The following is a 144179-nucleotide window of genomic DNA, read 5'->3' on the forward strand; positions in this document are numbered from 1 at the left end:
ACGCGGACCGACTGAAGGTAACTGACTTTCTGACAGAGGATTCCAACAGATTGCCTGGCGATGGATGTGGACTGACTGAGGCGTGGATTGTCTTAACAGAGGGCGCGGACTGGCTGACCAGAATGTAGACAAAGGATATAAACTGACTGAGGGTGTCAACCTTAACCGTGGACTGTACCTGGCGTAATGAAAGAGGCCAACACTCCCCTAGCACTGCTTTGTTCTGGCCACCATGAGGGGTGAGTGGGGTAGGGTACACTGATGGCCATGCATGAGTGAAGGAGTACCCTTATGCCCATACGTCAGTGGGGCAGGGTACATTGATGTCCCATATGTGCGTGGGGCAGGGTACATTGATGCCCCATATCTGAGTGGAGGCGGAGGGTACACTGATGCCCAGACGTCACTCCCTGCAAGAACAGTTATTTTGTCAGTTATTTGTAATGCCTCATGAGGTTTGATCTTGTGGAGAAAATATATTTTCACTGCTACATAAAGATTAAAACTTATACTAAGCATATAGAGATTTAGCACGTGAGCCGTATCTTTGTTGGAATTCATTTGTAACACCTCTTCCTTAGCAATTTTACACGTTGCACCTGGTTAACCTCTGTTACTCGTATGTTATCGATACAAACTGTCCATGTTAGCAATACATAAAATATTGAAGGCACAATAAGCAAAAGAAATCGCTAATAAAAAATACAGCAAAGTCTCCTTTTTCAGCGAAGAATGCGGCTCTATGTCAGCACCAAAACCACTATTAGTCTACTCACCTTTGTGACTTCCACAGTCCCCTAGGCCTGCACAGTCTCCGGGGCTTCTGATCGTTGCCACTGATGTCGAATCTCCCACCGATGTCGCAGCTGCCACTTTTCTTCTACACCGCAGCTGTTTCTCAACACCCTGCAAAATTAATACTGTCAGCAGCAGCAGTTCTCCCTGTAAGTTCTTTTTAAATAAGCACTGTGTATGTAGATTCAGTCCACATGACCTAAACACAAACCCTCTCTCCATAATAGTAGAGGATGGATGCTGGAGCAAGCAATTTATTCTTGGAGTCTACGTTGGCAATTAGATGAGCCTTGGGTTATGACTGCTATTAAGCTGAAGAAATGGTTTGAGTAGCCTCTTCACTGCAAAGGATTTTAAGCTGAAGAAAAACTATCGGTAGCAAAACTTAGATAGATCGTACTGAATGGTCTAATGCAAGTGATGCGTTAAGCCTCACCATCTCGACTGTCCAGGGCAGCCTAAGCAGCAACTCAGGACAGGGCAGAGCAGGATCTCGGCTCATCCATTCTGCACCCTCCTGTGGTAGAGAGTTCAGAATTCAGATTCACTTAAATGTATAAGACTGATGTATGCATCTAAGAATTCCACAGTTTTGTTCAGCTTGAAAAATGTCTGGTGAGTTTTAAGATCAAGAACGTAAATAGGTCAACGTTAATTTTTTCACAACGATTATTTTATGCATTTTTACACCTAGGTGGCCTGAAATCGCTCTCTCCATCCTCAGCGCTGAATTGTAGCAATAGATAAACACTAGGATATGATGCTGGTCGCAAAGATGAACTATGGAAAGGACGTAGATCCGTGAAGTTGTCTATATCTGCCTCTTACCTACATGACCTAAGCTCCAAAAGGACGAAAATCTAGGCCAAGTTAAGATAAAAATGGGGTAGTGGTATTAAGCGCAAAATCAAAATAAGTCGTAGAACTGATGGGGTTAATAACAGTAGGTTCAATTAACCTTGTAAAAATGAAAACTGGAAGATTCATAGCCGGCTTCTGTCATTTTCCAGGCAGACCTATGGGTGGTACTACCGGGAACTTATACTATCTGGCTAAACAGTGAAAAAAAAAGAAGTCAATAGTCCGTTTATGAAAATTTGTACCCCCAAACTGAGTTGCAATTGAAATACTTTACCTTTTCATTTCTCGTAGGTTGTAACACCTGGATAAAGAGGTCACAGGAGCTCCAGCACGCACGTCCATGTGGTGGGGCTGCCGAGGTGCAAATGAGAGTCCGTGGGCCCGTGGCTAGTCTTCCTAACGTCATCGTCTCGTCAGCATTCATTCACAGCGCCACCACGACACACTCCACATTACCTCCCGTTCTCCTGTTAATTTACGTCAAATGTAAGGTATTTTTATGTATTTATTTTGATTCAGTGTCATACGTACGTAGTAAACATGCGAGACTTGCCACAGTACAAAGAACTAGTGAAAATCAAGGTATCAGGGGCATAATAAGATTTTTTTGTCATGTTCCATCACGAGGAGACAAGTAAACCATCATATTTTCGTTCTCTGCACAATTTTCGACTTTCCAAGTCTTAGATACTTGCTAAAAGTACCTAATATAGTTTTCACTCCTCCTAAACAGTCATTTATAAGAATTTCCTTCCTCAGTTTTATTTTGGAGCGATTTTTCGGGCTCCAAATAGGTATCTTTTCATCGTACGGAACATTGGAAAATTCCTCTGTTCTTTTGGGTCATTTTCCCTTATTAAAATATGGTAGGTGGGGGGCGCTCACCATCTACTCACTCTCGGGTGTCTGCCCTTTCCTAGCCTCCATCCTTCATTCCTTCCATCCTCTTCTGTCTTTCCCTCATTCTTTCCCTGTCCTTCTGCCTACGGGTGACTTTACACTCCCTCCTCTGTCTTTCTTTCCTTCATTCTTTCCTCTTCCTTCTGCCTATGGGTGACTTTACACTAAGTGACAAGCCGAATGGTTTCCTGTACACCAGGAAACCATTTACTACGCTGGGTGGTAACCATATAACCAAATTTTGGCGCCTGGTGGTTTAGTGGGTAATTATTGCGCTCCAGTCGGATTGAGCCGGTGAAGGTTTATAACCAAGGGATGGTTGGGTTTGATTGCTCATGTAATGCCACTCAGGATGAGTGAGGCTAGTCACTCTCATCTTAAATGGTGGGACCAACTGCCTAGCCCCGGGCTCCTACGCTCCTCATGGGGCGATGTAGGATTGGATGATGGATATACAACTGTTGATCCTAATGCTGTCATGGGATAATATTAAGCTTATTTAGCGCATTGTTTTGTACTGATGAAATTATTGATAGGATGAAGCTTAACGAAAGTAGGTCTGCGTGTTTGTTTAATGCATTTTCTTTGAAGCATTTGGCATTTAGTTATGGGAACGTTCTTTTTAGAATTTGAGTGTGTGTGTGTGTGTGTGTGTGTGTGAGAGAGAGAGAGAGAGAGAGGGGGGGGGCATGACATTGGTGTGAAATGGTGTTTACGTATAGTGGTGATTGTTACATATCGACTGGTATAGAGCATGGTGTGGATTATGGTATATAGAAATGGACTGGTATATATAGATAGACAGACGGTTAGACAGACAGATAGATAGTAGATAATTATAAGCTGTGTGGAGGGCTTGATTGACACCCTTCGAGCCTTGTATATCTCAGGCTGACTGTTTCTCTCCCCCAGTCACCCGCCTTCCTGAGACCAGTTACCAGTTACTTTCATTCACCTCTAATACCTAATCTACCCACTATTACCTTCTTATATAACAGTAGCATCAGATAAAGGTATACTCGGATAGTGAGTCTGTTTTACCTTTTGTTTCAGATATTAAGATAACACGGGATGGTTATGGTGCCCTTTGTGTGATATGTTTTCAGCCTTCAACCTTCTCCACCACCCAGCGTCTCTCCCAAGCTGAGTAAAATCGTCTGGTAGTAGCAAGATTAAGATGAATAGCACGTCCTCGGATGGAAGGGGCTCAGGGAGATCTTTTGTTCTAGTGAAGGCGATATAGACTCCCTCCTGTTGGCAAAAGCCTCTCCTAAGATGGATAAAATCGTCTTGCACTCCCCATAGTAAGAAAAATAACGTCTTGGGGCTGTTTATATATTAATTGATTTGTTATTAGTATTTTTATTATTATTATTATTATTATTATTATTATTATTATTATTATTCTATCTAGCTATCTATTGCCAGACGCCTTAATCCCGTAAGGAGTGGCCACAGTCAAATCGCCTCCATGTCACTCTGTCCCCTGCCATTTCACTGCCCTTCCCCAGCTCACCCACCTCTCTCTCATATGCCTCTCCACTCCATCCCTCCATCTCATCCTTGGCCTCCCCCTCCCTCTCCCCCCCCCTCCACCTCACTCATACACTCTCCTTGTCAGTCTCTCGCCTTCCATCTTCCATTATTATTATTATTATTATTATTGTTGGAAGGACACAAGTCAAGAGTGAGAGCCGTGGAAATGAGTTATTTAAGAGGAGCCTGTGGAGTCACATGGAGAGACAGGCTGACCAATGAGGATATAAAGGAGCGTTGTGGTGTGGATGTGGATGTGATAGGAAGCGTTATGAGGAACACACTGAGGTGGTTTGGCCATGTGGAGAGGATGGAGGGTCAAAGACTGACGAAGAGAGTGTATGTGAGTGAGGTGGAGGGGGAAAGAGGGAGGGGGAGGCCGAGGATGAGATGGAGAGATGGGTTGGAGAGGTATATGAGAGAGGGGGGTGTGAGTTGGGAGCAGGGGAGTGAAATGGCGGGGGACAGGGCGACTTGGAGGCGATTTGTTTGTGGCCACCCCAAACGGGATTGAGGCGTCTGGCAATAGATAGATAGAGATTATTATTATTATTATCATTATTATTATTTCATTTATCTATATATGTTGGTGTGGATATAATAAATGATTGGAATATTCTCACAGCTTTATTTTTAATACTGATATCGTCTTTTTTTTTTTTTTTTAGGTAACGAGAGAGAGAGAGAGAGAGAGAGAGAGAGAGAGAGAGAGAGAGAGAGAATCATCCTAAAGAATTCAAGGATATTCCCCAGTTTTTATTATAACAGGTAAATCAAAACAGCATAGGAATAAAGATTTGCCTGTGATTTTTATTTTTACACATAAATTCAGATAACAGTAAAGTTACCTCTTCTCTAGTGAAGGGTTAGTAAAGGCTTTAACTAATCCCCCCCGCTGTTCCAATATTCTCTCTCTCTCTCTCTCTCTCTCTCTCTCTCTCTCTCTCTCTCTCTCTCTCTCATTCAGCTTAATAAAATTGTCTGAAGGCAGCAAGACACACTAACAGGGACGCCACTCGGACTAAAAGGATTTAAGAAAGTATTGTAACCTCTTCAAAATAAAGGTCAAATAAAAGAAAAACAATACTAAGGTCATTTTTTTTTTTTCCTATATATAAGTAGATATTATATATTCTTTTCATTTTCACTAAGTACAGATTTCGTTCTTTTGCTGCACTTCTTCATGACTATCATTAAATTACTTATATATTCTAAGTGGCTATGGAGATTTCCTAACACTTCCTCCTTAGCGGCTTTGCACGTTTCATTCCGTCCCCCCTGTATATGACGCTATAATATTCCGTTCTTTTTTATTGGTACGAAAGAAATAAAATGCAGTAGGTGTTCTTTCTGAAAACATAACGGGGGCGTGATAGCATGGTCAATATAGAGCTGGCCTGCTAATGGAGAGGACCCGGGTTCGATTCCCGGTTGGTTTAGAGGTTAAACCTTCGTTAAAGCGCTCACTGACAGCAGAAGTTTGCGTAGCAGACTTCCTGAGACATCTACACACATTACATATACGACACTAGTCAGACACACCTACCAGACATACACGTGCCACTCATACACATACACACACGACATGAAGAGCGGACACACACAGTAAAGGGTATGTACAAAAAGGGCGAAGTGAGATGAAAGAGGTTTTATTAAAAAGTCGGATATAGCCATTACCGTCGGAAATTTTTTTTAACCTCCCTCTGCTTTCGTATATTTCCTGTCTCCCTCAGGCTCCTATGACCCACTCAACTGGACCAAATCATCTGGCGTCAGCTGGAACATAATATGCATAGAGTTATGCCGGTCATGTGAGGGGGGTTAATGATGACCGTATTAACACTCAGGCTCCCATGACTCACTCCCAGCCGAATAAAATCGTCTCAGCCAGCTGGAATGGCATACTAGAGTTCTCCCGAGCATCAGGGGGTTAAGGATATACCTTCTTTAACCCCCTAATGCTAGGATCTACTCTAGTTCCTTAATCCAGCTGACGAGAGAATTTTATTCGGCTGAGAGTGTGTCCAAGGAGCCTGAGTGTTAATACCGTCATCATTAACCCCCTCACAGTCGGCATAACTCTAGCATTATGTTCCAGCTGACGCCAGACGATTTTAGTCAGCAGAAAGTGAGTCATAGGAGCCTGAGAGAGAGAACAAAATGCTATACATTGTTCATCTTTAGGCGAAAAAATCTGTCCACTCTCTACCTTGATTTCTGACCTGTAGCGATACATGAACACTAAAATACAATGCTAGTCACGAAGAAGTGCTATGGAAAGGATGCAGAGCCGTAGGACTAATTCTCCCACTAAGCTACGGAAAATAAGCCACAAAAGGACAAAAAATTCCGCCTAGTTAAGGTGAATTAACAATAGGTAAAAAATACAGTAGGTGAAAAATTGCAAGGTGTCGTCTGCTTGGCCTCTTCTTTTCGCAGCAGTGTACCGGTGACGCCATGTTGTGCGTGGAATGCGTGAAGTCCATTCTCTTCTCGACCGGATGGGGTCTGCAGCCGTGGGAGACAATAATAATCTGTAGTCAGGCAATTTAGGGCCCTGGGACGTCAGCCTGAAAAAAAAAAAAAAAAAAAGTATTAATAATAAAAATAATAACAAAAACAATGATAATAAATGATGATGATGATGATGAAGACGATGACAATGCATTTCTGTATATTTTTCGAAAAGAGAGGTTAGATATGTCTCACAGCCCTTCCAACCTAAAACTGAATGAAATCGTCTGAATGTAGCAAGAATAAAACATAAAGCATGTCAACTTAAGCAATGAGTAGTCAGTTAATCAGTCTAAATAATAAAGGTGTATGTCAGTCGAATCTACTAAGGTCAGTGTATCTACCAAATAATCAGTTAATCAGTCAACCATCTCATCAACTGTCCAACTTATCTGTCAATATACTTTAGCCAAACGGTTAGTCTCGCAGTTATTAAGAAGTTTGTGTGTGTGTGTGTGTGTGTGTGTGTAATTAACGTGATGCAAGTAACTAACAAATCCAATTTATTATAGCATAGGGGCACGAGGCTAGGCTCCCCTTAGTCCAGAACATTAAAGGGTAGGACACCAACCTACGTCCTGGTAACCTCTACATGATATAAAAACATCTGACCACCTCCAGGCCTCGAACTGTGGCGCATAGGACAAAGCGTGCTCAATCTGCTGACGTCATTTACACTCTTATTCTTTGCTAGTTTCAGACGATTTCATGCAGTTTCAGGAAACCCTCTTAGGATGATGGGAGAGAAACATTGACCTCTTCAGACTTAGAACGACTTATTTACTATGTTCAAAGTAACCTCACGATTTTATTCAGCTTAAGAGATCCCCAGGAAGTGAAGGGGTTGATGATGGCTGTATCCTCTAATTCCAAGTCTCTCCAGAGCTAATAAGAATTGTCCAAGTTAGAAGGAACAATAAAAAAAAGATAATATTAAAGGGTTTCATTGAGGTATGCTTGGCTAGAGCAGGGTACGATAGGGTCAGTTAAGGCAGTGTAAGGTAGGACCGGAAGATGTAGGGTAGAGTAGGGTAGAGTAGGTTAGGGTAGGGAAAGTCAGGGGAGGGCAGGGTAGGGTAGGGAAGGGAAAGTTATGGTACTGTAGCCTGGGGTAGGGTAGCGTTAGGTAGGTTGGGGTATGGCAGGGTAGGGTAGACTGTGGTACGGTAATTTAGGGTATGAAAAAGTCAGATAGAGTAGGTTAGTTTAGGTTAAGGCAGGGCAGAATAGAAAGGGTATAATATATGTCCACTGCAGGACCGAGAATTATATATTAGTTACCCATTTAACTGCTGCTTTCTATAGTCATCGAGTTTGTGGTGGTGGTGATGATGATGACACAAATAACCATCAAATCCTATTTATTAGAGAGTGGGGACACAAGGCTAGGCTACCGTTAGTTCAGAACATTTAAGGGTAGGACACCAACCTACGTTCTAGCACCGTCTATGTGATAAAAAAAACATTTGGCCACCTCCAGACCTCGAACTGTGGCTCGTAGGACACAGCGCGCTCAATCTGTTGACGTCATTTTTACTCTTACTCTTTGCTAGGTTCAGACGATTTCTTGCAGCTTTAGGAAACCCTCTCAGGATGATGGGACAGAAACATTGATCCCTTCAGACTGAGAACGAATTAATTACTTTGTTCAAGCAAACTCTACGATTTTATTTAGCTTAGGAAGAAACCCTGGTGATGGTGGAGTTAATTATGGCTGCATCTATCTCTGTATATTGATGGACTAATCAACTAACTATCTCTTGCCTATGTTGGCATGCCATATATTTTATTCTTGCTACTTTCAGGCGAATTTTTTCAGCATAAGGTAGTCCTGTCATATGGAAAAACTTAGTGAAACATATCTGACTTCACAAGTTAGAAAAATAACCTACAGAATGGATCATCATGCTGAAGGAATAAAATCTATTGTTTGACAGACAGTGAATTTAAGCAGCAGCAGCAGCAGTATCACCTTCGTGACTTTATAGAAAATAGTAAGTTACATGGATACCTAAGATATAATTTTCGTTCCTGGTATAGGCACACACTGTCCCCCTCCTGTTCTGCCATGCAGGGCTGGCTTTAATCCAACTGGACCAATTGCTCCCAGTTGGGCCACACGCCTAAGGGGGCCTCTCACTAGGGAGCTATGGTAAGCCAGATCTAATTTAGTCTTGTGACGCACGCACAATGGTACATTGCAACCTACACCTAGCACCACACTGCAGGTTTTGCAGAGAACTAAGTACTTTTCAAAAGTCATCAATACATTTTGTTAGTTTCATTGTAGGCTTACATGTATGCAGTTTTAAAACGTAGCTTAGATCTATTTGGTCCATTAACACACATGCACTTTTTAAGTGCACATTTTGATTGCTTTCCATTCTAACAATAAAGATATAAAGTCTATAACAGACTTTATATCTCTGTGATTCTACAGACCTTGGCTGTGAACCTGGGGGCCCCACCGATAATGTTCCCATTTGGGCCCCGCAGCTCCTAAGGCCGGCCCTGCTGCCCTGCCTTGGCCTAAACCAACCTACTTTATCCAACTTTTCCCTGCCCTACCCTGCCGTACCCCAGCCTACCCTACCCGGCCGTACCTCAGCCTACCCTACCCTGCCGTACCCAAGCTTACCCTACCCTGCCGTACCTCAGCCTACCCTACTCTGCCGTACCCAAGCTTCCCCTACCTTGCCGTACCCCAGCTTACCCTACCCTGCCGTACCCCAGCCTACCCTACCCTGCCGTACCCCAGCCTACCCTACCCTGCAGTACCCCAGCCTACATTAGCATAACTTTCCCTACCTTACCCTACACTATTCTAACATTCCCTACCCTGACCTAACCTATCCTACTCTACCCTACATTACCCTGCCTCTGCCTACCCTACCTTACACTGCCATAACCGACCCAAGCATACCCTATTTGGCCACTTAAATATATATTTTTTCTAACTGAAGAGAGTTTTCTTCCCATCCTGAAGTGGAGGGGTTAGATAGTCTTATTCAACTCTTCACTACCTGGAATCTCTTAAGCTGAATAAATTCGTGCGGTTAGCTACAACAAATTAAGTCATTCACGGTCTGAAGAGGTCAATGTTTCTGTCCCATCATCCTAAGAGGGTTTCCTAAGGCTGCATGAAATCGTCCGAAGAGTTAAAATGATGTCCGCAGATTGAGCGCGCTGTACCTTACGCACCACGGTTCAAGTCCATAAGGTGGCCAAATGTTTTTAAGTCACGTAGTTGTTACCAGAACATAGGTGGATGTCCTACTTTTAAATGTTCTGAACTAACGGGAGCCTAGCCTCGTGCCCCTACGCTCTAATAAATAGGATTTCTTTGTTACTGGCATCATATTATCTCTCTCTCTCTCTCTCTCTCTCTCTCTCTCTCTCTCTCTCTCTCTCTCTCTCTCTCTCTCACACACACAATTATTTCTTCCCTTTCTTGTATTCTGCAGGCTTATCATACTGCCATATCCCATAAGCATGCAAGATAACTCCTATATTTTATGTCAAGATAGTTCGCCTCATTTGTAATACTGTACAGTCCTAAGAAACATGATGATGATGATGATGAGGGAATAAATGGGTGATATGAGGATAGTAAGAGAGAGAAGGCTGAAGGTGATAGTGAATAATTATGTATATTAACGTGACAAATGCAGTAGTAAGCTGGCCAGGGAAAGGTGGTAAGGAGCCTAACCCTACCGTGACACCATCCATGCATTTATTAATTTTGCTGCCACCAGACGATTTTATTCATCTTAGTAGTAATTCAGTGTAGTGAAGGGGTTAATGCACACTGTATCACCTTGACGACGAGAAATCTACCCTAAGCTCAACAAACTCATCTGGTCTGTGTGTGTGTGTGTGTGTGTGTGTGTGTGTGTGTGTGTGTGAGAGAGAGAGAGAGAGAGAGAGAGAGAGAGAGAGAGAATATCAATGAAATGTCACCAGAATGATGGGGTTGATGAAATTATGTGGAAATGTAACCACTCGTAGACTAGTGCCAAAATTTCACCTCTTGAGCATTTGTCCTCAGTCTGAATCACTCCCTGCCTTTCACCTCCAGTCTTCTAACGCAGTGTGTCCAGGCATAGTCTTGACTTTGGCTTGCTTAGACGTTCAGCCTTTGGTTCCTTCTCCCTGAAAAAAAAAAAAAAGTATCTGTATAATGTGCTATTACTTTTTATGTGCTATTACTTTTTACTGGTAGGAGTAAGGTGGGCAGGAACAAGCAGGAGAAAGGCAAATAAATAAATAAGTAAATAAAAGAAAGAAATAAAAAAGGCAGACTTGTCATCGGGATATCCAGTAAAATATAATTAGTTCCTTCTTACCTGTATGGAATAAAAGGGCATAGAAATAATATAAACTTCCTTCAATGTTTCATCATATGTTAGGCCGTATTCTTAAAACCAAGAAGCAAAATGAGTAAGAAAGACTACAATTTTTGACGGACACTAATGGGAGAGTTGTGTCCATCAGATTTAGAAGCCTGCATCCCACATTTTGAGGTCATAATGAAAATATACACGTATAATCATTAAAAGTCATCATAACAGGTGGATAATATCTGGGATGGTATTACATTTTCCTGAAAATTCTTTACTTCCTTGATAACATGAAGCTTTATATTTTTTATTCTTGTACAAAGTGCGATTATAAATGCCTTATGGGTGAACTCTCCACGTAAATGGGTTGTCAGCAGTCTCCAGCAACCTAGTCAGTTACTAGAGATCTCTTCTACGATGCATAGAACCGTACCGATTGGCTTAATATTATGTACACAATTTTTGGAAAGTCTGTTTGGTAGAGACAGAAGATGAGGCTGTGTGTGTATGAGTGTGTGTGTGTGTGGTAGGAGACAGGTGAGACTGTGTGTGTGTGTAATAATTAACGTGATGTAAGTAACTAATAAATCCTATTTATTAGATCGTAGGGGTACGAGGCTAGGCTCCCGTTGGTCCAGAACATTTAATTGTATGACACCAGTCAACTCCCTGGTAACGTCTACATGATATAAAAGCATCTGGCCAGTTCCATTATTAGAACCGTGGCTCGCAGGACACAGCTCTCTCAACCTGCTGACATCATTTTTACTCTTACTCTTTGCTAGTTTCAGACGATTTCATGCAGCTTTAGAAAACCCTTTCAGGATGATGGGACAGAAGCATTAATCCCTTCAGACTGAGAATGGTTATTTACTTTCTTCCAGCTAACCCTACGGTTTTATTCATCTTTGGAGATCCCTGGTAGTGAAGGGGTTGATGATGGCTGTATTTAACGCCTGTTGTTCAATAAGTCTCTCCAGAGCTGATGAAAATTGTCTTGAGTTAATAATAATTAAAAAAAAAAAAAAAAGCATAGTGCTAAAGAGGTTAGATAAGGCATACTCTGGCAGTGTAGGGTAGGGTAGGGTAGGGATGGGTCGGTTATGGCAGTGTAACATAGGGTAGGCAGAGATAGGGTAGTGTAGGGTAAAGCTGGGGTGGGAAGGTTAGGGTAGAGAAAGTTAGTGTAGGGTAGGATAGAGAAAGTTAGAGTAGGGTAGGGAAAGTTATGGTAGTGAAGGCCGAGGTAAGGAAGGGTAAGATAAGTTGGGATATGGCACGGTAGATTAAGCTGGGGTACGGTAGGGTAGTACAGGTTAGGATAGGCTGAGGAAGCGCAGAATAGGAAGGAATAAAAGAAGATTTTTGCAGGAACTAAAATTATATATTAGTTATCCATGTAACTGCTATTTTCTAGGAAGTCATAAAGGTAATGCTGCTGCTGTGCTGAAGTCACTCAGTCAACAATAAAGTTTAGTCCCTTTAGCATGACAACGGATTTCTACAGGTTATTTTTCTAACTGAAGGAGTTAGATATGTTTCACTGAGCCTTTCTAAATGACAGGACTTCCAAATGCTGCATAAAATCATCTGAAGGTAGCAAGAATAAAATATAAAGCATGTCATCGCAGGCAAAAGGTTGACAGTTGATTGGTCTATCAATATGCAAAGTCATACACATCCATCATCAACCCTTCAACTATCAGGGTTATTTCCTAAGGTGAACCAAATCGTGCGGTTCACTAGGACAAATTAAATACGCCGTCCTCGGTCTGAAGTTGTCAATGTTTCTGTCCCATCACCCTGAGAGGGCTTCCTCAAGCTGCATGAAATCGTCTGAAGCTGGCAAAGAATATGAGTAAAAAATGATGCTAGTAGATGAGCATGTTACGTCCAATGCGTCACGGTACGAGTCCTGGAGGTGGCCAGATGTTTTTATATAAAGTAGACGTTAACAGGGCGAAGGTTGGTATCTTACCCTTAAATATTGTGAACTAACGGCAGCCTAGCCTCGTGCCCCTAAGTTCCAATAAATAGGATTTTTAGTTTCTTGCATCACGTTTAATTATTACATCTTCCCCTCCCCCCCCAACACCACACAACACACAGTTATAGATACTTCAGTAACTTTTTGTTTCTGTTTTACTTGCTGTATGAATAACTTGATTGTTGCTTTCCGCACACACACACACACACACACACACACACACACACACACACACACACAGTTATTCTACCCTTACTTGTATTTAGCAGGCCTTTCGTACTGCCATATCCTATGAACTTGCAGAACAACGCATACTATAATTTGTGTCACATGTAAGAAAGATGGATCACCCCTTTTAAAACACAGTACTGGGAAATATAATGATGATGATGAGAGAGAGAGAGAGAGAGAGAGAGAGAGAGAGAGAGAGAGTATTGGACGTCATCAGAAAAATGGGTTTGATGAAATGATGTGAAAATGCTGTCTTATAATTACTAACCTGCATTACAAGTGTTTCACCTCCTGAGCATCCATCCTCAGTCTGCCTCTCTTCCGGCCTCCCACCTCCATCCTTCTAGTGCAGTGTGTCTAGGAATGGTTTTGACTTTGGCTTGCATTTGCTTGACTCTACCTTCAGTACAAACTTGCATAGATGTTCAGCTTTTGGTTCCTTCTTCCTGAAAAAAAATATATACTATTACTACTGAATGTTAGGAATGAGGCAGACAGGAACTAGCAGGAAAAAGGGGAAAAATCAAAATAATAATTAATAAAACAATAATGAATAAAAAAAATGATGGAGACCTGTCATCGGGATATCCAATAAAATAGCCTTGGGTTCCTTCTTCCTTGAATGAAAAAATATATACATAGAAGTAATATAGATTGCCTATCAAGATTCATCTTAAGTTAGGCCATATTCTTAAAACTTAGAGGCTAAAGAAGTTTGGAAAAACACAATTTTTGAAGGTCACAAATGGAAGACTTGTGAGCATCAGACTTATAAGCCTGCATGCCACATTTTGAGTTCATAATCAAAATATCATACACATATAATCTATGAATGGCATCAGCATAGGGTTTTACGTTTTTCTGATTTTTTTTTTTTTTTTTACTTTTTCAGAGCCATGACGTCTTTTACTACTATTCTTGGCACAAATTGGCGATTATATATGCCAAAGAGGTGAACTCTGCAGGTAAATGGGTTGTAAACAGTCGTCGCTAACTCTATCGGCTACCAGAGACCGCTTCTAAGATGGATAACACTGTAATGAAGGGTTTTATATTATGTACAAAGTGTTAGAAAAGTCTCTGTATTGTAGGAGATTGAAAGTGAGGCTGCGTGTGTGTGTGTGTGTGTGTGTGTGTGTGTGTGTGTGTGTGTGTGTGTGTGTATATGTGTGTACGAGTATGTGTGTATGAACAGAGGTGTTGTTGTGTGTGTGGAGGTGTTGCTGTGTGTGTGGAAGTGTTGCTGTGTGTGTAGAAGTGTTACTGTGTGTGGGGGGGGTGTTGTTGTGTGTGTGAAAGTGGGGCTGTGTGGGGGGGATGTGTGGCTGTGTGTGTGGAAATGTGGCTGTGTGTGTCTACGTGTGGTTATGTGTGTGGAGGTGTGAATGTGTGTGTGTGGAGGTGTGGTTATGTGTGTGGAGATGTGGTTATGTGTGTGGAGGCGTGGTTATTTGTGTGGAGGTGTGGGTATGTGTGTGGAGATGTGGCTGTGTGTGTGGAGGTGTGGTTATTTGTGTGGAGGTGTGGGAATGTGTGTGGAGGTGTGGTTATGTGTTTGGAGGTGTGATTATGTGTATGGAGGTGTGGTTATGTGTGTGGAGGTGTGGTTATGTGTGTGGAGGTGTGGTTATGTGTGTGGAGGTGTGGCTCTGTGTGTGTGGAGGTGTGGGTAGGTGTGTGCAGGTGTGTTTATGTGTGTGAAGGTGTGAATATGTATGTGTGGATGTGTGGTTATGGGCGTGGAGTGTGAATATGTGTGTGTGGAGGTGTGGTTATGTGTGTGGAGGTGTGGCTATGTGTGTGGAGGTGTGCTTATGTGTGTGGCGTGAATATGTGTGTGGTGTGGCTATGTGTGTATGGTGTGGTTATGTGTGTGGAGGTGTTGTTATGTGTGTGGAGGTGTGGCTGTGTGTGTGGAAGTTTGGTTATGTGTGTGGAGGTGTGGTTAAGTGTGTGGAGGTGTGGTTATGTGTGTGGAGGTGTAGTTATGTTTATGGAGGTGTGGTTATGGGTGTGGAGGTGTGAATATGTATGTGTGGAGGTGTGGTTATGTGTGTGGAGGTGTGGCTGTGTGTGTGGAAGTGTGGTTAAGTGTGTGGTGTGGTTACGTGTGTGGAGGTGTGGCTATGTGTGTGGAGGTGTGGTTATGTGTGTGGAGGTGTGGCTGTGTGTGTGTGGAGGTGTGGCTGTGTGTGTGTGGAGGTGTGGCTGTGTGTGTGTGGAGGTGTGGCTGTGTGTGTGTGAAGGTGTGGCTGTGTGCATGGAGGTGTGGGTATGTGTGTGGCTGTGTGTTTATGTGTGTGAAGGTGTAACTATGTGTGTGTGGAGGTGTGGCTGTGTGTGGGGGGGGTATGGTTATGTGTGTGGAGGTGTGTTTATGTGTGTGAAGGTGTGAATATGTGTGTGTGGAGGTGTGGTTATGTGTGTGGAGGTGTGGTTATGGGTGTGGAGGTGTGGCTGTGTGTGCGGAGGTGTGGCTGTGTGTGTGGAGGTTTGGTTATGTGTGTGGAGGTGTGGTTATGTGTGTGGAGGTGTGGTTATGTGTGTGAAGGTGTGGCTGTGTGTGTGGAGGTGTGGTTACGGGTGTGGAGGTGTGGTTATGTGTGTGGAGGTGTGGTTGTGTGTGTGGAAGTGTGGTTCTGTGTGTGTGGAGGTGTGGCTGTGTGTGTGGAGGTGTGGCTGTGTGTGTGGAGTTGTGGATAGGTGTGTGGAGGTGTGTTTATGTGTGTGAAGGTGTGAATATATGTGTGTGGAGGTGTGGTTATGGGTGTGGAGATGTGAATATGTGTGTGTGGAGGCGTGGCTATGTGTGTGGAGGTGTGGTTATGTGTGTGGAGGTGTGGTTATGTGTGTGGAGGTGTGGTTATGTGTGTGGAAGTGTGGCTGTGTGTGTGGTGTGGTTACGTGTGTGGAGGTGTGGTTATTTGTGTGGAGGTGTGGGTATGTGTGTGGAGGTGTGGCTGTGTGTGTGGAGGTGTGGTTATGTGTATGGAGGTGTGGCTGTGTGTGTGTGTGGAGGTGTGGTTATGTGTGTGGGGGTGTGGTTATGTGTGTGGAGGTGTGGCTGTGTGTGTGTGTGGAGGTGTGGTTATGTGTGTGGAGGTGTGGTTATGGGTGTGGAGCTGTGGCTGTGTGTGTGGCGTTATGTATATATGTCTCTGTAGAATAATATTACACAAACCATCTCCATAATTCGTTACATCTAAATATACCAACACTGGGTATAGCCTCTTATTTTCTTAGTACAGAATGGTCCATTGTCTCATAAGAAACATTATTAACATATACTTGCATTAATCACAACATCTATCAATACCAATGACATATGCAGAGTCTGACACACGTATATTTATAACAAGTACTTTCTTTTCTTCATTCTTTCCTTATCCTTCTGCCTACGGGTGACTTTACACTCCCTCTTCTGTCTTTCCTTCATTCTTTCCTCTTCCTTCAGCCTGTGGGTGACTCTACACTGAGTGACAAGCCAAATGGTTTCCTGTACACCAGGAAACCATTTTCTACGCTGGGTGGTAACCATATAACCTAATTTTGGCGCCTGGTGGTTTAGTGGGTAATTATTGCGCTCCAGTAGGATTGAGCTGGTGAAGGTTTATATCCAAGGGGTGGTTGGGGTTGATTGCTCATGTAATACCACTCAGGGATGAGTGAAGCTGGTCACTCTCATCTTAAATGTCGGGACCAACTGCCTAGCCCCAGGCTCCTACGCTCCTCATGGGACAATGTAGGATTGGATGATGGATGGATGGATTTAACAATATTCCCACTTTAACATACATCATTCCTTTTACACACACACCCTTTTCCCAACCGTACCTCGCCAGGATGGGGGAGAGTTAATTCCGCCTATTACTCTCCCTCCAGTTACACAATGCTCCACAGTCATATGCAGCATCCTACCAACAGACGCCCCTTTCCCATTAGTATATAGCCAGCATGGGGAAGGGTTAATTCTGGGTCTAATTCGGCCTTTGGGTACACAGTTCTGTCACATGCATTGCTCTATCTCCAGTCACCCCTTTCCAATTCGTACTTCGTTAGCATAAGAAAGTATTAATTCTAGCCATCACTCTCCCCCACGTAGAAGGTCCGGTCTTACACTGAATCTAACATAAATTGATGGAGATAAAGATACAGATTAAAGCTAACCTCCAGGATTATACAGTTAAACTGTGAGAAGACAACAGCAAAAAAGAAAAAAATATCTCGATTGGCTCTCTGAGTACTACGGACAAAGAATTTATATCATTATTTTTTCATCTACCTTTAACGACCTTGATGTCACCCTGTCATCCATCATCAGGCTGCCCTTCCTCCATCTCACATCACATCACCGTCATTCACCGCATCCCTCCAAGTCATTCTCGGTCTCCCACAATCCGTCTCCCTTTCCACCTAACTCACAAACGGTCTCCTGTACTTATTCCATTACCTTGGCTTTGTATTGCCGTCTTTAATGCTGAGATATAGCAAGAAGGCTACTAGAATATGATGCTAGTCAATATGAATACTCGAATATGATGCTGGTAAAGACGAATTATTATGGCAGGAATGTAGAACCGTAGCATTTTCTTTTCCTGCCACTAAACTACGTGAAAAAAGCTACAAAAGGACGGAAATCTGGGCCAGGTTAAGGTGGAAGAACTTTAGGTAATCTCTCATCCTTCATTCTCTCTGCATGACCAAACCATCTCAGTGCACTTCTCCCAGCACTTTCCAGCACATCCCCATCAACAACACAGAGCATCATTTAATTTTCAGACTAATACAGACGTTACGGTGCACCTGAGAGAACTCTTAGATCGTGGGACAAATGAGTAATATTCTCGTTTACCTTTCTACACCTTAAGAAGATGGGGATGCTGTTTACACACAGTGTATATCACTGTCGAAATATATACACAGCTCCTGCGTCATCCCACTCCCGCGGTTAGAGGGTGACTGATGGGATTCGAAGCTTCTAAGGTTCAAAGAGTTCCATTTCGAGACAAACGACTCGTTTTTATCATGCTAAGTGGTATTCATTATGACTATTATTCTTTCAACTTAACTTGGCCTAAAATTGACATTCTCCCGTCCGAAATATTTCTTTGTAGCAACAGCTAAACGCGACAATAAAGTGATTGTCAAAGTCGCCACCCAATCACGCGCCACTCACTTAATCTATCACTTACTCATTCACTCACTCATTTACTCACTCTACCACCCACCAATCACTCGCACTTTCATTCATTCACTCGCTCAGTTACTCATTCATCCACTCCTGCATCTCCTTACTCACTCACTCACTCACCCCTCACTCATGCGCTCCCTCACTCACACTTTCACTCATCAATCCATCAGTCACTCACTCTCCACCCATTCACTCAGTCTTGCACCGTTTGAAGATGTCTGTTAGAAAAATGTAGTGTGTTGTTTTCTTTGTACTTGTGTAATGATAACTTTTGCCTCATTCATGCGTCAGTGTATCCCTTTGCCCTCATGTCCCCTTCCCTCTTGAAGTGAATAAAGTTGATTTCCCCAAACATCCTACACCATAGATATCTCATCTGAAAGACATGATGCAGTCTAGGAGTTCAGGCTATATCCATCCTTCCTAATTCAGACAGTCCTCTGGACAGTTGAGTAAAATTGTCAGGCAACAGCAAGGAAAAAACCAAGGATGACATACTTGGGTTGAAGGGGTCAATAAACAAATAAAACTGCACATTACTACCTTACACAACACAAAACAATTTGTGGCTTGAGTTATAAGGGCATCAAAAATCCTGCCACATTCTGTCTTCCCTCCATGAACTTTGAAAATCAGTTGTGGTGATTTCGACACAGATGGCACTTACGACACTGATCTATAGCTAAATATAATCGTCAGTGTCAATTGTTGCTGATTTACCTCACTGATTTTTGAAGTCCGTGGTGTGTGTGTGTGTCACTGATTGGAGAGAACTGAGATGGGAGAATATCGTCATTACTCTAAGTACTCAATCTGTTCTCAGTTCTTTACTGCACAAACGCTTGAGCAGACCTGCTGTATAGTCATGAAACCTTGAGGCATCCAGCAATATCCTTCCATAATATTTTTTCTACGTTAATTTTCATTATAAGAAGCTATACATTTATATTAGTTACACCAAGAATACCTGAGGGCTGATGAAATGAGAGATCCAGCTCTCCCTGTCATCAGCTGTCCATCCACCTTGGGAGTAGGCTACCACCCTGTTCAACTGGTGCTACAGTCTACTCCCTTGAAAATACAGAATACATTGCAATACAGAATGCCATAAAAGAAAACTTCTTAAGAAAACTTTCTGTTCTATATATAGAAGAAAATTAACGACCTCGATAAGTCTTAAATTCTGCAGTATGCTGAATAATAACCAATTATGTTCACTGTTGACTTATTTACATTTGCTACCACAATATAATTAGCCTCATGAATTTGAGTGACATTCTTTGTAGCTTATTTCCACTGCTACCACATGATTTTTCTCAAATTTGGAAAAAGTCTCTGGTACGGGATTAATTAAGGCTATCTGAAGCAAAAGAAAATGCTCAGATGGCAAGAATGCAGTGAAAAGGAAGTTCCTGGGTTCCATGGGTTAAAATCCATTTTGGAGAGCCATCTGTAAGTGATACAGCACAGTAGCCTATACATAAATTGCAACCCAATAACCCTGTTCCGCAAGGTCTCCCAGCAGGTGAATAAAATCACTCTGCAACAGTGACATTATGTCACTATACAAAAAGGAATAACCAATTGAGTACAATGATGCTTTTTTTTTTCTTTTATTCTGGCTACTGAAGACAATTTATGCACCTTAACCCCTTAATTCTGATTATTTTTTTTCTCATAGTTACTACCTTCAGGTAATTATACAGCGTTCAGGTGAAAGATTACTGGAAATTTTTCTAACCTCTTAACTACACATGGCTTCTCCAGGGTTGATTTTCTCCAAAATAATTTCATACCTTATAAAATAATAAAACACCGAGTCTTTTTTTTTTTTTTTTATGTGTCCGACTCTGGGCAAAGGCTTCAGGGCCTATATCTCGGGGGCAGTAGCCTATCCCAAGGCCCAGTAGTCCTCCTACACCTCCACATGTCACCACTTCGGCGCTAACACCCACCGTCCATATTGAATACATGCTAGGGCTGTCTCATACAGGACTGGTGTATTGGTATTAGCGGGGGTACTTTTATGACATGTCGGCGGGTCATCTGGTAGATCAGGAAAGTCTGCTTCTATGAAATTCAAATCCTTAAACTGTTCCCTGCCCCAGCCGGGATTCGAACCTGGGTCCATCAGGACTGCAGGCCGCCTCTCTACTGATTCAGCCACCGCCTCTTCTGATATTCGGAGGGCTCTTCCACGAGCAGCAGGGAAAGCTGCCAGTACGTGACGAAGGCCGAAGCATGTAAGCATGTAGGAGCCTTTAAAAATCAAGCAAAACAAATATATATATATACCGGATGTGGTTGAGAAGATTAGAAGAAATATACTGAGGTGGTTTGGGCATGTGGAGAGAATGGAGAATGAGCGACTGACTAAGAGGGTGTATGTAGGTGAGGTGGAGGGAGGGAGAGGGAGGGGGAGACCGAGGATGAGGTGGAGGGATGGAGTTGAGAGGTATATGAGGGAGGGGGGAGTGAGTTGGGGGGAGGGTAGTCAAATGGTGAGTGACAGAGCGACTTGGAGGCGTTTTGTCTGCGGCCATCCTTTGCAGGATTAGGGCGTCGGGCTAAAAATAGATAGATAGATAGACATATACTGTATATATAGAGAGAGATATACAGATAGATAGATAGAGAGAGAGATAGATACAGAATATTGAACTTCCAAACCCTTGGCTATTGCCATGAGCAAATAAAAATGATTGTACTCAGTGGGAAAGTTTTAGCAATAAACTCTCAGCTTCAGTCATTGGCACCCTGTCTATCTTCCTCTGAATTTGGAATACAAAGAAACTCTTATCACGATACAGTACTAATTTCCTATGGAAATTTTCCTTCATGAGAGCTATTATCTTTATCTATTAAATGTATTTGATGACCTTCCCAATATTACTTACTGTAGGCCTATCTACAGTGGCATAGCCAAGTGGGCTTGACCACCTCAAATTTGCATAAGACTATCCCTAGACTTTCCCAAAGGAGTTCTGCTTAAACCACCCTATTACTCTTTTGGCCACCCCAATATTCAGATCCTAGCTATACCTCTGCTTATTTAACCTTTTTGTTGTTGGGTAACAGTGTTCTGTCTGGCCAAGAAGACCTATCAACTGCAGGCAAGCAATTGCCCTGGCAGGACCATCCTATGCAGTGAATTGATGCTCCCTTACCTCACCACAGTGAGAATGCAGGGATGTGTCGACATTTGGTTCCTGGATGGGTACTGCATTTGCATCTCCCCATCCAGTTAACAGGGACACCACAGAAGGCTCCACATCACCCCATTACTTGGCTATATGATTACCACCCAGCATTGAAACTGGTACCCTGGGTTACTGGAAACCATGAAGCTTGTCACTAAGTGTAAAGCCACCTGAAATGTCATGAAAAGTGGCAGAAAAGGTGAAACAAACAGGAAGACAGGAGGGCAGGCACAAAAAATAATGATAAGGGTGAAGGAAGATGTAGGCAGCACTACATCGTCCAATATGGTAATGCAATAAAAAAAAAGAATCAAAGAAAAGTTTGCGTGAACATCCAATGGGGTCAGAGAAAGGGAGAAGGAGTGATAGCAAGCATGATAGGTTAGATGGACAGTTCTTATAAGTGGTAGACAATGGGATGCTGACTGAAAATAAGTATCACCCACACTTATTGTGTGTGGTGGGATATAAAGTACCTGTAATCACGATCAATCATGCCAAGCCTCCTCAAGCACTCAAACTGCTGGAAATGGGAGTAAAAAGAGTACTGTAGCTTGATGAAGCTTCCTTATGGTGCATGACAGCATAGTAACTGCACTACAGTAAATATTCCAAATATAGTACCTAAAAGCTGAGAATTACATGTTCAACATATACTAACCAGGGAAATCCCACAGTATGGTACAAATAGAGTGAAGGTCTGCTGTAAGTTTATGTAAAGGTTTGGCTTTAAACCATAATATTGCAAAGGGACATGGTAGACTGGAAACACCTTGTGGTAAAATCAACTAGTACTTCTTGAGATAACAGCTATCATGATCAGTGAAATGTAATCAGGTCATGATAGGATGATACTACTGTACGAAAGTCTAGATGAACAAGACTTTTCTTTTTCTGGGAAGGAATAACAGCTCTTTGGAGCATATAATACTATTTTATATCCATCCATCCATCATCCAATCCTACATTGCCCCATGAGGAGCGTAGGAGCCCGGGGCTAGGCAGTTGGTCCTGACATTTAAGATGAGAGTGACCAGCCTCACTCATCTCTGAGTGGCATTACATGAGCAATCAACCCCAACCACCCCTTGGATATAAACCTTCACCGGCTCAATCCGACTGGAGTGCAATAATTACCCACTAAACCATCAGGTGCCAAAATTTGGTCATATGGTTACCACCCAGCATAGTAAATGGTTTCCTGGTGTTCAGGAAACCATTTGGCTTGTCACTCAGTGTAGAGTCACCCACAGGCAGAAGGAAGAGGAAAGAATGAAGGAAAGAAAGACAGAAGAGTGAGTGTAAAGTCACCCCTAGGCAGATATAATACTATTTTATATGGAAAAATTATTTATTTACAAATACATGAAAAAGATTAACTTATTTGATACTGTATCATTAACCCATCAAGAAACAGGAATAATTCAAGAATTCAAGTGAAACACAATAAGGAGCATAGGAATTCAGTTATATGTCATTATCATATGAACTTTCAAACACACAACCAAATCATTTCTCACGCCAATTATCTTTTAATTTAAAAGAAAGCACAATAATGGTAATGAAATATTTTCAAACATTATAATTAGTACTGGCATAAACTCTGTTCATTAAAATCTAAAATATGTTATACACAACTCTGTGTTAGTTACCAATAAAAAATTTACAATACTGTTTCTCCAAAAATAGCCAGGACCAATTACCCCAGTGAAACTTTGATCACTTGCACACCATTCATACGCTGCTAACAATACACAAGTGTAAAAAACTACATAGATGTGCTGGAGAACTATTCACCAAAAAAAGAAAAAACAATCTTGATATCTGCACTGCCTCACACTCTCAAACATACAGTACTTGGGCTCTTATTCCCATCATCTTAGAAAGCTAGCGAACACCTCTTTCTTCCCAGCTTATTTCTGGACATGGCATGTTACCAATCTCTCTCTGGGTATGTATGCAAACTATATCCATATTAAATGATACCTTACATAAGGAAGTTAATATGTAGTATGGCAAATGAACTGCTGAGGAGGATGTGCTAGGAAGCCTCCTAACCTAAAGGAAATAAGACCCCACATCAGTGACAAGATTCCTAGTAAAATATATGCAATAAATGCTACACCTGCAGTTAAAATTCCCCTCATTCTTATTTTTTATAGTCTCAATACTTTCAGACAATTTTATTCAGCTATGTGGAGACCTCTTCACATGATATTAATAGTATAGTAGTGTTGTATTTGTAACCCCAGGTTCATTTGAATGTGAACCCAGTATACTGCAGGTTGAAGCTGACCTTGTTCTGCAGTCCACCATACCCCTTTCAGGAGTGAGGATGAGAGCTGAAGAGCATTTGCATAAGAAGGCAGAGGACCTATCCAGCTTTGTCAGTTCCACCACTCAAAGGCACCCCTCTCTAGCATTTGAAGCTATTTATCACTTCTCTAGTTTGAAAAGTTTCTCCTAAGCTGGATAAAATTGTCCTGAGATATCACCAGACTGACTGGGTTAATAGCTGCAAGTGTATTTACTGTACTGGAAATGGCAGCTGTAGTTACTGTACTTAAAACTGTAGATGCTACTGTACAGTATATGACTGACGAGTATGTTTATGATTCAATGTCATGCACTTATAAACTATATGATAATCACAATATATTTCTATGATATACAAGGATATAATGAATATATACGGAAACATACATCTAATAAATTTTGCGGAAAACATTGCTTGCAGCATTATTATTATATATAGGAGAGCTTAACCAGGTCAGACAAGACAGCAACATGTATGATTCAAAAGCTGTACCCATGAATAAAACATATTTTTTCTACGCTCCTCATGGGGCAACACAGGACTGGATGATTAGTTATTCAAATACAGATCTTTATAAACTCACCACAAAGCATCAGGAATGGTGTTAAATAAGTTGGTGAATGTAAGACAGAATCTCTTAAAACTAATAGCTATTTCCATAAATTATTGATAAATTGTGTATTCAATTTTTTTTTTTATGTATCAGTATCAGGTCTGCATTTCAGTGTCATACATAGGTCAAAAGACAGAGATTATACCCACATACTGATATTGTACGTACAGTACTTTGAAGGTACAACTATTTCAGCTCAACCTGATCCCTTTTCATGCCTGAAAATAATCCAAGTCAGCCAAACTAACGTATCATCACAATACATGGAGATAATTTCTATTACCGTATAGCTACTGTACTTGTATATCCCATCAGATCCAAGTCCTGCACTTACTTTCTCACCTTATGATATTCAGTTTTCACTGGTGGAAAATTCCACTTATATACATTACTTCTCAACAGAGTTCTTTCTGTCACTGAGAGATATGTGCAAAACCACCAGTTAAGTGTAAACATGCTTTGTTTGTCTTCAGTTATGTTTAAGATTATGCAAATTTATGCTCACTATCCATAATGATCTCGCTTGATACATCTATTTTCATGAAATCTCTGAAGATTTAAATCATCATGACACTTTTACCCAAACTTTATTATCTATCCTGCAATACACTACATTCTGGTTCACAATTATTATTTCTGTCCATCTTTCATCATCAAATAAGCAAAAAGGTCATTTCACTCTACAGTATTAATTACCCGGTACATCAGCTGCCCAAGTTTCCTCTGGTGCAAAGATCCACTGTCATTCTCAGTATACCCATTCTCCCCTGACTGTTTTCAGGAGCATACCAGGTATCATTTATCTGTCTTATTCTATTTGTTTATTACTGCTGCCTCCAGACAACTTTATTCACTTCAGGGGTGATCTTTTGCCATCAGAGTCAGTGAAAGCTATCTCTAATTCCCTTAGTAAGAAAAGCCTCCCCTAAACAGAATAAAATCACCTGCACACAGCATGAAAAAAAAAAAAAAAAAAAAGGTCACTGACATTAAACAAAATATCTCATAGCTACATAAATTTCATGTTTTCATTTTTCAAGCATTAAAAATTTTACTCTATTCAGCTTTTGGAATTTCTGCACTCTTTTTTCCTTTCCTTTATTCTATCACATTTCCTCTTCACTGTTAATCTGCTAAAGATAAAGCCGGTGAAAGCACAATTCAGTATTACAAAGCTGGTGCTGTAAGACGTGGTAGGTAAAGACTTTACGGAAAGGGCCCTTTCTGATATCTTTCAACATTCTTTTTCTCCTTTTCTAATATTAACCATTCAATCTTCACACTCTTTAGAATCTTCATCTTCTCCTAGTATGCTTCACAGCTGGAGACCCTGGAAAGAAGGGCCATCATGGGGAGGGTGGTGAAGACGTGAGGTGAGATGGGCCAGGGTGTTGTGAAGGTGACGAGAAATCTGATCAACTTCCTCAGTCGTCTCCAAGTTAGCTAGGTCTTCCTTCACCTTGCTCACAAGCTGGTTAATCATCGCAACTGTAACCTGCAAAGATTATAATAGGTCATTCTGAAGCCAGAATTCCTGTCCAGTATGGAGGCTATGAAAGCAGAAAATTCTGAAGGTTGTATTTTAGTTATTGTAGCTAGATAAGGAAGCTATAAAAAGAGGAGATTCTGAGATCTACATACCCTAACTGCATAACGAGCCTATGATAACAAGAGATTCTGAGGCCCATTTTCTAGCTTGATAAAGTGCCTCCCTAGCATCTGTTCCTTACCAAGTGAATGTTCAACACTGCATGATAATATTCTTGAGTAAAATTTTTTACCCCCTCGTACACTGTAAGCTTTCAGTAAGTTAGTGGGACATCATCAGATAGAATGGCTAAAGGAAGCCTGGACTAGCACACAATGGAAAAAATTCTCATGGATTTGATTTGCCCCGGAACTTGGTCATATTGGAATAAGTTGTATACCATCATCTTTGATGATGTTTATCATCATCATCATCATTGCCAGACGCCATGTATCCCAAACGGGGTGACCAAGGGCTTAGAGTTAATTGTTTTACAGGGAGGGGCACTAATCCTCCACCAACCCCACTTGACTATAAGATAATCTAATAAAAACACACAAAACTGATGAGTAAAAGTACCAAAATGCAGTGAGAAAAAACTAATTCAAGGGTAAATTTCCCAACAACCTAGCGCAAAATTTTGCCCACACCGTGCAAAAGCTAAGCATACATCTAGACGCGGAATTTCGTGACCTTTCACATGGTGTTTTTGGAATTTTGATACGACCAATAGTTTTCGAGTAAATCAACAAAAATCGCGTGCCTCCCCCCCTCGCACCGAAAGCCATGAAAAAAACAAGTATTTGAGAGCATTGGCCTTGAAATAGACACCCTCCCCTATGAAGCATCAAGGTTTGACACACTTCAAAATAAAACTTAATTTTTGGTGAATATTTTTTGTCCAAAACTGCCTAATCAGCATCTCTTCAGACCAACACTGATGATGCATCAAAGTGCATCATCAGTTACTCTTCAACCTAACAGCATTTTGACATGTTTTGTGAGTGAGGGGTTAAAAGCAATGGCAGTGATATTAAGATGTAACAGGATAAAAAGAATATTAATGTGCCTGCGGGTGACTTTACATTCCCTCTTCCGTCTTTCTTCCCTTCATTCTTTCCTCTTCCTTCTGCTTGTGGGTAACTCTACACAGTGACAAGCCAAATGGTTTCCTGTACACTGGGAAACCATTTACTAAGCCAGGTGGTAACCATATAACCAAATTTTGGCGCCTGGTGGTTTAGTGGGTAATTAAGGAACTCCAGTCAGACTGAGCCAGTGAAGGTTTATATCCATGAGGTGGTTGGGGTTTATTGCTCACGTAATGGCACTCAGGGATGATTGAGGCCGGTCAATCTCATCTTAAATGTCAGGGCCAACTTGCCTAGCCCCAGGCTCCTACGCTCCTCATGGGGCAACCTAGGATTGGATGATGGATGGATGGAAGAGGCAAACTAAATTAAAAACAGAAATGGTGGTACCCTCTTAATTCTACAGGTATTCACTCTTAAGAAACTACACAATCATCAACCCGACTATTTCTCACTAACAAACAGAATGGGTAAGAAGGTGCATGCGTGTAAAAGGACAAACTGTACATACAAGGGATTGGGAACAAGAAAACAGAGTCTATGACCTCATATAAGCAAATCAGATTGCCTTTTACCTTGATAATCATATAGCTACTGTATGTTCCATACTGTATAATAATATCTCAAGTAATGCAATTAACTGCTTCCAGAAAGTTGCTATAATGACAAAAACTGCATGAACTAAATACACTGTTGGAATGTCATTATACAGACTTAACTAATCCTGACCATTCAACCAGTCATCTCTTTATTTCATTTATCTCCAAAAATACTAGAAACACCTTGCAACATTATTATAACAATCTGATGTGCATGTACATGTGCATGACACACACACACACATATGGAAGGTGACTACACACAACTAGTGACATCAAGCTCTGCTCGAGTTGTATCCGAGCTGTTTTGACTGCATCCCAAGTGGAAGAGTCACATTTTCAGCTGCTGTGTCAGTAAAGAAAACGTACTACAAATTGACATGTTACTCTACAAAGTAACTTGTTACTCAAGACATCAGTGTTCAATCATTTGTTTCATTCATTCATTGCCAGACGCCATGTATCCCAAACGGGGTGGCCAAGGGCTTAGGGTTAATTGTTTTACAGGGAGGGGCACTAATCCTCCACCAACCCCACTTGACATGTAGGGAGAACGTTATGCCAACAGCATCTGGTATTGTACCACGTAATAATGCACTCAAATCAACAATACATAATAATAATAATCCACCTATCCATCATCCAATCCTACGTTGCCCCATGAGGAGTGTAGGAGCCCGGGGCTAGGCAGTTGGTCCTGACATTTAAGATGAGAGTGACCAGCCTCACTCATCCCTGAGTGGCATTATGTGTGCAATAAACCCCAATCACCCCTTGGATATAAACCTTCACCGGCTCAATCCGACTGGAGCACAATAATTACCCACTAAACCACCTGGCACCAAAATTTGGTTATATGGTTACCACCCAGCATAGTAAATGGTTTCCTGGTGTACAGGAAACCATTTGGCTTGTCACTCAGTGTAGAGTCACCCACAGGCAGAAGGAAGAGGAAAGAATGAATGAATGAAAGACAGAAGAGGGAGTGCAAAGTCACTCGCAGGCAGAAAGACGAGGAAAGAATGAAGGAAAGAAAGACAGAAGAAGATGGAAGGAAAGAAGGATGGAGGAGAGGACAGGGCAGACACCCGAGAGCAGCACAACATTGAGTGAGTGGATGGTGAGTGTCCCCACCTGCTAATTATATTACCTGAGAGTTGCCCTTCTCATAAAAGTACACATAGTGATTGAGGAGTTCAACAAACAGTTGTATCTGCGTTGATGGGTCCATGCACTGATTGGCAATCCTCACACCTTTCTTCAAGCACTCCAACACTCGCTTCTCATCTCGTAACTGAAGTCAAGTACAGGGCAGAATAAACAAGTGTGATATGAATGACAAGAGTTTAATAACACACATTATAATAGGTCTGTCCAAAAAGAAACTGAAAACTTTAGATAGCACTCCAGGTAATGGGTGTAGCGTGATTGCAACAGCAGTACTGTTTAGTAGCGACTTTGAGCTTTAGTCTAACACCAGCAGCATCACGCCATGTCACTTAGTCATCGAGGTACACACACTTGAATGAACGTGTGTTTAGTGCACTTGGTGAATTTTCTTCTATTTCTTCTATCATCTGAAATCGGCAACCTTTCAGGGTGGACTTCAACCTTGAGAACAGAAAAAAGTCCACAAGGGTCAAATCCAGACAGCAGGGCGGCTGGGGGATGACAGTCGTCTTGTGCTTTGCCAAAAAGTCACAGATATGGAGAAACATGTAAGCAGATGCATAGTCGGGGTACAGCATCCATGTATTGTTTCCCCACGTCTCAGGCCTCCTTGTTCACACTGCCCCCCCTCAAATGCTTCAGGATGTCCAAGTAAAACTCTTTACTGACTGTCTGGCATGTAGAACAAACTCATGGTGAACGACGCCCTTCCAATAAAAAAAAAACAATCAATATCACCTTCACATTTGTGCAACTCTGACGTGCTTTTTTTTTGGTCGCAGTGACGATGCCACTGTGATGATTGCTTTATTGTTTCAACATCATAGCCATACCCCCAAGTTTCACCACCCGTTATGACATTTTCAGAAAGTTTTCAATGGCATTCGAATAATCAAACAGCTCCTGACTAACTGTGATACGGTTCTCTTCTTGCTCATCCATGAGCAGACGTGACGCAAATTTTGTGGCAACACAATGCATCTTCAGTTTTCGGTTAAAATTGTGTGGCATGAACTTTCACAGCTGCCAACTTCAGAATCTTCATGGACAGCCAGGCAACGATTTTCATAGATCACAGCACGCACTTTATCAATGTGATTGTAATCTCTTGATGCGGAAAGGCATCCAGATTTGGGAGTGTCTTTGGTGGATGTTCTTCCAATTTGAACCACTGGAGCCACTTGTGACATTGCATACAGCTCAAACAATCCTCCCCATTAGCCTGTTGCAACATCTGAAAAGTCTTTGTAAAAGTTTTCACCAATCTGAAACAGAACTTCATGCAAACATGTTGCTCTTCATGATATTTCACTGATCAACTCGTACAAATCGCCAGGTGCACTAAACACACGTTCACTCAAGCACATGTACCTCGATGACTACGTGACGTGCCGTGATGTGACTAACATTATATTAAAACTCAAAGTCGTTGTTAAACAGTGCTTGTCGCCAGCTAGTTGGTGTGCTATTTAAAGAGTTTGGTTTCTTTTGGGGCAGACCTTGAATTTAACAAATGTTTCATAAATACTAAATACTTCAACACTATTATGAAAAAGATGAAGAATCAGTAAGATTATAAGGAAACACCAGATCAATAAAATTATAGGGACACACCAGACATGCTGTCCAGCTGAATAATCCAGTCAGATTTTAAATTATCTGATTAATGTGCTGATGCTTCAAACAGCTTAAAGTCTTTACCCTCTCTACCTGTCTTGCTTCCTCCTACCTATTATTTTCTTTTCTATTCTGTTCACTTAAATCTGGCCTAAAATTGCTATCTCTCCATTATGACAGGAAATTGACAAAAGAATATGATGCTGGTCATAAAGTGCTATGGAATGGATGTACAATCATGGCACTGTAGGGGAAGTACGCTGCAAAATGGAAGAATATCTCTGCCACATTATGGTGGAAGAATTATAGACTAGTTTCCCCTTTCTCCTTGATTTGCTCACCTCTTCCTTGTTTGTAGCCTGGCAACGAGCAGACCAGAACAGGTGAGAACATGTGGTGACACCTCTAGCTTGATCTGGCTTCTTTAAGAGTTTGGAGGCAGCAAGGGCACACTGAGTTCGTAATGGCTCATGATTCTCCTCCCCAAAGCATGTGGTTTGCTGGAATGTTGCCATGATCAGAGTCATGGCTGCCAGCTGGGCTTTGCTGTCACTTATCTCATCTTCATACAGTGAGAATGCCTGTTGAGATGAAAGTAATAGCCTGGTGAGATAAAATGCTTCGGAAATAAAACAACATTAAATACACTTCTGTGACTGGCTTCCACTGCTACCACTGAAACAGTAAGCAAGAAATATGGCTGCAAGCATACAGACAAACCAGTTCTAAGCACAAAAGAGCTGAGAACTCTGAACAAGTGTTTGACACACACACTGACTCATGTTTTCCTCCATTAAACTTCTATCCATTTTTTTCATCCTTTTCTTTCCAACTATACCTGGGACATGAACTCATAAGCAACAGTCTCATGGTTGTCGAAAGGGATGCGGTCAACAGCCAGGGCGCCCTGGAGGAAAAGTCTAAGAGGAAGTTCTGCATATTCTGCCTTTACTAGCTTGGTTATAGTTTGGTGGCAGAATTGGAATATCTTGTGAACCTTCTTGCTCCATTTGTCATCCTGCAAGGAAGATGAGAGGCTGGATACAGTTAAATGGTTTTTAAAAATTAATATTAACTTACTGAAATTTGTAAAATTAAATATAAGAGAGTACTTTAAAATACTGCTCAGTGATCCTCAAGCATCAGTTTTCCTTAACTTAAAAACTACCCGTACAGCTAGGTAAGCATTCACCTTGTCCTATCAAGTCAACAGGATGCAAAACTAACTATTTCTGAATCTACTGCAATAACACTGCATTATCAGTAAGAGAGATCCTGTCATCTCTCCTACTCCTCACTCTGTAGGCTTTGAGAATTAGTCTCTTGACTCAAATGCAGAGAAAGAACACTGATCTGATGGTACAAAAAGTCATCCATGAAATTGGTAGACTAACCCAACTGATAAACTCCATGAACAGAAAAGCAGGAGAAACAACAGAATTTTTGCTGCCAAAAGTACAGGAATAACTACTACCAACCTGGTCCCTCTCACTATAGTACTTAAAGGCTAGTTGGTATGCCTGGAAGACTAGAGGTGGGAGGGTGTGCACTATCCTCTTAGGACCACCATCTGCCAAATGTTTACGTGCTGTTGTCAGCATCAGGTACTGCTGGTCACTATTGTCACTCTTGAACAGATGAAGGAACCTGATATAAAAGTAAAGATAAATTATATACATGAAATTGAATGCATTTATCCAAAATGATATAAATGTAATAGCAAATGAAATCCAAGAAACTGGATGATTTTGATAGTTTATTCTAAGTAAAGTAAAATTTAAATAACATCCTGAATGTTCTACCAATCTATCACCCAACCCTTTACTACCCCATCATGAATACAGGATCCTGGGGATACACTGCTTAGTGTGCACATTTACAGTATGGTGAGAATGATCAGCTGCAGTAATGGGTGGCACTGGAAGAGCAATAAATCCCAACCACCTGTTGTATGCAAATCCTTATGGATTACATGGGTTACATCCAGTTGAAGTGTCTTTATTCATACTTCCATTTCACTTGAGAGAAGAGATCTATGAGTGCAAATGTAGTGGGAAAAGCACCAAGAGGTAGACTTAGGAAATCCTGAGATGAAGTCTCGGGGTTTTAGTACTGAACCAAGATACTGTTCGAGGTAATGCAACATGTAGTGCTGCCATCACAAGAACAAGGTTGACAAATACAAGCAAGTGTTGTCCATTACCAGAAATGGATGGGAAAAAAAAAATGAATACATTAAAAATATCCACCCATCCATCATCTAATCCTGTGTTGCCCTATGAGGAGTGTAGGAGTCTGGGGCTAGGCAAGTTGGTCCTGATATTTAAGATGAGAGTGACCAGCCTCTCATCACAGAGTGGCATTACATAAGCAATAAACCCCAACCACCCACTGGATATGAACCTGCACTGGCTCAATCTGATTGGAGCCGCTTAAAATTACCCACTAAACCACCAGGTGCCATAATTTGGTTATAAGGTTACCACCCAGCATTGTAAATGGTTTCCTGGGTTACGGGAAACCATTTGACTTGTCACCAAGTGTAGAGGCCATATGAGGCGTCTCATGGACAAGAGGTGAATGCGCCACCCCCATCAAAAATGAGTTATGCATGTTTTCCGCTAGGTGGAAGCACTGAAAATCTCGTGGTGAAGAGCGTTATCCGATTCTGACCCATGTGGGTTCAGAATTCTAGGTTCAATCTCCCTTGTTTTGCGCATGTGGAGGGAAGGAGGAGGACGGGGAGGGTCTGGGATTTCAGAGCTTTAGGGGCGAATGTCGGCACGCGGCCCAGCCAATGGGCGAGCGGCTACCTCTGTCAGAGTTAAAGGGCCGCCTCTCAGCCAATCAGACGCACGCTAGCACCCCCGCTAGTCATCCCACCAAGCACGTGAGTGAAGCCTGGCTTTGTTTACACTCCGATGACGTCCTCGACTATTAACCATCAGGCCTCCCCCCCCCCCTCTTCATCTTGGTGTGCGGTTGGAGTTGTAAATAGTTGGTGGGTATTATAACTTCATTGTGTCAGTCATTAACAATATAATGGTTATCATACACACAATAAAACAACCTGTTGCCGGTAAGGAGATGAAAATTTTTAATTAATCTATCTATCTATCTATTGCCAGACGCCTCAATCCCGTTTAGGGTGGCCACAAACAAATCGCCTCCAAGTCGCCCTGTCCCCCGCCATTTCACTGCCCTGCTCCCAACTCACACCCCCCTCTCTCATATACCTCTCCACCCCATCCCTCCATCTCATCCTCGGTCTCCCCCCCCCTCTTCCCCCCTCACCTCACTCACATACACTCTCTTCATCAGTCTTTTACCCTCCATCCTCTCCACATGGCCAAACCACCTCAGTGTGTTCCTCATAACGCTTCCTATCACATCCACATCCACACCACAATGCTCCTTTATATCCTCATTCGTCAGCCTGTCTCTCCATGTGACTCCACAGGCTCCTCTTAACTCATTTCCACTGCTCTCACTCTTGACTTGTGTAATTAATAATTATAGGAAAAATATTAATTATAGGAATTTTTGGCTGAAATTTTCACAGTATCTTAGTTTCATTTACATCTACTACAGGAATGAATTTCAAGTTGATTGAACAATAATTACTATATGCTGAAAAAACACCATCGTGTGTTTTACTGTGTGTGTGTGTGTGTGTGTGTGTGTGTGTGTGTGTGTGTGTGTGTGTGTGTGTGTGTGTGTGTGTGTGTGTATGTATGTGTGTGTGTGTGTTTTTTTCCTGCAGTATAAATTTGCCTCTTCCAGAGGATTCTAATGATATATAATAACATGCTATTCTGTAATATTCTATGTCTGCCACCTATACCTGAACTTTAAAGGCTCATAACTCAAAAGTAAGAAAATGGCGCATTTGCCCCTTGTCCATGAGACGCCTCATATGGCAGCACTACAATAAATGAGTAGATGATGGGCAGCCCCACTTACCACACACACACACACACACACACACACAAACACACACACACACAAAACGCATGTTTTATTGATAACGTAGCCATGTTACCTCGTCAGCCATTTCTGCTTTGCCTGCAATGTTAAAAATAAAGGGGGAAAAAAAAAACTTTCAAAATGAACGAAAATTAAATTTAGCAACGATATAACTATAAATCTTCACCACCAAACTTCAGTCTGCTGTGGGCTATCTTACTCCCTCCCCATATTATTATCCATCCTCTGCATCACTGACCTTGCTAGTAATCCCTGTTCTTCAGCCAGGTCCTCTGGGTCAGGATCAACCAATGGCTGGTCACTCTGATCGCATGTGATGGATGACACCATTGACAACACTGATTCAACCTGCCCAAAAAAATATAATTAAGTTCAGGAAGACTGAAAAAGCAATGCAGGGGTAAATTATCAGATTCTAAAATGTAATATTTGGTTTACATAAATCCTCCCACTCAAAAAACACCCTCTTCCCTACTTGCCAGGCATCCCAGTCAATACCTGCCTTACTTTACCATTATACTCGCATACCTTGCAGACTGATTTTAACAATGGAGAAGTAATGCATTTTATCATGCAAAGGGCAGTCATAACCACTCGTGTCTGGATCCTTGTGCATTTAAAGGCCTAGCAGTGAACTACCCGACCAATATAGTTCAATTAAGCCCACCATCCTGGTTCAGCCTGGTTCCAGACACTATGGTGAAATGCACAAACTTAGTTATATCTTGTCATTCATATGCACCTCACATAAGGCTGCAGGATGGACCTTTGTCAACTACTTTGTTAAAAATGATATGCAACCCTTGTCATGTACTTCTCCATACATACTGCATCCATTCATTTCAATCCAAGTCAACTTCTTAACCTAATGAACTAACAAATACTATAAATAAAACTACAGTGATGTACAAAAACACTAACTTGCTCCTGGGTGGGAATGCAGGTTTGGTTCTCAACTGCATTCGTGACAAGATAAGTGGCCAAAACCTTTCTGCCACTGTAATCAAGCAAAGCTAGCAAGGGGGTGTAGTGGGGGAGCCGCAAAACTGTCAACAAATTGTTGTAGTTGTCAGCTGGTAGTCGCAGCAATCGACCCAGCTCACGCCCTACTCCTGACCCTGAGTGGATTCTGGTAGAGGATGGAGTAAGAAGCTATTAAATGATCTGTAAATAAACATGATTACACAGAATGTATGCATCAAATGGACTCATGCTTTTCATAGGAATGTGTTACAGAATTTGATACTTTTTAGGTAAATTATGCTGAGGTACATACTCCTAAAAATATGAAAGTTAAAACCATAGAAGAATAATGTATAAGTGATACAGATTATAAAACAAATGTCATATAACATTTTGGCAACATCAAACAACACTGCTATAAATTGGAGTGTTAATAATCCCCACAAATGTATGAAGGCAGAAAAACAGGTTTTTGTAAAACTAAAATCTAATTTTGCTGTTAGTAAACCATGGATGCACAGAAAGATGGAGGCAGATCCTTTGTACCCAATCACCACACACACAGTCTGTGAGGATGAGGATTTATCTGGACTCCTCCATGAGAATGCTCACACTAACCTGAGAAAAGTCTGTAACTTCATCAGGGACACAAGCTCACTGCCTGGTGCCATTTATCATGTGTCTTCACCACCAGTTAATGAAACTTTAGGAAAAGTCTCTTGAACTGACATTAACATACAAGCACTGAGGAGCTACAGAATATTTCACCCTATCTCTAATCTTGCAGTCTGTTAAGGCCATTTCCTCAACCCTCATTGCACCTGAAAGTGGTGGTAGGGTGTGGAGGTCCTGTCACCTTCCTAGAGTGATATAACAACCTAAATCTGAAAAATATTCATATGCATCCATGTTATTCTAGAGGATGTTATCATTTTCAAAAGAATATAAAAAATCTTAAAGGTTATGCAAAAATTCAAGCACAAGGTGATCTTGCTGTAGCAATGCCACAAAAAATGATCTTGTCTCCAGAGGACAAACTCAAGATAATGAAGGGAATCATTCAAAAACTATTCTGCTGACACATCATCACACTGTTGGCACTTAGTCCCTTGTACAATAATTTCAAACACAATATTGGCAGATATTTTCTGTCCATCCATCCATCATCCAATCCTACGTTGCCCCATGAGGAGCATAGGAGCCCGGGGCTAGGCAGTTGGTCTTGATATTTAAGATAAGAGTGACCAACCTCACTCATCCCTGACTGGCATTACGTGAGCAATAAACCCCAACCACCCCTTGGATATAAATCTTCACTGGCTCAATCCGACTGGAGCACAATTATTACCCACTAAACAAACCAAGCGCCAAAATTTGGTTATATGGTTACCACCCAGCGTAGTAAATAGTTTCCTGGTGTACAGGAAACCATTTGGTTTGTCACATAGTGTAGAGTTACCCATAGGCAGAGGAGGACAGAATGAAGGAATGAAAGACAGAAGAGGGAGTGTAAAGTCACCCGTAGGCAGAAGGACGTGGAAAGAATGAAGGAAAGAAAGATAGAGGAAGATGGAAGGAAAGAAGGATGGAGGAGAGGACAGGGCAGACACCCAAGAGCAGAACTACATTGAGTGAGTGGATGGTAAGTGCCCCCACCTACCACAATGATCTTGAATAAAATTCATGTTCATAAGGAAAAACCAAGCAAAGGTACTATCTTAATAAATTAAGCAGATTATTGATATAAGTATTACCCAGTGCATTCAGTTACCAACATCCTAAATATGCTATACAGACAAGACTACTGCATGGTATTTCATGCAAATACCTGACCTATAATTGGATTTAGACAATAATAATGATGAAAAGTGATGAACAACAACATATCAGTACTCGTTCAATTTAGATATTAACTGTAACTAAGGACAAAAATATTTTTGGCTTATGGGATATTATTTTCAAGCTAACAGCACAGTGCTAATAAAAAAAAAAAAATGTTCATTCAAAATGAGGATTGCTGAGTGGGTGGTTTTCATGATACATATAGATCCCACTGCCTTAACTTGATAAGGAGAGTCATAATACTTCATGATTTTATTTTGCATAGCACCAAACTTTTTTTTTTTTTTTTTTTTTAATAAGGGAAGATTCCTGCCCCAAGATGATTCATTAAACCAAAAATTAAATACACTGTACTATGTTATAACTTTTCAGAAAAAATTAAGAAAGTGCTAAAAAGTTATGAGGAATGATAAATCCACTTCCCAAATGGTTCATCAATAAAAAGTTCCTTTTTCATGCTGAGAATAGTAAGGTACAAGAAAAACATTCAAGGAAACTAAGACAGTGATGCAAAGGTTTGTGAACAATGATATATACACTTCTAAAATGGGTCATTAATAAAATCTTCTTCAAACTGTGGATGCTGAGGATAGAAGGATATGAGATAAGATTTCAAGTACATTAAAAACACTTATACCACAGGCAAGAAGAACAAATTCACAAGAGTAACTCAATTCAACCGCTTCAATTTGAAGACATCTTTTGTGTTGAATTCTAGCTCGTACCACATGCTTTTATTCTGCTCAAGAAGGTTAGATATGCCTTCATTTCTCCTTCACAGACACAGTTCCTTTCCTAAGCTGACTACAGTCACCTGGAGGCAAGGAGATTAAAATGAGCAAATACACAATTATGAGTCAGATAAGCAAGCTTCGGAATGCTTACACTGGGCTTAGCTAAAGTCACTAAAGCCTACAGGCATAAAGCGGGCCCTAAAAAGGGACTTCTCTAAATTCCCCAGTTCAAGGCACCTCAAGTTAAAAGGTTAGTGAGGGACAAATGGTCTAGGTCACTTCCAGAGAGACTTCCACATCAAAATATACATCCAAGAATTGAAGGGGTTCATGTATTCAAGCCTGATGCTGTCTTTTTATATTACATTCTGACTAACGGCAAGTGATATTATTCACTTTAACAATATCCGACTCTAGAGTTACACATACAGTAATTTCCATTAACTCCTTCAGCTTGTGGACATCTTTTACATTTCATTCTAGATTCTAACACCCCAACAGCTACTCACTCTAAATTTTTCCCTCTGAAAACACCTTTTTCCTTTAACTGTTGCTACCTTCAGACCTTTTTATTCACCTAAGGGGTAACCTGATGTAGTGAAGGAGTTAATTATGTTTTGCTGCATTTAACTCCTTCATAGCTGAATATAATCATCTGATGCTATCTGTAACTCCTCCAAAGCTGAAATCATCATCTGGTTCTATACCTGACTCCTCCAAAGCTGAATATAACCATCTGGTAATGGAGGGATAATGTAAGAATGACATACTCTAGTAACGTGTTGAGAAAGATGTTCTCAGATTGAAGGTGTTAACAAATATACAGTACACTGTACAGTACCATAAACTAAAGCAAATTCAGTCCACTATAACCTCTGCCTGGTAGGCAGAAGTAAAACCAAAGAATGCAACACAAAATGCACAAGAAGAATGTATCAGAGATTTTCAGAAACAAAGTACTGTAATATGGAAGTATTACAATATATTCACATATGGAAATTATGTTTGTTAAAAATATACAACATCTTCCCAAGAAACACAATTTCCATATGTAGGTACAGTATAGTTCTTCTATTTGAAGAATTCACAGCACTGTGAAATTAAGAAACATGTTCATGAATACCTTGAGCAAACTACAGAAATAAAGATGCTAATTCTCTGAAGAATTCACAGCACTGTGAAATTAAGAAACATGTTCATGAATACCTTGAGCAAACTACAGAAATAAAGATGATAATTCTCTGCAATCAACTCAATCTTTCCTATATAATCAACTCAATGTCTTCCAGAAGTACAACATTCTTCAAATATTGCAACTGAAAGTTTCATTGCTGTCAGATTACAAAAGTCAGCAGTACACACTGGGAATGAAAAGTTAAGTCAGAGTAGTATTTAAGACTGCTGAATTGGATTACATTATGAATAATTTATTCTTGCTTCCTCTAAACAATTTCACTCAATTTAGAGTAGGACTGTTATATTAATGGGCAGCATGGCTTGATGAATCCCTCAGCTGTGGCATGTCTTTAAGAAGTTATTTGTGGTAGGCTGCAGCATGCCTTTCAGAATTTTACCTAATTTTTCAAAATTTTTGTTTCCTTATGGCACAAAGCTCAAGTTGTTGCTTAATGAGTGACCAGACATGTGGTGATGCAACCTTTGTGGTGGTCAATGATGGATACTTTCCCCCTGCCTGAGCATTAGTCAGCCAAAGCATGCCCCAACTGTCAAAAACAAGGTGTCTAATTCATCACTCCGCATGAACAAGGCACCTACAACCATCAACTGCAGTTTGTTTCATACGCAAGTCATATCGTATCGTTTATAAAGGCTCCAACATGCTGGAATACGTTGGCCTTGGTCACCTAACGGCAGTTCTCCATGCTACTCAATCTCTGGCAGCCTCCCTATTCAGTCCCTTATCCCTGAAGTCACACTCTATTATGGCTTAACTCTCACAGCCCTACCCCCAGAAGTTTACACTACTCACTTTCTTTACCAAACTGTCATCCTCCAACTTCTCAACAAGTCCAAACCATCTCAATATACCCATCATTACAACACCAATACTTTCAAGCCCCATCCTTCCTCTCAACTCTTCTATCACAATCCTTGCCCCCAGGCCTCGCATTCGAGGACGCACTACACATCCATCTAATCACAGTCATTTCTGTACGTCTGAGCCTATGAAAATCCTCCTCCTTTACTATTCAGGTCTCACTACCAAACAGCATCACACTCCTAACACAGGCTGATATATTTGCCTGTGTACGTTTTTTCCATCAACGTAAAGTAAATATTTCTACGAAAACTCTTGAAGTGAATAAAGTTGATTTCCCCAAACATCCTACACCATAGATATCTCATCTGAAAGACATGATGCAGTCTAGGAGTTCAGGCTATATCCATCCTCCCTAATTCAGACAGTCCTCTGGACAGTTGAATAAAATTGTCAGGCAACAGCAAGGAAAAAACCAAGGATGACATACTTGGGTTGAAGGGGTCAATAAACAAATAAAACTGCACATTACTACCTTACACAACACAAAGCAATTTGTGGCTTGAGTTATAAGGGAGATAAAAGACAATTTGGCAATATGGAAATTATGGCAATATGGAAAGCAGTCTGACAGAAAATGACATGACTAAAGAAATACCAGCAACTACCCTATTGTAACAACATACCATACTATATGCACAATACTGTAATTACTGAAGAATAACAAAAATAGTTTAACTAAAATCATGAATATCAACGAAAATAGGAAGTTCCAATAGTAAACTTGTGAAGAGGAACTACAGCCCAATTTGTTAAAGAATATGAAAGTTGACAGTAAAGTTAAAGACAGAGCTAATCAGTATGTTACATTGTAAACACCTCTTACTACTGCCAATGGCTTGTACAAAAATGTAAGTAAAGTTGCACGGCATCCCACAGTTAAACATATATTACTTTCAATCTCACTTCTCCCAGTTTTGATGGGCAGTACCCCAAAATTCTGTGATGCAGAAACAAGAAACTCTAAATTTTGTAAAACTGCAGCACATTTAACTTTAATTTACTGGTAAAAATATTCTACAGCATTCACCATTCCAGCTTTATGGTATTCTCTCAAATATCCTCAAAAGACTGCAGCAACCTGTGCTACTTAACCCACCGCATCCCGTCAACATGTATACATGTTGCAACGTTTTGTCACAGTCACTCCGACGACGTGTTTACAAGTTTTGCAACTGCGAGGTCTGTCATTTGCACATTTTTCAAGTTTCGTGGGTGACTTTTGGTAGGCCTATGTGGGAGACCTTCCTCTACCTGTCACCAGGTGGCGACACTGCCTGGACCCGCGTGACCCCTCCCCCACCCCGCACGCCATTTTCTCGGCAACTCACCTGTTAGCAGTGACCTGGCTAGTAAAGACATGTCCTGCCACGGTCTCTCCTCCTCCAACGAAATTCAAGGCGAAAGTGATTCTCAACGTGGAAGACAAATATTATGTGGCGTGAGAGGAAGGAACAAGCAGAAGTGATGAGAAGGTAACGTTGCCATGGAAGGTGCGGTACGTTGATGTGTTTGGTGGGTGAAAAAATGCTTATATCGCCTATATTATTGTGTGAAAACCAATATACTCTTCTACTACATATAAATTCGTACCAAATAAATAAATATCTACCTATTCTGAGTGGTTTGGAATAGTTACCCTTCCCACAGAAAACATCTCTGTAGCATGGCTCCAGAGAAGACGGTACCAGGTGAGGGGAGGGTCACCTGTACAGGGCACTTCTACGTTCAGGTGAGCACTTTCTCTCTGAATTTTCAATGTTTCTCATAAAAAGCAGAGGTTTTAGCAAAAAAAATAAATAAATAAATAAATAAATAAATAAAATAAAAAATCTGCCGGGATTGGTGGGGGGGGGGGTCATTGGAGAAAAATCTGCCAGGACACGGCGGGTTAAGTCACCTCTATGTGTTAATCAAAAGACTCAGTCTGTGGTAAATAGTTTACAGTGCTTCTACAAGTTCATCATGGCAGAAGTACAGCAGGAAAATGATAAGAGTGGAGATTTTTACTGAGAAGGAACTCTGACACAGGTTGTAGTTAAGGACTATTAAATCACTCTAATATGCTACCCAATGCAGTGTTGAGGTTTCACAGAGAAAGAAATTCTACCCTGAATCAGTATATATTGGGCAGGAAAATTTAACAGACTCAGACAAAAGACAGAGGCCTACGGTGATATCTGGAGGAATTATTTACATGCACTGTCAGCAGGATTACAACAACTGTTTATTGTCTTGTTCTTACCCTTGGCTCGTCCTTGTTTAAAGAGAAACAAATTAAGAGATGGTTATTTTTGGCTACTTAAATACAGACAATTAATCAAACAAAATTAAAAACAAATACCAGAAAAACATTAAATAATATACATCTATACTATTATGAAAGGGCATAATTAATCCTAACATGAAAATCATTCAGCAAAACTGATTCCCAATTAATACAGCAAAGAGCCATCCCCACACATGCTCACTGATACTCAACATTCCAGGCAACTCAAATGCAATCTCTGTGATGATAAACATAAACTTCCAAAACAAATGACAAAACAATTTTTACATACACTAATGAGACTCCAATACAACCATTCACATAAAAGACTTAAGACTTAAATCTTGAATCATACTGTTATTTATGAACAATTCCTCCCCCCCTCCCCAAAAAAGTCTCTTTCCCATACCATCTGCTGAATACAAAATGACTGTACATGATTCCTGTCCCATATTCACATCCATATTATCTCATTCTTTCAATTCTTATCTCCAACTTCCCTTCAGCCTTATATGACACATTCATTAAAAGTTCATCCTCTTCTCTGCATCTTTTTCTCATTTACCTACTTCCATTTCAGGTTCCTCTCTCCTTCTTCCATTGCATCACCATATTTTCTCAACTTCACCTCTCCTACATTCCCTCCAACTTTATTTAGCACATTCATGATGGACTCACTATCTCAGCACCTGTCTCTCCTTTCCATACCTCCATATCAAGTTTCCTTCATTTCTCTATCCACTACACCTCCACATCTCTAGAGCTTCTTCCTTCTTACCTTTCCTTCAACCCTATTTGGCACATCCATAACAATTTCACCCTCTTCTCAGAACTCTTCATTCCTGTTCCTACAGACATACTCAAGCTCCTTTCATCTTCTATTAACTACATCTTTCTCTCCAACTCATCCATCCTACAGTCCCTCCAACCCAATTTGTCATATCCATAACAATTTCACCCTTCTCTCCACACCCTTTCCTTCTTTCCTTAACTCCATATCAGGTTTTTTTATCCCTGTCAACTATCGGTATACCTCTGTGATTCCCCAGTTTCAACTCTCCTACATTCCTTCCCACTCCTTACCTCTCTCCTTGCTCACTTACTTGTCCACATTGAGTTTGGTGAAGACAGCTAGTGTGTTGGTGAGGACAGTGTCAACATAACCAATCTCATCTGGGTAGCATTTCTGGGCCAAGTTAACAAGTGATACTTGAAGCGATACTGTGTCTTCTAGAGGCATATCCGGGCGTGACTGTGGAGGAATAGAAAGTACTCAAGAGAAGGGTGAATTTGTGATTTGAAAAAAAAAAAAAAAAAAAAAAAAAAAAAAAAAATTGAGAATATAAAGTGAAAGAAAAAATGAAGTGATGACAGACAAGGTATGGAAAAGTATGGAGGGTAGAGTCTTGGAGGACTGGAAGTCAGGTATAATTATTCCTCTGTACAAAGGAAGAGGGGAAAAACAAGTGTGTGGTAATTATAAGAGCATCTGTCTTCCGAGTATAACTGGAAAAGTATATGGTAGGATACTTACTGACAGAGTTAGGGAAATAACAGAGGAATTAGTTGGAGAAGAACAGGGAGGTTTTAAGAAAAGAAGAGGTTGTGTAGATCAGATATTCATTCTTTGGTCTTTAGTGGAAAAGTTTCTAGAGAAGGGAAAGAAGCTGTATATGGCCTTTGTGGATTTGGAGAATGCATATGATGACAGGGTGGACAGACAAGTAATGTGGAAAATATTAAGTATATATGGCGTAAATGGGAAGTTGCTGAATGCCGTGAAGAGGATGCATGAGGGAGCTAGGGCTGCAGTGCACGTGATAATGAACAGAGTGAATTTTTCCACCTGAATGTTGGATTGACATGGGGATGTGTCATGTCTCCATGGCTGACCAATTTGTATATGGATGGGGATATATAGGAGATACAAGGTAGGGCAGTGGATGTTGAAGCTGTCCTAATGAGAGAGTGCAGCATTTGGAAATTTCCTGTATTATTGTTTGCATCTGATACTGTACTATTAAGTGAAGACAAAGGGGAGATGCAAGGTCTGGCAAATGAGTTTGGGAGTGTGTAGGAAATGGAATCTAAAAATGAATGTAGGGAAGAGTAAAGTTATGGTCTTCGAGAGAAATGAAGTCAGTGAACGTACAGTGAGGCTGGATAATGAGGAAACAGAAAATGTGAGTATACTGTATTAAAGTACTTGGGTAGTGATGTGTAAGGATAGAAGTTTGGTGGATGAGGTGCTTGAAGGGGTACAACATGGATGAAAGGCTGCTGGTTCTTTTAAAGCAGTGATAAGAAATAGGAAAGTGAGCATGAAAGTAAAAAAAGATGCTGCATGATGGTATTGTGATACCAACTCTAACGTATAGAAGTGAAGCCTAGACCTTGTTTGAAGGACAAAAACAAGTCAAGAGTGAGAGCAATGGAAATGAGTTATTTGGGAGGAGCATGTGAAGTTGCATGATGAGATAGACTGACAAAAGAAGTGAAGGAGCATTGTGGTGTGGATGTGGAAGTGACAGAAGGCATTAGGAAAAATACAGAGGTGGTTTGACCATGTGGAGAGGATGGAAGCACGAGACTAACAAGGAGAGTGTGTAGGTGAGTGAGGTGAAGGGGGGGAAAGGGAGGGGGAGACCAAGGATCAGATGGAGGGATGGAGTGGAGATGTGTATGAGAGAGGGGGGGCGTAAGTTGGGAGGAGGGCAGTGAAATGGCAGGGAACAAGGTGGCATGATGATGATTTGTTTGTGGCCACCCCTTACAGGATTGAGATGTCTGGCAATAGACAGAGAGATAGATAGTTTTGCATATCATACTTTTCACTTTAATCTTCACTTTCATTTCACTGTAAAGTCTGGTAGCTGTATGTGTCAAGACAGTTGTATATATAAGCATGGGTGCGGCCAGAATTTTATTGTGTGTGTGTGGGGGGGGGGGGCACAAAACTGAATCTTAGCTGTTATAATTCCTGAGTACAGGTGCCTGGAATGTATCTTAACATCTCAGTTAATTTAAAAAAAAAGTATTATTTATTAAACAGCAGAGGACATAACCAAGGAAACAGTCATTAATAGCTGAACACTGAATTTCAAACCAAGGAAACAGTCATTAATAGCTGAACACTGAATTAAAAAACAGAGTACAGTATAAATAAATGACTACATGACTGCCTTCTCAGAGTGATTATTCTATTAGAAAGGGGAGACCTCCCACTGCCTACACCCTTTTATACAAACACAGCTTAAGCTTAATATGGTTTATAAATACTTCCCCTATTCTGCAACATACCTTAATAACCTGTGAGACCTGCTCTGAAAATATCTCAAAGAGTTTGATGTCATCTGGGATGCCTGAACCATCCTCCCGGTGGGCGAAGTTTGCCAGACGGTCAATTAATGAGATAATGATATTCTTCACATTCACCTCTGCATGAAGCTCTGCACATGCTTTGAGGAATGCACTTAGGCTTTGCAGGTGGAACTCATCAGGGAAAACCTGTTGATATAAAAAAATAAATACTGAACATAATTTAAATAATGAATACAAAATACAGCAGTCTGTAAACACAATGCAATAAAAAAATTAAGCATGGTGCAGAAACACAGTATAGAGAAGAGCAAAACAAAAAAAGGAAAAATTCCAACAAGTTACTTAACTATATGAATACATCGGTTGCCACAATCTATTATATACCGATATATGATACAGCCAGTCTTTACCAGCCTAAGAACTTATTTTCATTTGCTGGTCAGCTGAAGAACCTTTATACTGTAATACAACAGCTCTCCCTGACCAGTTCATTTCTGCAAATTTATTTTATAATATATTGCATGCTTTAGTATTTAAGTAATTTATGTTAGAATTAGCAAGACACAAATACCATACATGAGAGTAGTAATGTATAGCACACAAAATAAACTGACAGGGAAGAGCTGTTAGAATGCTTCCTAGTCTCATGAAAATATGGCTCAATGAACCTTATGGTGCCCTCTGACCTGAATGATGCATTCCATAAGGTACTCCTGGGACAGCGGGTCACGGCAGCTCACTGCCTGCTCCAGAATTCCAGGTAACACCATCTAGGGAAAGAAGAGGGAAGCATATTAGGGAACACAATCAGCAATTACTTGAACCTCAATATTCTCACACACAGCTAATCCTTCTGACTCCACTCACCATTCTTTAAATCTTTCTAGTCAGCAACAGTTTAAATAAAAAGCTTAATTTCTCACTGTATACGTTTCTCTTGAGCACATTACTAAACGAAAAATACTCTTATTGAATCCATTCTGTTCCTACTTTTTGTACCCTAGTTACCATAACATCTTTTCTATGTCTGTTTTGTTCAAAACGTTATACAGTTCTCATTTCATCTCAAAATTATTCATTGTGAAGGTATGACATGCCTGAAAAAAAGTCCAAATTGATCCAGAACTGTTTATTCTTTGCAAAAATTTCATTATTGGTACCAGTATGTAGGTATAATTTCTTCCATCTAATAACTTCTCAGCAGTGATGTCAAAACAAGTTCTTATTCATTATTATTCATTACTATGCTTTTGTTTGATTCACAGATATTTTCAATCACTCCATCCCTGTTCATCAGTATTTTACTTTTGTCTCATCAATTACCATCTTCACACAGAGCATTATTATCATTACAGAGAATACATCACCATCACCATCCAGATCTCTTTTCCCATCCCAGGGCAAAGTGAGAAGTAGCAACATCCAGACAGTCAAAGTTTGCCCAATTCAATATGCCACACTTCCATTCACTCATCATTCAAGCCCCCAGAATCCTGGCTCCATCAGACAGGCCAAAAAATTTCATCACATTCTGTAGCTTCACATATTCCTACCTACTAGAGCCAATTTGAAAGCTGTCATGTTAAAAAGGGGTGCCAAATCCCTGGTTATGCATTTCTCCGCACAAAATTCATCCAGTCAGCTTGGTCTCTTGTCAGCCCCTTAGCCTCACCAATTTCCATACCTCTCTTCCTCACACACTCATCCACCACATCCCTCCACCTTCTCCTTGGCCTACCTCGCCTCCTCCCACCTTCAAATTTGCTCAGATATACCTTTTTCACCTCTTTATTGTCATCCATTCTCTCCACATGACCAAACCATATCAGTACACTCTCTTTGATTCCAGTATCCACAGATTTCCTCATTCCACATCTTTCACGAAGCATATTATTCCATATTCTATCCACTCTCTGGACCCCACACATATTCTTCAGCAGTCCCATCTCCAGTGCTCTTACTCCTGACTTTTCATTTTCGTGTCACACCATGTCTCACACGTGTATGTTAAAGTTGGCACTAACACTCCATGTAAGCCTCGTGCAGCTGCAACACTCAAGCCTCTGTTCCTTATCAAGGCATTCATAGCACCAGCTACTTTTCTTCCCTGTGTCACTTTACTTTCTACTTCTTTTGTGCATATTCCTCTCTTTTCAATCACTGTACCCAGATATTTGAACTCTCTCACCAGTTCCAGTCTCTCACCATTCACTGTAACACCACACTGGAGGTCACCTCTCTCAATAACCATCACTTTGCTCTTTTCAACATTTACTCTCAAGGCACGACGCTAACAGACAACTACAAAACTTTACACTAGTCTACCAAGCTCTTGTCCGGTATCTGCAAATAGCACTGCATCATCAATGTACAGCAAAATTTGAGATACTCCATCCATCACCATTCATTACAAACACCATCCATCTCTCCATTACTCATGTTGTTACTTCTCTCATCACCACATCCATATATATCTTGAACAACCATTGGGACATCACACAAACTTGTCACACACCCACAATGATCATGAACCATTCACTTTGATGCCCATTTACCCTTACACATGTCTCACTACCATTATAAAAAACTCTTGACGACACCTAGCAGCTTACCATCTACACCATACATGTGCAAAACCTTCCACAATCCTTCTATGTCTACTTTGTAGTATGCTTTTTCCAGACCCATAAATGCCATAAACACCTTTTAGTCCTTCTCACACGCTTTCTCCACTATCTGTCTCACTGCAAATATTTCATCCACACATCCTCTGCCACTCCTAAAACCACCCTGTTCATCACTCACTAGAAATTCTCACATCTGTCATACTTTCTCTGTAATAATTATTTCATATACCTTCCCTACCAATCTCAATAGACTTATGCCACGATAATTCCTGCACTCATTTCACTCACAATTATTTTTATACAAGGGTACAATCACTGCCTTTTTCCACTCAGCTGCCACAGTTTCACTCAACTATGCCTTCTTACATATCTCTAACAACCTATTCATTCCACTCTCTCCACAACACTTAATCATCTCTGCATACACCTCATAAACTCCAGCTGCTTCCCCATTATTTCAGCTGCTTCACAGCATTCTTCACCTCTGTAAGTGTCCAGGGGTGTGGAGTCAGAGTCGGAGTAAGGAGTCGAGGAGTCAGATACTTTTGGCTGGAGTTGGAGTTTAGTCAGAGTCGGTAAAAATATATCCGACTCTGACTCCTTTACGTGATCAACTCTCGTGTAAAGTACTTGGGTGCACTGCTAGGCCAGTTGTGCCACTTCGTGGGAAATTCCCACAAATTTGTGGGAGAAATTGGCTTCTGTGGGAGCTCTTGTGGAAGGACATTTCAAACAAGCAATATGTGGGATGTTTTTGTGGGAATATTGATTTAACGTGAATTTACGATATTATATACACTAATAACATGGATGAAGTAAACTCGAAAATATGTAACTAATGAAGTATGCCTACTGCTGTACTGCAGAAGAGGGGGAGGGGGAGGGGGGTCAGAGTCGGAGTTAGAGTTGGAGTCGAAGTCACAACCTTAAAATTTCCTGGAGTCAGAGTAGAAGTCGGAGTCGGAATTTTTTAAATCCGACTCCACACCCCTGTGAGTGTCACGTATCTTGGCACTGCATCCCTTCTCTGTACACCCCCGAAACCAATCATGTTAACAGTTTCTTTGCCCTCTCCACTCACATTCATCAGACTTTCAAAATACTGTATTCTTTCCATTTGGTCCTTACTTCATCCCCATGGGTTAATAATCTACCACTTACATCCTTCACACTTTCACAATTCTTTCCACTGTCACTTCTACATTTCTGCACCTCTTTCCAGAACAACTTCCTATTTTCAGAGTAATCTGCATTCATTTTTCTTTCTATATCATTTACCTCCTTCTTCTTCCTCTTCACTAGTATCTTTACATGCTTCTTGCTCTCAATATATTCATTTCTTATTTCAACTGAACCCCGATTCTGTATCCACTCAAGCCACTTCTTCTTTTCCTCTACTGCTCTCTTAACCTCTTCATCTCACCATGCCATACCTTTGATCTTTGTTGTTACTCTTGCCATACCACACACCGCTTTATCATTCGTAACTAAGCAATCCCTATATACATTCCACATACTGTCCAGATCCATTTCATTCCAATTCACTGATTCTAACTCCTCCCCTACTTTGCCAGTGTATGCATCTACCAATTCTTTGATCCTCAGCTTCTCGTCTTTCAGTCTCTCTCCCTGACAGCTCCTCTCTCTCTCTTGGTCCACCTCACTCTTCTCAGCTTCATCTTGCATGCCACAACCATATGATCTGACAAACCTCCATGTCATCCTCTCACTGCCCTCATATCAGCAAAACTATCCAGAATTGATTTCTCTACAAGCACGCAATCAATCACACCCCTTTCAACACAATCTCCAATCCCTCAGTACCTTGTATGTTTATGTGCATCTTTGTGTTTGAAATTAGAATTACAAGTGCACAGTCTCCTTTCCTGATACATGTCCTTCACTCACATCTCATTATCATTCTCTCCTGGTACTCCTTTATTACCCATTACATCATTCACGGGACCAGTGCCTACTCTCCCATTCATGTCGTCTATTACAATCACTACATAACTCATGGGCATTTCTCCCAGCTCATCCCAAAACCTGTCTGTCTCTGTCTCGCTCGTCATTACACGATGCATACTCTACACTGCCACTTTCACCTTCTCCAACTTGAACCTGACATACATACATCTAGAACTGACACATTTGTAATCTCTCATTCCACTCTGCCACACTTCATTCATTAACAAAGTAACTCTTTCCTTGCATCTTCCTCGCCCATTCATGCCCAACACCCTCCCAATCCTCCACTTCACACCCTTCCATCTTTGTTTCACACAATGCCATCACGGCATATCTCGAACTCTTAAACACATTCACCACTTCCACCCTCTTTCTCTCCTCATTCACACCTCTCACATTTCACACGGCCATGCAAATCTGCCCATTTGGTATGGGTAGGTATTTGGCCCTCCGAGATTCTCCAAAATGAATGTCATAATTTGGTGATTTTTGGTAAGGGTATCTGGAGGACACCTAACCCAGCCAGAAACCCAGGTTGTATGGTTACCATCTGATGCAGTACTGTAAATGGTTTCCTGGGTACAGGAAACCATTTGGCTTGTCACTCACTGTAGAGACCATAATGCACACTACATTGAGTGAGTGAATGATGGACACTTCCACCTTCCCCAGTAAAGTACACTATACAATATCATACATAGAATACAAACAGAATACAGTCAACCCTTGGCTATCACGAGTAATTGGTACCCTAGGCGACCCGCCATAGCCAAAATCGCGATAGCCATACTTAAGAACTAATGGGAAAAATTCTAATTGGTTCCCCGACCTCCAACTTTACCCCAACCTTACCCTATTTTCACATCTCCTTCACTAAAATACCTGGGATTACAAACCAATGCTGCAAATTAACAACAGTACAGTACATAAAGGTTATAAATAAAACAGAATTAACTGTAATAAGACATTTTACTTAACATTTTTGGAGAGGATGAGGGGCTTGGGTGGGTTGAAGGGGTTCCGAGGCTGGGGTGGAGTATTACTGGCCACCCCTCCGACGTTCTATCTCGTCTAGGAATTGATCAGCTTCATCAGGAGTCTGGAAGGGACCCTCAAAACCTTCAAAGTCGTCAGCTCCATTATCAGAATCCACCTGAGGCTCACGGGATGGTCCTGGCTGTGGGTTGGGCTGAGCCTCGTTGCGACGGCGTAGGAAGTCTGTTATCTGGCGTTGTTGTAGGTTGTTGATATGGGCATGGTATTGTTGGTGGTAACCTTCCAGTGCCTTCATAATCGCCGAAGAATTTGCCTCACTGTTGGCGCTAACATCTTGCTCGATGAGATGACGTAGCCTTACACCCAAGTCGATGATTTCTTTTATGTTGGCTATGCTGAGTCCCCCACGACTCCCAGCATCACCACCGATGTTCTCCTCACCACTCTCACTCCTGTCCTCCTCTGCCACATTCTCCTCCTCTAGGATGTCGGCTGCAGTAACAGGGGGTGGCTGAATCATGTCACGAATGTCGTCCTCCGTTGTGTCAGCAAAGCCAGTCCCAGGAATTTGCCGTGCCTCTTCCACTGCTGCCTGAATCTCCGCCTGCACAGACTGTGGCTCACCTGCCACATTCCCACGTCGGTCCTCAGGTAGCCCCTCCAAAATATTTTGCCAAGCGTGATGAATTGTTTTCTGTGTCACATCATCCCAGCATTGCACCATTAAGTCCACAGCTTGCTTAATATTGTACTTTTTCCAGTAAAGAAACACTTTTCTGTCATGTTCACTATCACCTTGCACTTCGTCATCATCATCATCATCACCATCACTGTCCACTAGGTGCTGGATGAGCTGGGCGTCCTTGGTAGCTTCCCTCATTATCCTGAATTGCCGTCGCGAGTAGGCAGACTTGACCACAGATATTACCTCCTGGTCCAGAGACTGAATCAATGATGTCGTGCTGGGTGGCAAGAATTCAACTCTGATGTTAGGGTCTGCATCCCTCAGTAGAGGTGAATGTCCTGGGGCATTATCCAGCAGCAACAGAATGTTGAAGCGGATGTTGTTTTGGGCGCAATGCTTCTTGACCTGGGGAATGAACGCCTCCTTCATCCAATCTTGCAACAGCTTTGCCGACATGTACCCCTTCTTTGAAGACATCCAGTGCACATTCAGGTTGCTCATATCCTGTCGCTTGTAGGCCCGTGGACATTTAGCACAATGAATAACTGTTGGTTTAAGGCGGCATGTTCCTGACGCATTCATTGCAAACAAGAGGGTGAACCGTAACTTCATCGCCTTCCTTCCTCGTACGTGGGCAGAGTTGGCTGTGATGAATGTCTGCCTGGGCATAGTTTTCCAAAAGAAGTTCGTCTCATCCATGTTGAATATTTGGTCAGATGTATATTGGCCCTCCTCAATCACGTGCTTAAAAAAGTCGGGATACTCCTTAGCCGCTGCCATGTCTGCACTTGCTGCCTCACCACTGATTTTCTTGTTCTTAATCCGTTGCCGTTTCATAAATTGATCCACCCATCCCTTGGAGGCCACAAACAATGGTGGTTGTGCAATAGCCAGCTTCCTTGCAACCCCAACATATATCTCCCTGGCTGTGTCCATGACCTCAAGCGTCTCCACCGCCTGGTTCCTCCGTGCCTGCCGATCAAGATACCTGGCCAGCAACTGTTCTGTCTTAAGGAGCACCTGATTACGACTCCGCAAGGCGTTGCTGGCTCCCTCTGACGATACCAATTCCATGTGCTTCCTTATGTGCTCTCGTTTCTGGTAGATTCCTCGGACCGTGGACTCGTTGATACCAAATTTCCTCCCCACGCTGCACTTACTCTCACCACCGTCGATCAGCCGCACAATTTCCAGTTTCTGAGCATAAAGCAGGTTTTTCCTCTTCCTCACTTGCCGTCCTGGGTTAGCCGCGTTACGTGCACCAATGGTAGGAGGGTTGGATGGGGTATTGGTGGCCATTGTGGTTGAACAATAGGTCTTCACGGCTATAGCTGCTGTCGACTGGTAACGCTGACTCTCTCTGAACCTTGGCGGGAAGGATGGGTAACTGTAACCATGTCTTGGGCCAATCAGCGCTCGGGTAGCCTGTGACGTCGCGCCAATCATGACGCGAGTATACGCATGGGCGGAGCCCGCGCGATTTGAATGTTTCTGGCCGACCATCGTCCGCGATAGCAGTATTTGAGGTCGCGATAAAGGTAATCGTGTTGCATTTCACCTGTCCGTGATAGCCATGAAACACGATAGCAAAACCCGTGATAGCCAAGGGTTGACTGTATATGCAAAATATTAAACCACCCATACCTTCTTGTAACGGTGCACATCAACATATTCCAGCTGTGAGAGCCTGACAAGGTTGGTGCCGACAAGAATCCTCAGCTCCTGGCGTTCTCGTTCACGCTTCTCCCGGTCGCGTGAGTGGCCCTGGTGCTGCATCCTCACCCACAACTTATTCATCTCCGCAAAGTTCATTAGAATAAAGTCAATGCTGTCTGAAATCTGAATCCAACAGGAGGAGATATACATTCAAACCTCGATTTAAGGGACTAAATGGGGAATCAAACTGTCCCTTACTTGAAAATGTCTCTTACTTGAAAATGTCCATTGTTTTACCATGTATAAAGACAATCTTATTATGAAATACAATGATTGTTTCACTTATCTTATTTATATGATTATGAATATTATTTTACAGGTACTGTATAAAGAAACATATTAATGTTTTAAGCAGTGGACTTTTTGAATGGTCCTATTTGTTTGTCAGGTGGAATATGGAGTCTCTTAAATCCAAAATCCCTTAAATGAAGGTCTGTTAAATCGAAGTTTGAGTGTACCGGTATTATTAAAACTGGGTGTGCAAAGGCGCAGGCAAGCCTCTATTTTATACAGGTCAACTTCAAATCACCTGTGAGGACAAGACATGATTAGATCATATTCCACTTTACAAAATGCAATCAGCAATGAGGTAAAGCTCAAACTTTATCTCATTTTGTATGACAGTACTGTACTGGTGGCCTAGCAAAAATTGGAGGACTGCCTTCCCCTTTGTGATTTATGATTTAATCCTAAAAGTGTGTAGATAAATCACACTGATATTTATTTTAAATTGTTCCTGTAAACCAGGAAATCACTTACTATGCTGGGTGGTAACCATATAACCAAACTATGGCACCTGGTAGTTTGGTGGGTAGTTAAGGCACTCTAATCTGATTGAACCTGTGTTGGTATATATCCAAGGGGTGGCTGGAATTTACTGCTCATGTAATGCCACTCAGGGATGAGTGAGGCTGGTCACTCTCATCTTAAATGTCAGGACCAACTTGCCTAGCCCCTGGCAACGCTCTTCATGGGGCAACACGGGATTAGATGATGTATGTCCTGCCCTAGGGTGGGAAAGGAGGTGTGAATGATGATGATGATAATGATGATGATGTATGTTTGTATGTATGTATGAGATGACTTCACAGTAAGCAATTTCTTTTGCATTATTTTCACCTATTATGTTGATAATGTATTTCAGAAAAGCTGCACAGGTGTTAGAATGCTTCCTTAGTTCACAAGAATATGACCCTAATGGAACTAAGTATGCTTACAGTGCCACTAGGGTGATCCTCAGTGTTGGCTCCTGATGCTGGGTCATCCACATCAGGAAGAATGTTGCGGCTGCACTGAAGCAAGTAATTCCTGTCACAAGGAAAGCTATGATTTTATTTATTAAAAAAAGAAAAAAAAAGTACATCATATACCTGTAGCTACTAGTATCCAATTTACATTTCTTTAACCCTTTCAACCAATGATGCATCTTATATTTTATTCTTGCTACAAACAGACAATGCTGTGTGTTGAAGGAGTCCAATGACAATTATATTTAACTTGTCCATGTAAAGAAAAAAATCTCAGGCTGAGTAACTGTCTGGTCTATCTATCTATCTATCTATTGCCTGACGCCTCAATCCCGTTTGGGGTGACCACAAACAAATCGCCTCCAAGTCGCCCTGTCCCCCGCCATTTCACTGCCCTGCTCCCAACTCACACCCCCCTCTCTGGTAATAACCAAATAAAACAGAAAAGGCATCCGAACAGGAGTTACATACCATCCTAATATGGATACAGTACTGTATTCATTGTATTGTATTTTGGTTAAAGTATGGCCATACTTCAAAGTGCACTAACAAATCTGGCCTCTGAACAGATTCTGCAACAATACAGCATACAGAAAAGGAAAAAATTCAGGATTTTGTTTTGGGTACCACCATAAGACACTATTCACCATGGGAAAATACATCAGATAAAGGGGGGGTATCATTTGCTAAGTACATTTTTGGAGCTATAAAGGAGCTGTTTTGGAGCTATAACATATAACAAGTAAAATGTACTTTAATGTACATTAAAGACTGGCAATGAGCTCTTTAAGGGGTTAATAGGTTATCTAAATATACTGACATACTAAAACCAATAATGAACTCAGCTAAACAGAATGACTAGGGTACTTCCCTGAATTTGTGAGATATTTCCACAACACAGAAACAGAAATGTTTAGTAAACTAATATTATCAACTTAAACATTGTAACAAATCAATTAACATCACAGGACAACTAGGAAATGCTCTTAACACATTACAAAGATGAACAGTGAATGTGTCACCTCAGGAAGAGGCCACGAAGGGGGTGCTGGACACCGCGACACATCTCCACTAGGTCCCTCAGGATGTCGCGTTTGCAGCTCTCATTAGTTTTGATGTACACCAGGCCCACTGTGATCAGCAAGTACCTGGACACATCAGATATTGCACTGGATCATTTTTGTTTACACCAAAACACAAAATTAATAACACAATGTACACAACAGTGGTGAATCAGAGGAAACTGTAAAAGCATCATACATATTCTTCTTAACTGCTAATGTACTGCAGAATATACATGCCAGTATAGTAACTGGCTTAATAATTTAGCAGAAGTGTGATATAAAAAGTGAAATAAGTAAAACTGTTTTACAACAGAAGCTAAATAAACAGAAGTAATAAATATACAAAATAACTTATCAGTAATGTATGAGCTGAACCAGTTTAACGACTTCAGCGAGGATGAGACCCGAGATGCTTGCAGTCTTCCTGTTCTGGGTTCTGAGCCATCTTAAACATTATAATGTAGTAATAAAACTGCATAAATCAGGCAAATTCAAACCCTGAAGTCTGTTGGCTTGAATCTTTTCATATCTCTTACTTAATATGTCAAAGATGGCAAATTCAAACCCTGAAGTCTGTTGGCTTTGAGTCTTTTCATATCTCTTACATGATAGGTCAAAAAAGTTCTAACCTTATAGAATACATGCATACCCATGACTGAATGACTTTATTATAATGTAGTACAGTGTCAGGACCAACTGCCTAGCCCTGGGCTCCTACGCTCCTCATGGGGCAACGTAGGATTGGATGATGGATGAATGGATATGTAAACAAGAAGACTTAAAAGATAAGTTCCCCACAAATGTCCCCCCCAAAAGATTTATGTGACATACAACTTTCCACCACATTCTGGAATGATTACAGTTACAAACTGAAGTGAACATTATAGCTGCAGAGTGTCTCTGGATAATTAACTATTGTAGCAGGTAGCTACTAATACATCAGAAAAAAAAAAAAAAAAAAAAAAAAAAATCCAGCATGAGTAACTTACAAGCGAGGGACGATATTTCCGGCATACTGCACCAGCTCATAAAGGTCTGCAACACGCTGGCCCTTCTGGAACTCATCTATTAGATACATCTCCAAGTGTCGCAGCTCATCACATATACACATGTCTGGGGCAGGAAGTTAAGGAAGCACAAACTAATGCCTGGTATAGTATACCAGTAATTAGTGAAAAGTGAGTATGTACATTTAATCTGTTTATTTGCTTTCCCCTTAGTTTTATTTCTGGAATATGGTATTTGATGTTTCTCAGAGTAACCTTACTCATCTGCAGTATGGCTTCATACTTTATAAGTTGCTGTGCAAGTGGACTTAAGCAGGGCAAGGCAATGCCATATCTAACCCTACTGAAGGAGAAATGCCACAAGAGATGACAAGGATAACCTTCCAAATACAAAATGAAGATTTTATTCTGGTAAATGCCAGCCAATCTTATATAGCTAAAGGAAACATCTTCCAATGAAAGATTAAGCAAATAAAAAAGCCTCTTTATACAGAGAGAAAGAACTAAAAGGTTCTAGGTCCATAAACTAAAAAACATTCCTTCTTAAGAAAATAATTTTTGATAAAATTAATATCTCTTTATAATCCATATACATGGACACAGTTCACATCTTGGTATACCAATATGTTAGAAGAGTAGGTATCTGCAGCAAGCACAAACCTGATATCAAATGAAAAATAATCACACTTCAGTGCAAGAGGATACAAAGCTCATAATAGGTTTTGGGTGAGAGGAGTGATGTACGCAACTCTCCCAGCATGTTTGAGGCATGCTTGAGTCCATCCATAAGACGTCCTTTATCCAGGCATCGCTTCATCTGAAAGGCCTGTCCACGCACTGCCCCCATTGCCTCATCCAGAAGCTTGTCCTGGTCATCCATTGGGGATACCATGTCCTCTATGTCTGACCTGCATAATAAGAAATATTATGAAACACATAGCACAGAAGAGAACCATTTACAGCACTGATGTACAGTTCAATATTGCAGATAAACAACAGTTGAGAACATAATGTGTAACAAAAGATGGGAAAAAAAAGTGAGGGCATATTTATGAAGGTGGGGAGGGGGGGCAGCTGTCATGGGGTTAAAACTCATTTTTTTTTTTTTTTTTTTTTTTTTAAGTCCATTCAGCTATGAACTTGTAATCCTAACGAAAACCCTCCAATTATCTGTAAATTAAGTACAGAGGGACATTTAGTGTATGCTAGACTGCTATCTGAATACTGACTTCCTTTCAAATGTCAGTCAAGACTTGGTCAATTACAGTACCATACATATAACCTCAACAAATTTAGTTATGGTAATTTACCTTGAAAACTACACAAGAACAGCAGAATATAATTACTCTTAAATTAACCTAACTATATATTACCTAGTCAAGCCTGATTTAATAAGTCTTAACTTCCCAAAATTACTTTTAAATTAATCTAACTATATATTACCTAGTCAAGCCTGATTTAATAAGTCTTAACTTCCCAAACCTATCTTAATCGAAAAAAAAACAAGTCATTTTTTTTCTCATCTAGTGTTTTCTTATTAACTACCATCTTAATATCATACACAAATATTGCCTACAATATCATCTTCATATCCCCTGAGTGTTCTGCAGCTTTCTGTTGCTACTTTGGGCAACAAGAACAACAATGCCCTAAACATGAAACATATACCCAACAGTTACAAGCTCTGTTTAAATAATAATTAACACAGAAAAAGAATTTTGTTCCTAAAAAATGGGGATAAAGGGTTGGCTTTGCTCTGGCATCTACAGGTCACACAGTCACATTTCAACAATCCTTCACCGCATGCAATGTTTCAACTATGGTGGTACCATTCTTAACTGGCGGTTTGGGTGGGGTACGAACCTCTGTACAGTGTTGCCACGTTTTCCATACCCGCGATGCCTCCCTCTCTCTCTCTCTCTCTCTCTCTCTCTCTCTCCTGGGGGGAGATGTGCGTCACCCTAGGGAATTTTGTTTCTTTTATGTGTTTTATAAACTTGTGCTTTCATTTCTTTATTTTGTTTTTTATTATATTATTGTTTTACATATGGCGCCAGATGACCTCACTATTGTGGCGTCATGATTTGTTTTCATTCAATCACTCTCTCCCTCCTTCGTTCCCTCCCTTCCTCCATCTCTCACTCAGCTGCACTCAACACTGCCCCTGGTCTGCCTTCCCCCCCCCCCCTCTCTCTCTCTTTCTTGTCTGTGGTATTTTAGGATACATTTTGGTTATTTTCTTTTACGTCATAAGGTACGTATTGTAAATTTGACTTTATTTCCACACCACCCAGGAGGTAAAAGTCTTGGCGTGTCTTTTTTTAAGGTGTCCCCAAACAGGCCTAGGATTGAGGAAGCTCTGGCCAGGTGGGACTGGGTGTGAGTGAGTGTTGCCGCTCACGAGAGTTTAATGTATTATTTTTTTTTACTAAGAAATTGACATATTTTTACTTATATTCCTGCACCTTACCTTATAATCATAATTGTGACATTATTACCAACCCCAGAAATACAGTAACAGCCAATAAAAGTGACTACTTTTTTTTAAGGAACACTGTAAAATATTTATGCCATGTTTCTGTATTGCCGTATAAATATTTTAAGCATAATACGTTTACTGTTCTTTCATATATTATAATACACACGTTACCATTATATTCTTATGTGTTTATCTTATTGTGATGCCTATTACATATATCAGAGCCATTCACAAAGCGGGTATGGAACATGTGGCAACACTGTACAGAGGTTCGTGCCCCACCCAAACTGCCACTTAAGAATGGTACCACCATAGTAGCTAAAGGCACGGGAAGGGGTGGGTGAGTGTTGATGTCAAAAAATCAGGGCCCGGAGGAAGGGGGTGTTAATGGCAAAAGACCAAGGAATGGGGAGGGGAGTTAATGGCAAAACACCAGGGAATGGGGAAGGAAATTAATGGCAAAACACCAGGGAATGGGGAGGGGGACCGATGGCTAAACACCAGGGAATGGGAAAAGGGGTGGGGGTGTTAGTGGCAAAACACCACTGGTATCAAAACACCAAGGATGTTAATATCAAAACACCAGGGCCTGGGAAAGGGGGGGTGTTAATAGTGTTAAAACACCTGGGACCGTGAGATGGGGTGTTAATGGTACAAATCACCAGGGAATGATAGAAGAGGGGGTGTCGATGATACCAAAACACCAGGGCTGGTAGAGGAGAGTCTTATCAGTACTAAAACACTAAGGCCTAGGAGGAGGGGGTGGAGGTAATGGTACCAAAACACAAAGGTACAGGAGGGGGGGGCGGCAAATCAATCAAACAATCAATTGCCAGATGCCATAATCCCGTAAGGGGTGGCCACTGACTTTGAGTTATTTGTTTTACGGGGAGGGGCACTAACCCTCCACTGACCCATTTGTTGACACGTAGGGAGCACGTATGGTTTGGTTATATGGTTACCACCCAGCGTTATAAACGGTTTCTTGGCTTACAGGAAACCATTTGGCTTGTCACTCAATGTAAAGCCACCTGTAAAGGAAAGAAAAGCAATAAGAAGAGACAGGAAAGATGGGAGAAATAGGAAGAGAGGAGGGCAGCCACAGAAAAAAAATAAATAAATAAATAAATAAAGGCTGAGGAAGAAGCAGGCAGCACTACATCAAGTGAGTGGATGATGGTCACCACCACCTGAGGCAATGGTACCAAAACACCAGGGCCTAGGAGATGGAAGGGGAAGGTAACAGTACTAAAACACCAAGGCCTCTTAGGGAGGGGGAAGAAGTAATTGTACCAAGGCATCAGGACTGGCGGAGGGGGGAGTGTTAATGGTACCAAAACAACAGGGCCTAGGAGAAGAAGGTGTGATACTGGTACCAAAACACTGGGGCTGGGAGAATGGGATGTTAATGGTACCAATACACCAGGGCCTGTGAGAATGCAGAGGTAATGTTACCAATACACCAGGGCCAGGAAAGGAGGGTGTTAATGGTATCAAAACACCAGAGAGAGGGGAAAATTAACAGTACCATAAGTCCAAAACACCAGATGTCCAGCTCAAAGGGGGTCCAGAGAGCAAGCCAGGATCTTCCTAATGTACAGTATTCTTCAGCATTAGCTAGATAATCCAGATTCATTATTCTTGATCATTTATTAAAGCACAATGAGCAGAATACCAATACATCATCAGATATAACAGCATTTCTGTCTCAAAGGGGTGGGGAGGACTGTCAGTAGGATCAAGGGCTGAGGAATCATAATGTTTCTTACTACCAGGACTCCATGGTGTCTCTCTCGGGCCCTAATTACAGTACTGGACTATGTATCTATCTCCCTTATGTCTGGTCTTCTTCCAGGTGCTAACCCTGCCTGGTTGCTCTTTATACACACACATCTTTTATGCAGTCTCAACTGCTCCTCTTCCTTGGCCAACTACCTCATTTAAATACCAGTACCATGCAACCTCTCTTCTGCCATGCAGCTACTTTTCCTTTGCAAATATCACCAAGTACAGTACTACTATCAACAAGTGCCCCTGTCACATCTGATTTTCTCTTCCAGGTCTTGGAAAATCTGTCTGGTGAATCTGCAGCAACTGACAATGATGCTTTTAACTAGCCACATATACAGTACGGTACTGTACATGTCATTTGCTGTGAACTCAAGACATTAGCCTAATTTTCCAAAAGCACAAAGAGAAAAATCGGAAATGTGATGGAATTTACGGCACCTACAGCACCTCTTCCTCTTTAAAACACTAGCCTCTTGCCACTCTATTTCCCTGCCTTCTGTCCACACTTCCATAAGCACCTCAATGTGTTTCTAAGAGGACACTCCCCCCATCCCCACCCCCAGCAATTAAAGTCAATTCCAAAAAGCACAGGATATTCTTTTCTTTGCAAACTTATGAGCTGAAACTTTACATCTACCAAACATAACTACTGGTACAAGACAATCACCTCACTTTATGTAAATCATCTAAGGGTTACTCACCTGGTTGGCTACCTCATTACAATTTAACAGTATGGCTTAGCAGGAATCTGCTTTTCAAGAATTTGGACAGTCCATACCTGCTGGTATGCCAGACCCATTTCTTATACACATCATCACCAGAATAGACAATAGAGTAAGGGCTGAGTTTTGTGCCATATGCAGGTTAGTTACACTGCTAGAGGGACTTCAAATTATGAATCGTATTTATTCAATATAATCAAACAATATGTGACCTAGCTGTGAGTGGGGGGACTTTTTAAATGATGCAACTGAGTCAGCACTAACAGCATCATCTGACAGAGAATTCCAGAGGTCTATACATCTGATACTGAAAAACTTGCATCTACACTCAGCTGGAGAGTAGGACTTGGCCACCTTGAATCTATGGCCCCCAGTGTGAGTTAATGAGGGAAGAGAAAAAAAGTTCATGCAGTGCAATTGAGGACCGGTGATGAAAGATTTTCCAGCATTTAATAAGGTCAGCTTTCATCAGTCTCCCATTTACAGAATACATGTCCAGATTTTTCAGACGGTCTGCATAACTGATTTGCTCGTCCATCTGCGCTGTACAGACTCCAGAAGCCTCAGGCCACCATGGTACCCTGCATTCCATACAGTGGAGCCAAACTCCAGGAGGGGTCTGATGTGGGATTTGAACAGCGTCAACATAAAATCTTGGTCACGACAGAGGGTGGATTTCAATAAATTATTTGCCAGGCCTGCTGCATTTTTTAAAGTAGTTCCTATGTGTATGTGGAATTACAGAGAACTGTCAACCAATATACCCAAGTCTTTATGTGTAGTTTCTACAGAGAGATTGGTGTTGTTCATGTGATACTGCTGAAGTGTGCAAATGGAGTTCCAATCTACTGAGCCTCTCTGACATCGTGGTAAAGTACACTTGTTGAGACTGGAACGTAAACCCCAGGACTCGGCAACCCTGCACACCATATTTATATCCTTCTGGCATGTACTTATATCTACAGCTAACAAAAAGCAGGTGTTTTGACATAACTTCAGGTAAATTTTCATGTCGTCAGCAAAGAATTTGCATTTGGAAAGTATATATATATATATGATGATAAAAAGTTTATAGCCTATATACCAGAAAGAGCAAGGGGCCTGGAATGGTTCCCTTGGGGACAGCACTGAGAACATTTCTTGAGGAACTGGTACAGCCAGACAGACACTTGCATGGTGCAGCCGGACAAGAAGTCAGAGATCCAGGTCAGCAAGGAACCGCTGACCTCGAGTAACCTCAGCTTGTCAGTGAGTATCAAATGGGTGACAATGTCGAAGGCTTTGTTATAGTCAAACTAGAGAGGAAAATGACCATGAGCTACCGTAGAGCTTGAACGATATGACATGGTCTATACATCATACTAGTAAAAAACACATATCTCTTCCTTGCACTGATACCTGCAGTCATTTATCCATGGCTGTATACTCAATAAGGCAAATAAAAAAAACATACCGTACTATATCCAATCCTTGTCATGACGGCTTAGCCTGACAGGAAAACAATACTCAACCAGGAAAAATATATATTCCACAGAGTTAATTACATTTCTGAGTCAGAGTGATGGCAGCGTGACACTCTAGTCTAGCAGACAAGGTATGACTGGTCCAAGTGAGGTGTAACTATACCTTTTATCAGTGAAAAGGGAGGCGTTGGCTGGACCACTTCGCCAGTGTTTACAATCACCTGACGCCGCGTCCCATTTCCTGCATTCTTATTTTAATTACTCTAATGCTCACAGTATATCTAACTTTCCATATCATATTGATAGATATATAAAAAATATTTACAACTGTTGAAGAAAATTATAATAACAATATAAGCATAACAATGACTACGTAAGTGTAGTTTTACAGAAAAAGAAAATTATTTCAGGAGACACTCATTTATTTCAAAAATATGGCTGACTTTTCTCATTATGCTTCGTCTCATCACCCTGCTGTTATCTGCCTTCAGGAAGCTTTCCCTCACTCTAGTTGACCCAAACCCCCACCCAGGCTCCGGGGATACCATTGTTATCATACCCATTCTGGCCAAGGCCTGGTTACATACTTTCGTCACTACTCACATTCGATCGCACTGTCAAATCGCATACCTCTTCTCACTCCTCCCTCTTTCACATATTCGGCTCACTGTCAACTGTGCCTCTTTGTATATATGCAACCTTTATCTCAGTCCAGTTGGGGGTGATCCTACCCTACCACTTTACCTACTCTCCGTTCCTCACGTATCTTTTACCTGGGCGATTTTAATGCCTCTCATTCGTCATTTGGGGGTTCCCGTGTCTCTTCTGCTGGTCATCATCTCCATGACTTCTCCAATAACCATCATCTGTATCCTTTATCCACTCGTCATCCCACTTATGTTGGGGGAGGCCATCTCGATCTCGTCCTATAAGGGTGGTATAACATGATGTCACGGTTGACATTGTCCATACTCTTATCTCCGACTACAATGCCATCCTTGCCACATATTCCATTTCCATCCTGCACTCTCAGCACCGCCATGTCAAGAAAAAAAGCTAATATCCCTATTCCGCTGCAACCAACTTTCAAGGACATGCTAACCACCTGGTTTGCCGTCATTCGTTCGCCACATCAACTGAACTTTACATCTCCCTAATTACCGTAGTGCAGATCTTTTATGATCATTACTTGCTGCAAGTCAACCACAAAAAATCCTCTGCTCTCCAAGCTGGGGAGTGGGTACGGGATCGCCGTCTACGTGACAGCGAGGAGGACGTGAGGTGAGCGGCAGTTGCCTACCTTGCTGACCGTACGACTGGCAACCTCCACTCCTATCTCACTGCAACCAGGTCCTCCAGCGACCTCAAACACAGTGTGCGCCAGGAATACTGGCATGCCTTTCTCCAGCATATTAACACACACACTCCTCGATTTAGGGCTTGGAGGCTTGTTAACAGTTGTTCAGTCCTGTGAGTCTCCTTCCCCTCCTCTCCTCCACAATCCTGTGGAATATGCCAGCAACCTAGTTGATAAATGGTCCACCCAGTCTCAACTGACATCTCTGTCTCCCCCCATCAAGGCTCGCCTCTCGGCTGCTAGCGGAAACAGGCTAGCACGCATTGCAGAGGCTCGCTTCACGCCCTCTCCCCCTGATGATCACCCCATCACCAGTGATGAGTTGCGCCTTGTGCTTTTGCAAGGCACTGCAACTGCCCTGGGTGATGACGGGATCACCTGTGTCATCTTGAGACTCATCAGTCAGGTCCCTTGCAATCCCTTACTTACACTCTTCAACTTCAGTCTTTATGAAGGCAGTCTCTCTCCAGAGTGGACCCGTAACACCATCACCCCCGTCCCTAAGCCTATAGGTCCTCTGATTTCAGCCCCATTTCCCTAACTTCCTGCATATGCAAAGTCCTCGAGAGAATTCTTTTAGCAAGGCTCTGCGATCTTCTTCAGGACCAGCCCTCTCCTCATTTCTTTGGCTTTTGCCTTCACATCCTCCTCCTGTACAGCCTTCACTGACCTCAAACCTGCATTCGACGTCGCAAACCGTGACGTCATCCTTGACGAACTTGCCCACCTGGCAGCCTCTTCTGCTGGCTGGAAAGTTACCTGCCCCATGCATCGCCACTCTCGGGTTCTGTTTGGCGAGGCGGTCAGTGATTACCGACACTTCAATTTTGCCACAACTCAGGATGGAGTACTCAGCCACATTCTCTTTAGTCTTCTCATGAATAGACTCCTCCGTCTTTTAGGACCTATCCTTGGCTCCTTTCTGATTTTAACCTATGCTGATGATATCTGCATCCACTCCCCTTCTCCTGTCACTCTTCAACTTCTTCAGCCAGGCTGCATCTGCTTGTGGGTTGATCATGAACACTGCCAAAACCAAACTGTTTACTCAATCCCTCACTCATAGTTTGCCTCTCATCTTGAGGTAGTCCAGGATTATACCTACCTCGGAATTCCTCTCTTTTCCCTCTTTAACCCCTCCCAGTATGTCTGTGCTATCTGCACCGGCTTCCACCGCAGACCTAAACTCCTTGACACGCTCACTTGTGACTCGTATGGGGTTAACATCCCCATTGCTCGATCAGTTTACCTGTTATATATATTCTCACACTTCTTGGTTATCATGTTATCCCTCTCTCTCTTGTCCACCCAGCTTAGCTTCGATCACTTGAAGTGGTACAAAACCGGGCGATGCGTCTCATTCTTCGCTGCCCCAGGTCTGCCAGAGTAAACATCTATCTCTATCTATTGCCAGACGCCTCAATCCCGTTTGGGGTGGCCACAAACAAATCGCCTCCAAGTCGCCCTGTCCCTCACCATTTCACTGCCCTGCTCCCAACTCACACACCCCTCTCTCATATACCTCTCCACCCCATCCCTCCATCTCATCCTCGGCCTCCCCCTCCCTCTTCCCCCCTCCACCTCACTCACATACACTCTCTTCGTCAGTCTTTCACCCTCCATCCTCTCCACATGGCCAAACCACCTCAGTGTGTTCCTCATAACGCTTCCTATCACATCCACAGCCACACCACAACGCTCCTTTATATCCTCATTCGTCAGCCTGTCTCTCCATGTGACTCCACAGGCTCCTCTTAACTCATTTCCACTGCTCTCACTCTTGACTTTTTCAGACGAAAAAATTATATGAAAATGCAATGCATATTTTCCAAACTGTAAGGGGAACTAATCTCTTTTTCCTAAACAAAACTTCACTTAATTATCAAGTAGCTACCTCACTGACTCAACAAATGCATACAGAAATAACATAATATAATGTTAAAAACTTCTTACTGGTTCCAATGACACCCACTAACACGCACACAAATCAATAGACACACGCACACACAGGCACATGTTATGAAGGCACCATGGAATGTATTAACGAGCTACACATTTTAGTCATACACACACACACACACACACACTCAGAAACAAACATCCCAAATGGGCCTGTGGTTAAAAACACACACACACACACACGCACACACACACTCCGCTCGCTGGTGCAGTGGTAATGCTCTCGCCTAGCATCTGCTAAGACGGAGGTTCGCGCCATGCTCGGGATGCAAAAAAGTTTCACTGACAAAGCGAGTGGTCACTGTCCTCCTCGAACAAGAGGATGGGTATGTGCGTGTGTGAAGGTCAAGGCTTTGCCCTTAGATCGGACTATATGAGCTCTCAGCTCTCTTCCGGGAGGGTAAAATGCCGATGATCACAAAACCATCACGTGATCCTGACCGACCCGGTGAATTAAACACACAGACACACACACACACACACACACACTTTCCTATGAGGCCTGTGCTTGTAAAACACACACACACACACCTATTGTCTGTATTTTTCCAGTAATTTGTCTGTCCGAATTTAGGATTTTTTTTTTTTTAAATAGAGATATTCATTAAAACAGTCATAGCAAGATGATGCATGTATATATTTTAAAATAGTTTACTGCCCAGTACTTACAACACTTTTCCACATATAATCGTACTAATTACGTTCTTACAATTGAAACTGCTCTGTGTGAACAAAGTTTTGCAGGGTTAAAAAATGTCGATTTTTTTACCATTTGATTCATAAATTTTTTTCACCCACACATATTCAAGCTAGTTTAATAGGACTTATACATAATAATCTTTAAAGATTACCCTACCTACCCATATCAATATTTTTTTGCAAATTCGCACTCTCTTCCAATAAACTTCAATTATTACATTTTTTCGCAAAACGTCCGAAGTTTGGGCGCTGTCCAAAGTTACGTTGTTTTACGGTACTTTCCATAATCCTCGTCTATCCACCCTGTCATGTGCTTTCTCCAAATCCATGAAGGTCGCACACAACTTTCCCTTCTCTAGACACTTTTCCACTAAAGATCTAAGATTGAATATCTGATCTACACAACCTCTTCCCTTCTTAAAGCCTCCCTGTTCTTCTCCAACTAATTACTCAGTTATTTCCCTAACTCTGTCAATAAGTATCCTACCGTATACTTTTCCTATTACACTAAGAAGACAAATGCCCCTATGATTACTACACACTTCTTTTTCCCCTTTCCCTTTGTACAGTACCCTCTTGTCCAACATGCATTTGTCCAGCACGATTCGCGTCCAGCACAGAGAGCAAAAAATTAGTACGATTTAATACAATTTAATTACTAACATGGGTTCTTTAGCATAACACGGATGGAGCTCCGAGAAGTGGGCGGAATCCGCAGCGTTCGCCTCTAGCAAGATCACCCCCAGTCCAACACGGTCATACTGGACGTTCCTGTGACGCTGACAGCCAATCAAAACTTCCAATCAAGTAGCCTCCCCCGTCCGCTATTGTGACGTGATCGTGATGTCGCCCAATTGAAAACGCTTCTGCTCTCACGTGGTTTTGTTTAAATTTCTCATGCCACAGCGCCACTCAGTCGCATAAGTTGCATTGGATGGTGCTTTTTTCTCGCTGCATTTTCTGCCCTTGCTACTGCATTTTACCCTGCTCACGATGCCTAGGAAGCCTTCTGAGGACCCCAAGAAGCAGCAGCACCTCCCTCAGGCCACCAAGCTAGAAATCATTGAGAGGAAGAAGAAAGAGGAGAGGAATGTGGACATCGCCAAGGCCTACGCCGTGAAAGAAGCCAGCTTGAGGTCCATAATAAAAAACCAAGACAAGATTTTCCAGCAAAAGGAGGAAGAAAGAAGAGTGATAGGACAGGCAGAAGCAAGACCTTCCATGGATGTGGACGAGGATAGTGATTCTGAGTGTGATTTCGCAGGATTTATGAGGGAGGTTGAGGAGGAGCAGCAGCCATTACCTGCTAGTGATGCCAGCAGCCATCCTCTGGAGCCCCAGTAGGACTACCTACAACCTCAGATACCACATTCCATTCCCAGCAAGCCCACCAACACTATCCTAAAAGGTTAGTTATCATTCATAGTACAGTACCATTTATTATAATTACAGTAGTACCAATATATGTATAGGTATATGGTAGGAATTTAGGGTGACTTTTCCTAGGGTTGCCTACATAATTCATTTTTCCCCATAAGCTCTGTTGTTTGTCCAACACGTTTTTGGTCCAATACGGGACCCGTGCATGACAATATTACTGTGTTGGATGCGAGGGTACTTTCAAAGGAATAATTATACCCGACTTCCAATCCTCCAGGACTTTACCTTCATCTCAGGCCAATCTGCACATCTTCCACATCCATTCTACTTCTATCTCTCCCCCATGCTGCAGCATTTCACCACACACACCACCAATTAATTCCTGGGGCTTTCCCCATTTTGACATTCTTCAGTGCTTCCACAACTTCCATCCTACTGATTCCTTCCTGTCTTCTCACTTCCCTCCTTCTCCCAGCCACTTATACTTGCATTACTTTCATTCTCTGTTCAGCATTTCATTAAAGTGTTCCTCCATCTGCTCACTTTTTCTCCCTTCTCAACTAGTAATCTACCATTTTTATCTTTCACTCCCCTAGTAACTTCATTGCCACTCTGTCTGACTCTCCTTACCTCTTTCCAGAACATTTTCTTACATTCCCTCCACTTGACACTCAAATTCCTTCCAAATTCCTCATCCACTCTAATCTTTTCACCACTTTTCCTTTCTACATATAACTCTCTCTTCTGTCTCTCAACTTCTTACTAATCTTTTCACCACTCTTCCTTTCTACATACAGTAAAAGTCCCATTATTCGGCAGCTGATTATTCGGTAGATCCGACATTTCGGCAGTTTTGAGAAATAGTCCCATTTACGAAAATCTTTTGGGGGATGAAGTACATGAAAGGGTACAGCAGGGAAGAAAGGTTGTTGGTACACTGAAAGCAGTGATGAGAAATAGGGACGTGAGCATGGAAGTTAAGAAGTCACTGCATGATGGTATTGTGATCCCTACCCTGACGTATGGAAGCGAGGCGTGGACCTTGCAAGAGGGGAACAAGTCAAGAGTGAGAGCAGTGGAAATGAGTTACTTGAGAGGAGCATGTGGAGTGACGTGGAGGGACAGGTTGACGAATGAAGAAGTCAAGGAACGTTGTGGGGTAGATGTGGATGTGGTTGAAAAGATTAGGAGAAATACACTGAGGTGGTTTGGACATGTGGAGAGAATGGAGGATGAAAGACTGACTAAGAGGGTGTATGTAGGTGAGGTGGAGGGAGGGAGAAGGAGGGGTAGACCGAGGATGAGGTGGAGGGATGGAGTTGAGAGGTATATGAGGGAGGGGGGGGTGAGTTGGGGGGAGGGGAGTCAAATGGTGGGTGACAGAGTGACTTGGAGGCATTTTGTCTGCGGCCACCCTTTGCGGGATTAGGGCATCGGGCTATAGATAGATAGATAGATTTGATTGTTCGGCAGATGTCCGGAATCATCTCGGCAGTCCAGGAAGTGTTATCTGTGACTTGTAGGCCTAATGTTTCATTACACTTCTGTATGTTCACTAATTTCTATATTTTTTCAGACTCAGGTATAGTATTATATTGATTACAATATTGGATAGTATCATACAGTACAGTAACCACCCCCTCCAAATTAGCGAGGGTTACGTTCCAAGCCCCCTCGCTAATTCCTGAAATTCGTTCATTCTTGACGCATTCCTGAAAGTGTCATTTACTGGTAATTGCGTAGCCCATGAACCACTGATACTGTAATGCATTACCCATAAATAATGGGGCTTGTTAAATTAGTTTCCCCATTGTTTTTAGCTGTACGGCTGTGACAGCTCTAGTATTTTTATTCCTCAGCATAATGGAGGAAGGGACTGTCCTGTTTAACTGAACCTAATCTAACTGTACCTAATAATTTAACCATACCTAACCTAACCTAAAGTCAGAAAAATACTTAAAAATAAACTGGAGGAATATGAATTGCTAAGGTCTCTCTGATGAAAGTTAAACGTACATTTAGCGCTCATTCTTTTTTTCGTTTTTGTGTTCAACGTGAAAGAGAGTACTGATGCAAACAGTAATATATCCCATTAACCCCTTAATAACCTCCGGCACTGAACAACCCTTTTACAGTACCGATGTCAGTGATATCAAGTCAGTGTGAGCTATAAAGAAAACTGAACAATTATGGGGAGGGAACGAAGGTCACTGGTACGTTTACTCGACTCTATGCTAAGATTCCAAGCAGTCAGGCAGTCGGTTAATCTCAGATGTTTTCGCCCATTTGGTAAATGCCCCGTAACTTTATAAGTTTTTCCGTGACTCATAGCGAATCATAGCATGGGTTTGGAAAGCTAAATAACATTGCTAGGTGAGCCAGACGATTATCTTCATGTCTTTAAGAAAAACCAATTGATAGAAGAATGGAAGAAACTTACTCTACGTACTCAGAGGGATTAAATTTCTTCCATTTTCTTAAAGATGTGAAGATAATCATCTGGCACACCTAACAATGTGTTATTTAGTTTCCTAAACCCATGCTATGATTCACGGGAGAAGTTACAAAGTTACGGTGCATTTACCAAATGGGCGAAAACATCTGGGATTAACCGACCCTCTGACTGCTTGGAATTGTTCACAGTTTTTTACTGTAATGGGTTGTTCAATGCCGGAGGTTATTAAGGGGTTAATGGAATACATTACTGTTTCCATCAATACTCTCCCTTTCACATGTAAACAAAAAAAACGAAGAAAAGAATGAATGCTAAATGTACGATTAACTTTCATCAGAAAGACCTTACCAATTCATATTCTTTCACTTTATTTTATGCAATTTTCCGACTATTTTATTTTGTGTTTGGAAAAATACTGTATACAGCACTCACTCCAAACATATTTGTAATAACATAAGTAGTGATGAGTTCACCAATACAAGTGATGTACTGAGCTGGTAGGTAATATTACGTATCATTTCGGCCATCCAGGAAGTGTTGTATGCCTACTGTGTCATTACACTTGTATATGTTCACTAATTTATATATATATATATATATTTCAGATTCAGGTACAGTACTGTATTGATTGCAGTATTGTACAGTATACTCTCTCCAAACAGTTGTAATACCATAAGTGGTGATGACGTGTTCACCAATATATTTAAGGTACTGAGTGGGTAGGTTTTTGATTATTCGGTAAATCCAATATCTCGGCATCATCCTGGTCCCATAGATGCCGAATAATGGGACTTTTACTGTATAACTCTCTCTTCCGTCTCAACTTCTTCCACGCCCCTATTTCTCATCCTTTCATTTTATGCTTTCTTCTTTTGTGCCACAGCTCTCTCACCTCTTCATTCCACCATGCTGTTCCTTGCACCCCCTTGTATGAATCCAGTACAATATCACCGAACTGACTGTTCTCCCAAATGGGTACATTAGTGTCCTAAAAATACCCACAGTGTTATGATAACAGATATGAATGTGATATCCTTAGCATATCATAACAGAGATAATGTGACTAACACAAACTGGTGATGTGTGAGAACTACTGGACACCATCCCTCTTTTGACATGCTGAAGGTTTAATACTGAACCTTGATAACAGGCCTCATAACCTAACTGTAAAGTCAGACGGAAAAAAGAATGGAGGTGTGTACTGCAGAAAGAGTATTTCCATGCAAGATGAACAAGCAGAAATAGATGAACTGCACTATCATAAAGCTATGCTTCCTAATCCTGCAGAAGAGTTCCATCTGTATACATGATACCCAAGGCTGTATTAAAAGACCAGAAAAATGTGTATTTTAGTGTGAAATTTACAGCATATAATTTTAGTAATGAGTTTTTCCTAATATATATGAAATCACAGTTTTACCAACATCTTGGTTTATTATCACAGAGTTAATTAGAAGCTAAGACAGTGACATTCAATACTGCAATAAAATACAGTACCAAATTCCCTATTGTAACTCCTGAAAAAAGCTGAGCTCTGGCATTCTCTAGGGTATTAAACTTTCCTGAATAGTGTAGATAACAAGTGAGAAGGCACAGAATGACAGCAACATTACAGTTTACAAGAAGATTACATTATTCAAGTCATTAGGATGGAAGACTCTATCTTTCATGTCATGTGACTCCTCCTGAGTGTGGCTCCGGCTGGGGTAGGTGTCTGTGAGGCATGTGACAGTCAGGGATGATTCTAATTCTCCTGATGTTATCTCCTGACCGGCATAGAAGAGGACATCTACTGAAGGCTGAGTCATAATGAAGCCATTTTGTGAGAAATAACCTGGAGAGTCTGTCTCCATCCACACAAATAGGGCCACAGCATCTGAGGTCACCTGCACAGTGAAAGTCCAGTTGCCGCCACTTGAGACAACAGGACCTGACACCGAGTTAACCTGGTGGAAAGGGATTGTTATGGTTAGAATATAATGGCTAGAGGTAATGGAACTTATGTGATACAGATCCATATGAGTGTGTTATTGCTGTTCTTGTGGATTTTAGGGGTTTCAATGATGCACCAATGTGTGTCTGCTCCATTCCACTGTTCAGTCTGTTGAGAGATTACTTATTTTTGTATTTTATCTTTCCTTGTTTTCTGAATCCTATTTCATTCCATTCTCAGGTGGGAAAAAAACTCAGGCTGACTGATGATGATGATGACGATGTTAATAATGATGATCACAATGATTACGACTGAAAATGATGACGATAATGATAGCAAGAAGATGATGATAATATAATCTCTACTCCAAGGATGTCTTTTTCATTCTGATCAGGTTACTACCAGACAGTTTCATACAACTGGGGAAGAATCTTTAATACTGAAAAGGGATGATTAAGGCTAACTCCTAAAAACTTTTCACACCCAGTTCTCTCTATACCCACCTTAACCTGAGCATGAACAAGGGGAGCATCCTTTGGCTTGCCCAGGAAGTAGAAGTTATCTGGCACAATGGTTGCAGAGTCTGCCACGGTGAGATTTGAGGTGACGAAGCAGACATCAACAGGGTCATAAAGACTATGCTGGCAGTGGGTGTCAATGTGTAGGTCATTCCAAATACTAAGGCTCAATGCCTCACTGGCTGTCTGCCCCTCCTGGTGTTTCAAAGGAAGACAAAAACATTGAGTTCTTGTTATGTGCTAGAGGTGGGTCACAAAATATCACAGCTTTTCCATACAAATGGTAAGGTAAAGATGAGGTACGAGTAAGTCCTCATTTTATAATGTGTTCCAAACACTGCAGCTTTTTCCATACCACTGAAACATTAAACTAGAGGAAATGACAAATCACCTTTATATGCAACAATGGAACATTAATAAGCTTTCTATATTACTTCCTGCGGACTGAATATAAAAAAATGAGCAAATGAGTAAATAAATAAAAATTAATTAACAAATACTCTCATCTTAAATGTCAGGACAAACTGCCTAGCCCCGGGCTCCTATGCTCCTCATGGGGCAACGTAGGATTGGATGGATGGATGGATAAAAAATAACATAAAACAAAGACTTTCTGTATAAGGAACACAAAGAAAATCCACAGCAAACATATTCAGCTTACTTACTTATTCTTATTTTCTTGTTTAGGCAACTAAACTTTTCGGCTTCAACTGTTTGTGTAACTGATTGATAAATTACTTGGAATTTATATTTCAATTTGTTAATGTTTACCAGTTCTAATACCTGTACACTACGAAGGTAAGGATGATAAAAACGTCACATCTGCCCTGAATATAAGTGACATTAATATCCCTGAGCACCACTGCTGAATTTCATGATAACTCATTACCTCTCATAACTAATCCTGTACACAATACTAATCTCCAAAGGGAGATGTCTTTAAAAATACACTCAGTACTACACTGTAAGAGCTTAACTATGAAATCAACAGAATCATTATGGAACTAAAGAATATGCTGATGGATAACCAGTTACTGTACAGTTTAGTTACCTCATGTAATTTTTTTTTCCCTTGTTATCTCTGGTGCACAAATGGCAAGACTGCAGTACTCGAATATGCGCATGAACGAATATACCGGTAGACTGTGCAGACGCTAATGTTGTTGTTCTTTTTGTTGCAACTATTGTCGATGTTGCCCTACGCTCATCTGCAGGCCAAAATAGCCCTTCTGTAGTGTAAACCATGCAGACAGAAATCTGTATTCGTTCGTACACCTTCTTTATCACTACAATGCTGCCACATGTAAGTCAGTCTTACAGATGGGAACGGAATACCCTGACGTAACTGCATCTAATTAATTAGGAAGAGAACTGTTTGTAATAAGCAGCAAATGTAAATAATCTACAGCCATGTCAAGGGTGAAATAAACAGGTCAGTGAATGAAGCTAGTCTATAAAGAATCTGCAATTACTAACCACTGAAATGTCACTGCTGATCACCAACTTGGGTTCAAACTCGTCATAGCGATGTAGCTCAATGTTCAGGTTTGCCGTTTGAATGTCATCTATCAGGTCACTCACAACATAGACTTTAACCTGAAAAGACAATGATGAGAAATTACAAATTTCCTGGTATGGGGAATAAACTAAATATATTTAATATATGTACTTTTTTTTTTTTTATGCATTCATTTAGTTTGTACTGCTTGTTTTGCATCATTAGAAGCTATATTTCATTCTTTGATTTGACAGTTTTTTGTAACCATTAATGAATTTCCTTAGATAAAAGTGGTGCACTTGGAAAGAAAGAAAGAGAAAAAAAAAAAAACTTATTACAGTATCAGCTCTCTATCTACCTACAGCCAGATGCCATAATTCCATAAGGGATGGCCATTGTCTTTGAGTTAATGGTTTTACAGGGAGAGGCACTAACCCTCAACCAATCCACTTGTTGACACATAGGGAACACGTATGTGTTGGTTATACAGCATGGTTACCACCCAGCATTGTAAATGGTTTCCTGGCTTACAAGAAGTTATTATCATCAAAGCATTATTATTATTATAATTATTATTATTATCATCAATGTATTATTATTATTACTAATCCCTCTACATGATGATAGTGGGGCGTGTGGAGGAATTCCAAAGGTGCCACAATCAAAATAGAGAAAATGGAAGCTAGAATATGTAATTTTGGACTCATGGTGCCCACAGAGAGCCTCATACCATTTTTTATGCTGCTACTCTGTGAAGGAACTCTATAAGAGCCGTAGGGGGAAAAAAAAAAAAATCATTGTCAAACCTCCATTTTCTTGGCTTAACAATTCTGGCACATTCAGATTTTCTCCATGGAGCACCTCATATCTTACTAGCATGCTTCATGCTATCCCCAGATAAATTTATTCATTGTAAGAGATCTCTGAGACTTGAATGGATTAGAGAGATTCTTCTAGTGATCCATTTGGCATAATAAAATATTTTTTGCTTTATTCTAAATACTGCCAAACAAGTTCAACTAGCTTAAAAGACATCCCATGTACTGAAGGGGTCAACAAATAAACAGTATTACCTCTAATTTATAACATGACTATTGTGCAACTAGATCATCATTAATTTTTAAAATTAATTCTTTTACTATAAGATTTTTTAAAATTCTTGCAACCACCTGATGATTTTATTAAGCCTGGGGAAAACCTCTTGAATTGACGTGATCAATGAAGGCTACCATACATGTAACCCATCCAGTCCGAAGATTTTCTTCCACAATGAATAAATGTTAAATCTTTTAATGGCACTGTAGCATATACCGGTATATATATATATATATATATATATATATATATATATGGAGCCTCTGTGGTACAGTGGTAGAGTGTGCGTTTCGTACATGGGTGGACCAGGGTTCGTGCCCCGCCAAGGTAATAAACTTTGGGAGTGTTCACACAGCAATGTACTGCATTGGCGGACACAAGGGGTGCTGTGGTTGAACAAATGTCGCTTACTGTAAAGTATGCTTGCACCCAGTCGGCTTGCGCGGGCTGATTACACTTGGTTCACAGACTACACACACATCCAAAGCCACTCCAACACTACAATTACACTTACAAGCACTTCTCACCCTACATACAATCTCTACTAGACAGCCTAAGCCACTTGGTACAGATACATTGGCTGTATTGTCCCGACTTCGGTCGGGATAGGCCAGTCCTGCAGTAGATACTCAAACGGCTGCTGCTGCTGCTGATATATATATATATATATATATTATATATCTATCTATCTATCTATCTATATATATCTATATATATATATATATCTATCTATCTATCTATTGCCAGACGCCTCAATCCCGTTTGGGGTGGCCACAAACAAATCGCCTCCAAGTCGCCATGTCCCCCACCATTTCACTGCCCTGCTCCCAGCTCACACCCCCTCTCTCATATACCTCTCCACCCCATCCCTCCATCTCATCCTCGGCCTCCCCCTCCCTCTTCCCCCCTCCACCTCACTCACATACACTCTCTTCGTCAGTCTTTCACCCTCCATCCTCTCCACATGGCCAAACCACCTCAGTGTATTCCTCATAACACTTCCTATCACATCCACATCAACACCACAACGCTCCTTTATATCCGCATTCGTCAGCCTGTCTCTCCATGTGACTCCACAGGCTCCTCTTAAATAACTCATTTCCACTGCTCTCACTCTTGACTTGTGTCCTTCCAACAATGTCCAAGCTTCACTTCTGTACGTTAGAGTTGGTATCACAATACTGTCATGTAGTAACTTTTTCACTTCCATGCTCACTTCCCTGTTTCTTATCACTGCTTTCAAAGAACCAGCAACCTTTCTTCCCTGCTGTACTCTTTCAAGCACTTCACCCTCCAAACCTCCATCCTTACTCATCACACTACCCAAGTACTTAAACGTACTCACATTTTCCAATTCCTCACCATCCAACCTCGCTATACATTCACTGACTTCACCTCTCTCAGAGACCATCACTTTGCTCTTCCCTACATTCACCTTTAGATTCCGTTTCACACACACTCTCTCAAACTCATCCACCAAGCCTTGCAGCTCCCCTTCGTCTTCACTCAACAACACAGTATCATCTGCAAACAACAGTACAGGGAGTTTCCAAACACTATCCTCTCTCACCAGAGCCACTCCAACATCCACTACCCAACCTTGTACCTCTTTTTTTACCCCATCCATGTACAGATTGAACAACCATGGAGACATGACACATCCCTGTTTCAAACCAACTTTCAAAGAGAAAAATTCACTTAGTTCACCATCCATACGTACTGCAGCCTTCGCACCATCGTACATACTCTTCACAGCATTCAACAACTTCCCATCTACTCCATATATTCTTAACACTTTCCACAATCCTTGTCTATCCACTCTGTCATATGCTTTCTCCAAATCCATGAAAGCCGCATACAACTTCTCTCCCTTCTCTAGAAACTTTTCCACTAAAGATCTAAGAATGAATATCTGATCTACATAACCTTTTCCCTTCCTAAAGCCTTCCTGTTCTTCTCCAAGTAATTTCTCTGTTCTTTCTCTAACTCTGTCAATAAGTATCCTACCATACACTTTTCCTATTATACTAAGAAGACAAATGCCTCTATGATTACCACACACTTCTTTTTCTCCTTTTCCTTTGTACAAGGGAATAATTATACCTGACTTCCAATCCTCCGGGACTCTACCTTCCTCCCAGGCCAATCTGCACATCTTCCACATCCATTCCACTACTATCTCTCCCCCACGCTTCAGCATTTCACCACACACTCCATCAATTCCTGGGGCTTTCCCCGATTTAACTTTCTTCATTGCTTCCACAACTTCTATCCTACTGATTTCTTCCTGTCTTCTCACCTCCCTCCTTCTCCCAGCCATTCCCCAGCCACTTATACTTGCATTACTATCTATCTATCTATCTATCTATATATATAATTATATATATATAATTATATATATATTATATATATATTATATATATATATATATATATATATATATATATATATATATGAGAAGACAGGAAGAAATCAGTAGGATAGAAGTTGTGGAAGCAATGAAGAAAGTTAAATCGGGGAAAGCCCCAGGAATTGATGGAGTGTGTGGTGTAATGCTGAAGCATGGGGGAGAGATAGTAGAAGAATGGATGTGGAAGATGTGCAGATTGGCCTGGGAGGAAGGTAGAGTCCTAGAGGATTGAGTGTCAGGTATAATTATTCCCTTGTACAAACGAAAAGGGGAAAAAGAAGTGTGTGGTAATCATAGAGGCATTTGTCTTCTTAGTATAATAAGAAAAGTGTATGGTAGGATACTTATTGACAGAGTTAGAGAAAGAACAGAGAAATTAGTTGGAGAAGAACAGGGAGGCTTTAGGAAGGGAAGAGGTTGTGTAGATCAGATATTCATTCTTAGATCTTTAGTGGAAAAGTTTCTAGAGCAGGGAAAGAAGTTGTATGCGGCTCTCATGGATTTGGAGAAAGCATATGACAAGGTGGATAGACAAGGATTGTGGAAAGTGTTAAGAATATATGGAGTAGATGGGAAGTTGTTGAATGCTGTGAAGAGTATGTACGATGGTGCGAAGGGTGCAGTGCGTGTGGTTGGTGAACTAAGTGAATTTTTCTCTTTGGGTTGAAACAGGGATGTGTCATGTCTCCATGGTTGTTCAATCTGTATATGGATGGGGTAATAAAAGAGGTACAAGGTAGGGAAGTGGATGTTGGAGTGGCCCTGGTGAGAGAGGATAGTGTTTGGAAACTCCCTGTACTGTTGTTTGCAGATGATACTGTGTTGTTGAGTGAACACGAAGGGGAGCTGCAAGGCTTGGTGGATGAGTTTGGGAGAGTGTGTAAGAAACGGAATCTAAAGGTGAATGTAGGGAAGAGTAAAGTGATGGTCTTTGAGAGAAGTGAAGTCAGTGAATGTATAGCGAGGTTGGATGGTGAGGAATTGGAAAATGTGAGTACATTTAAGTACTTGGGTAGTGTGATGAGTAAGGATGGAGGTTTGGAGGGTGAAGTGCTTGAAAGGGTACAGCAGGGAAGAAAGGTTGCTGGTTCTTTGAAAGCAGTGATAAGAAACAGGGAAGTGAGCATGGAAGTGAAAAAGTTACTACATGACAGTATTGTGATACCAACTCTAACGTATGGAAGTGAAGCTTGAATGTTGTTGGAAGGACACAAGTCAAGAGTGACAGCAGTGTTATTTAAGAGGAGCCTGTGGAGTCACATGGAGAGACAGGCTGACGAATGAGGATATAAAGGAGCATTGTGGTGTGGATGTGGATGTGATAGGAAGCGTTATGAGGAACACACTGAGGTGGTTTGGCCATGTGGGGAGAATGGAGGGTGAAAGACTGACGAAGAGAGTGTATGTGAGTGAGGTGGAGGGGGCAAGAGGGAGGGGGAGGCCGAGGAAGAGATGGAGGGATGGGGTGGAGAGGTATATGAGAAAGGGGGGTGTGAGTCGGGAGCAGGGCAGTGAAATGGCGGGGGACAGGGCGACTTGGAGGCGATTTGTTTGTGGCCACCCCAAACGGGATTGAGGTGTTTGGCAATAGATAGATAGATATATATTATACAGTAATCACTCTAATATCCGGACGCCCAATATCCGAACATCCCCACTATCCGGACATAAGAATGTTTCATACTGTACTTTTTTCCATACTATACTTACCTCATTTCACTCTTTAATGTCCTTTATTGGTGTGAATAGGGTGTTAGGAGCTATGCATGTGCAGTAGGAAGGTGTTTTTCTGAGTTAGGCTAGGTTAGGGTCCATAAGTACCAGTCCAGGAGCCAGTCACCAGAATGTTTATTATTGTATGAACCTACTTCTAAACCCTCATTTTATGTTTCTTTTGTGTTTATTTCAGTCATTTATGTGCCTTATTGGTGTGATTTGGGTCTTAAATAGGTGCTATGCATGTCCAGAGGGAGTTGTATAGGTGTTTTTCTGAGTTAGGGTCCATAAGTACAAGTCCATAAGCTGAGGCCCAATATCTGGACCTACCTATGGCTCTATTACGTCGGATATTGGAGTGATTACTGTATATATACATATACATATATATATATATATATATATATATATATAAAGGCATCCTCATTCTGCAGAATTTATTGATTCATATGGCACTCTTTTTCTGTGAAGACCACTTATTTGGTGTATTCTTAGTGGGGATCAAGCACATTCAATCCTGTTCAAAATGATCAACAACAGGCTTTGCTTTTTAACCCGTTCAGTAGAAGGACACCTTTTGCATTTTTCAAGCTTCTTTCACATGATATTATTAAACTTACTAAGGATGGCTAGAAGTGAAAGGGTTAATGAAGTTACATCTCACCCCTGTAATTTCAGAAGTTCCTTCATGCTGAAATAAATTGTCTGGAGACTGCAAGACTAAAATACAAAACATGTCACTGGACTGCAGGGGTTTAATATGTGATAAACAACTTCAAGATCTGACTTACATCTTCTTCAGTCATGTAGAGAGAAGTAATAACAGGAGCAAAGAAGTTTTTGGAATAATAATGAAGCATCTTCCAGCGACCTCCAAGTTCTGAAATATAAACACAAGATGAAAATAATCATAGTCATTATTATCTGTATGCTACTATAATTCATCCACATTAACTCAGCACTGTTATTTATAATTTTTTTCCCATAGCTCAATGGCACAGTAAGACAATACTACAGCTTTACATTCCTTCCATAATAATTTTTCATGACCAGCAACATATTCTAGTATTAATCATCTATTTCAGCTCAATATTCAAGACAGAGAGGTGGCAGTTTTAGACCAATTAAAAGTGGACTGAGGAAAGGTCAGTTGTACAAGGAAGGAACAAAAGTCTGTCATTCATTTCTCCTTTTATGCTCTTGACATTCCACCGCTGCCAACTATTCCAGGGCTGAAAGAGGCATGGTATTTTTCTCTGGCCATAGATAATTCTCTCTGACAGCATGGGTCAAACAAAAAATTGATGGATAAATGTTCTATGTGTGAGGTAGGCACAGTAGAATGGTATTCAATGTTTTATCAACTGTACAATAAGTCTTCCTTACAGTTAAAACTCATTATAAGTTTTTTTCTTTATGTTCCTTTGTGCTATTAAGTCCTCAGTAATTTACAGGAAAATTGTCTTTTAGTCCTTTAATAATCTGGGTGAAGTACTGGTACCTTCATGTTTGGTTTTCAGATGGTTATGGGTTGATTACATGTACTCCTAAAACTCATGGTAATTAAAATATCCTCGTACCAGATATACCTGTGCCTCTCAAATCCCGGTAATCATGAGGTTAAAGTTTGATTGCTGTTTAATAAAACTGATTAACCAGTTTCCCTAGAATTACAGTAATAGCAACTGTATGTACAAGATGAGATATTTCGGTACACATCCATTGTTACAATGATCACTGCCTGTATTACAACATCTTTATCAATTTTAGTCTCATTCATTCATTCATCATCTAATCCAGTGTTGCCCCATAAGAAGCATAGAAGCCCGGGGCTAAGCAAGTTGGTCCTGGCATTTAAGATGAGAGGGACCAGTCTCACTCATCCCCTAGTGGCATTATGTGAGCAATGTACCCCAACCACCCCATGGATATGAATCTGCACTGGCTCAATCTGACTGGAGTGCCTTAATTGCCGACTAAACCACCATCAAACCATCAAATTCACAGTAAATTACACAAAAATTGCCTATTGAAATAAGATTGCATCCAAATGTATAAGGCCAACTTGCAGGTTTCCCCTCATTTAAAGTAGCAAATGCATTGAAAACAGTATGATATTACAGAACACATGAACGCTGATTAAATATGAAGAATGTCCATTTAAACTGTGGATTGCCCAAGTACCTTTTATCCCACCCAGTGGTGTGAAAAAGAAAAAAAAAAAAAATTTAGTTTTTGTTTATTATAAACATGAAGATAAACATCTAGGGAATCATCTGGAGGAAAAAAAAAAAAAAAATTGATCTCCGTCTTTGCGAAGGGCCATGCGTGAGTTTCCGTAGGTGAGTAGTGAAAAAATGATTTTTTTTTTTTTTTTTTATATAAACTTGATGATACACATCCAGGGCATCATATGGTGAAAAATGAAAAAATCTCTCTCCCTCTGTCTTTGCGTAGTGCCATGTGTAAGTTTGCATAGGGTGGAGTAGTTAGCAGTGATGCATGGCCAGCACAGCCTGAGCTGTGGCTCGCAACGCGACGCTTCCCAGCCTAAGCTGTGGCTCGCACTCCACGGGTTAATTATATTTATCTGAAGAAGACATCTCTGACTGAAGGGGTTACACTCACCAACTGATGCCCATGATGCCCCTTGCCAGACATCATTAAGTTGCCAGTAGAGTGCCCCACTGGTGTAGCCTTCACCATCCTCTGTTATGCTGCTCATCCAGCGTCGGTAGAATTCTGTCTCCATCTTCACGGCCATTGCTTGGTGTATCTATGAAATATAATGAAACCCTTTAATTTGCTGTTATTACTAAGTTGCTGCTGATTTATTTATTTATTATTTTTTTCATATATCAATTAATCTATATCTATCTATCTATCTATCTATCTATCTATATATATATATATATATATATATCTATCTATCTAATCTATATCTCTCTATCTCTATATTAAATATATATATATATATATATATTATCATCATCCGGACCTCCTTTCCCACCCATGGGCAGGGTGAGGAGTAGCAATGTCCAGACAGCCCAAAATTGCCCAATCCAATGGGCCACGCTTCCATCACTCATATTCAAGCCCCCAGAATCCTGGCTCTATCGGATACGCTAAAAAACATTCACCACTTCCGTAGCTTCACATATCATATCCAACAGAGTCAATCCAGAAGCTGCCACGTTTATATATATATATATATATATATATATATATATATATATATATGTATATATTTTAATTGCACTTGATCCACTGTACAGTTTAGTCTAGATCATGTAAAGAAAAGATGGTGGAATGCAGGAGAAGAACAACTGCTGCTTACAGGGTACCAGGCTCATATTCAGATGAGCCTAAAGCCACAGCAACTATAATGATATAATGTCCAATACAGAACACATATACCATCATGTAAATGATGGACATCCTTGGGCTGAAGAGTTAAGGGAAAAAAAGTATTTATCATCCTTTTCAAACAGGATAGCTACAATATAATGTCAAATGTGACTACATGTTCCACTCTTCTTTGTTTGGGCATCAACACAAAATACTACTCATAAGCAATTCACTATGCTATCATTGCAATAAAACTCCTCACACCACAACACACTGTCTCATGCACATTATTCTGACAACACAGACAATTATTCAACATTGCCATGGCAAAAGATCTCTGCCAAGCTGAAATGGCGTTTCCTGCAGTCAATGGGTTCACAACATCAATAACAACAAGAATGAGTATTTTGACAACTGACCTGGGTGACATATATATAATGCTGATAGGAAGCAGCTGACCCATCCTCCTGTGGTGTGACCAAGTGTAGCCCAACCTGAAGTGCAAGTTCCTCCTGACCTAGTGGATGGTGCTGGCGGTGGTAAGACATGGCTGATGTGCTGCTCCAATCTTCCTCAACTGTTACATCACGCATGGATCTGGAAGGTTGTATTAAATCAGGGAAAGCTTCAGTAACTCTTATAGTGTGTGTGTTCAGGAAAGTCATGTTACAGCAGGGTAAGTTCCATCAATTTATATAGCATGTGTATTCAGGAATGTCCTCTTAGGTTAGGGAAAGTTCCAGAAATTGTGACAGTGTCTATGTCCAGGAAGGACATGATAGGTTAGAGCAAGTTCCATTTATTGCTATAGCATGAACGTTCACTTGTGAGCTCTAGTTTCTGTTCATCCTCAACTCCTATCTATGGCTGAAAGGAAACCTGCCTGGGTTTCATGCTGAACAATGACCTGTTACCAGTACTTTGAAGCATCCTGGACCACTTGAGTAAGTGTCGTCACGAACTGCTTCTCAGGCAATCTAGCAATGCTTCATACAACCACCATAATATTGGACAATAGGCATTTCTTCAGTGCAAGACCCTAATTATAACATCTCTTCAGTCAGTGCTAGGATAGGAGGGTGTGCAGAAAATATGGATCATGAGTGTAAAGGCATTCCTCATCATAAGACAGGGAAGTGTTTCAATATATTACAACTTCTTCTGTACAAATGATACTGTATATTGGGTAAACTGACAAATCAACTTTATACTGTAGGTAGCACTGGAATTTTCATCATTGTCATCATCATTATGCCTATTTTTCACAATCACAGGTGGGGTTAGGTACAATTCTAAATGCAAAGAAAAAAAAAAAAAAATGGTAGTGAAAGAATTACTCACAGCATATCCAATGACACAGACCACACACACTCATTCTCTCACCATTCAAGCCCCCAGAATCCTTAACTTTGGTACCATAGTCACACCATTCAATTCACATTGTTTCATAATTAGTACCTATTAAGCAAAGCCAATCCAACAACTATCAAGATGAAAAAAGGCACATCAAACTCTTGTCATGAACTCCCCCTTATATCATTCATCCAGTCAACTCAACTACTTGTCAACTTACCAGCCTCATTAACATCCATACCTCACTTTCTCACACTCATTTACCATACCTATCTAACTTCTTTTTGGCTCACCATGTCTTCTCCTGACTTCAAACTTGCTCACATGAACCTTTTCATCACTCTATCTATTCTCTCTTAGCACACTCTCTTCATCTCTGTTGTCTACTGGCTTAGCGACTCACATCTTCCACGAATCAAAATTTCTCATCCTACTTAATCTCCACACACCACACACATTTCTCTATATCCATCCATCATCTGATCCTACATTGCCCCATGAGGAACGTAGGAGCCCGAGGCTAGGCAAGTTGGTCCTGACATTTAAGATGAGAGTGACCAGCCTCACTCATCCCTGTGTGGCATTACGTGAGCAACAAACCCCAACCACCCCCTGGATATAAACCTTCACTGGCTCAATCTGATTGGAGCACCATAATTACCCATTAAACCACCAGGTGCCAAAATTTGGTTATATGGTTACCACCCAGCATGGTAAATGGTTTCCTGGTGTACAGGAAACCATTTGGCTTGTCACTCAGTGTAGAGTCACCCACAAGCAGAAGGAAGAGGAAAGAATGAAGAAAAGAAAGACACATGAGGGAGTGTAAAGTCAGCCGTAGGCAGAAGGACAAGGAAAGAATGAAGGAAAGGAAGACAGAAGAGGATGGATGGAAATAAGGATAGAAGAGAGGAAAGGGCAGACACCCTAGAGCAGCGCTACATCGAGTGAGTGGATGGTAAGCGCCCCACCTACCACATTTCTCTATAACCACAATAATTCTCACACCCATATGGACACTATATCTCTTTCATGTAATCCTCTTCCAGCCACCACGCTCAGGCCTTTATGTCTTAATTCCAAAGTAAAATCATATTCAGTTTCCTAAACACCAGAATGTTTATGCTGAAATGTAATTTTAAACTTTGAATATTTCCATGAAATGACAGCTGACTAAAGATGAACATGGTGTATGTAATGATTCTGCTTTGTAGTTACTCACTTGAAGGATGGCCATGACTGGAAGCCATACTCAGATGCAAAGCGAGCCCGTGGAAATCCCTCACCCTTCCACGCATCCATATAATAGTTGTAGTAGTGCACTGTAAGGTGTGAAAAGAAGAGACATGAGGAGGAGGAGTGATGCATGAGATGGAGAAGGTGAAAGAGGTGAGACCGCGAAGATATGGGCATATAATGAGAATGAATGAAGAAGAATCAGTTGAGATGACACAGTGAAGGCTCAAGGAGGAGGGAGATTCATTTAAAGAGATACTGTGGAGGAAGATATGAGAGAAGAGAGAAGAGAAGAGAGAATTGGGTATACAAGAGGAGGACACAGAAGAGAGAAAGTGGTGGAGATGAATAAGAGATGGAAGATATGAAAGAAGAGAGAATGGGTATATGAGAGGAGGACACAGAAGAAAGCAGTGGAGATGAATAAGAGATGGAAGACATGAGAGAAAAGAGAATGGGTGTCTGAGAGGAGGATACAGAAGACAGAAAGCAGTGGAGATGCATAAGAGACCTCAACCACAACTGAAATTAATAAAAGCAATGAAAATGAATACTGTGAGATTCAATATGACAAAACACATCGTGAATAATATTTTGATACATCAATTTTGTTCATCTACACTCGTGCAAGATTTGTTAGTGAACAGTAAAAGGGAACTGCAATGTTGGCATGGGATCTACACAGGAAATGCCTTCCCTGTTAAGAATGTGTTTTTCAAGTCAATCTGGAAGTTTTCACATCATAATAATACAGGATAAGCTTTCACATAAATATTAGAAATATCTTTCCAGAAACTATGAAATGCCTACCAGCAAGTACACATGTTTTACCACATTCTTTTCATGACAGACGTACTATCAGCTCCTATAATTTTCAGTCTTCAGCACTCACCATCTCCATATTTGGTGCTCCCAGGGTTCTCTGCAATGTAGCCCTCCTCCTCAGATTCCAGGCCATTGCTAGGGGAACTCACAATAATGGGTCGAGTGTCATCATTTTCAAGAGTCACTGGACGTATTGTCTCAACATAGAGTTTAATGTAGTCAGCCTTGTACTGGTCAAAATTTGTAGATGTTCCATACCTGTGGATAAAGAGACGGATGGAGGGGTAAAATGTATTGAAGTTACTGTGATATGGAAGCCATCTGACGCACATTATTTTGTCTTTAACCCACACCACACTAAAAAAAAAGAAAAAAAAAAAAAAAAAAAAAAAAAAAAGATACCCCTCCACACTGGATGATTTTTAATTTTTTTTTTCCCTTGGCTAAATGGGCTTAATAGGTCAAAATAAAATCCCTCACACTAATAAAAGAAATCACCAGAGCCATAAGGTCGGTTGAATCGAGTCAGGTTGGTGTCACTCGAATTCTGAAATTTTCGAGGTTACTGAGAAAGCAGAGCGGCTGTGAGCCTATGAAGACTGTCACTCGCCTCCTGAGCTCCTAAATCATGTTGTAAGTGTAGTGGAGATATGTCAGAAGTTAGCGAGATACGTTATTACCTTCCATTTTACTTTGGTTACTTGTAATGACTTCTCAATGCTGCAGGATGTAAATCTATGTCCTGGCGTTTTAGAGGGGGACGTAGATCTACGTCCCTAGTGTGGTACGGGTTAATGGTAATACTGTACTTTTAAAACATTCGCCAGCACTGGCAACATCAAGCAATGGTGAGAGTAGGTGTTTATTATATTTAAATACTCATTCATCAAGGCTGATGTAAACCAAAATTTAACAATACGACATGACTGATTCTCAAGCAGAAGACGAAGCCTACCCTGGCAAAAGGTAATTAAAATATGGCCATAACTTTAACTGAACTTGAAGCTATATGCTGTACTGATGGCTAACTAATAATTATGGATAAGTGGAGAGAAAAAAAGAGAAATGTGCTGAAAAAATGAGAAACAGTACCTTACACTGCTAAGTTACTTTTGTGGTATGCTGATTGGTACATGGTTATGATAAGTGTACCAGACATCACCAGGTGGAAGACAGGAAACAAAACTGAGACCTCCTTTTTCTCTGATTCATGCCATAAAAAATTAAACAACTGTACTCTTCATATCACCATTCAACATGATGGTACAACAATTTATAATAATGATCGTGATATTTACTGAAACCACTGCAACACAAAATATAGATCTATATGTTTCATAAATGAACAGCTAGTTCTCACTGCATATTCATAAATAGTGGAAGAATGTATCTTTCCAAGCTACAGGACCACTGATGCCATATTCATTGTTCGACAGCTTCAGGAAAAATATATTGGTAGGAGAAGGGATCTTTATTTTGTTTTTGTTGATTTGGAAAAGGCCTTTGACAGAGTCCCTAGAGAGGTGGTGAAGTGGGCAATGAGAAAGCTTGGCTTGGAGGAGTGGCTGGTTAGGGTGGTTATGGCCATGTATGTGGGTGCTCACACCCAAGTGAGAGTGAATGGAGATTTGAGTGATGAGTTTTCCGTGAATGTTGGTGTGCATCAGGGGTCAGTCTTGAGTCCCATGTTGTTTATCATGGTACTTGAAGCCCTTTCACGTGACTTTAGAAACGGACTCCCGTGGGAGTTGTTGTATGCTGATGATTTGGTGTTGATTGCAGAGAATGAAAGGGAGGCGGAGGAAAGGTTTAGGAAGTGGAGAGATGGTATGGGGCAAAAGGGTTTAAGGGTAAATGCAGATAAAACAAAAGTGATGATATCTAGGGTTGGTGGCGGTACTGTCAAAGACGAGGGAGAGTGGCCATGTGCAGTTTGCCACAAGGGCGTGGGAAGTAATTCCAGCTTGTGCGGTGTGTGTGATAAATGGGTGCATAAGAGATGTAGTGGTATCAGAGGTAGACTGCGAGATAATGCTGATTTTATGTGTACGGCGTGCCGGGGTGAGCAGGTGGAGATCGTCAGACGTGAAAGAATTGAACTTGCTGGTGAATCTCTTGAGTGTGTGGAAGAGTTTTGTTATCTAGGAGACATGTTGTGTGCTGGAGGTGGGGCTGGAGCTAGCTCTGTGGCTAGGGTGAGAAGTGGTTGGAAGAAGTTCAGGGAGCTCTTGCCTCTCCTGACATTGAGGGGGCTCTCCCTACGTGCTAAGGGGTCTTTGTATGCAGCGTGTGTTAGGAGTGTAATGCTGTATGGCAGTGAGACCTGGGCAGTGAAGGAGGAAGACATTCGCCGGCTCAGACGTACAGAAATGACAATGATTAGGTGGATGTGCAGTGCGTCCCTGCGTCCAAGGCCTGGAGGGGCTGGGTTTACAATGGAAGAGTTGAGAGGTAGGATGGGACTGGAGTGTATTGGTGTTGTGATGAGGAGAGGTAGATTGGGGTGGTTTGGACATGTGGAGAGGATGGGGGTTGATAGTTGGGTGAGGGGGGTGAGAAGTGTTAATATTGGGGGTGGGGTTATGAGGGGTAGACCGAGAAAGACATGGGACGAGGTCATTAAGTGTGACCTTAGGGTTAAGGGACTGAACAGGGAGGCTGCAATGGATCGTGCAGCATGGACAGCCGCCATTAGGTGACCAAGGCCGACACATGCAAGCATGTTGGAGCCTTTAAAAACGAAAATGAAAACGAAAACTACAGGATTAACTTGATCTTAATCCCTTCAGTCTAGCGACATACTGGTATGACAACTGTTTCATTTATTCTTGCTACCAACATGCAATTTTACTCAACTTATGGAAGACCTATTGTAGTGATGCAATTAAGAAATGCTGCAACTAACTCCTCCAGTTCAAAATATTGCTCCTAAGCTAAGTAATGCCATCTAGAGGTCATAAAAATAATCTAAATATTACATGACCAGAGAGAAGGGGTTAAATCCTCGAGTGTGATAATGTCTTACCAGTCATCCCTGAGTGCCCCTTCATTCTCATTGTTGCCAGCCCAAAGGAGGATGCTGGGGTGGTGTTGGAGGCGGCGAACCTGGGTGATCACCTCTGCTGTAACAGAGGAGAGGAAGGCATCGTCTACGGGATACATACTGCATGCAAACATCATGTCCTCCCAGATCAGAATGCCAAGTTCATCAGCAGTCTGGGGAAAGAAAACTGTGCTGTGTACAGAAAACTTGTCAAACTCTTAGATGCTGCAGCCCTAAACTCTCAAAAAAAAAAAAAAAAAAAAAAAAAATGTAACTTCTAACAGGGACTTACCCTATCAATGTCTAAAAGTCAATATACCGTACTTCTGACAGACTGTATTGCACATACCACATAAAACATACCAGACTCACAAATACTGTGATCTACAACTCTCATTCAAATCTGGTATCATATTACTTTGACTTAATAACAAAAACAAAAGAGAATGAATTTCTAACAAGGACATACTGTACCAAATTATAAAAACTACCATATGTACAGGACAGTAAACTCATCATACAGCACATTAGATTCATGGATGCCACCACCCACTTGTTTTGGTACCATTTTACTATAACTTCATTAAGTACATACCTTACGCACAAAAAAGAAGGCCACTTAAAATAATTACTTTTTGTATGAGATTCTAAAAGTCATCTCTCCAAAAAACCATAGATACCTCATAGAATATATCAGACTCATAGATGCCACCACCCCAAACTCTCATGCAATTCTGGTGAGCATCTGCAGCCATACGAAGGAGATATCGGGTGTATCCTGGTGTCACATATTCCGGGAGGATGTGGGCTGGGATCCAGTTACTGCCCTTCATAAACATCACCACGTTGTTCACCTTCATTCTGTAGTAACGACCTAGGGAGGTTAAAAAGGAAAGTTTCTTCACAATGAAAGGATTAACTTCACTCCAACAGCATATTTTATATTGTGCTGTACAGTATTACTGCTACTACTAGATGATTTTATCCAGCTTTGGCAGGACTTTTCAAGCTAAAAGACTTAGACATAGTCCTCATAACCCCTTCACTACTGCATATTTGTCCAAAGTTAGAGAATACTCTCTGGTAGAAAGAAGAATTAGATAACAAGCCATTAGACAGAAGGTGTCAAGCTGGTGATGGCAATTATGAAAGACACGGTCATAATTAACAAGCTAAATATGACCAGTCAGCAATTAATTCATAATGCCTTACCAATACCTTCAGACAGTTATAGGGAAAAGATTTTACCCTTTCCAAGGTGTAGGAGCCAGACACTCATTCACACATCACGCATGTTCTCTGAATCCTGGCTCCACCTCACAGGCCAAAGTTTCCAGCAACTGTTGGAAAGTACGAGGCTGACTTGGGAACTTGCTTAAGATTCCAGCCAAAGGACGCACCTGCATTACAATGGTCAAACATCAATATGAGGGTCACTTGATATTATTTACCTTGAATTCCAGTCTGTCTTCCTTCTTCTAACCATGCCTTCAGTTATCTCCTTCAATCTGATGATGTGTATTTTATTTTATTCTGCTATATCTAGAGAATTTTCTTCACCTTAGGATAGACTTTTCATACGGACAGGGTTACATACGTAGCAAATGAAAGTGCATTAATGAAATGAATAGGTTAACACTCCTTTGCCACTCCTGGCCATACCTAGGGAAGTATTGCTGGAGTCAATGTAATCCTGGTTAAGCTCAACTGTCCTGAAGCCCACTCGAACAGTCTTTGTGGATGTCTCAACCTGGGCAGCATCAGACCATGAGGCTGTCAGAGGGTACAGTGGCTGTGCACCATATTCATTTGGCCACCACATATCCACCTGATTCTGTTAAAGGAGTACAAAATTCAACATGTATCATCATCATCATCATCCAGATGTCCTTTCCCACTCTAGGGCAGGGTGAGGAGTGGCAACGTCCAGACAGCCCTGCCCAATTCAATGGGCCATGCTTCTATTCACTCATTATTCAAGCCCACGGAATCCTGGCTCCATGTATACTGTACTGTATTTCTTTAGCTGTTATTTTTACAGTTTTTTTAATGCAAATGAAGGCACAGGCAAAATATTCTCTCCATATCTTTGTGCATTTACATAGCTGTCTTTAAAGTAAAAGAGATTCTACATTTTTGTCAGATCACCAAATGGTGCTGAAATTTTGTATGACTGGAAGCGTACGTATGGTACACAACTGGAAATACAGTGAATGACTGATCAAACAAATTTCACCTTAACATACTTACAATTCAAGGAAAGAATCCATTGTAAAAGAATCTCAGTTTAGCAAACTGATTATGAAATTACTGGAATCAAGGCATATCCTTAAGTTAGTGCTGCTAAAGTGAATATACAAAATGTTGTGATTTAGAAAATTAACTGCATCACAACAAAAGTTCTGAAGTTACTATACTACATTACAATGCACCTCATCAACTGTGAAGTTTGACTCCAGAACAGCTTCATAATTTTCGACATTAGCTGTGATGGGTTTTTTCACAGTGTAGATGTCACCAAGTGATAAAGTGAGACTTCCTTCCACCTCCCCAGATTCCACTGATGCATCACACCAAACCTGAGGAAAACAAGAATCATATTACAATACAGGATACCATCAGGGACATTAACTACAGTACTTTCGAAGACAGACAATAACAGTGAAGGTGATGCAAGCAGTCATTAACCTGTAAACGTTGTGCGCCATAAACTGGTAATGCAGGGATGATGATTTATAATGCTGAAAGAGTTGAGAGAATTTCTAGCATTTACAAGATTAATCAAACTACTTTTCAACCCTCGGACTACTACTATTCCTCTCAGATGAAAAAATTGTCTTGTGGTAGCCCTGACAAGATAATCTACTGCATCCATGAAGCGGAAAGGATTAGCTAGTCGTGGATAACTGATACTTCCTAAGAACTGGTGGAAAATTCTAATATGTGGCCAGAGGAGCTAACCTTCTTTAACTGAAACAAACCTTGACAGTGATGTTCCAACCAGGCCTGAAGGAGGCGTCGGGGCGTGAGGGGAGGTCCGAGGTGGGAGTGGCAGAGAAATACACATCTGTTACCAGCATGGAATCCCATCCCACTAGATGCCAGTCCTTCCTGGGGGGTACCTCTCATCAGCAATTTAACTCTTATTATCTCTACAAAAATGAAATGGGTGGGAATTTTCACTTATGAAGAGTCATCAGGTTGTGAATGGCTTAGTCAAGGCTATACAGTCTCTAACTCTTTCAGTTTGAAAAGTGTCTCCTAATATGAAAACAATTATCAGGTCTTAGCAAGAACAAAATGATAATGACCAATAGGGGTGAAGTGGGAAGCTAAAAACCCCATTCTCTGTAATGGCTTTGGGATGTGGCGACCCTACTGCCCAGTACAGTCCAGTACTTGTGTTGCAAGCAGCCTCAGATCTCCTATGACATAAGAGGAAGGAAAAATTGTACTTGGGGTTTCCTTTCTTTGTTGATTCATATCCTTAAAGAGATCCAAGTCTTCTTCAGGATCTCCCAATTCCATATGAACAAGGAAAAGTGAAAGTAAGCAAGAAACACTGGGTGACTTAGGCAGCTGCAAACCACATGACATAGTAAGCATATATGAGCTGTAAGAAAACACTTCAAGGAAAACTATTTACCAAATGCCAAGATTAGGGAATGCAGGACCCCAGTCCCAGCTAAAGGAGGCCTGCATCTTCCGAATGTGGTTGGCATGACACTCTCCCTTGAAAGCTGCATCCACACACTTGGGTGGCACTTCGTAGTCCTCTGCCTGAATGTCATATTTCCGAGTTGCATATTCCACTGGTGACTCAAACTTTACCTCAAGCGTGTTGCTGTCTCCTTCCTGTTCAGGAAGGCAGGTGCTTTATAATTATTTTCCTCCAGGAATCAGGCAATGAATTCTACCATACCTTGGCCTATTACTCTAACTTGGCCTAAAACTGCCATCTCTCCATCTTGAATGATGAGTTGTAACAAGAGATTAATACTAGAACAGCTACTGTGTTAGTCATGAAGAAACATGATGGAAAGATGTAAAGCCACAGTACTATCTTTTTCTGCTACTGAGGTATGTGAAATAAGCTGCAAAAAGAACAACGACTGGGGCCAAGTACAATTTATATTTGCCACCTCTAAATAATTTCATTAGACGAGAACACTTGCTATGAAGGGATCAATGAATGTTACATTTAACCCCCCAGTTCAAGTCTCTTAACTGAATAAGGTCATCTGGAGGTAGTATATATACAGTATAATTAAAAGTATTGTATTAAATTTGATTGGACAGGTTAACACTGACTTGCCAACCGATTTCATTCTGCATATTCAAAAATACCTCTGAGTCAAGAGTTACTATGATGATTATCAATAACACAGCAGGAGCAACATCTGAGCATGTGTTGCACCTGTGCAACTCATCACAACATCTGAGCATAAGTGTTGCACCTGTGCAACTTATCACAACTAAATCTGCTCTTAGCCCCTACTGCCCTAGGACATACTTTTTTTCCTATTATTGTTACATGTAGACAATTGTATTCAGTTTAGGAAGGAGCTTTTGCACTTGATACATTTGATACAGCCTTCGATAACTCCTTCAGAAAAAATAATAATTTTAATAATTTTATAATGAATTATCTAAAAATAATAAGAATGTAATAAAAACTATCAGTTTAAAAAAGTAAATAAGTGATTAAGGGTCAGTTACTGAGAAATGAACACAACAAAAAGGCATATCCTGTAATTTGTTTGTAACAGGTTAGTTCTCACAATGACTAATGAAAAGGAAATATTGCCTCACCTGCAGCTGGTCTTTCACATCAAAAGCATATCTGACAAACATGTTGTCAGAGTAGCCTACAGTCTGGGAGTTGACAACTATTTCTGCCGCAGTGTCCAGACCATCAAAAATCAGGGCCACTCGGGAGTGACTAAGCAGGCTGGAGTCCACTGGAAAGTACAAAATCATCTTTGTTAAAAAGTTTTACTTTCACAGCCTTGTGTACTGTCTCCATGGTTGTTGAATCTGTACAAGGATGGGGTAATAAAAGAGGTACAAGGTAGGGTAGTGGATGTTGGAGTGGCCCTGGTGAGAGAGGATAGTGTTTGGAAACTCCCTGTACTGTTGTTTGCAGATGATACTGTGTTGTTGAGTGAAGACGAAGGGGAGCTGCAAGGCTTGCTGGATGAGTTTGGGAGAGTGTGTACAAAACGGAATCTAAAGGTGAATGTAGGGAAGAGTAAAGTGATGGTCTTTGAGAGAGGTGAAGTCAGTGAATGTACAGCGAGGTTGGATGGTGAGGAATTGGAAAATCTGAGTACTGTACGTTTAAGTACATGGATAGTGTGATGAGTAAGGATGGAGGTTTGGAGGGTGAAGTGCTTGAAAGGGTACAGCAGGGAAGAAAGGTTGCTGGTTCTTTGAAAGCAGTGATAAGAAACAGGGAAGTGAGCATGCAAATGAAAAAGTTACTACATGACAGTATTGTGATACCAACTCTAACATATGGAAGTGAAACTTGGACGTTGTTGGAAGGACACAAGTCAAGAGTGAGAGCAGTGGAAATGAGTTATTTAAGAGGAGCCAGTGGAGTCACATGGAGAGACAGGCTGATGAATGAGGATATAAAGGAGCGTTGTGGTGTGGATGTGGATGTGATAGGAAGCGTTATGAGGAACGCACTGAGGTGGTTTGGCCATGTGGAGAGGATGGAGGGTGAGAGACTGACAAAGAGCGTGTATGTGAGTGAGGTGGAGGGGGAAAGAGGGAGGGGGAGGCCGAGGATGAGATGGAGGGATGGGGTAGAGAGGTATATGGGAGAGGGGGGAGTGAGTTGGGAGCAGGGCAGTGAAATGGTGGGGGACAGGGCGACGTGGAGGCGACTTGTTTGTGGCCACCTCAAATGGGATTGAGGCGTCTGGCAATAGATAGACAGATAGATAGTGTACTGTTCAAATGTTCCAGTGAAGATGAAAGTTCGCCAACTATTCCACTGTCTGTACTTTGCACTTATGACATGTTTGTTACATTTCACACTAACGCATCATATCATGGAGCATCATCTATGGGCATGGAAACATACCAAGTCTTGATTAGCTAAAGAATATTAACAAACAGAGGAAACTAAAGAGCAGATGAGATTGAGAAGCAGAAGAGGTGAAGTGTTAGGTGAACCTTTGTCACTAATATTACCTTCACATAATTTCGATGTGCAAATGTTAGTTTTTCCCATGTGCATCAGAGTCCTTTTGGTCAGTCCAGTAAGCTGCTGTGATTATGAGGAGATTTTCTCTGCACAGATTTTCACTGATATAACTCCTCCAGTAAAATTAAACAATTTTGAATTACTGTATAATGTAATCCCTCCACTATCCAATGTAACAGAGCCAAAGGCATGTCCGGAAAGTGGTCCCATCCGGAAAGTGGGCACCTGCCTGCTGGACTGGTACTTAAGGACCCTAACCCAGCGTAACTTTGAAAGCCACCTAATAACTCCCTACCGGACATGCATAGCACCTATTTAAACCTATTTAAGGCCCTATTCACACCAATAATGGATATAAAGCATGAAATAAATGAAAAGGAACCAAAGCATGAGGAATTAGAAGTGACTGTACCTCAGCCAGGGTACTTACAGCACGTCTGTGGCCGCCTTCTTAAGGCTTTGGCAGTGGTGAAAATGCTCTTGAAGCACGTACAGTAATCCAGTGTTGTGCTGCACTTACAGTAATTCTTTGCACTGTGAGTTATAATTGTTTAACACTGCACATTGTTAATTGCGCCACGCCAGTTTCAACCGCCAGTTTGCACTTTACAGTTAATCCTTTGCACTCCCAATTCTAATTTCTTAACGCTGCACAACACTGTACATTCCCGTGTGGTCTACTGGCGAGGTATTGCAGTTTATTCACAAAAAAACGAGCACGTGTGGCATCCACTGAGATAAGCATCCACTCGCGATCGAAGTTACGCAGTAACTGTTGGAGTGTTGGTGACGGGGAAACAGAGTTGCCAGATCGCAACAGCCACATTACCAAACTCCTCAATTTTCATTACCAAGTTTAACTTTTCATTACCAAATTCGTAAAGCTAGCATTTATTCCTCACTAATTATATATACAAGTGGAAATACATGTAATCACTCTCCTTATAATTAACAGCATATTGATTATTTTCACGCTATGTAGGCTAGCAAATTAATCAGAGAGAGCAGACAATCCACCATCTTTATCCTGTGTATCCTCATACATGTGAAAATTCTGTTTGGTAATGCATTATTCTGATTCATTACCAAATTGGCCCACACTTGGTAATGAAAAATACCAAATGGCAACCCTGACAGGGGAGGGGGGAGGAAGGAAGGGGTGAATGGGCCATGGTGTAAACAGCTGTTCAGCGCCGTGCGGCAATTTCAAATTATGGGTGGGAAAAAATTCATTTTTTTTTTTTTTTTTTTTTTTGGGTTCCGAAGGTCCAGGCCCACAATGTCCGGTAAGTGTGGTGTCCGGAAAGTGGGAGTCCGGATAGTACGGGGATTACTGTATTCTTATTCTTGGCACTGCCAGACAAATTACTTCTGCCATGGAGAGATCCATCATCATGAAGGAGTTAATGAAGATTACATGTCATAGCTTCAGTTCAGAATGACTCCCCTACTGTGAATATAATTGTCTGGAGGTAGCAAGATTAAACTAAGTATGATATCGCTGGATTAAATTGGTAAAAAGGCAACTTGTCTGTAAATTACTGATAACTTACCACAGTTGGACTGAGTATGTCATTACACTTCATTCATGCAAACTTCACATAAATTTATTCCGCCTGGAAGAGGCATTCTGAACTGGCAGTCACATCCAACCAACATTAACCCCTTCACTAATAGGGGGCTCTCCAAAGCTGGAAAAAAAAAAAAAAAAAAAAAAAAAAAAAAAAGGGGGGGGGTGATTCAACACTCTTCTTGTCCTTCTTGCAAAATTATATCCAGGGTACAGATGGAAGAGCACCACGAGTTTGCCACTAAACCTGGTTCCTGGTGATACTAACCAGATATTTGCGTGGAATAGGTCCAGTTAGATTTGGACACCCAGCGGTAGTCCAGGTCATTGTAGCGGTAGTAGATGTCGCCCTGGTCCAACACGCCAGCTGCCAGGAGGTCCGAATACACTCCCCCTGGCACTGACCCCCCAACTGGCATCACCGCTGTCAGGAGAAAGGAGGCAAGTGATTAATCCCTTCATCTCAAGGTTTTATTCACATTATGCACCTCACTACCACAACATAGACAATTCTTCGACATACTCTCAAAAAAAGATCTTTGGGAGTGCCTGGTGTGTGGCTGGTTTCCTGTGGTCAAATGGGTTTGTGTCCAGATGAGCCTGGGGCCACAAAAATAAACTGAAGGATTTTATTTTAAAATTAACACTTGCTACCACATGATGAGTCCATTTTTGGGATATTTACTATCATCAAGAAATTTCTAAAACTTGTTTCTATCCTCTTCCTTGCAAGAGCTCTCCCTGATATTAAGGTTATTTATGCCCATAAGATATGAATTTCCTGGACTAAAGAGGTTGATGTTATAACTACATAGGATTTTCTGCGATTATATAACACCATCAGGTATTAACCGGGAAAAAAAAGCTCATAATTCTACCAATGCTACAAAAGAGTTAAATTGACTATTTTTAGCCCTCTGATTATGAACTGGTACAGCTTCTCCATGCAGTGGAATAGTAAAATAAGAGATGAAAATAAAGCTGGCTACATAACGGTAAAATAAATGCCTGGATGTCTAGTGGGACAAGGCATTCTAAATGTAAATGGTGCACAAAGGCCTAAATTCAAGGGATGACTGGGGTTTAAGGCTCACATAATGCCACTAAGGGGAAGGCCACCATTCACTCGTACCTAAAATGTCTGGAGTAGCCTAGCCTAGCCCTGGGTCTCTATGCTCTTGATGAAGTAATAATTGTTTAATGTCATACCAGCAAGGATCACTGCCTCATAAAGGGAAGAACGGCTATAACTAAGAAAAGCAAAGATTCTACGAGTGAAGTCCCTTGATTTAGACTGACGTGCCAAGTTAGAATGACAGGTAAAAACACAAAGGAATGCATTCTAAAACATCAGAGCTCTTTCTCCACAATTTTGAACTGACAACTGGAGGATCTAGCATACCAATTTCAGAGGTAGCACTGGAACTCTGGCCAATCTTCAGTAATTAACTGTGGACTTATAGCAGAAAAGAATACAAAAAACATGAGTTACAAAGAGGACTTATTGTACTACCTGTCAAATAAATTTTCCAATATACTGGATACACCTCTTAACATGATGTTACCAAAAGCAATTCTGTGGCTAATGCATCATCATCATCATCATCATTACCATCATCATTCATAACCATCAATCAATTTTCCATAACTGATACCTGAGGGTACTTCAGAGAAGTCACACTCACATGAATCAGGTGATGTGAGGGACCAATTAGAGGGTATAATAATGATGCCTGGGGGCCGTGGGTGAGTGCTGGCATAGGTGAGGTAAGCCAGGTACCCAGTGGTGGCACACATGACCCCCAGACATGCCAGCGCTGGGGCATACACACGCCACCATGCACCTTCACGACGAGCCTCCTTCTCACGTGTTAAGGGGTTTGGACTCATGGTGGCTGAAGTGGTGGTGGTGCAAGTGGTGGTCAGAGGTGAGGCTCCAATACTGAAATTCTATGTTATATACTAACCTCTTTTCATATCCTTTTGTGTTGCTATTAAGTTCACAATAATTCACACACTAGTACTAGTAGTAGTAGTAGTAGTAGTCATGGTCGTGGTAGTGGTAGTGGTGGTAGTAGTAGTAGTGGTAGTGGTGGTAGTAGTAGTAGTGGTAGTGGTGGTAGTAGTAGTAGTAGTAGTAGTAGTAGTTGTACTAGTAGTAGTAGTAGTAGTAACTGTGTAGTTGCAGCCCTAGCTTCATCTGAAATGTGAACTGCAGGTTGGACTGTAGCTTGTAGCTGCCCTCTTCTAGCAGTCCACCATCCCTCATTTCGGGGGGAAAGGGAGGGAACTAAGGGATGTTTGTATGACCAAATAGTTCCAGCTCGTGAAGCTCTCCCTCTCCAGCACTGTAATTTACATGAACCTGTCGAATAAAATTTCAGTGGTACCTATGAAGCTGATTTGCCAGTTCCCTCTGGAACACACCAACAACAAATAACAGGGACTTACTCTAAACCCTTCAACCTAATTATGTATTTTCTGTTTCATTTTTGCTATTTTTTGATAAATTTTTCATCATATAGCACACTTTCAAACTGGAGGGGACAGTCTTCATAAAACCCTTTAAATATAAGAGATCTTTCACAAGTTAAATAAAACTGTCTCGTAGCTGCAATAAAACTCTAAATTGGTTACCAACTGGAATTAAGAGGCTAAAGGTTGAATGTAGAGCATACCCTCACTTTATTAGATTTCAGTATAAGCAGTGCTCATTACAGACAGTGATAAGTTTAAAAATATTGCAACTTTTTTCCCATACAATTGGTACAATTAACTGGGTGAAACAGATAAAGCAGCTTTATAAGGTGGCAATGAAACTTTCTGATACAGGATTTGTGAAATTTCATGAGGACTAATGGAAAAAAAGATCTATGGCGACAATCACGATAAGGACTTTTTATTTTTTTTATTTTTTTATTTTTTTATTATTTTTTTTTTTTTACGCCGTGTCCCCCTTTTCAGTAAGGGGACACGGCTTTGCTCCTGGGTAGAGGACTTAGGTTCTGGAGTGTGTGGCACGTTATGACTAGATGCCCTTCCTGATGTCTACCAATGGCTGTTGGGTGGACTCGAACCTCCTACCCTTCGGTCAGAGCGCTCTAACCCACTAAGCCACAGCTCCTACAACCAGCTAGATGACAGGAAAGTGTTACCTCTCCCGGCAAGGCAGCTTGCCCAGGCGTGGCATGAACTCACGACTCTTCGGTCTTGAGTCAGGCGTTTTATCATTGAGCTGCCATGCCCCCAAGTTTGGTGGGACTCTACTACTTACAAGCCTGAAAATTTGTCTCTTCTACATAATATGAAACAAGGGAGAACCAAAATCGGAATTTACTGATTTTGAAAAGTCAGTATAGTGGCAGGTGGTGGCAACCATCATCCACTCACCTGATGTAGTGCTGCCTACTTCTTCCTTCGCCTTTATCATTCTTTTTCTTTGCCTGCCCTCCTCTCTTCCTATTTCTCCCATCTTTCCTGTCACTTCTTATTGTTTCTCTTTCCTTCACAGGTGGCTTTACATTAAATGACAAGCCAAATGGTTTCCTGTAAGCCAAGAAACCATTTACAAAGCTGGGTGGTAATCATATAACCAAACCATACGTGCTCCCTACGTGTCAACAAGTGGGTTGGTGGAGGGTTAGTGCCCCTCCCCGTAAAACAAATAACTCAATGTCAAATGGCCACCCCTTATGGGATTATGGCATTTGGCAATAGACAGATAGATAGATAGACTCTATACACTGCACTTCAAAGATTGTGGGTCATAGGCAGGGGGAAAGACCAAAGGAGGAGAAACATGCCAAAGGGGTAAAAGGTAGGAGGAAAGGTTGAAAAAGTAGAGAGGGACATAGAGGGATAATGTACATGAAGGGGAATGAAGAAGGCAAAGAAAAGGGGAGGGGAGGGATAAGAAGACAGGGATGGAGAGGAAGGGAGGGGGAAAAGAAAAGAAAAGGAGGGGAGGGATGAAATGCGTGGGTTGAGGAGGATGAAGATGAAGGGAGAAATTTATAGGAATTATAAAGAACAAGATGGAGGTGGAAATATCATGGAAAAGGGAGGGGGAGACACAGTGAAGGAGGAAGGAGAGAAAGGATGAAAGGAGAGGGAGGGGAAGGATGAAGAGGAAGGGAGGGGAAGGATGAAGAGGGAGGGAGGGGAAGAATGAAAAGAGAAGGATGGGAAAGGATGAAACAGGAAGCAGGATGAGTTGAAGAGGCGAGGAGGAGGAGGAGGAGGAGGAGGAGGAGGAGGAGGAGGAGGAGGAGAAGGAGGAGGAGGAGGATTACATAGGAAAGCAAACAGCAACAGACCTTATGGTCCTTTCGAGGCTGCTTGTTACAGAGAAAACTATGACTACAAGATCTAACTCTACAGTACATGCTGAAGGATAAGGATAGTAAAGCAAGAAGACTCCCCCCACCACCAAACCCTCCAGGAAAAAGTGAGAAAAACCACCATGCAGCATAGAAAAACAGACATGGAAATTTCATAGGAAAAACTGAAAAAGAAAAGTCACATTCTATAATACTTTGTCTATAAGCTACCCGACTGAGTAACCTGAAAGAGAAAGTAATCAAATCAACTAATAGTTACGGCATGACATTATAAATCGGTACATTGAGTTTATGGGAAGTCTGTGGACATAACGTGGAAACTACACACTGCACAGTGTGGATGTTTAGGGGTGGTGCGGCAGCCTTGCCTGGCGCTTTTGAGGTAGGCAGCAGTCAATCAGGCCCTAGCTCCGTTTGCTCCACTGAGACAAGGAACTCTCCCATGTGGGACAAGTACTCAAGTTTCATCCTGAAGCAGTGACCTGATACATTAAAAAAATCCCGATAGTGGTCACTTGACTAACAGGGACCCTCAGTGATCCACAGCCCATCACAGGTCGAAAGTGAGAGTAGTGACCATTAACTCAGGGTTATCTGTGCAGATCCTAATCTGTGCTTATATTGCTTTCTTTGCATTGGGGAGACTGAAATATATACGACAGGTGTCTTAGATAAAAGGAGGCTGCACAGTATGGATGTGCAATGCACAGAGTGGATGTTTAGGGGTGGTGCGGCAGCCTTGCCTGGCACTTTTGAGGTAGGCAGCAGTCAATCAGGCCCTAGCTCCGTTCACTCCACTGAGACAAGGAACTCTCCCATGTGGGAAAAGTACACAAGTTTCATCCTGATGCAGTGACCCCTGGTACATTAAAAAAATCCCGATGGTGGTCACTTGACTAACAGGGACCCTCAGTGATCCACAGCCCATCACAGGTCGAAAGTAAGAGTAGTGACCGTTAACTCAGGGTTATCAGAGCAGATCCTAATCTGTGCTTATATTACTTTATTTGCAGCGAATAAATTGAAAAATGTATAATGACGTGACGCGACACTATGTACGGGTACGTTGTTTAAAGAGTGTCTTGTAGACAAAAGGGGAATGAACTTACACGCAGCTATAAAAGCAAGTTATTCGGACAGAAAAAGAGTCAGCTGAGGATTCTCGTGTAAATACTTGTCTATTTTGTTTATGAATGTCTCAATTGAGATACTGTTCACGGTATCTGAGGGTAATCTGTTCCAGATATTTACAACTCTGTTAAAGAAGAAGTATTTTGCTTCATAGCATTGGAAACGCTTTCCCATAATTTTGCAGCCATTACTTCTGGTTTGACTCGACTGGTCTATATCAAAATATTTATTCATGTCCAAGTTGTCATATCCCTTCATGATTTTGAAAACTTCAATAAGGTCCCCTCTTAACCTGAGCTTCATTAAGCTAAATAATTTAAGTTCTTCAAGGCGTTCCTCATATGGTTTGTTTCTAAGTCGTGGTATCATTTTTGTGATTCTTCGCTGAATTTTCTCTAATTTTTCAATGTCCTTTCTGTAGTACGGAGATCAGAATTGCACACAATACTCAAGGGGGGAGAGAGAGAGAGAGAGAGAGAGAGAGAGAGAGAGAGAGAGAGAGAGAGAGGAATTAGAAAAAAAAAAAAAAAAAACAATTAAGACAACGGGTAACTGTACACGAGTTTAACAGGATGCTCACCTACATTCACTACATAATCTGCTCTACTTACACCCCTCCTTACAAACCTTAATCCATACCACAGTAGCTTTATTTCCCATAGTAAACTTCGTGAATTTAAATCAGACACAACCAAAACCAAATCGTCCATGTGTGTGTGTGTGTGTGTGGTTATTTACTCACAGGACAGAGTGTTGCTCGTAATGTCCGGTCTTCATTTACTACATTATCATTTATTACTTAACGCAGTGCTCTTGACGCTGACTTGGCATATGAAGATTATTTTTGCAACACCTTTTCCTTCCCGTATAGGCTTATATTGCATTTTAATGTAACTACTGACATTTATCTTGCCGATGAAACTAGGTATGAAAATAATAGAGCTTTTGAGTCTACGAATACTCATGCGCACACAACATCTGTAAAGTAACTGAATCCGCAAACTGTTTCCATCAGACTACACTTTCTTGTCTGCCTATCATCTCTTCTTTAACCTCTTCAATACGATGACCCATTTTTAATTCATTCTTACTATCGTCAGGTGATTTTATTTAACTCAAAGCCTCTCGTGGCTGACGGGGTTAACGACAGCACTATCCAACTACCAAGTGCGAAAAGTCTCTACTATTGGGTAAAATCGCTTGAAGATGGGTGGAAATAAGATAACAAATAGCCCACCTACTGAATAATTATTTTCGTGTGTGTGTGGGGGGGGGGTGCATGTATACCACAGCTCCATCACACCACCCACATTACATGATAGTTATACCGTTACCACATCACACATCATCATCATACACACTTCCACACCACACACCTCCACCACGCACCACCATCATCACTACATCACCACACCACACCACAAAACCATCACATGAAAACTGCTCACCACAAATACTGACCACATCACCAAACCATGTCACAAATACCACCATATCACAACTGAACACAACAAACACCACATCACAACACCACAACGTATCAATTCATAATACCACCATGAATAACATCACAAAAATCCAATAACATCACCATCACACCACCACCAAAGGCTAAAACCATACCACCAACCAGTCCACGACACTTCACCACCTCACTACACATAGTCATACACCAACAAACCACACAGAGTAAGCAAATACTCCCTCACACAACATCACACCTACACACCACCATCTCATCACCACACCACAGCATCATCTCATCAAACCTTATTATAAACATCACACATCATACACATCACACCACACAACACCCAACCATTTCATCATCATCCTTCCACACCTCACTTTTCCTCACCTCAGCTCACCAAACCACACCATGCCACATAATTCCTACTGTACACGTCACTAAATTACGCCTCACCACATTACCATTAAATCTCACATCACCATCATCACGACCACCACCCTTACCACCACCACCACACTTGCTCAAAGCGATAACACAACTGATAACACATGGCCTTCGACACTGTATATACACACACACACACACACACACACACACGCACGCACACACACTAGGTACATACAAACTTACATGCAAAGTAGATTCTCTCTCTCTCTCTCTCTCTGCTGAGATATTCGTCTTATTATTTTTCCGTAGCCCAATGGCAGGACTAGAAAGCATTCAGCAAGCGTACGAGTATGCTTTCCCCAACTCCAATAAAGTTTATAATTTACTACTGCAAACCTCTTTCCTACCAGACGAATACTTTAAGGTCTCACATAGTCAATAAATTTTATGGTGTTAGTCTGCCCTGTTACACAATTCAGTAAGCGCATACCTCCCACGCCAATAAAATTTAATGATTTCCTGCACCCGGATCTGCATTCATTTCAAAATCTAATCAGCCCTTCCATGAGTCACTGTCCACCAATCCAACAATTTTAAGCGAAATCCGATTACAACCTTCTGAGATATCTTGTACACATAAAGACAAACACAGACAGACACGGGTGAATACACGACCTCCTCCAAAGGTAATAATACAATACAAGACGATCTGATTCAGTTTATGAGGAACTTCTCATGAAAAGGAGATGCAATAGAGTTTGTTTTTAATCCTCCCTCAACCAGACTAAATAAAAATCGTATGGTGACAGCGGAAAGAAAAGGCAGAAAAAGTAAACGTGATCTCACTCAAGTAGTTACTCCGGGTCACAAATGAAGAGATACGTTCACGTACTGAAGGAGTTAATACAACTCAAGCCACGAAACAGGGATGCAAGAACTGATAAACGCGAGAAATGATAAAGTTACATTATAGTAATGTCATGCAGAGGTGTACAGTTTTTCTTTTTCTTTATTTTTTTATTTATTTTATTTTTTTTGTACAATATGATGTGCGCTTTCATTCCCACATATATACGATATCTCTAGAATCATTATCGTCATCCTTATCTTTCTTCCCGCCTACGGATAGGATGAGGTAGGATACAGAAACTAACAGAAAGCCAGCATGAAAATGGGAGAACTGTAAAACATTCCTACATCATTCAAGACTCCGGTATCCTCCACACCATATGCCTAAGCATGTAATTATTGTAGGCGTTTAAAAAAAATAGATGCACTTCATTTAAACCTGCCAAATACTTAATCCGTCTACTATTATTATTATTATTATCATCATCAGCCATTACAAGTCTACTATTAATATATATATATATATATATATATATATATATATATATATATATATATATATATATATATATATGGAGCCTCAATTGTAGTGTGCGTTTCGCACGCTTGTGGACGAGGTTTCGCCTCCCGCCAGAGTTGTAAAAACCTTGGGAATCGTCTACCGAGCCACTTGCTACTTTGGCGGACATAAGGGGTGCTGCGGTTGAACCAGTGTCGCATACTAGTATGCTTGCACCCAATCGGTTTAAGGCGGGCCGATTACACTTGGTTCACAGACTACACACACATCCAAAGCCACTACAACAACGGTTACACTTACAAGCACTTCTCACTCTACATACAGTCTCTACCAGACAGCCTAATCCACTGGGTAGAGATACATTGGCTGTATCGTTCCTGTTTCGGTAGGGATAGGCCGGTCCTGCAGTGGACCTCAACGGCTGATGATATATATATATATATATATATATATATATATATATATATATATATATATATATATATATATATATAAATGATGTTTTGTTGACAAAAGTCCTCATTTTCCTTATCAGATAGTTGGCGAAACAAAGCCAGGATTCCGGGGCTTGAATGATGAATGAATGGATGCGTGGCCCACTTAAGTGGGCAAACATGGGCTGTCTGGACGTTAATACTCCTCACCCTGCCCTAAGGAGGCAAAGGAGGTCCGGATGATGATGATAACTTCTCTCATTATTTATTCATCCATTTCCCACATCATTTACCTACTCTTTCCCCATTACTCATCTCCCTCATCGATCTACTCATTATTCCCATTACTCATTTCCCTCATCATGTACTGCTTCTCACTTTCATTACGGTACTCATTTCCCTCGTTTACTTACTCGCATGTACTCTCCTCACTACTCATTTCTCATAATTTTACTCACTGTCATTTCCCCCAGTCAGCGTCCAGTTTGCCGCTGCTCGTGTGGTGGTGGTGGCTGTAGTGATGACAAAGCTCCACCACAGCATCACAACCGCCAACATCCCTGACCGTTTCCCACCACACCCCATATCTCTCTTTGGAGTGGTCCTGGAAGAGGGAGGGAAAAACGTCGAAAAATTAATCTATCTGCAAGTTTATCTGTTGCTCAAGCTCGTGTGGTGGTGGTGATAGTGGTGTTGGTGCCACAACTGCAAGCATTCCCACCCATCTGCCAAAACATATCAACTTGCTGGGTACGGTCCAGGAAGGGTGACATGCTGAAATTACTTATCTATTGCGTCTCTACGTCTCCTGCTTTATCATCACTATTTGCCTCGCGACTCTATCCCCCCCCCGCCCTCTCTCTCCCTCCCTCCCTCTCTCTCCTTCCCCCCCCCTCTCTCTCTCTCTCGATACTACCAGGAGGCAAATGATGAAATAAGTCATGTGCGTCTCTAGCTTTATCCACACACACCACACGCCGTCTCTCTCGGTACTGTCTTGAAAGTGGCAAAGAGAGAAGCTGTGCAAGATGAAACTGGTACTCAATTTTATCCTGGAAGAGACAAAAGTTGCAATATTATCCTGGAAGAGACAAAAGTTGCAATATTACCCTGGAAGAGACAAAAGTTGCAATATTATCCTGGAAGAGACAAAAGTTGCAATATTACCCTGGAAGAGACAAAAGTTGCAATATTATCCTGGAAGAGACAAAAGTTGCAATATTATCCTGGAAGAGACAAAAGTTGCAATATTACCCTGGAAGAGACAAAAGTTGCAATATTATCCTGGAAGAGACAAAATGTGCAATATTATCCTGGAAGAGACAAAAGTTGCAATATTATCCTGGAAGAGACAAAATGTGCAATATTATTCTGGAAGAGACAAAAGTTGCAATATTGTCCTGGAAGAGACAAAATGTGCAATATTATTCTGGAAGAGACAAAAGTTGCAATATTATCTTGGAAGAGACAAAAGTTGAATTTAACACTCAGCGTCTCTAGTTCTATTTGCCTCCCACTACGCGCCATCTCTCATCTCTCTTGGTAAGCTACGGTCCTGGGAGAAGCAAAAGGAACAAAAGTTCATGAAGACAGAGGAACTTTGTGATCTACCAAAGCTTCAAACTAGTATTCTAATCCCTTCACCCCGAGGACGTTCTGTCTAGATTTATTTTTGCAACCTCCAGCCTACTTTTGTTTTTTCCTTTTCTTTCTTTACCTCTATCCAACATTTTTATTCTTGAGATTTCTTGTTTAAGTGGTTAATTGAAGGCTATATCTAACACCTTTAGTTAGAAACGTTTCTCCTGAGCTGAAGAGAACAGTCTGAAGTTAGGAATAATAATAATAAAAATAATAATAACAGTAATAATAGTAACAATACTCATAAAATACGTCATCGAAATGAAGGGATTAACACTGAAAAAGTAATTTGTGTAAAATCCTAACCATCGGCCACACTCTAGGTGGCACAGGAGGCTTCCTAGCACCTCTTCCTTCGCGATTTATTTTGTATGTCACACCTTGACACTTTTGTTTACATATGTATCTACCGAGGTAGTTTTAATATCGACATAATTTGCATAAAAAAGGATACTGCGATATAATGTGCAGAATAAATCGCAAGGGAAAATGTGTTACGAAATCTCCAAAGCCACTTAGAACACGCCATTCTGAAATCCCTTAAACCAATGTCAGGGAATCGGGGTAAACAGATAATATATTAAGAGTGAAAGGAGAATGCAACCCACCTTTCCAAACTAGTAAACTCTACCACCTCTCCAGCACAGCCACCTCTCACACTCACACAGAACTCACTACTCCTACGTTATTATATACCGTACGTGCTGTCTATCACAAGGCAGTCACGCACACACACACACACCACATGTCAACTCTCCCACCAACCACTCTAGCTTTACTTTCACGTGATCACACTCTTCGTCGAACATGTGATGACTTTTGGTTTTGGTGTTTATACTACTACTGCTACTACTACAACTACCACCACCACCACAACTACTACTACTACTACTACTACCACCACCACCACCATCACCACCACCACCACCACCACCACCACCATCACCACCACCACTACTACTACTACATTTTTTCCCCTGGTGTACACTCGAACGGGATTTGACTCATTCTCAAAATTCACATTAATAACCCCTCCAATTTTCTTGACAGTATATAACACATTATTCCTCCCACTTTCAGACGGTTTGATTTACCGAAGGAAAGGCTTCTCACATGGAAGAATAATTTACTGAGACAGTAAACAGGGACGTTTTTCGATTTATTCTCGTCACCTGAAGATTTAATTAAGCTTAGGTTAGACTCTCCGACCTGGAGGGGTTAGATATATCCTAAATACCTAAACCCCCTTCAAGAATAGAGGCCCTTCCTAGGCTGAATAAAATCGTCTGGTAACAGCTAGAGCAAATTAAAATGGACGTCACCTGGATTCAAGAACTAAATGGAGTTGCTTATTACTGTATATAAAATTCCTCAACTTGCAAACATCTCTCCCACTCAAACTATAAATAAATAAATAAAACCATAAATAAAAATAAATAACTAGATAAAAACCTCTGAAAGTACCAAAAACAAAATGAACTAGAAAGCACTCAGAAAGTGCATATCTCCGCCAATGCCACTGCACGATCCGGATCCGGATCCACCCCAAAATTTAATCAGTTCTTTCTTGGCCAATGGCCCACCCTTCCATAAACTCATTGCGAACTTTTGGTGATATCGTGTAGACAAACAAGCATATAAACATACGTGAATACATAACCTCCAACTTCGTTGGCGGGGTAATAACACATACTCTGGCTAGACATCTTAATAATTTGAATGTGATGACACTTTAAAATTTATTCTTACTATCTCCCGATGGTTTTACTCAGCTGATGAGAGACCCTGGAAACTGGATGGGTTAGATTAATCCCTTCGAAAACACATCAATACTTAATGGTCTCACCTTAGCTCAACAGAACCATTTAACAACAAGCAGAATAAAACAGAAATTATGTCCTTTGGCTGAATGATATTAAAGAAATGAATACATACATACATAAATCAATACAATACAAGATTTTTGTTTCAACTGACCTTCGGAGGTTTCCAAAATAACAGATGACCACCATTTTTTTTTTTTTTTTTTTTTTTACAAGCATTAGTTACGGATGACTAAGGATACAGGCTTACTAGTAAATAAATACATTTCTAACAAATCCGATATATTTCGTTATAAATAAGTCTTTTTAATTCTAAAACTTATGACCAGTACTGAATGCTGATAAAGGACAGTCGAAGAAATATATTTTCAACTGCAAAGAATTCACTTAATGAGTGGTACACAAAAGCATAAAATAATAATAATAATAATAATAATATAATAATAATAATAATAATAATAATAATAATAATAATAATAATGACAGACTTGGAGGCGTTTTGTCTACGGCTACCCTTTGCGGGATTAGGGCGTCGGGCTATAGATAATAATAATAATAACAATAATCTATCTATCTATCTATTGCCAGACGCCTCAATCCCGTTTGGGGTGGCCACAAACAAAACGCCTCCACGTCTCCCAGTCCCCTGCCATTTCACTGCCCTGCTCCCAACTCACACCCTCCTCTCTCATATACCTCTCCACCCCATCCCTCCATCTCATAATAATAATTAATAATAATAATAATAATAATAATAATAATAATAATGATAATGTTTCAGACAATGGTAAAATACGTCATACAGATTTCTCAACACACTAATATCTTCTCGTACATCACTAACGCAAACCATGTCAGTAAGTCACAAAATAATAATAATAGACAGTGTGTTATACGCAAAATAAATCGCTACCGAGAAGGCACTACGAAGTCTCCTGTGATAAAGAGAATACGAACCATAATCTAATCAAACTGTTGGACATAGTTTGTTTCCTATTATGCCCCTGTTCACCCAGCACTTCGATTGGGGACCGGGATGTAAATTACGATGGCTGCGTGTCGTACTCTAGGCGATGGCTGAGAATTAGAAGAACTTGATTGTCTGTCTTTGCCCCTTCAGTCCGAAAGCGTATTTTCTAGAATATTTTTGATCGTTACCTCCAGACGTTTTTATTCATGACATTTTCATTATATTCTCGTTTCTTCCAAACGTTTTTAATTATAACGTATTTTCTGTGGTATTACTGTTACCTTCAAACGTTTTTATTCACGACATATTTCCTATTCTTGTTTCCTTCACAAGTTTTTATTATGACATTTTTCATTATTTTCTCGTTACCTCCAAAAGTTTTTATTCATGACATATTCCCTTATATATATTGTCTTTACCTGCAGTAGTTTTCATTAATTTAGGAAGGACTCTAGTAATGATGGGAATAATGAGGGCTCTAACCCTTCCAAGTTTCTCCTTGAGTTGACTTAAACCGTTTGTTGACAGAAACAGTGCACTGAAAATACGCCATCGTAGTGAAGGAATTAAGGAGCTTCGTACAATCGATAGGCATTAATTCTACGTCTTGTTCTATCGCAACTTATAAATAAATAAATAAAACGGTAATTGCTGGTACATCGGCGATCCCTCACAACCGCTACGTTCCACCTCGCTACATCCGAAACATCCCCACCACCGTACCGTTACCGAACTGGGAGCTTATCTCTTCAATCCTATGACGTGTTTTTATATTCTTGCTACCACCTGATACCTTACCTCCCTGCTTCCCTTCTTTCCCACTCCATTCTTATCTGCTTCCCTTTTCCTGTTGCCCTCCCATTCTTATTTATCTTCCCTACCCAGCTCTGCATCCTCACTTGCATCCGCACTCCTTCTTTACCTCCCTTCCCTTCCATCCCTATTTTCCTTCCTCTCCCTATTTATACTCCATCCTTACTTCACCTACCGTTTCCCTTCAATTCTTACTTCCCATCTCCTATTCTATCTCCTTGCCATCTTCAATCTCCCTCTCCTCCATCCTTTCTTCCCTTCCTCCCCCTGCTTCCCTTCCCCAGCTCCAAATCCATTCTTATTTCCTCTTTCTGTCTTCACGCCATTCTTACTCTTCTTTCCCTCTCTGACCCACCTCAATCTTATTCTCCTGCTGCATTTCTATCCTTTACCCTTCCTTCCTTCCCTACCTACCCCTATTGTATTCTTATTTCCCTTCACTCTCCTCCCTTCGTTTCACTTTCTTGCTTTCCCTCGCTGGCCCAGCTCTTCTCTGTGATTACGTCCTATCCATCCGTATATTCCATCACCTTTCTACTCTCTTTCCATCCTTATCCCCATGCTCTTCATCCTTCATTTCCTTTTTGTCTCTGCTTCCCTACCCCTTCCAGCTCCTACTCCATCCTTACTTCTCTTATCCCGCTTCTCTACTTCCTTTCCCAGCCTCTGCTCCATCCTAATATTTCTCTCAGTCCCGATTCCATCCTTAGTCCCATGCTCCTCCATCCTCAACATTCTTTCCTTCCTTTCCCTGTTTCTTTATCCATGGCTCCTCCTCCTCCATCCTTACTTCTATTATTCTGCTTCTCTCCCATCCTTACTTTCCATTCCCTTCCCAGCCTCTTTCCATCCTTACTCTCTTTCACCCTCTTCCCGCTCTTATTCCATCCTTACTCTCATGAGAATGCTGAGACGGATTATTAGGATATCAATACAGAACTGAGAAGACTGTGCTGGAAGAGAAATCTGGCATAGATATATAAAAGGATGACAACCATAAATCTGAAAAAGTTTGGACATGCTGAGAGTATGGAGGATGACTGGCTGAGGAGAGTTACAGCTATGACTGTAAAATGAAGAATGCCTAAAGGTGAACTGAGGAAGATGTGAGGTGCGATGTGGGGCCCTATGTGAAGAGTGCCAGGCTAGGGGACTCAGTAGGGAATGGCTCAGGATCATGACACATGAAAAGTTGCCATCACGTGAAAGGGACCTGCACATGGCAGCATGGTCATTGGTCTCTAATGTAAACATAAATATATATATAATCCCTCTGCTTTCCCTGGTTGGTGATAGAAAAGGGCACGTTCTTGACTGGCACCAACATAACCATGAAGCTCTGCCACCCAACTGTGCCACTGTCTATCAACCGATTCTCTATTTCCTGAAAGGGGGATGATGAACTATAGGAGAAGGGTCACTGGCCTGAAGTTCACTGGGATATGGCTTAACAGAACACTATATGACTCTTTGCAGCATGCTGTCCTGTGAAATGCGGGGTATCAAAGGCACACAGGGGAGAACACTAAGTATCTGATATGTAGTTGCCTTTGTCAGAATGGACACAGGGTCATCCCATTACAGTGCATGAGACAGAGCCAATCAGACATGGTTGATGACAGTGGGGAAGAAATGAGTCATTGGCAATGTTTCTTCCATGTCAAGGTTAGACGATGCCAGGACCCAACTAGGAAGAATAGGCCTATACCCTAAGACTCAGCAAACCAAAAGAACTGTCCCCTCCCCAAAAGGTATCATCAAGGGATGAGAAGATACCACAGGCAGACTAGGGGGGAACCACCCTAAAACACAGCAAGTCGAAGGCAATGTACCCTCCACAAAAGAACATTAGGAAAGAGGACACTAGAAGAAACATAACATGACACCACTCCTAGATTTGCACCTGAGAGGGACAGCCAGAGTGAGAAAGACTGGGAAAGTGGACATCAGAAAAAAAAGGATGGAATACAGCTGCTGAAAGACTGTCAAGGAGGGAAAGTTATACCCAACATGAACCAGCAAGTAGGGACCATGATGCAACACAAGAGTCATATCTAAAAAGGAACAGTACAAGCGGGTGCTGGGCAAGAGGATGCCAATGGAAACATCTCATTTTCTGGCCCTGGTATGCCATGTCCCATACCACAGGCTGGAAGGAAGTTGACAGGAAATGGGAAGTATGGGAACTCAAGATGACACTGAGAGAAGAGAGAGGGGGAAGTCTTCCCTGCTCTTGGCAAGTCATGTGATGGGGCATACAACAATGCCATGGATAGTCACCAAGGTGAACCCAACAAAATAAGAGTGCAAGTCTGCAAGGAGTCCCGCTTCTGACACACTGGGCAATGTCCCTATCTGATCTTGTGACCTGCACTGTGAATATAGGGGTTCCACAGGGTGGTAGGATAAAGCAACAGAAGGGAAGTGGATGTATGGGGTGTCACACACACACACACACACACACACACACACACACACACACACACACACACACACACACACAGACACACACACACACAGACACACACACAGACACACACACACACACACACACACACACACACACACACACACACATGAAGCACAAGGGAAAGAACAAACCAGGAGGCCATAAAGAACAGTGGCAAAATCGCCAATACAACAACTTACCCAAAGTCAATGTTAGACAAATGTGGTCACAAAGGAGGACTGTTAACATATGAAACACGCTGAAAATACATCAAGAATGCAATAAATATGGCAGCCTTACCTAGTTACTCATCCAAAGATAGCTTGGTAAACAAGTGACAGTTGCTCAGATATGCCAGGTGTATCAGTATTTGGGTATTTCATACCTATCTTCGAAGGAATCAGTTCTCTTTGTTTCAGTGCCTGTCCAAAGACACTCTTCATTAGCATTTTTCTCAGCCAAGTGAACTCATGTAATGGGAGCCATTCAAGGGCTCGGCTTAGGATCTCTAACTCTTTACCAGGAGTAACAGCATATTTGAGGTTATGTATATGGTAGCACTGAATTATGCTTGTCTGACAGTCAATGGTACAAAATTATGTTTAACAATCCTTTATATTTTATAATATGTACCACAGTTAACATTTGCTAAAAGGCATGTGGCTACATCCATGAATTCATAACCACTGACTGTAAATAACAGTACGGGTATTAGCTGAAGAAGGTGTGGCAAGGCCCACCATCTTCTTTTGTTGTATAAGTACTGTGTCTGATGTAGCCTTGTCTTCAAAACACAAGCTCCTAACAAAACTAAATAGTACTGTATTATGCTTCTAAATTATGCAATTTTCTTGAAAAACTTTCCCTTGTTCCCACTCTTTTCTTTTTTGATCAAAATATTTTTTCTTTTTTTTTACTGTTGTTGTGCCAGTAAATTTTTAAAACGTTTTAATGATACCAGAGTTCTTCAGTTTCTGATGTCATCCCCCAAAAGTCTGGACACACTCAGCAAAGTTTATCCAATAAAATTACGCTGCTGTCCAAAGTCACTCCATAGCTACACAACCTGTACAAAGTCACTTCAGCAAGGGGCTGAATTTGGACATCTTTAAATCTTCTCTTCACAGAAAATATATGGTATACGGTTTAGTTACTGCATTTACACTGACACATTCTGATATCCTACTCCTTTAAGAAAAAATACCAAGTTATAAATAATCAGCTCTATGCCTTCAATGTACTGCTGTAGCTCAGCCTCTTCAGTTTTATGATGTCTTATTTATTTTATACTTCCCATCTTCAGATGATTTTCTTCAACTCTTCAAACAGGAGTGGGTTATGCTGAACTTTCACTACTTTCTTCAATCTCAAATTAACACACCTGGTAATCTTTCTTGAGCTGCATAAAATTATCACACAGCAGTAAGAGTAAAATACACATATTTATATTTAAGGGTTAAGACATAAATAAACAAATAACGGTCAATGTTTACACGTATACCTCATGTGATTTTAGACTTGAACATTTTCTAGTAGATTTGGTCATTCTAAGAATCTTTTCTTCTATGACATTTCTCTCAGAAATTAATACGGTAATAAAAGAGAAAAACATTCAGGTTGGATGCCTGTTACCACGAGAAACGTCCTACTTTTATAGCTAAAAGTAATTAACCTAACCTAACCTAACATCAAAATTACCTAACCTATCTATCTATCTATCTATAGCCCGACGCCCTAATCCCGCAAAGGGTGGCCGCAGACAAAACGCCTCCAAGTCACTCTGTCACCCACCATTTGACTACCCTCCCCCCAACTCACCCCCCCCTCCCTCATATACCTCTCAACGCCATCCCTCCACCTCATCCTCGGTCTACCCCTCCCTCTCCCTCCCTCCACCTCACCTACATACACCCTCTTAGTCAGTCTTTCATTCTCCATTCTCTCCACATGTCCAAACCACCTCAGTGTATTTCTCCTAATCTTTTCAACCACATCCACATCTACCCCACAACGTTCCTTCACTTCTTCATTCGTCAACCTGTCCCTCCACGTCACTCCACATGCTCCTCTCAAGTAACTCATTTCCACTGCTCTCACTCTTGACTTGTTCCCCTCTTGCAATGTCCACGCCTCGCTTCCATACGTCAGGGTAGGGATCACAATACCATCATGCAGTGACTTCTTAACTTCCATACTCACCTCCCTATTTCTCATCACCGATTTCAGTGTACCGACAACCTTTCTTCCCTGCTGTACCCTTTCACGTACTTCATCCCCCAAAGTTCCATCCTTACTCATGACACTACCCAAGTACTTGAATGCACTCACATTCTCCATATCCTCACCATCCAACCTCACTGCACACTCTGTGACTTCATTCCTCTCAAACACCATAACTTTACTTTTGTTTACATTAACTTTCAGCTTCCTCCTCCTACACACTGTCCCAAATTCATTCACCAAACCTTGCAACTCCCATTCATCTTCACTCAACAATACTGTATCATCAGCAAACAGCAACACCGGAAGCTTCCAAATCTCACCCTCATTCATTAGGGCCACCCCCACATCCACTGCCCTACCTTGTACTTCCTTTACAACCCCATCCATATATATATTAAACAGCCATGGAGACATTACACACCCCTGTTTCAGTCCCACACTGAGATCAAAGAACTCACTCAGCTCACCATCCACTCGCACCGTAGCCCTAGCTCCCTCGTACATACTCTTCACAGCACTCAACAATTTCCCCTCCACTCCATATATTCTTAATACCTTCCACATACCTTGCCTATCTATTCTGTCATAAGCTTTCTCCAAGTCCATGAAGGCAGCATACACTTTCCTTCCCTTCTCTAGATACTTCTCCACTAAACATCTTAGAACAAATATCTGATCTACACACCTTTTTCCCTTCCTAAAGCCCTCTTGTTCTTCTCCGACTAGCTCCTCTGTCATATGCCTAACCCTATCAATGAGTATTCTACCATATATTTTACCAGTCACACTAAGAAGGCAAATACCCCTATGGTTACCACAAACATCTCTCTCCCCTTTTCCTTTGTACAGAGGAACAATTATACCTGATTTCCAGTCCTCTGGAACCCTTCCCTCTTCCGAAGCCAATCTACACAACTTCCATATCCACTCCACAACAATCTCACCCCCATACGGTACCTAAGCATTTCACCACACACTCCATCAATTCCTGGGACCTTTCCCAGCTTAATCTTCTTCATCGCTTCCACTACTTCCGACCTATTGATCTCTTCCTCCCTCCTCTCATCTCTTCTTCTCCCAGCCATTCCCCAGCCACTTATACTCACACTGCTCTCACTCTCTACATTCAACAAATCCTCAAAGTGCTCCTTCCATCTCCTCAATTTCTCTCTCTTCTCCACCAACAATCTATTATTCCTATCTTTCACTCCCCTACTATTTCCCCTTTCACACTGCCTTACTTTCTTTACCTCCTTCCAAAACAATTTCTTACTCTCCCTCCATTTCACACTCAGATTCCTCCCAAACTCTTCATCCACTTTCTTCTTACTCTCCTTCACCAGTCTCTTAACCTCCCTTCTCCTGCTCACATATACCTCTCTCTTCTCCTCCCCTACCTCTACTCGCCAACCATTCACCATATGCCTTCTTCTTTTGTTCCACAGCTCGTTTCACCTCATCATTCCACCATGCTGTCCCTTGCACACCCTTGCATCTCCTCCTCACTCCACAAACTGCCTCAGACGCTGCGCTTATCTCTTCCGTGAATATCTTACATACGTCTTCCACCCCTTCCATCTGCTCTAGCTCATACCTTCCCAATCTTTCTTCCACTATGCTCTTATACTCTGTCCTTTTCTCACTATCTTGCAATTTCTCCACTCTTCTCACAGGAGCTGCTTCCTCCTGTCTTCCCCTTCGCCTCCTCAACCACTTTCTTTGCAGCTCTACTTTGGCCATCACTAAGTGATGGTCCGAGACTCCATTCCCCCACCCTCTCCACACCCTTGCATCCAACACTTGTCTTCTCATTCGCTCATCCACACACACATAGTCTATCATTGCCTTTCGTTCAACAAGTTCACCATCCATCCTCCTCATTACTCTCCATGTATACCGGTGGATCATCTTATGACGAAAGTAGGTGTTGGCTATTGCCAACCCCTTACCAGCACAGATGTCCACCAAAGCACTACCATTCCCTTCTACTTCAGCTGGCACACCCCACTGACCAACCACTCCACCTAACCTATCAAAATTACGGTACCTAACTTAATCTAACCTATCAAAATTACCTTACCTAATCTAACCTATTAAAATTATCTAACCTAATCTAGAAACTTATCTTAATCAGTATCCTCGTCATCGTTGAGGATGAATTTCATTGGCTGATGCAACGGGCTCTGGTCTGTGATTGGCGGAAATAAATCACGTGTAACTCATTTATTATCAATTTCAGAGAGGAATGTCATAGGAGAAAAGATTCTTAGAATGACCGAATCTACTAGAAAATGTTAACGAAAAGTCGAAAATCGCATGAGTTAAACATTTAAAGTTTGATCTAAATAACTGTCCAGTCAACCGACCTTCTCGTAAATTTTAATTCTTCTTTCATCTCAATATTTCTGTAAAGTTCCAACACAATGCTTGTCTAAAATTAGCAATCTGTTGGGATTCATGTTCCTGAAGCACAGCCAAATGTCCACTAAATAAATTTTCTTTAAATCCAATGCTGAAAAAAATATATTTCATAACATCAATTCGGGTGCTTGTGATGGCCGCCACACTTTACTTTCACAGTATTAACGAGTGACCAAATTTCCCAGATTTTACAGATGCAATCATCAAACGAACTGGTAAAATATTATAAGATGTCTACTCATACATGTTCCTAGTGTTAAAGGTCCTCCACTTCCACTCCGGAAGTCCGGGGGAAAATAAATGCACTGGCTAATGCAGTGGGTTACCTACCGCAGTTCAGCTTCGCCTCAAGGATGTTCTCATTCATATATATCCTTTATGGTTCTGCACAGGTAGTCGCAAAGGTGATACACTTGTATAGTTCGTGCTGTATCATTTCAGCCAGAGTAACGGATAAAGGGAGATCGACATAAGCAAACCACCCACTACCGCAAACATCTTCCCTTTGTTTATTTACATTTTGATTAGTAATCCGGATCTACACGAACACAGCAAACTTCTTGAAGCTAGTACTTTCATGTGATTTCTGACTACGATATATCTACATATTATAAGCAATATTATATGTGTAGTACTCTTGATCGAAATAATAATAATAATGAGTCCATCTCGTAAAGTGGTGTCAAGGCACAGCAAACCCGTCCCCAGCAGTCATTTTAGTGCTGACGTATACACAGCAGGGATACCTAGTGAAAGATGTCACCTATCAGATTCGGAGTTACTCGGGTGAAAACTGACGATTTTTTACCAATTTGAAATTTTAGGCCTAGGGTTGCCATTCGTATGATAATTATCGTAATGTGCGTTAAACTGCCTCGTGTACAATACCTTTTCGTATTATCGTACATTCGGTACGATAATTCTGTTTTATGACATAAGAGTTTTAATTTTAAAAAATGATAAAAAAACGCCTTTTCATCAAGAGGAAATCTTTTCCATAGACAGTATGTTATCTGTAAAATGAGAAGTCGTAATTTTCTTTAGTGCACGTAGGGTAATTGTATCTATGAGATAGCTAGGGTTGTTGTGCTTGTACTGTACGAAATGTAGGCCTACAGGCACATTTCGAGTCACATTGAGGGTGGACCGTTATGGTTTGAAATTGATATTCGTCAGTCGCCACCGCGAACGCGAAGCTGTTGGGCGCAGTCACTTCAGTGACAGGCTCAATATTAGAGCTAGAAATTAGACACCGTTTCCATGTCTTCTAATATGGGTGATAAGGAGCAGAGTAGGAGGTGCTTCCTGTAACTCCACAAAAAGGTAAGTTATATGGTATAGTTTTAAGCCGCTGTTCTTTTACAATTTAAAGTTGTTCTTTTACACGTTAAAGTGCAAGCCCAGACAAAGAAAACAACGATATGGAACTCTGTTAACAAGTGTGAATATCGTAACGAAGAGGAAAAAAAAAAGTGTTTTGATCTGACAAATTTCCCGTTCCGTGTCAGTACACAAATGTGTCACACACACACACGATTATATATATATATATATATATATATATATATATATATATCTATATACCTAGGCTGCTTCCCCCAAGGAAAGGGAGGTAGCCGAGACAGGACGACTCACTCTCCATTTACTCATCCATTCAAACACATTCATTCGCATCTTAGCCCCAAAGGAGAACTAGTCTGAGGAATATATATATATATATATATATATATATATATATATATATATATATATATATATATATATATATTCCTCAGACTAGTTTGAGTTCGGGTTCACATCGTCAGCAACAGTACAGGAAGAACCTGACTTCAGGCCATGGCTACGTGGGCCTGTAGTAGTAGCAGTTAAAATATACGATAATTTCCACGTGCATCCGATATGTTTTCACGATAATTTGGATGGAATAACGATAATTTTGAAACATCAGTACGATAACTCGATCAAAAAAATCTGGACCCACCTAGCTGACACTGACGTCCCTACCGCTAACTGGGGGGTTACCAGTTACCCCCCTGATGTAATGAAGCATTAATTATAGGATGCAGATTCGAAATGCAAAGGAAAGCTGGTCATTATATATTTTATGTTTAGTTTATTTTTTTTTATAATTTTACCAAAATTATCAGCAGGTCCCCACCACAGAGTTATACATATAGAGTGCGCCACCCTGGTTTGAAAGTGACGCAACCGGAAGTGGCTCAGCGGCCATATTGGGATGCCCAGTCTCACGCTCAATTCAAAATAGGTAAGATGTTCTCGCTTCTCTGTGATCAGGAAATAAAATAGAATGGAAATATATTCAAGCACTGCATCAACTTCAAGAAGAGGAGGGCCTTCATTTAGGAAATAAACTCAGCGATATCCATCTTTCATGGCACACTGAAAAGATGAAAGTAAAACTTGCTGCGCAAACACTGAGTTCTAGTGTAGCTGATGCATTAATCTTCTGTCGGGATTCATTACATCTCCCACAGTTTAAGGATTGTCAGGGTACAGTTAAATTTCTGCAAATGGCTGATAAACTTTTTGATGTACTGAACTCGAGAAACAAATTTGCTAGAGGAATGAAAGCAGCACTTCAACCTGAGACAGAAGTAGTTTCAATGTCATTCTTAGATCAAGCATTTGCTTATCTAATGACTATCACTAATTCTGATGACATCCTCATGTACAAAACTTCTAGAAAGACACCTTTCATTGGTTTTTTGGCTGCCATTAAGAGTGTTCAGGCACTTTATAAACAGTTCGTAGGTGTAAATAAGCCACTCCAGTACTTTCTAACTTATAAGCTGTCACAGGATCACTTAGAACTCCTTTTCTGTGCAATTCGAGCATCTGGTGGCTTTCGAAATAACCCTTCTGCGTTAAACCTCACGGCAGCATACAAGAGACTCCTTCTGAGGCATGAAATAAAAACGTCAAACGGGAATGTCTCTGCGCAAGACCTCACTGAAGTGCTCACATCTGCAACATCTAGCAGTGTCATGAAGAAAGCTTTAGAGGATAAAACTGAAGATATTATGATGGCAAGAAGATATGATATCATTCCTCGTAGTCCTGCCCAAGAAGATCATGATTATGTAGACTGTCCAAACTTTACAGATGTGTCAGATTATAAGGAAGCTGCAGTAGGTTACATTGCCGGATATGCAGTTAAAATGGTAAAGAGAAATATTTCATGTCCAGACTGCTTGTCTGCACTTACAGCAACAGAAATTAAGAACAATGATAAAAGTTGTGCATTGATACTGGTTAAGGACAAAGGCGGCTTGATAAAGCCCTCTATGAGTGCTGTGTCTGTCTGCAGATCCACAGAGAAAATATTTCAGAAAATGTTGAAAAGTCATGACAAAGAGCTAAGTAACATTCCCAGAATTTCCTCTCTAGTTGCATATTCTGTATTGAAAGAGACTGGTAGCACTGCATTTAAAACACATAATTCCCATATGTTTGAATGTTCACCTAATAATAATCACATTTTTTCTCTTATTAAAGCAGTGGTGCTTGCATATTGCAAGATACGTTTGCATCATCTTACAAAAGCAACCACTGCTAAAGTAAGAGGCTGTTATGTTAGGAAAACACTAAGTTAGTATTATTTAAGAACCAGTAAGTGAGGGCACTCACCATCCACTCAATTAATGTAATGCTATTAATAAATTGGTATATGTTCGCTTCTAATCGTTGATTTTTGTGTATCCAAAGTAAAATGGTGCGTAGAGACAAGGTAAGGGGACCGGGAATAACTTTTCTTCTCACTTCATTCAGAGCGCAATAGTAATGGAGAAAAGGCTTAAAATAGCTAAAGTAATTATATTGATAACTGCTGTATCTATTTACATCAGGATATAATGCAAAAAAACACTCGGGAAAGGTTAGTATTTATGAATTATGATGAGCTGTACGGGAAGGTCGGGACTCGGTAGAGTGGGCATCCTAAGATGGCCGCCGCGCCGGGCCCGCTGGCTTCACTTATCTCCCATACCACAACACAGGGACGCGCGCTCTATATGTATAACTCTGTGGTCCCCACACTCAGAGAGCATGATTGAATTATATCAGTAGGGTTTCCCGTAAAATTCTAGGGAACGTTTTCTGAAAGAACAGGCTATAAAAGAAACGGACAATATAGACACCAACTTTATTTAGACAAAATTTTAGCAAGTGCAAATTTAAACACAATACAAGAGTAGCTAGAAAACAATCAACTATTTAATATCGGACAGTATTGATATGGGAAGGGTCTATTTGTCTCTCACATCTCTTCAAACATCATAATAGCCTGCTATACCACTTGACTGAGGGGAGAAATGTGGACACGGTATTCCTAGATTTCTCCGAAGCCTTCGACAAGTTGGACCGCGAAATACTGTTCCATAGACAGTGTTATTGGAATTAGTGGCAAAGCTGGAACTTGGATCCACAGTTTCCCTCAGAGAGGACACAAACAGTCCAAGTAAATGATAGTTAAGAAGTCCCTCAGATCACATGTCGTCAGTGGAATACCTCAGGGTTCCGTCCTCGGCCCCTATTCATCTTCATCCTGATGGGAGACGTAGACAATAAAGTGACCCACCTTGACATCTCTTGCTGATGACACAGATGTCAGTAGGCAGGTGGAGACAAAGGAAGATGTGGAGCTCCTGCAGAAAGACCTGGATTGTGTCTACGCCTCGAAATCTGAAGCATGTCATTCAGCTATAACAAGCTCGAGAACCTGACGTAGCGAAGAAATCACAACTGATATCACCATTAAAACAAGCAGTGGACTCAGCATACCTGCCACACCACATGTAAAGTGTCTAGAGGTTTACCTCAGTCATGATGCTTCCTTTCATTAGTACATGGAAGAAACAGCAAAGAAGACATAAGATATCTTAAATGTATCGCTTTCAGTGGCTGTATAGACGTACATTGAAATAATAAGGGATCACTACCGGTATATTGCTAGTCACCTATGTACTTTTGTCTTTACAGATCTGAGATCTATACAACTTTCAGCAGTGATTAGTTGATTCGATCAGAGCTGAATTTCGCTTCCCTTTTATATTATCCTAGAATTAAATGAAACATTTACGGATACCAGCCACTCAAGTGATGAAAGGGTCATCGAAGGATTCTCAGAGTGACATAAGGAAATTCTTTTACAGCCGAATCTCCAAAGATGAGTGCCAAGGAAAAGTGGTTGTTGTTGGGAATAAGGTGTCAGAAAAAGAAAAAAAACAGATAACCCCCAGGCTGAACCCATCCAGACATGTGTAAGTAGACCAAATCAAGCTATTCCAGTATTCATTTTATGAAGCTTAGGCCAGGTGTTTTATTCTTTTATTGATTTATTTTTAATGAGTAGCCTAATCCTTGTTCTGGTTGTTACAGGTAAAAAGGTACACTGTGGGAAAGTAGGCTAAAAGAACTGCAACCCATGTTTTATTCCATTAATTTCCAACGTTATTAAGTTATATAATTAAAGTGGGAAGGGTTTGGGTAAGGTTACTTTAAATTACTGAAAGACCAATATTTGCATAACACTGCATCAGCAAAATTGACGAGTTTGGTAAGCTATCACCTGATGTGTCATACTATCCATTCTACTTTATTTTGATGATCGCCTGGTAATCATAGGGTCATTCGTCTTCTTAGTGTAATAGGAAAAGTATATGGTAGGATTGTTACTGACAGAGTTAGGGAAATCACAGAGGAATTAGTTGGAGAAGATCTGGGAGGATTTAGGGAGGGAAGAGGTTGTGTAGATCAGATATTAATTCTTAGATCTTTAGTGGAAAAGTTTCTAGAGAAGGGAAAGAAATTGTATGCGGCCTTCATGGATTTGGAGAAAGCATATGACAGGGTGGATAGACAATGATTATGGAAAGTATTAAGAATATATGGAGTAGATGGAAAGTTGTTGAATGCTTTAAGGGTGCTAAGGCTGCAGTGCGCATGGGTAGTGAAATGAGTGAATTTTTCTCTTTGAAGGTTGGGTTGAAACAGGGATGTGTCATGTCTCCATGGTTATTCAGTCTGTACATGGATGGGGTTATAAAAGAGATACCGTACAAGGTAGGGCAATGGATGTTGGAGTGGCCCTAATGAGAGAGGGCAGTGTTTGGAAACTCCCTGTACTGTTGTTTGCAGATGATACTGTGTTGTTAAATGAAGACGAAGGGGAGCTGCAAGGCTTGGTGGATGCGTTTGGGAGAGTGTGTAAGAAACAGAATCTTAAGGTGAATGTAGAGAAGAGTAAAGTTATGGTCTTCGAGAGAAGTAAAGTCAGTGAATGTACAGTGAGGTTGAATGATGAGGAAATGGAAAATGTGAGTACGTTTAAGTACTTGGGTAGTGTGATGAGTAAGGATGGAAGTTAGGAGGGTGAAGTGCTTGAAAGGGTACAACAAGGAAGGAAGGTTGCTGGTACCTTGAAAGCAGTGATAAGAAGCAGGGAAGTGAACATGGAAGTGAAAAGTTACTACATGAAAGTATTGTGATACCAACTCTAACATATGGAAGTGAAGCTTGGACATTGTTGGAGGGACACAAGAGAGAGCTGTGGAAATGAGTTATATGAGAGGAGCATGTGGAGTCACATGGAGAGACAGATTGACAAGTGAGGATGTGAAGGAGCGTTGTGGTGTTGATGTGGATGTGATAGGAAGCGTTAGGAGAAACACACTGATGTGGTTTGGTCATGTGGAGAGGATGGAGGGTGAGAGACTGACGAGGAGAGTGTATGTGAATGAGGTGGATGGGGAGAGGGGGAGGGAGAGGCCAAGGATGATATGGAGGGATGGAGTGGAGAGGTAGGTTATATGAGAGATGGGGTTGTGAGTTGGGAGCTGGGTAGTGAAATGGCGGGGGACAGGGCGACGTGGAGGAGATTTGTTTTAAGGCTACCCCGTATGGGATTAAGGCGTCTGACAGTAGATAGACAGATAGATATATTTACTTGATCTTGATTTAGTAGTTGACAAATTTGCATCTCTCCCAGTACCGTCACAGTCAAGTTCAGGTGGATCCACCAAAAGGCGTTTGTTCCTTACTTAAGAAACCTTTACCATATACGGTAATACTAGTATTTGAAGAAAAACTATTCTATGCATATAGGCTTTATACAATTACCGTAGGCCTTGTAACTTGCTGATGCATGGTATTAGGCCCATCAATATATATGTCCTATAAGTTTCTTACTAATAAACTATGACGCTCCATTCCACTTTCTCTTCCTCCATTGGCCTCAAAAATGCCCCTGAAACTGCTCAGTTTTAAAAAAGTTTCCCGACTCCGCAGCTGCATATGCTTTACTCGCCCCTACCCACCTACCTACGTCAGGGCTACAGCCCCCCCCAAATTTGACCCCTGGTGACGCCACTGCTTTCACTGTCTCTCACTTCCCCCCACCAGGCCTTCATCCTACCCTCTTATGAGAGGTAATGTGGCCATAGCAGCTTTAGTAAGAGGAAAGGCGTACAGGAAAATAAGGAGAAGTAATCCCTCTTTGTTAGTGTAATCCCTCTTTTCCTTCCTTATTAGCTAAGAGAGGATTTATATTGGTGGTTAGGGATTGAGACAGTGAAGGTTGGATGGGATTTTTTATACATCTGTCTGTTTATCTATTCACCTGTCTATCTTTCTATCTGTCTATTCATCCATCCATCCATCCGTCCGTCCATCCATCTGTCCATCCATCCGTCCATCCGTCCATCCATCCATCCATCCATCCATCCATCCGTCCATCCATCCATCCATCAATCTATCCATCCATCCATCCGTCCATTCATCAGCGTGTGTGTGTGTGTGTGTGTGTGTGTGTGTGTGTGTGTATGTGTGTGTGTGTGTGTGTATGTGTGTGTGTGTGTGTGTGTGTGTGTGTGTGTGTGTGTGTGTACATGCGTCCGTGTACGTGTGCTTAGGTGTACACGTGTGCTAGTGTGCCTCAAACTGAAAAAATCCTACCATCATTTATTGTAATCCCAACTACATCGTTAATCCACAAATATATTACCGTAATCCCATAAATCAAAAATAAAATCGAATAAATTAACTGATGGCAACAAAAATACAGAAAATAAAGATAATTAATAAAAAATAAATGAAAAATAAATAAAAGATAATTAATAAAAAATAAATGAAAAATAAATAAAAGATAATTAATAAAAAATAAATGAAAAATAAATAAAAGATAAAAATAAAAAAAATAAAAAATGAAAAATAAAAAAAGCATCGTACTGAAAGGGTAAAGAAAGAGAGAGTGTAAAAATTCTCTTCTATACTCCTTTCACTCTAACTTGGCCCAAAATTGCCATCTCTCCGTCTTGAATGTTGAGGTGTAGCAGTAGATTAGGACTAGAATAGGATGCTAGTCACGAAAAAGTGCTTCGGAGAGGATGGACTTACACCAGTGGTTCCTAACACCTTTTCCTTACCGATTTATGTATACAGTCATTTCTGCCACAACTAACATCCATTCCAACACCTAAGGAGACGGATTCAGAGAGAGATAGAGAGAGAGAGGCACGAGCTAGATGAGGAACGAGTTAGGGTGAGTTAGATGAGGAACGAGTTAGATGAGGCATGAGTTAGGATGAATAAGAAGGACCGAGTTAGATGAGGCATGAGTTAGGGTGAATAAGAAGGACCGAGTTAGATGAGGCATGAGTTAGGGTGAATAAGAAGGACCGAGTTAGATGAGGCATGAGTTAGGGTGAATAAGAAGGAACGAGTTAGATGAGACATGAGTTAGGGTGAATAAGAAAAACTAAGGTGAAGACCAAGTGAATGGAGACGCCAGGCAGACCCCGATATCCCACAAGGTGTTGAGGCAACACTACACCAGCGGCCTTGAAGGACCATAAGGCCTGTTGCTGCTGGCCTTCCTCCAGTCCTTTTGGTGTAGACGCCCAGCTCGAAGGCCGAGGCGCGATGACCTGAGGTGAGGTCAGCAAATAGACCCCAGCCCGAGGGCTGAGGCGAGGTGAGTTGAGGTGAAGTCAGCAAATAGACCCCAGCCCGGGGGCTGAGGCGAGGTGAGCTGAGGTGAAGTCAGCAAATAGACCCCAGCCCGAGGGCTGAGGCGAGGTGAGCTGAGGTGAGGTCAGCAAATAGACCCCAGCCCGGGGGCTGAGGCGAGGTGAGGTCAGCAAATAGACCCCAGCCCGAGGGCTGAGGCGAGGTGAGGTCAGCAAAAAGACCCCAGCCCGAGGGCTGAGGCGAGGTGAGCTGAGGTCAGCAAATAGACCCCAGCCCGAGGGCTGAGGCGAGGTGAGCTGAGGTGAGGTCAGCAAAAAGACCCCAGCCCGAGGGCTGAGGCGAGGTGAGCTGAGGTGAGGTCAGCAAAAAGACCCCAGCCCGAGGGCTGAGGCGAGGTGAGCTGAGGTGAGGTCAGCAAAAAGACCCCAGCCCGAGGGCTGAGGCGAGGTGAACTTTGTCCAGGGTGTGAGGTGGACCATCACCTCACACAGTGTGCCGCCTCTCGGGCACGCATCTGTGGGGCATTCTGGCGGCCACCCTGGGTTTGGTCACGTGGATCCGACCCGTGCACGGCCTCCAAAGCACCACCAGGCACCCGAGGATGACCAGGTAAGTGCACAGTGTCCCCAGGACGAGCTGCATGCCCAGGCTCGGCACTGGCAGGGATGGGGTGGACGCCACACACCGCGAGTACCGATAATGCTGGAAGGCGGCCCTGAAAGGCACCGCCTGAAGCTAGTGCGGCGGGTGGCCGCACCTGTCAATGGGGTTGTACCGGGCTCGCAGGTATGGGCCCAGCAGGGGCACCCCAGCCAGCAGGCCAAGGGTGGGTCCGACCCCTGCCGTGGCCGCCTCCATGGCTGCCCAGCTGCCCCTCGCCATGAAAAGGCCGGCCAGCGTGCTGCAGCTGGCCACCAGCAGCAGGGCGACGCCAAGGGTAATGCCAAGCGTCAACGCCGCCTTTGTCCTCAGGCGGGTCTGCGTGGCCGCGGCGGCGGCGGTGGTGGTGGTGGTGAGCTGGCCGGCGCTCATAATAATTCTTTTTGATCTAATTTTGGGAACTTTTAGAGAATCGTAAAATAACGAAACGATAATGACTTTGACGAAGGAGTGATACTGAGAAGATGAAGAGACACGGATGCTTTCCCTCCCCCCATCCCCCCTCTCTCTCCCTCTCTCTCTCTCTCTTTCACACACACACACACACACACACACACACAATTACACCTGTCGACTGGATCCACTTTTTCTTACCTATCCATTACCTGTCTAATTAGCTTACCTGGAGATTTTTTATCGCCTGTGCTCACCTCCTGACTACCTCGGCGGGTCGTGAGGTGGCGAGGTCGTGAGGATGGGTCGTTTTTTTTGTGTGTATGTGTGTATGGGGTCGTTGTTTGTTTGTTGTTTGTTATTGCTGTCATCATCATCATCATTGTCACCATCATAGTCATTTTTATCATCATCATCACTATCGTCATCTTCATCATCATCATCATCATCATTACCACCATTATCACCACCACCACCACCACCACCACCACACACCATCATCATCATCACACCAAGACTTGAACCACACATACAAGGCATCATTCAGAGTAGCATAAGGACATCTTAACACATTTCCTTGGGCTATTTATTTTCCTCAGGTCTCCTCAGTTTCCTCTTATAAACTACGGATCAAAAATTTCTGGTAGACATTAGTAAGAAAAGAGAGATGGCAGTTTTAATTCCCCCCCCCAAAAAAAAAATAATAATAAGTCGCAGGAAAACAGGTATTACGAACCCTATTAAGATACGTGCATGTATGGTCGTGCTTGTTCGTGTATGGTACGTATCTCTCAGGTAACTAAGAAAATAAAAAATAAAATAGATATATAATTATTAAAAGAAATAAATCATATATGACTCCAAAGGCCAATAGCAGATTTGAAGTATATGGAAAAAATAAATGAAAATAAAAAACTTTCCTAAATATAAGAGATTATTTTATATTTTGATGTCCTGTATTCTCTTTCGGGAATTAAGCTCCCAAACACCTATCCCTAAGCGATTTATTTTTGTTATTACTCCTTTCTATCCACTTCTGTGTCATAAAAGTCATTCAGATACCACCATATTCACCATAAATAACATACACATTCATATTAACCAGACGTACCCAAAAATAAATCGCTATGGAAGAGGTGTTCGGGAGCTTTCTTAAACCGATGAGAATACGAACCAATCTCTGTTTCTGTCTGTTTGTCTGTCTGCTTGTCTGTCTGTCTGTCTGTCTGTCTGTCTCTGTTAACTAGACATCTTTGCTAATTACACCATCATCATTAGCCAGTAGCAGTAATTACCTCGTCGTACTGAAGGGGTTGGGGGTCACGATGGCGCTCAGTCTGAGGTCACGAGAGTCTGGCACGAGGTGAAGGGAGGTCATAAAAGATATTAATTAATTTCCACGGTAAATGAGTCTCCTTAGATGCAAATTAATGTTATAAATAAGTCTGATTATTTGCTTTATTTTTCTCTTTATTATTTACTATTAAAGATAACACTGTGATAAAATATAATGATAATTCAGATCTTATTTAATTTCTTCAGTAAATATGTTTCCATGGTTACTACTTAATGTTAGAAATAAATAAGCATCATCGCTTTATTTATTTATTATTATTATTATTATGGAGAGAAATTGTGAATGAATAAGTGATGACGCAGCCCTGAGGGGATATTCTCCCGCATTTGGTCTGATCAGCTAGTCAGGTCAGGTGCGGGTAAGGGGATGGGTCTGTTATGATGTGGCAGGGGTAAACCAGTTCTGCTGTCGGGCCCTGCTGTGGATGTCACTGCTTGCATTGCGCAGTTGACCCTTGTGCGGTGTGATGCGGTGAGGATCTGTCCGTTCTCCCCTTTGGGGCTAAGATGCGAATGAATGTGTTTGAATGGATGAGTAAATGGAGAGTGAGTCGTCCTGTCTCGGCTACCTCCCTTTCCTTGGGGGAAGCAGCCTAGGTATATAGATAGATAGATTATTATTATTATTATCATTATTATTATGATGATGATGATTATTATTATCATTATCAGTCACTTCATTATACACTATAGTCTGATTGAGAAGGGTGTACTTAAAGATAAGGGTATGATAAAAACTAATCTTAAATACGACTTAAGTTCAAGAAAGGTTATGAATACAGGGCAAGGTGTCAGAGGTCAGGGGTCAGGCAGGTGAGGGGAGGTGTTGTGGAGGCAAAGGTGATCCACTCCATTACATAACGAGACTGAAAAAAAATAAACAGGATATTGAAAGGAATTACGGGTGTAGAATACAGGGGAAGGGCTGGGAATCTTCTCAGGTGACCCTTTTTATATTAATAGGTCAAAGGTCAAGGTCATATAGCATAGCAAGGTAATTTTCAAGTTTTTTTTTTTTTTTTTTTTTGTCCAGACTTGGGGGACGCGTTGAGGGTAAGGCAAGGATCAAGGGATTTGATTTTTATCCCCAGTACGATCAGTGGAAGTCGAAGGTTACAAGACAAGGTTAAAATATACAAAGATCTCTGCCAAGTTAGTGTAGTTGGTCTTACAGGAGGATAGACAAACCCTCAGGAGCTCAGGCCGTACAGCACCTTCAGGACGACTGGGTGTTTTATTAAGAACCGATTCGTCCGACTCTCTTGATGTCTGGTTGATTTCTGACTCTGTTTCGTAGGGAGAGAGAGATGGATGGATCACGTGTGCTAGGTGCCATTACGTGTGCCAGGTGCCATCACGTGTGCCAGGTGCCATCACGTGTGCTAGGTGCCATCACGTGTGCCAGGTGCCATCACGTGTGCCAGGTGCCATCACGTGTGCCAGGTGCCATCACGTGTGCCAGGTGCCATTACGTGTGCTAGGTGCCATCACGTGTACCAGGTGCCATCACGTGTGCTAGGTGCCATTACGTGTGCCAGGTGCCATCACGTGTGCCAGGTGCCATCACGTGTGCCAGGTGCCATCACGTGTGCCAGGTGCCATCACGTGTGCTAGGTGCCATCACGTGTGCTAGGTGCCATTACGTGTGCTAGGTGCCATCACGTGTGCTAGGTGCCATCACGTGTACCAGGTGCCATCACGTACTGAGTTAATGAACACTCTGATCTGTACACAAAGGCGTCTTCGCCGCCTCACTCTGCACACTGGCAATAGGAAGCATGTTAGCGCCACACTGCACACTTATCACAGTATCTCTTACCAGCATTACACACTGATAGGGGAAACATATCAGTAATTTCACTACACAGCTGCTATACATCTAGACACATACATTGTCATACATATTGCAAAAAGTTAAATGGACAGGGTAAGTCAACTTAAACTGTTTTTAATAGACTGAGACCCAACTTGGTGCAAGGGATGAGGGTAAGGCGTGAACGAAGGGAATTTTAAGTATACTCAGCCAAAGGTCAAGGTCACAAGAGAAGGTCAGATTTGGATCCGTGTGTGTGTGTGTGTGTGTGTGTGTGTGTGTGTGTGTGTGTGTGTGTGTGTACAGTTTTTAAGTTTTGGGCAAAAGTTAATTGAAAGGTTGACGTTCACCCAATGGTCTGAGTTACTGATTTTGTTAATAATGGTTCAAAGGTCAAGGTCACAGGCAAAGGCCAACTGAAAAAAATTTGACCTGATTTGTACCAAACCTGGAAAAATGTCAAGAAGGAATGAATACAACGATTTTGAAACACAGGGTCGAAGGTGGAGGTCGTAAGGTGAAGTCCCACGTCTGACCTGTTGTGTGGCGCGGATGTTGGCCTCTGCTAGTGCTCCTTACCTCTCTACCTGTCGTTCCATCTACCATTCTACCAGCCCACCCATCCATCCGTTTATTTGTCTCTGTTCATGATTTATTCAGGTCTGGGGTCTGCCAGGCAGCTGAATAAATCTAGTCGTCATAGTCAGGTTAAAATGATAAGGGTACAACGGATTTCAGTGACACACACACACACACACACACACACACACACACACACACACACACACACACATATATATATATATATATATATATATATATATATATATATATATATATATATATAAAACATGCCTGTGTATCTGTAAATATATTTATATAAATACCTTCCTTTATTATGCTTCGCCTACTTTACTTTCACTGCATCACCATCACCATCGCCTTACACAGCCCCTTCCCCACCTTCCCTCCATCCTTTGTTCTCACGGGAAAGGCGAAAGGCGGGGAAGCAGAGATGTCCCAATGTTTGCCAGCAGCCTCCCTTGGCCGTGTGTGCCTGGACACTTGTTTGCCTTACTAGTAAACACACGGCGTGATGATGTTGATAGTGGTGATGGTTTATGATGATGATGATGATGGTGTGTGAGTTCCTTGATGGTCATTGGGCATATAGAGTGAGATACGTTGATATGTTTGGCGGGGAAACTGGAGCGGCGCGTGCTTGATTTGTTTGATTTTTTGGGTGTTTGTTGGTTGGTTGATTTGTTATTACCTCTGCCAGAGATGCTGGACAGAGTTTATGTATTCACTCGAGTGTGTTTGTCTGTGCAAAATATGTATCAAAGAATTATCAGATTTAAATGAAATTTGGTGTATGGGTGGGCAGTGCGTCAAGGAAGAGTTAATTAGATTTTGAGATTGATCCGGATCCGGATGCAGGAATAAATGGTACATTTATTGACATTAGCGGAGGTATGTGCTCTCTGACACTATGAAACAGGACAGACTAAGACTGTAGACTTATTTGGCTATGTGAGACCGTAAAAGTATTCGTCTGGCAGGAAAGAGGAATTACAGCGGCAAATAAAAAATTTATTGGGCTTGGTGGAGGATGCGCTTTCCGACTACTTTCTAGTTGTTGTTGTTGTTGTTTAATCCCATCTATCTAACCAAGCACACCTGTCGACCACAGGTAAACTACTGCTTCTATGGGGCCGTCCTGCAGGTACAGTACAGTACACACACCGTGTAGGGATCCGTCATCACATTGTGATAGACAGTGCCTCACCAGGGTTGGACCAGGGTCCTTCCCACGGCGAGGTGCAGGGAACTATGAGGAGGCCTGCTCCTGGGTGGACGTTGCAGCTGCTTCTCTCCACCCAGGGTGCACAGGGCCGCATATTCACCAAGTCTGGAAAGGTTCGCGTTATGGAGGAAATTAGGACCAATCACAGCTCGAGCTGAGGCAAGCCAAGTGTTACCAGCTCAAGACGTCATCACTTACCTTATGACGTCATCACTTACTTTATAAACATACAATGTAGGTAGTACTTCTGAACATATCAGTAAAAGAATGTATAGATACAAGGCACGTAATTGACATTTAACAACATAAATAGGCAGGTGAGGCAAATATGACACCGTACTGGAATATAAATGAGAGAGAGAGTATCTGGTAACATATCTACACACGTACTTCTTTCGGTATTCAAATTATTTAGTTCCTCTCCTAAAAAAGATGTATGGACTTACAAAAACATAGGTATTACATTGTATATCACACGTATATCAAGCGCAGAACTGAATGAAATGGCTAAGCATATCAGTTTGCGTACTCGTGGTAATAATAGTAGCCGAACCGAAAAGCACCTAAAAAGACAATAACACAATGTTATTGTCTTCTTAGGTGCTTTTCGGTTCGGCTACTATTATTTCCACGAGTACGCAAACTGATATGCTTAGCCATTTCATTCAGTTCTGCGCTTGATATACGTGTGGTATACAATGTAATACCTATGTTTTTGTAAGTCCATACATCTTTTTTAGGAGAGGAACTAAATAATTTGAATACCGAAAGAAGTACGTGTGTAGATATGTTACCAGATACTTTAGGTAGTCTTAGCCTTCATTTATATTCCAGTACGGTGTCATATTTGCCTCACCTGCCTATAATGTTGTTAAATGTCAATTACGTGCCTTGTATATACATTCTTTTACTGATAAGTTCAGAAGTACTTAAAGTAATTGTATGTTTATAAAGTAAGTGATGACGTCATAAGGTAAGTGATGACGTCTTGAGCTGGTAACACTTGGCTTGCCTCAGCTCGAGCTGTGATTGGTCCTAATTTCCTCCATAACGCGAACCTTTCCAGACTTGGTGAATATGCGACCCGGGAAAGGAAGGAGGAAGGGAGGTAGGAAGAGAAGGAGGAAGAGGAGGAGGAAGGGAAGGAGGAAGAGAAGGAGGAAGGAGGAAAGAAGGGGAGAAACAGAGAGAAGAAATAAGGAAGAAAGATGAGGTGAAGAGAGAAGGAAGGGAGAGGAGAGGGGAAGGGACGACGGGGAAGAAGAGAAAGGAGGACAGGAGAAGGGAGAGATGAATAAAAAGATGAGGAATAAAGAAGAAATAAAGAGGGAAGAAGAGGAGATGGGAAGGGAAGAGAGGAGGAAGAAAGGAGAAGGAAGAAAGAAGAGAGAAGGAGTAAGGAAGGAGGAGAGAAAAAAAAGAGGAAGATAAAACCGAAATGAGATGAAGGATTAGAAATAGATAGATAGATAGAGAGAGAGAGAGAGAGAGAGAGAGAGAGAGAGAGAGAGAGGACGAAAGGGAAAGTGAAAATAATGAAAAAAAAAAATACTGCGATGGGGGGAGGGAGTGGGGAGGAAAGGAGGGGGAGGAGGGAAAAAGTTAGGGGGAGGGGAAAGAGGGGGGATGAGAAGGAGGGAGGGGCCTGCGGGAAGGGAAAGTCGAGGGTGGGATAGGAAGGAAAAAAGGGAAGGAAAGGAAGGAAGAGAGGGAAGAGAGAGAAGACTGGGAAGGAGAGGGGAGAGAAGGAAGGGGAAGGGGAGCCAGGGGGGAGAGAGGGAGAGAAAATGGGAAGGAAAGGATTGGAAGGGGGAGAGAAAAGGAAAGAATGGGAGGGAAAAGAGAAGATGAGGAATGAAAAATAAAGCGGAGAGAGAGAGAAAGAGAGAGAGAGAGAGAGAGAGAGAGAAGATGGGAAGGAAAGGAAGGGGGTACTTGCGCAATTTTCCCAACCTTCAGTGTTTTAGGATTGTCACGCTTCTCTGCTGGGGCCGTGGAAAGAGAGAGAGAGAGAGAGAGAGCTCTTATAAGATTATGGAGAGGTATACTATTGCATATAAGATAAATAATAGAGGTGTAAGAGAGAGTATAAGGGATGAGGAGGATTATAAGGGCTGGAGGGGGATTGAATTGGATTAGGCGCTTGGTATTAGGGTGGATTAGATAGATAGATGGTAGATAGATTAATAGATAGATGGATGAATGGACTGATAGATAGAAAAATAAATAAATAGATTGACAGACAGATAGATGGTTGGATATACTCGCAGATAGATAGACAGACAGATAGATAGATAGAAAAATCTATCTATCTATCTATATACCTAGGCTGCTTCCCCCAAGGAAAGGGAGGTAGCCGAGACAGGACGACTCACTCTCCATTTACTCATCCATTCAAACACATTCATTCGCATCTTAGCCCCAAAGGGGAGAACGGACAGATCCTCACCGCACCACACCGCACAAGGGTCAACTGGGCAATGCAATCAGTGACATCCGCAGCAGGGCCCGACAGCAGAACTGGTTTACCCCTGCCACATCATAACAGACCCATCCCCTTACCCGCACCTGACCTGACTAGCTGATCAGACCAAATGCGGGAGAATATCCCCTCAGGGCTGCGTCATCACTTATTCATTCACAATAAATAAATAAATTGATAGACTGATGGATGATTGGATGTACTCGTAGATAGATAGGTAGATAGATAAACAGGTAGATAGATAGATACATTGTGGTTGTGAGAATGATACTATAGTGATCGTGGTAGCATTCTTACTTGATAGATAGATAGAAAGACAGATGGATAGACAGACAGACAGGCAGGCAGACCGATAGATAGATAAATAGATACCAGTATGTCCTGTTTTGCCCTATCCCTTGCCCACATTGCCCTTTCCTGCCCTGCCCTGTCCTCCCCTGCCCTGTCCTCCCGTGCCCTCTCCTCCCCTGCCCTTCCTCCCCTGCCCTGCACAATCCTATCTTTACTATTTCTTTAGTGACACAGAAACCTGCCTTCAAAAGTAGTAAGGATAAAAACGTTCACAGGAGAGTTTATTAGTAGTAGTAGTAGTAGTCGTAGTAGTAGTAGTAGTAGTCGTAGTAGCAGTAGTAGTATCCTAATCTCAGCATGAAGTAATACCAGAAGGATGAGATCAGATATGGCTTAAACAAATAAATAATAATAATAATAATAATAATAATAATAATAATAATAATAATAATTGACTGACGTGAAAGTTTAGCCTATTAGACACTGGGTTACTTTAGTCACTTGTGAGGGGCCTTGAGACAGTGGGTTTGGCCTTAAGATGGATCCTGAGAACTAATGGCGCTGTGGGGAGCACTTGTACAACTGGTAATGGACCAGTGTAGTCAGCTATGGTCCCCAAATAGGGCAACATACAGTATATCCAAATTCTAGGAGCCATACAACGCTCCTTTATGAAAAGAATCAAGAACGTAAAAGGCCAAAACAACTGGGAACATTTTAGAACGCTTGGGATACACTCGAGAAGATGCGGAAGGAATGATACATCGTAATATACATATGGAAATTTCTAGTGGTAGGTGGGGGTCATAGTGGTGGGTGGGCGCAAGTGGTAGGTGGGGGCACTCACCATCCACTCACTCGATGTAGTGCTGCTTTGAGTGTCTGCCCTTTCCTCTCTTCCTTCCTTCCTTTTCTGTCTTTCTTTCCTTCATTCTTTCCTCTTCCTTTTGCCTACAAGTGACTTTACACTCCCTCTTCTGTCTTTCTTTTCTTCATTCTCTGCTCTTCTTTCTGCGTATGGGTGGCTCTACGCTGAATGACAATCCAAATGGTTTCCTGTACACTAGGAAACCATTTACTATGCTGGGTGGTAACCATATAGCCAAATTATGGCACCTGGTGGTTGAGTGGGTAATTAAAGCGCTCCAATCGGATTGAGCTGGTGATGGTTTATATCCAAGGGATGGTTGGGGTTTATTGCTCACGTTATGCCACTCAGGGATGAGTGAGGCTAGTCACTCTCATCTTACATGTCAGGACCAACTTGCCTAGCCCCGGGCTCCTACGCTCCTCATGGGGCGACATAGGATTGAATGATGGTTGGATGGATGGATGGAAAATTCTTTAATAACCCGTAAAAGATCCCTCCAGCAATGGCTGCACAGTAATTCCTTACTTCAGTCCAAGATCAGGAAGGATGTGCAAGCGAAGAACTCTACCGACACAACCGTCAGCGAGTCAGGACACTCAGTGGTTGTCTGACCTACAGAGGGCTAAAGCTCTTTAGTACTTCATTCCCACGAGCATCAGAGATTTTAGGGGCTACACGACAGAGAAACTCCAAATTCATTTCGACAAGTTCCCGAGAACCATATCAGACGATACACCTCACTTTGTCGAGCAGTCACAGACTCCATGCCAGATCAACTGCACCTAAAAAGAAGAGATGCAGGGAGATAGCAAGAACGGGACACCACGGCTGTTAAGTGGAGTCTCTGAATTTCACTAAGTAAATCACCTAAGTATGTACAATTGTTTTAACTTGAAATGACTTCCGTTGATTACAGTAGTATGTGTGTTTAGTTTTAAAATATAACTCAATAATTAGAATTAAATGTTGGCGTTGGTGGCAACAAGAATCTACTATTTACGCGGCACCACGGAGTGTAAAGCAAAAGTCGATTGAAAGTCAGTCCACATCTCTCAGGAGTTTCAACGCGTTCCAACTTTCCTATTTTTCGTTTGGGTATTCCAGATGTTCAGAAGGGTTACGCTTGATGTCTACAGTGAGGGATATCAGCAGATGCTCTGCGTTACGAACCGTAGAGGTAACAGGTACTGTGCGAATATAACTGTTTTAGTAGGATTATTCCATTTACAGTGCAAATCTGTCAGAATGTCTCGTTCGTATACCGCTAGAATGGGCTTCCAAGGGAGTCCCAAAACCCATATTTTATCATTCGGTAAAGTTAGAATTTAAAACGGTAAAATTTCCTGTTAATTCAAGTGCTCCATGTTCTTTTGTGGACCTGGATGTAGTAGTCAGGGAGTGTGGCTTAAGAGGTTGGATTCCTCCCTAGTCGCCATCGTAGGAATCTGACATTGTGGGAGCATTATTCTCTTGATGTGCGGTGGTGAGGTGGCTCTCCTTGGCCACACATTAGAGTCCAGAGCTCCTCGTGTTGCAGTGATAGGAAGAGACGTTGTGGAGTATCACTGCTGCATAATAGATGCAGATAAGAAACGTCCCTTTTGCTAGTGTGGGATGAGGGTGGCTGTACTCCCGGTGTTCCCTGTACCATTCGTTGAAAGCAGTTTTTCTTAGTTAATGAAGGGTACCCAGAAATTAAAGTTTTGACTTGTACACACAAGTCTTGTCAATACAGATCTTGTTTCTCAATCAGGGCTTAAAGTTTGAGAGAAAAGTCATAAAATATGTCAACGGTTGTGCGATAGTGTTGAATCCATGGATACTTACATAAGGTTAAAAATGTTAAACTACCACTCTCAGTATCGTCTTGGACATCTGTATATCTAAACTCCCGTCATACACCACTGACAATATCCTTTTGAAATGAAGTACATTTATACTTCTCTCATTACGCACCACTAACAGTATCTTCTTGAACACAACACACCTTCCCTAAAAGAAATAATCCTGCTGTGATCTCTGCTCCGCAGAAATCCAGATTGTTTGAGTTGCACATGGGTAAACACTTTTAATTATTTAGTTAGTTAGTTGGTTAGTTAAGGAAAAGCTTTACTCTCCTGAACGGGGATTGATTCGAGGAACCCTGGACTTGCCACTGCAGTTGTTACCAAATGAGATTAACTGATCAATAAGCGTATTCCTCTTAATTCATTTAATCAAAGAACGTGTTTTCTGTTTTATTTTAGTTACCGTCAGATTATTTCATTTTGCTTAGGAGATCCACCTCGTAGCGAAAGGGTTAACGAAGGCTGTATATGTGGAGAAAACTGTCTAGAGATAGCAAGAATAAAGTTGAAAGATACGTCATCGAGTTTAAGGGGATATGGATTTTATTTTCCAATGAGACTTTTACAGTCATGCTCCAATGGCTATCCTTTGGCCCAGCAACATTACATGATGGGAAAACCTCAGTCACCTCTTAAGGATTCAAACCGTGTACATTAGCCACAGCCATCGCCACGTCCCGAGCACTCTGACATCAAATCACCAGGGAGTTCAAAGTAGTTGTAGGAAAGTGGCGCCATATGACTCATATATATTGTAAACCCACTGTAACTGAATGTAATATTTTTTTTTTTTCTGTATTGATAAGAATCCTCTCTGGACCCTTATCTGAGTAATCCCTGACACATGTTTCTGAACAGAAACGTTAGATGGTTACAGCCGGTACAATATTACCTCTTGAAGGGTTTAGAGGTCCCAGGTTAGGTTACCAGGGTCAAGAAAATTTATGAGCGTGTGACTGGCCCTGAGCACGGTTGTATTACATAATCGAGAAACCTCCAGATGCCTCTCAAAGTTTGACTCGTGGCAATTTTAGGCCAACGCAGAGTAAAATAAGTATAGTAGACAATTAAGACACACTTACAATCAATTTCAAATGTCCGTCTACTATTTCACTGCGACTACATCACACATTGTACATTTCCATCAATTTTCTCCCCGACGCATTATATCAAAGAGCATCATTTATGGGCAGAGAGTCTTACCAAGCCTCTTTAAGCTTAGGAATATCAGCTATACCGGAGGAAAATAATAAGTACAAGAGGTAGAATAACAGGCAAACTTTTATCCCCAGGTGCACTAATGAATTTGCATAGTGTATCCTGTGTTCCCTTTTTCCGCGTAATTTCATCAAGTCTCACTCACACACAACCTTTGATCTTGATGCCACTGAATAGCTCTTTGTAATTAGGGTCCTCAAATGAAGATCTCGTTTACTGTGTGTTTTGCTTTTGCTGATCATAGTACATGGTGTTAGAAAGGTTAGAGGGCGCTACAAAATCTCATCAAAGCTCGCACACCCACACCTCACACCCACACCCACACACACACACTCACACACACACACACACACACACACACACACACACACACACACACACACACACACACACACACACACACACACACACACACACACACACACACACACACACACACACACACACACGCCACATCACACAAGACACAGCCAACGCCCACACATACTTCACACTACCAGGTATACTCGTAGCTTAACCACACCTCACACAGCCACACCACACACACTCCCACACCTCACACAGCCACACCTTATACTACCACACCTCACACAATCACAACACGCTGTCACGCCTCGCACAGCCACACCGCACACTGCCAAGATTTACACACACAGCACTGCACGCTCTCATCTTAAAGTGACACATATTCCCGCATCAAACATTCACACACTGCCACCCCGCACACAGTCACCACATCTTACACTGCCACATCTCTCATATCCTACTGCACAGAGACTTTTCCACCACCCTGTAGTAATGTAAGTGAATAAATACATCCCAATTTCTGCTTTTTATTTGTTTGTTTATTTTTGTTTCTCTCTTCGTTTCTTGTAACTATAGCGTAGCATTTAGTCGCAGTTGCGTCGGGGTGCTTCTGTGTGTAATTGATGTTTGAGTCATGTAATAGCTGTGTGTGTGTGTGTGTGTGTGTGTGAGAGAGAGAGAGAGAGAGAGAGAGAGAGAGAGAGAGAGAGAGAGAGAGAGAGAGAGAGAGGAAATCAAAATAACCATAGGTAAATGAATAAACATGTAAATAAATGTAAACCCAACTATGGCTATTTATGAATAAATAAATATAAAACAAGAATACAACACTCAGAGAGCACATACCTCCTCCACCGCCTATACCAGACAGCTCAGCTCTCTACCAAAATTTAATCAAGTCTTCTTCGGTCCATGACCCACATATGCACATATTTTTATTGAAATCCATCAATAACTTTTCTAGTTATCCTGTAGACAGCAAAGACAAACAGGGGTGAACACATAACCTCCTTCAACTCCTCTGGCGGAGGTAATAACCACAAGTTTTTCGTTGCCCATGAATCGGAGGAAACTGGATGTACTGTACAGTGAGAAGTATGTATATATGTCAACAATATATTTTTCATGAATGGCGACTTCGTTTTGGCGCAGATTGGTCAAAGGTCTAGGTCACGAGTCAAGGTCAGTGTTTCGTCGTGGTGTTGCCATGTTGTCTAGGTACCCTCTCTAGTTCTTACGACTTGTGTGTGATTTTATTTAGTTCGGAGATCATCTCTCATAGTGATAATTACAAGTAAATTATACTATTACATGATGCGGAACCTTGAAAATTATGTCCAAATTAGTGTGTCAGACGATGGCTCCAAGACATCACCAGGCTGCCGGTAATTGAGTTTGTCCCTCAGTTTCTGGCCGACTCTCGTGACGGTCTGTGGCGTCTGTTGTCACGCCACGCAGCCAGTCTCACGCACGGGACGGACGGCTCTAGATAATTCCGGGAGCTCATACCAGAGAATTACACAGTCCCGTAATCTCTGCTTTCGAGTCAGATCCCTTCCAGTTTCCAGAAAATATGTCGTGACTTCAGGCATTAAGAAAAGAAGTTAAATAGAGCAGTTGTGCAGTATCTTCCTGTGCATTCAGAAAAACAAACATGGAAACTGCATACCCGGTCCTGCGAAATGCATGCCGATATGAAAGAATTACAAAGCAATATTACTGTCATGAAAGGAGCTAGTGTCCTGATGTAAAAGCCACATAATCGCATTGGTGGGATATATGAAGTGGTGATAGCCTAGGATACACTCAGTGATTCGAAGTAGTAGTCGTAGTAGTAGTGGTGGTGGTGGTGGCAATAGTCGTAGCACCTTGCGGATGGGAGCCCATTCTACTATATATAATATCAACGCTACACCTGCCCTCCTTTCTCAATTTTGTATCCTTTAAAGTTTGGGAAGGGGCTGACTCCCCTAAAAATAATGGTGGAAAATTTTAAATACAGTAATAAAAGACATTATCAACGAACCAGACGGACTGACCTGAGAAGTTTCGTTGAAATCCACGTGTTCACTTTCTCCTATTTCTAGTTTTTATTTTGGGAAGGGGCTGACCCCTCACAAATTAATGGGAATCACGCTCCCCAGATATGGCACAGCGGTTGAGAGTCCAATGTACATATTGTAGTAAGACATCAAAGCCATATATGACCTCCTTTCACTATTTCTGATGATATATATTTTTAACTTAGTGAAGGGGGCTGATCCCCCCCTAACAATCATGGTTGGAAAACAGTATACAGTGCAAGGCCTTCGGGGTAATCAGACGAACTCACATGGGAAGTTTCATTTAGATCCATCAAATATCCTTAGAGGAGTTAAGGCACTGACACACAGACAGACACACACACACACACACACACACACACACACACAGAAACACACGCACAGACAGACAGACAGACAGACAGACAGACAGACAGACAGACAGACACACACACACACACACATACACACACACACACACACACACACACACACACACACACACACACACACACACAGAAACACACGCACAGACAGACAGACAGACTGACAGACACACACACACACACACACACACACACACACACACACACA

At 41.5% G+C, this 144179-nt stretch overlaps 3 protein-coding genes across 4 annotated transcripts in view; all 3 read right to left on the bottom strand.

The window, feature by feature from the left end:
- Positions 1-22943: 22943 nt before the first annotated feature.
- Positions 22944-63646, bottom strand: Vps35 (Vacuolar protein sorting 35). The gene is made up of 16 exons (XM_080278644.1): positions 63594-63646; positions 57681-57883; positions 56958-57081; positions 55927-56052; positions 54875-54965; positions 53586-53780; positions 46352-46435; positions 45645-45851; positions 43448-43596; positions 35399-35606; positions 34716-34825; positions 31969-32137; positions 31329-31508; positions 30832-31071; positions 28854-28997; positions 22944-25980 (listed from the first exon to the last, which is right to left on the bottom strand). Exons 2-16 carry the CDS (start codon positions 57865-57867, stop codon positions 25801-25803), a joined length of 2394 nt encoding a protein of 797 aa, XP_080134770.1. The 5' UTR covers positions 57868-57883; positions 63594-63646; the 3' UTR covers positions 22944-25800.
- An 8970-nt stretch (positions 63647-72616) lies between these two features.
- Positions 72617-119985, bottom strand: beta-Man (beta-mannosidase). Of its 2 annotated transcripts, XM_080278576.1 has the most exons (18): positions 119845-119985; positions 107633-107778; positions 98311-98466; positions 95068-95216; positions 93902-94110; positions 93237-93366; positions 92688-92834; positions 91918-92089; positions 90936-91129; positions 90238-90428; positions 87280-87470; positions 86374-86473; positions 84218-84395; positions 83079-83226; positions 81242-81330; positions 75208-75327; positions 73717-73926; positions 72617-73226 (listed from the first exon to the last, which is right to left on the bottom strand). In XM_080278576.1, the coding sequence occupies exons 2-18, from the start codon at positions 107757-107759 to the stop codon at positions 72897-72899; spliced, it is 2841 nt and encodes a 946-aa protein (XP_080134702.1). In that variant the 5' UTR covers positions 107760-107778; positions 119845-119985; the 3' UTR covers positions 72617-72896. The 2 variants fall into 2 exon arrangements, with proteins under 2 accessions (XP_080134702.1, XP_080134703.1); XM_080278577.1 differs by lacking the exons at positions 107633-107778; positions 119845-119985 and adding an exon at positions 99728-99929.
- A 12704-nt stretch (positions 119986-132689) lies between these two features.
- Positions 132690-144179, bottom strand: part of LOC145407678 (uncharacterized) — a 133049-nt gene continuing 121559 nt past the window's right edge. The window contains exon 9 of the mRNA XM_080278546.1: positions 132690-132739. Within this exon, the coding sequence (XP_080134672.1) occupies positions 132690-132739 (50 nt within the window). The remainder of the gene's footprint in view (positions 132740-144179) is intronic.

Source organism: Coenobita brevimanus, chromosome 74, assembly GCF_032717465.1.
Source record: "Coenobita brevimanus isolate Jiangsu-jjx chromosome 74, ASM3271746v2, whole genome shotgun sequence".
NCBI classification, from domain to species: Eukaryota; Metazoa; Arthropoda; class Malacostraca; order Decapoda; family Coenobitidae; genus Coenobita; species Coenobita brevimanus.

Bases quoted from the DNA above. Each gene is read 5' to 3' on its own strand.
- beta-Man (XM_080278576.1), bottom strand. From the start codon at position 107,759: ATGGGGTGTGGTGGGAAACGGTCAGGGATGTTGGCGGTTGTGATGCTG. The intron at 92,835-93,236 runs GTTTGTTTCAGT...TGTTTTCCTCAG, and splicing joins GTTGGAACATCACTGTCAAG to GTTTGGTGTGATGCATCAGT. The intron at 90,429-90,935 runs GTATCTATGGTT...TTCTTTCCCCAG, and splicing joins AGTCTGATATATTCTATGAG to ACTGCTGATGAACTTGGCAT.
- Vps35 (XM_080278644.1), bottom strand. From the start codon at position 57,867: ATGGTATCCCCAATGGATGACCAGGACAAGCTTCTGGATGAGGCAATG. The intron at 57,082-57,680 runs GTATCCTCTTGC...TTCCTGCCCCAG, and splicing joins CAAAACCTATTATGAGCTTT to ACATGTGTATATGTGATGAG. The intron at 25,981-28,853 runs GTAATATAATTA...TAATCTTTGCAG, and splicing joins ATGAGAAGGGCAACTCTCAG to GTTACAGTTGCGATGATTAA.